The sequence below is a fragment of the Colius striatus genome, chromosome 2 (assembly GCF_028858725.1).
Source record: "Colius striatus isolate bColStr4 chromosome 2, bColStr4.1.hap1, whole genome shotgun sequence".
In the NCBI taxonomy this organism is placed as follows: domain Eukaryota; kingdom Metazoa; phylum Chordata; class Aves; order Coliiformes; family Coliidae; genus Colius; species Colius striatus.
In genome coordinates this window covers 112,166,052-112,307,898 of record NC_084760.1, presented here as the reverse complement: position 1 = coordinate 112,307,898, position 141,847 = coordinate 112,166,052, and the positions used below count along the sequence as shown (strand labels likewise).

Sequence of the window (141,847 nt, the reverse complement as noted above, 5' to 3'; positions counted from 1 at the left end):
GAGATCTGGCCCCTGACTGTGGCTCAGCCTTTTGTGGCAGTGAAGCAGCCCCAGCTGTGGCGTACAGCAAATGAGTCACCCCCTCCCCTCCTCCCCAGCACACGCTTCACCCGGCTTCCTACACACACACAGAAACGCAACTGCTCCATTTTGGATTCACAGCAAACCAAAAACCCCCAGAGAGGGAAGCAGGGAGTCGTGCCGGTGCCCACGTGCCGCACACAGCACCCCAGCTGTGGCAAACGGGCTCGTGTTACCCGCACGGGCCACAGCGCCCTGTGAGCCAGCTGCCACAAACGGCTGCGGGGACACGGGAAACGCCAGGAAAGGAGAAGTGGCAGCATTAGAGGCAGCCCAGGGATTGAGTTGCTGCCTGCTCGGCGAGCATCACACTCAGAGGGGCACAAGGCAGCCCCCACGATGGGCGATTCCCTCCTGGCCGCAGCCCTGCTCGCCCTGCACCAGCTCCTGTGGCTGTGTCCAGGTGCCAGCGCACCCACGCGAGGTGGGACATGTGGAGATGCCTCTGTCATGCTCCCAAGGCTGCTCTGATTTGGTTTGCCACCTGCCTTTTAAGAGTTTATTTTCTCACTTGGGACTTGTCAGTAAGAGGTGCCTCCAGCCCAACATGCCAAGGCAGAGCCCTGCTTACCCCTTCCTGGACAGTCTGGCTTCCCACCACTCTGACCTTTCCCAGCTCAGCAAAAGCAAAATATGGCTCTGGGCTTTTAAAAAGGGGTAGCCATGGAGGGGAGCTGCACCTCCCTCTAGTGTCTGCCCCAGCTGGAGGGGTGCCTGGCATGTCTGTGGGTCCAGCCCCTGCTCTGAGCTCACCTACGCTGCGGGCAGCAGAAAGCGGATCTGGTGTTCAGCACACATACCTGAGTTGGATGAGGTTCAGGTCAGGGGCATCTTCACACTGACACTACACCAGAGGACTGAGGTTCTTGTTTCTTGGGGTGACAAGAAGCTGAAGGGCCCTCAGGACTGAAAGACAGTCCCTCCCTCTCCAAGGTGCATCTGCCAACTTGCTCCAGGAGTGGGGTTTCCAGTCAGAGGAGCTGAGCAGCAGCTTCTCGCCAGCAGCAATGCTCTGGAGCTGGCCCAGAGCTGTGTTCAGCTCCGCTGCTGCTCAGTATCACCATGAGCCAGTGCAGCAACTCCACAGCTGACAGCAGCCACTTACCTCTTCTCTGGGCACAAACAGTAAAATTAGAAGATTGGGTTGTCGTGGCCAGACAGTCATCAGCTTCCACAGGCCTTTCTCAAGTATACGCCACGTGGGCAGAAGCACGCTTAAACACAGCACGACGGAAGGAGGGGACAGCAAAAGGCACCCTCGTCTCACAGTGCTCCTGCTGCCCTCACCCCAGAGAGGTGGCGCTCCCCACCTCCCTCCTGCACGTCCCACTCGAGGGACCCCGTGTTGGCAACAGGAGCAAGCCCTGCTCCTGGCCCTGCCCCGCACCCACACGCATCTCGTACTCACCAGAGAACCCCCAGAAGGGAAAAGCCACTGGGGAGAAAGAAACCCCTCCAGCCACATGCAGCACTTTGTGGAGTTGCTCATTAGCTGACACAAATCTGTAGGGATGTTGGCTCCATTGGCTCAGCTGTGCACAGAGCTGTTCCTCCTTGGTCCCCTTACTCCTTTCCACTTCACTCCTTTCCTTTGGGCTCCCTCACCTCTGCTCCCACTTGCCTCCGTCGCTGGCGGTTGCAGTCTCCTCTCTCTGCCTGGTCCCTCTGTGCATCATCTGCCTCCTCTCCAGGCAGCTCCCTTCTTCCACAACTCCTTTCCCTTTTGACGAAACTGCCTTAGCAACTGGCAGCAGGCCAGCAAGATCATGGGGTTTTTTTTTCTTCCTCCCTCCCCCCCACTTCTCCAAATAATGAGATGGCTGGGGAGGAGGAATAAGATCTGACATGCTCCAGCCGCAGAGCCCTGTGCGTAGTAGTGGACTGAGCACACCTACGAGCTTCCAAAACTCATCCCTGGGACTGATGCTCCAGGTATGCCAGGTGCTCTGGGGTCATGGGCAGGGAGTTTTCTTTCTGGTCCTTCTCCTCTCTCCCTTTTCCAACCAACACGTTCCCAAAAACTAGCTGGTTCTTCCCCAGACACCTCCAGGTCCAGAGCACCTGCTCGGGTAAGGCACATCCCAGGGCACAGAAGGAACGGGTTTCAAATTGCCCATTTCTGTGAGGATTTCCTTCCATTCTTCTGGCCCAGCCTCATGCCACTCTCCCTGGACTGCTTCCTCTCCTGTTTCCTCCCCTTTTCCCCCTATTCACCGGGCTTCCTCCCCCTCCCTGTTCCTCACCCCTTGCTTTCTCTCCCTTGTGCAGTTTGGCTTACAGCCCTCATTGCTCGCTGCCTTTACGTCTCCCTTCCTGGTGCGAGCAGGGATGACATGGATTTTGTGCTTCTGCCAAGCTCTGCATTTATTAGAGAGGAGGAAAGCAAGCCATGAAACCCTGGAAGTTGACATCAGTCTCGCTTTCTCTGCACGCTGAGGGAAGGGATTACTGAGGCTGTTCCTGACACAGTTGCTGTGTTGCTCACAATCCTTCAGCACAGCTCCTGCTGCCGGCTCCTGCTTGCTGCGGGGGGTCTGCACTGAGCTGGGAGCCACCAAGGGACAAAACCACCTTCCCCCTGGCTCTAATGTCAACAACTACCACCATCTTTTGCCTGCCTCAGGCCTGCCAGGGGTTAATAATCGTTGCAGCCAAGGTGGCACCTTACTTCCATCAAAGGTTTCCTCCTAAATCCTTCAGCAATGTCAAGCTAAGTGGCCTGCTTCTCTTTCCCTTGCCTGCCAGGTTTGGTGAGGAAGCTTGGGGAAGCAGATCTGCCTAATGTAACCTTAAATTAAGGCAGGGAAAAACAAGCAGGAGACCCCAGTGGGAAAAATCCAGACAGCAACTTCACCATTATGGGTGATGAATGTGGGGGCTGTGGATGGGGGTAGGGGGGAGCTTTGAGCCCTGGCTGCTTTAGTAGGTGGCATCTTTGAGTGAGGCCAGGCCAGGCAGCTGGCTAAAAACGTGAGTGCGAGGGGCTATTGATTTCCAGACAGACATGTTTAAGCACAGCCCTCTGGTTTTGCACCTCTTCCCTCCTGCAAAGGTAAAAAAGCTGCTTCTGGCACCCAGAACGGGACTGAGGGTCACTTCAGGCACTGATGTCTGCCCCGTCTAGAGAAGACAGACGAGTTAACGCTCAATTTCAGGGCTGAGGAGAGCCTACTCTCAATTTGGAGAACATCTGCCCTGCCTGTAACTCCATTTTTAAAGCACTGGACCACCCAGGATGGGTGCACTAGAACATCTTACCTCCCTCCAGCCCACAGGCTCGGGCCTCTGCAAATACGGCTGCACGGACACAGCTTTGGCCTGCACCGGGGTCTGAGGAAGGTCTGGGGAGCTGAGCTGCCAGACCTCAGCTTTCACTGGATGAAAGCAAGAGCAGAGGGTCTGGACAGAGATCCATATCCCCCAGGAGGAAATATGTACAAATGGAAATAGCAATGATACCCCAAAACCACACAGGGACTGGCCAGGGCAGCCCAGAGCTCATCCAGCCCCGGCAGCAAGTCTCAATCCCAGCTGTGGAGCTTTCGTCCAAGCAGAGGCTTGGGGGTCAGGAAAGGAGTAGCCCCACTCCAAGGTCTCAAAAGCCTTGGGAGGGTTACCTGTGGGTCTCAGTGGCCTTCAGAAGCAGCAGCTGCCCTGTGTCCTGCCTTCTGACACTGTCAAACAGGGAGGAAGCAAAGCCCAGGGCACACCGTGAGCACAGCCCCGAGCTGGCACGGCTCCTTGGAGCAGTTCCTCCCGCTGAGGAACCCGACGAGCACACTGACTCACGGCTGCCTCAGACAGAGGCAAAACTGGATTTTGCTGCTCTGGGAGCCGGGTTGCTCCCACCTTGCAAAGGAAAAGGGTTGAGGGAAGCAACAGGGCAGGGAACCCGGGGAAGAGCTGAGCTTGCAGTTTGCTCTTTTTGATGTCTCAGAGGCAGGGGACAGCTCTGGCAAGAAGCGATGCTGGCAGCAAGGCCACCCCTTTTTAGATGGCTCCCCCTTCCCCTTCCTCACTTGGCAACAGCCTCAAATACAGCGAGCAGAAGCAGCTCTAAGCAGAATTCAGATGACTGACTCCCCGAGCACTGCACAGCCTTGCCAGTCTCACTGCTTAAAACTATAAAACAAATTCTAGATAGTTAAGTTTCATAGAATAATAGAATCATTTTGGCTGGAAGAGAGCTTTAAGATGATTGAGTCCAACCGCTCACCTCACACTGCCAAGCTCATCAATAACTCCAACCATGTCCCTGAGCATCTCAGCTACATGGGCTTTCATATCTCCAGGGATGGGGATTCCACCACCTCCCTGGGTAGCCTGGGACAGTGTCTGACAAACAGGGGAAAAGGTCTTCGTCATCTCCAATGTAAACCTGCCCTGGCACAACTTGAGGCCGTTTCCTCTTGTCTTATCACTCGTTACTTGAGAGAAGAGACCGACCCCCACCTCAGTACAACCTCCTGTCAGGGAGTTGTAGAGAGTGATCATGTCTCCCCTCAGCCTCCTCTCCTCCAGACTAAACACCTCCAGCTCCATCAGCTGCTCCTCATCAGACTTGTGCTCCCCAGCTCTGTTGCCCATCTCTGGATATGCTCCAGCACCTCCATGTATTTCTAGTAGTGAGGGGCCCAGAACTAACACAGTATTTCACGTGCAGTCTCACCAGTACCCAGTACAGGAGCACAATCACTTCCCTGGTCCTGCTGGCCACACAGTGCTGATACAAGTCAGGATCTGTCCCATCTAAGTGAATAAACCCAACCCAATCCCCCAAAAAAAGAAGTTTAGAAACATTCATCTAATCACCTCTGCTGCTCAGACTGGGTTACTGAAAAGCTTCCACTTCATGGGTGAGGGATCAGCAGCACACCCAGAAGAAAGGAGTGTGATTATGACCTGCACCTCCTTGCTGCGTGGCAGAGACTCACAAGTGGGCAGCAATACAGCCCACCAGGCAGCACAGCACGGCTGGAACAAGGGCAAGCTGCTGACAGGAGCCCAGCACGGGCTGCAATGCGCCCAGTAAATCATTCCCTACAAATCGGTTCAACCAGTTTGCAGTCCCACACCCAAAAAGCAAAGGCACCCGGGCACTGTGTAATCCCAGCTGAAGGAGTGGGGGAAAAAGGGAGAGAAACGTGCTGGGCAGGAGGGACGGCTCTGTGACGTGGCCCTGGGGATGAGCTCAGAAAGGTGGCAAGACACAGCTTGCTCCCTCCTGCCAGAAACTTCTTGCTGCCTCCCCTCCCACGGCGTGTGCTCCTGCCGCGACCTTCCTCCCGGCACACAGACAGCAAGCAGAGGCCAAGAGAACAGGCCCCCATGGGGAGTGGGAGCGTTGGGGATGAAGTGAATGAGGCTGGAGCTCCAAGGGCATGGGGCTTGCTCAACTTCAAGTGTCCTCAGAAGGGATGGGAGAAAAACTGACCTTTCCACAGGGCATGGGCTGCTCCTGGCGGGTAGCGAATCTGCACGGCTCCGGCTGACTTCATTTCGTGCCTTGACCTGAGACAAGGTCACTGCTCTTTGAAGGTGAGGTTAAAAAAAGGAAAAGAATACCTTTCTCCAGTTAATCCCAGCCTAACCAGTGCCTTCCTGGCCCTGCTTGCTACTTCAGAGCAGGCCCGTGGGGCAGTGGCATGAAGTGCAGCCTCAGGAGCACCTTACCACACCAAGCCTGTTTCCTTGCGCTGCTCTAAACGCCAAAGGCTTTCACCTGAGAGGCATCAAGATTTAAACTTCAATTGAAATTAAAGATAAGCAGCAGGAACAAACCTATTTGGCCCAACTCCTTTCTCTCCAGCAGACTTGCCATCCAATCTGGATCCAACCTGTGGGACCAGCAGTTTCTGGTGACGGTCTCTGCTCTGCAGGAATCAACCCAAACTTTTTCCCATCACTTTCAGTACAAAAGTGGCCCTGCTGCTCCAGAACACCCTGAGCCACCTGCAGATAACTCTGTCCAGGGAAAATGTGCCCTGCCAAAAGGGGTTAAACCAAGCTGTTTTAAATAAATAGCTCCATGTTATATGTTTCTATACAACCTACTACCTGGCGCAAGCATAGGAAAAACACATATTCAAATGGCCTTTTCTTCACTGTGGTTGACCTTGAAATTAGAGATTTTTCTCTTCTCTTGACTATTGCACTCATCTTTTTGAGGTACAGCTGCTCCTCAAGCCAAGCCCAACTCTGCTGCTTTAAAACACACCGGCTTCTTCCCCAAGCAGCCAACCCTCCAAAGACCTCAATGCACACCCCCTGCCCAAAAACAGGTCCTGGGATTGCAAAGTTGATACCTGCCACCTAACGAGAATCCAGTTAGAAACATGCTTTGTAAAACACTGCCTCCCTTTCTAACCCAAAGGAGAAAAAGCAGGCCCTTGCTGATGGTTTTCTATCTCACATAACCCTGAGCAGCAGAATAATTTACCAGCGTATCAATGGAGGGCCGAGCGGCAGCTGCGCCACAGAAACAGCCACTGGGGTGCTCTGAAGTTTCTATCACTATTTGGTATATAAAGCTGGGTGAATAACTGATTTTTCGGTTCGCTGGCAAGCCTGAAAAGAAGTTTACCCTCTTCCTACAACACTCCCCCCTCAAGAAAAAAAAAAGGAGAAAAAAAATTCATTTGGGGTCGACTGAAACAAACGTTTCACTTTGACTCTTCGGATCTTTACAAAAGCCGGAGAGCGCTCTCAACGAACAGTTGCTCCAAAGAGGGGAAAAAGCTAAAAGCCTTCCCTTTAGCAAATGCTGAAGTGAGATAGTTCATTTACTCTTCTCTCCAGGAATAAATAATAAAAAAAAAAAGAAGTTTGGCAAATCAAAATGACTCATAAAATGTTTTAATTATGGCCAAAATTTGGTGGGGTTTCTTTGTTTTGGGTCACGATTTTACTCAGCTCAACTCATTACCCAGCTTACAAACTCACACCTGTAACAACTTCCACACAGACACTAGTAATCCTGATGAAATACAGCCTTCAAAAAGGAAAAGAACAACTAAGAAGGAAAAAAACCAACCAAACAAAAAGGTCTCAGCTACTGCACAAACGTCCCGAAACTGAAACCCAGCAGAAGAAAGTAAAGCTAAAAACCACTAAGCTCTTCTTGGCTCGGCAGGAGAATCTTATTAAGCCTCTGAATGGTACAGCCACAGATTTGGGATGTTGTAAAAATTAAATTAGTCTTACTACTTATTAGCAAGGCAAGAAAGGAACCAAGAGATTATGATACAGTGATTGCTGCTGGGAGCCAATTTTTCAGCGTGTTCCTGCTTTTCCTCCTGCAAACCAACAGCTGGTGGGTGCTGTCACAAAGGCAGAGTTATTCCTCGTTTTGGGATGCAGGATCCTGACTTGCCATCAGACCAATGCCACTGAAAGATTTAATGCCACATCAGAGTGAGTTTCTCCTTTTGTTTCCCCGTTTTGTTTTGTTTGAAACCTCTGCTTGTTCATGCTCTGTAGCTGTACCCACCTCTGGAGCAGGGAAACCTATGATCCAGGGCAGTCTGGAGTGAAACCCTTGGGATGTAGGGGAAGAAATGGGCATCCATCCATCTGCCTTTCCAGAAAGCAAACGCAGGATGGGTTTTACCTTTTGCCAGGAGCTTAATACTTGAGTTTAACAGCTGCTGGATGGCTCTGCTGCCTCGGCTGGCTGGCTGGGACAGGAACAGTGACTTACATCTGGACCCAAGGAAACATATCCAGATTTATCCATGTTTTTGTTGAGCATACAGTTGCTTTACGTGCCAGGGAAGAAGTGGGAGCGAGGTGACATGTTTTTCTAACTGCTGTACTTTTAAATTAAGCTGGGCTTTAGCACAGCTTGCTTTCCTAATTCATGGCTTCCAGACATCCCACCACGCTCCTCAGAGGAAAGGGTAGAAAGCAAAGAGCAGATATGATAAATGTCACATCCAAGCCTGGTTTGAAACGGTAGAAAACAAAACGAAAGTGGTTTTCCTCTTTCGTAAACACACAAGGATGGGCAGCAAAAGCCTGTTGGAAATTCCTTTAGCAGCTCACAACTGAAAGGTGCTTTGAACCCAGAGAAATCCTTGAAAGAACAAAATAACCAAACCAAAGACAAACTTGGGCCATCTCAAATCACAACTATGCTGTGAAAATGTAGCCTTCCCAAGGGCAAACTCCAAAGCAATGTTTAATGAGCTAATACTTCCATTTATCATGAGTTCATTTGAATACCAGAGTCCCTGCATAACGCTGCAGACAGGTTTGATTTATGATTATTTAAATAGCACCTTTAATCCCCCAATGGCTGGCTATCTATCTCCCTCTACTCTGCCCTGTGAAGCCTCATCTGGAGTACTGTGTCCAGCTCTGGGCTCCCCAGCTCAAGATAGACAGGGAACTGCTGGAGAGATGATGAGGAGACAGGAGCATCTTTCTTATGAGGAAAGGCTGGGGGACTTGGGGCTGTTTAGCCTGGAGAAGGCTGAGGGGGGGCCTCATCAACACTTACAAATACCTAAAGGGTGGATGTCAAGAGGATAGCGCCAGTCTTTGTTCTGCAGTGCCCAGTGACAAGACAAGGGGTAATGGGCACAAGCTGGAACACAGCAAGTTCCACTGGAACATGAAGAAAAACTTCTTTGGTGCTGAGGTGAGGGAGCCCTGGCACAGGCTGCCCAGGGAGGGTGTGGAGTCTCCTCTCTGGAGGTTTCCAAACCCGCCTGGACATGTTCCTGTATGACCTCATGGAGGGAAACTTGCTTTAGCAGGGGAGTTGGACTGGATTATCTCTAGAAGTCCCTTCCAAACTTTGCCATTCTATGATTCTGCAATCAACAGGATGGGCCACGGTGGAGTCAGAGGTAGCAGCTGGGCACTTCTGCACCATTAAGCCCCATATGGTGTTTCCAGTGGTGAGAGGCCAGGGACTGTCCTGCTCATCCATCCTCAGGTCTCCTGGGAAATCATTCACCTCAGGGAGAAACCAGCCACCTCCCAACCCTGCTCTGAATGAAAGGAGCTGGAAATCCCTCCAAGGGGGATGTTGCTTTTAATCTTGCAACTCAGAATGGAAGGCCAGGGAGCTCTACCACCAGATAACTCCAGCTGTCACTTCTTCAGCCAAAGAAGGCACAATCACATCCCTTCACTCCTCCAGTTTACAGCACCTCACAAAGCATCCAGGTTTTACACAGTGGCTTGCTAGCCTGAGTTAAATGAAAGAATAAGAAAGCTTGGTCTGTGCAGAAGAGTAGGGAGAGCTGGAGTTCCTGCACACCATGACCTCTGCAGTCCTTGGCCATGTCCCAGGAGTTGCAACAAGCTGCAGGAAGCTCCCGGCACACTTGCACTTACCCCTGGTTTCACACTTCCTATCCTAAAGCTGCTGTGTCAGAGGGAAAAAAAAGACATCCCCCTGCTCCAAATCTCCTCTTACAGATTTTAGGAGATGAGCTTCCCCCTTGTCAGAGGTTTCCAGTCCAGGGTGAGCACAGGCAACTTACCAGGATTGTTCACAGCCTATAGACTCATTCCTTGTAGAACTGCAGGCCTTGAGAGTAGCAGTTGCTGAAGAGTCAGATGAAACCTACAGGAGATGTGCTGTGGTGCCACTGGTTTTCCCTTCAGCAGGGGACTGAGGGTTCTGTAAGTGCCCCAAACACTACTGCGACACCAAAGCTGAGCTGCCTCTGTCCTGCACCCACCTGAGACAGCATCCAGCACCTCACAGAACAATCCCAACCATGTCACAACTATCTATATGTATCTATCATTGTGTGTAGAGTCATATATAGCTAAATACAGTTAATATATAAAATTAGCTCCTAACAGCAAACTTGAGACAGGGAAAAGGATCTGGGCAGCATAAATTGTACAAAAGCCAATGCAAAATCTGTATTTAGACAGTGGAGTGTTTTGCTAGAGAAGCCAGTCTTGAATCCAACAGCCTCTTCTTCTTTGACCAACTCCTAAGGAGCAGAAAAACAATCAGACTGCAACTGTAGCATCTCTCATGACCCTGGCACTTGTGCCAGCTCTCCTTGCAGGGAAGCAGCACCTGTAAGTTGTGAGCTGCACCTCAGCAGCTACAATAGCAACGGCAGCAGAGCCTTTTCCTCTCCCCCTTCTAGTTCATTAGTATTTCCCCAGCATGGCCCTGCTTTGCAGGAGGACAGTGAGGCCTACCTCTCATTTCCCTCTTTTCCAGTGGCAGCTCTATTTTTGGGGCAGCCCCAGCAGCAGTGGGGTCTGCAGTGCTCCGTAGCGGCACCGAAAGTAGAGCACCAATTCCCTTGTGATCCCGCCAGCGTTTCCTCGCCCGCTTCTACCTGTTTGGGTTGCTGAGAAGAAACTGGAGCCTATTATCAGGGCTGCTTCTTTGTCAGGTGCTGCTTTGATGTAAATTCAACCATGATCAAATGTGCTGATCGCAGCAAACAGCCAAAGAGTAACAAACATGCAAACTGCACCGTGACCTGCAGAGATTAGAGCAACCCAGGCTGCAGACAAATCAGGAAGATTAAACACAAACGAGCTACCAAGTCTGGGGAGAAGCACTCAGGGAGGGAAAAAAAATCAGCAGCACAGACAAAAAAATAAGAGAACAAGGCAGACCAAAGATTGAACAGGCCCTATGAGTACATGAATCAAAGCCTTCCCCTACCTTCCAATGCTTTAGCTTTGCCCTAATGCTGCTGCTCTGAGGAAGCAGCCTGAGAAACCTTCAGCACAGCGTCGTCACTGCAGAACCAGCTCAGACTCAGCCCTTACAGAGGAGGAACATGCTTCCCCCTCAGCTTATTCAGCTTTTTTCCCTTTGTTTTTCAGAAACTTGTGGAGAGCTGCTGACAGGAGTTCTTTGCAATCAGAAGCACCTTGTTAACCCCAGTGCCTCCCAAGTCCACCTTTGCTTAACACAACCCTGCAAATTCAAGGAAAGCTTACCTGGAGCTAACAGCACCATTGACACCCATCTGCCAGCAGTGTAACTTGCTCTCCTGGTTCCAGTTGGGATAAAGTTAATTTTGTCCTCAGTAGCTGGTACAGGGCTGTGTTTTGGATTTACTGGGAGAATCATGTTGATAATACCTTGATGTTTTAGTTGTTGCTAAATAGTGCTTCTTAAGTGAAGGACTTTTCAGTTTCCCAGGCTCTGCCATCAAGGAAAGACACAAGAAGCTGAGAGGGGGCATGGCCAGGACAGCTGATCCAAACTAGCCGCAGGGCTATTCCATACCACATCATGCCCAGTATATAAACTGGGAGGAGTTGGTGGGGAGGGGCAGATCGCTGCTCAGACATTGGTCAATGAGTGGTGAGCAGCTGCATAGGGCATCACTTGTCTTTCCTTGGGGTTTATTTCTCTTTTTGTTATCTCCCTTTTCAGATATTATTATTCTAACATCTTATTTCAATCATTAAACTGTTCCCATCTCAACCCATGAGTTTTACTTCTTTCTTCCTTTCCAGTTCTCCTCCCCACCCCACCAGGCAGGGGAAGGAGCGAGCGAGTGGCTGTGTGGTGCTCAGTTGCCATCCAGGGTCTAACCACAGACACTTCCCCAAGCACAGGGGACCAGGGGGAGGCTTGCAAGGCCAGAAAAGAAACAAAATCACAAGCACTTGTGATGCAATCCCATGGCTATGCAGCTCCCCTCCCGCTTGGCACCAGGAGTGGATGTACTAAGGTATGGTCTAGAGTTCCTCACACGCCTCACGCTGCTCCAACACACCGCAAATATGTCCCTGCCTGCAGCAAAAACAGCACCTTGAAAGGCTTCTTTAAAACTTGGGGGAGTGGGGCCATTCTTTTGAAGGTGAAATATTTAATCTGAGGCAGCAGAGTATACCATGGCATTACTTCATTTTTCATCTGTTGCCAGTAGTGATGTCATCACACCCCGCAGGCTCTCAGATTCGAGGGCCATTACTGATTTAGGGACCACTTAGCAGTATGCCAGGTGGCAGAAGGGTGTTAGACATCCAAATTCATGGAGAAAACAACAGAGAAAGAAGTACTTTTTCTACTGAGAAACCTTTCTGTAGCTAAGCAAGGTCTGTTGCCTTATTATAGGCACATTTACCTTTCACATTCTGTAGCTGTAGACAGCACCTGCTGTATCCCTCAAAAAATGAGCCTCTCTAGCAGCAACACTGGGAAATCTGTTACATTCCTCCTAGAAATATGCTAAAATCCCCCTTGCTGCTGCATACCACATCTCTTCCACCATCACTTCTAAACCAGGGCAATGACATTGTGTTTGCAGTCGCAGATCATGAACGAATTTTCAACTCTGCTGACCAGAAGTGTCAGGGTAAGATCAAGATGTCAGCGAGGCAGATTCCTGCACACGAGGCCTAGTAGTTGCTCACCAGATTTCAGCTGCAATCCTCCCCACTCACATCCCTGAGATCAAAACATACTTTGGAGATCAGAACTCTCAGAAATAGGTTGAGAGTAAGTCCTGAAGTATCTCCCCTGCTGCTGCAGTGCTGTGAGGCCAGGCTGGACAGAGCTGCACCTGACCGGTGCTAGTGAGGATCTACTCTAAGTGTGCATCAGCCCAACCCTGGTCTGACTATTTTTTCCTGGGGGAGGTTCAGTATATTTTGCAGCACATATGACTGCATAGCCTTAGCAGAGGCACAATCCACATGCAGTTTACAGGAAAAACAGCAAGGGAAGCAACAGACACTTTGGAAGGCGAAGGCTAACGTCAACTCTCTTGCCAGGGCTGAGGTGAGGTCTGTGGGTCCTGCAGAAATCACTTGAGTATTCACCATCCTTGTCCCTACCTACATAGAGGATCACTGTCTGCCACGCAGGCCAAGGGAAACTGGCATTGACAGCACCTCAGGGGCTGACCCCATCCATCTCATTTGCTTCAAATCTGCGCAACTCAAGAGGTTTAACTTGAGCAGGGCTTGACTGGAAGATCCAGATCTCCTTCCTACATTCACTCCCAGGCTCGGGGAAGATGGCTTTCATGAAGAGGAGGGAATTCAGGCAAGCACAGCACAGCATTTCACTGGTTTTCTGAGACAGGCTAATCTCCAAAGTGCCAGAACAGTCCTCCAGTACACTGCATGAATGAAACACTGAGAGTAGGAGCCTGTGCCAGCTGCAATGGTCCTACAAGCTGGAAGGGACCAAACTCCCTACCTCTTTGGTCCTGGACTCGGGGAGAGTTGGCTCAGGCTGCCTCCTGAATGAAAGAGCAGCTTTCCTAACGACTGAGCTCACACTACCAGCCCACTAAGGAGCTGCATTGATTTGAAACCTAAAGGACAGCTGTTTGTTCCTCCCTTTCCACCCTGCTTCCTCATCCCTGGCCAAGGGAGGAGGAAAGTTGCCAGGACAGACTTCATTGAGGTGGACAAGGAAAGAAAGAAAAAGGAAAGGATACCCCTTCAAACTGGAAGAGGGAAAATTGCACCCTTAAGAGCACAAAGCAGCCATACAACTGCTCATTTTGCCATTGTCAGAGGGAGGCAGCTCAGTCCAAGAGAAAGTGGAGTAACCTGCAATCGTCCTAACAGCTGCAAAACACCCGTCACCAGCTGCATGTCGATTTTTAACTCGCTTCAGCATTAACTCAGTGACAAAAGGCCTTAGCGCTCCTAATGAAAACACAGTCCCTGCACTCAGTAAAGTAACACAGCACTGAAACGAAAAACCTTTTTGGTAGCAGAATTCACGTGCAAATGGGTTTCAGGTCCAAGCTGCTGAGATTGGGGCAAAACATTTGATGAGATCTGGGGCTGGGGAAGGTGAGGAAAGGAAGCGTTTGAAGGTGCGTGTGGGACACTTCAAATCTCGTTTCTGTTTGTTTCCTACACAGCCACACTCTCGTATTTGTTTTAAGGCTCCCTGAAGTTTAAAAGCCAAAATGTGATCATATAAGGCCTTGTAGACCCCAAGCCAGCCTTTGCATTTTTGAAAGAGTCTGATACTTTCCACTCTGTTCTGAACTCTGTGGAAGCTGCTCCCAGACTCTTCTCCAAGGCTGCAGTGAGGAGATGAACAGCTTTAGGAACAGATCCAGTAAAACTCCTTGCTTCATCTTCTCTAAACTCCTGGGATTGGTGAGCACAAAGGAACAAGAAAATCAGCAGTCCAACTACTTGTGGAGTGTCTGCACACAGCTGCCAGTGTTCACTTGTTCTTTCCAGGCAGTATCCTCGCATCCCTTTTTTCCCCTCAACTGAAAGATACCTGTACAACCAGCTCCAATCACAGCAAAAATTACAATTTAGCCACTATCACAGCTCTGCAGACCTGAGTGACAGCCCGGGAACAGACACTAGACAGAGCCAGTTCTGCTACCATCACACATGTCTATCCCATTGTACCCTGACCTGCTCCCTCGACCATAGGGCTGTCCACTGACTTTGGAGAGGCATGCTAGGGGAAGCTGTGTGGCAGGAGCAGCAGGACTGCCCTCCTTTTCCCTGTGTCACTGTGGCCAAGGCTTCATAGAATTGTATCATCATTTCAGTTGGAAAAGACCTCTAAGCTGAGTCCAATCACTCACCCCACACTGCCAAGCCCATCACTAAACCACATCCCTTAGCACCTCAGTGATGTATCTATTCAGTATCTCCAAGGATGGGGACTGCACCACCTCCCTGGGCAGCTTGTGCCAGTGTTTAACAATCCTCCAGGTGATGGGGTTTTTCCTACTCTCCAGTCTAAACCTGCCCTGATGCAACTTGAGGCCATTTCTTGTTCTATCAGTCATTATTTGGGAGAAGAGACCAATCCCCACCTCACTACAGCCTCCTGTCAGAGAGTTGCAGAGTACTCACGTCTCCCCTCAGCCTCCTCTTCTTCAGACTAAACACTCCCAGCTCCCTTAGCTGCACCTCATCAGAGTTGTGCTCCAGATCCTTTCTCAGCTCCGTTGCCCATCTCTGGATATGCTTCAGCATTGTTCCTGTCCCAAGCAGCAGAGTAGATCCTGATTGGATTATTCATACAAACAGGCTGCAGTTAACAATTAGAAATGTCACCAGGACTAGCACCAGAGAAACAATTTGTCTGTTTCTTTTACTCCTTGGACATTACTACCAATAAATTCCCCAAAGAGGAACAAGGTGGTTGGGGTAGGATAAGAGGGCTCATTCCTCCCAGGAGACAACACAGGAGGCTGAAAGGCTTTCCTCTTTGCAGATCTCACCCCTGCTTGAGGCATGTTGGACATCTCCTTTTCCCTATGAGGCATCCTCCCGAGCAGCTGGAGGTCAGTCAAGAGATTAAGGTTTGATCCAAAGAAGTTGCTTTTCTCCCCTTGTGTAAAGCCTTCTGAAGCCCAGCTCAGGCAATACAACACTTCCTGCCATTTATAAGATTAAGGCTGTCTTGAAAACCACACCTGGCTTCAGCAAGCTGCCCTCGCTGCCGTTCCTCTGTCCGAGGGAAACAAATACCAAGTGGTTTATCGCTTCAAGGTTTGGAAACAACTGAGGCAAACTGCACAGACAAAGGCACAGACAGGGCTGTGGAGCTCAGCTGAAAATGCCCCACTGCTTCCCCTCCCTTCCTCCCTCCCTCCCCATTTAATAACTTCATTGTTTTAAATATAAGAGGCGAGGCTCACGCAGGAACAATCCCAGCAAGAAACCTACTTGTATTCTGAGGGTAGACATGGCATCAAACATGCAAATGCTTGTGGCACAGGACTGCACATCCACAGGTCCTAATAAACCTCCAAAGATTCAGCCCTAAAGAGTGAGGATGAGTTGCAATAGCTCAACTACCAGTGCAGCAGCTCAGCAGCAAGTGCCACTTTGGTCACAGATGGCAGGGATGCGGGTGGAAGCCCCACAGTGCACCTTAGGGAATTACAGCCTGCGAGGGTCAGCTTCCTTTTGATGCCTCAGTTGACTGCACACATGGATACATACTCTAGACATACAAAATTATGCCAAAAAGATCATTAAGCATGTGGAAAGCCATGCCAGAAGGATCATTGAGTCTGCTTAGGCAAATATTCAAAAATACCTATACCACCTTAATTTGGCTCTCATTCTAATCATTCTTTAGTTAGAAGCTCATCATTTTGCTTTCCACAGGACCACAGTGTCTTTCAGTTCAATGAGAAGGAGGGTTTTTTTCCTCCTTTTACATCACACAAGTAGTCCCAAACCTTATTTAAGGCAAACTATCCAGTTCCTATGCAGAGGATGGTATTAGGAATCTCTGCAGATATGTGCCCTAATGTTGAGCAAGTACAGACCTGACCAAATTCAGTGGATCTGCAGAGGAAAACTCAGAGTCCCTAAACCAGGAACATACCTTTCTTCAGTGACCATATCTCAAACCCAGACATAAAGGCACAGGGGAATGCTCACTGTCTTAAGATGTGTGTGACACCTGTATCAGCTGAATCCTTCTCAGATATTGCTGGCAAAGAGGAGCATGACATTTCAGACAGAGATGATCTTTGCAACTCTGCTGTAATACAGGGATAACACTGTGTATTACAGGTCTAAGAACAGGCTGACAAGATGAACACAAGAGCTCCAGCCGTTTCAGGTGATTAGCACATGCACCTGACCCCTGGCGTGGCAGAGCCCTGACCATGTATCAAACCAGCAAAGCTCTGAATTGCTTCAGCTACATTCCCAAGCAATTAACATTTCTGCACATCCCAATAAGGCAACTCATGCTGGGCACCAAATGACAGAAATGCACAAGTGACCAAATGACCTCCTGCACAAGAGTTGGCATGGGCAATTGCTTCAGGCCAGGACAGCATCGCACTGCACCGTGCCTTCCCCGCAGCTTCTACACAGGGTCATCTTTTCTCTTTAGCTCTACAAAGAGTTTCCAGAGAAGAGTTTCACTGCACCACGCTGACTCAGGGAATAAATCTGCACAGGGCATGAGGCAAGGGTGGGGTGAAGACAGGATGATATGCAAGTAACGACGGTCACATTGCAGATGTATGACTGGACGGAAGCTGCCCTTCCAAATCACAGCAGTGGAGCTCAGCTTCTGAGGATCTGATGTTATATTATGCTCTGGATTTACAATCTACCTCCTCATTTTAAAACCACTTCAATAAAAAAGTTGTAACATCTGGATTTGTATCAATACTACAACAGGCACCAGCAGCTGCACTGAAACCCCTTTATGCCTGCAGTCCAGCTCTCTGCCACAAGTAATGTATGGCAATAACGGGCCTTTGCACTGTGTGTAACTTGCACTCACCCAATGGGTTTGACACGTTTTCTCTACAGTACAGTAGCACAGAAACTCGGGGCTCTTAGGCTCAGTTCCAGATTCTGGAGAAAAGCAGAGTGAGTGTGCCTGTAATCCATCCCAGGCTTTCTCTCCTCTCCAAATGCCCCTGCTCCTCATGCATGTATCCCTTTCTCCACCACCTGCTCTTCCCCTCACCATCCCAGCTGCCTACGCTCCCGATCCACCTTCTTATTTTTCCCTCCCCTCAGAGCTTCTCCTGTGCTCTTGCCTTATATTTTCTTCCAGCTCCTCCTCACCTTGTTTTTTTGTTAATATGTTGCTTCTACCCACCTTTCATGTTCCAGGTTCTTCTGAGGGAGCAGATAGGGCTGCTTGCTGCCTTGAGAGGCTCTGCTCTTCAGCACAGAGGCCAGAGGAGGAAAAACTTCTCTGCTTTTGCAGCAGACACTCCTGGTAGCTGCTATGCAAGTATTAGGTCTCACATGCTTTTATAAACCATATCCAAGTGCATTTTGCAACTATCCTGTGTTTACAGATTGCTCTGAAATACAAGAATTGCAGAGGTTCAGAACTGGCACAAGAGAGTTGCACCTAACTGTAAAGGCAGTTGGGCCAAGGCTGATCCATCTTACATGCCCTGAGCTAAGCCTCCCTCACATCCTAAAAAGACTACTATAGAATTCAGCCCCAGCCCCTGTGCAGCAGTCCTGCAGTCCAACCACCAAACTTCCCACACACCCATTTCAGTACCAGGTAAAACTCTGTACACCAATCTGACGTGACAAAGGGTTAACTTCAACACAGGCCAATTACATTTGAGGACATCTATGTGCACTATATGTAAGGTCTATTTTTGGCATCTCAAAAGGAATCTCTCAAGCTCATGATATTCCGAGGAGGACTTAACATTTCAAGAGCTGTGCGAAGCGCAGCACCTGCAGCAGGTGGTAATGCTCCCGGTGAGGCAGTGTTGAACCTCTGAGCAGCAGAGTGCAGTCTTTTGGATAAACATAAGCAGAGTCCATCTCTTCTGGAGCAGTCCTTCAGGGGCCTGCAGCTCGCTTCACACTGGGACTTCTGGACTTTGCTTCATGGCCATGTTCCAACTCAGGCAATTGCATCTGAAGCGAGTGTCCGCCGCAGTTTCTCTCGGATGGGGGACATCAGCCCCTCGCTGTTAAATGACACTGGTTCTGCAGTGAGTGTGATGCAAGTTGACATGTCTGATGACAACACACAGCAATATGTATGGGCAGAAAGTATCAATTACCATCCTGCCCATAAACCTACTGGTAAGATGAAACCAGATCAGGCATGCTGTGTCAGTGGGAACAGCAGGAAGGACAACCCCGGTGCGTCCGGATCTGTCAGACAAAACTTTCTGCAAGAGAACCAAGCTGCTTGTACCAAACAGGAGGAGGGAGGCAGAGGAGCCTGTTTGCCCATCCCACAATTGATAGGAAACAAGGAGAGCTTAAGCTAGGAGTAAAAAAGCAATGCTACGTTTTAAGGCAAGCAGCATTCACCTCAAAAGGCTGAGCTTAGATGGAAGATTTGTCTTTCGGCAGCATAAATGTCTGTGGGTTGCAATTGGTTGGTTTTTAGGGGGGGCAGAAAGAACATTAAAACCCCATAAACACACTCTAGGTAGTACCAGGTTGCACAAAGTTTCAGACTGGTACACATCAGTCACAAGAGAAATCTCCTTTTCCTGCTGCCATTTCTTCCCCCTCCCCCAGCTACAGCAGGCCACCAGCACTGCTCTTGGAGACTGGAAGACAAATGGGCAGCTGCCTCTAGAGGCAATTGTGAGGAGACTAAAGATCAACTTGCAGCTGGCATTTCCACCCCCACCTCTCCTTAATACTTCAGTCCACTCGCTGCCAGACAAGGATCATGAGTCAGCTCCTAAACATATTCTCCTTGAAACAATAGCTATAGCTCTCTGCTGCAGCTATACCCCTGCTCTGGCTCCGAGGGACACGCCACAGATAGGAAAACAAAAGGAGAGAATTTAACCTACAGCAGTCCAACACCAGAACTAAATGACAGAATAAGCACACGCTAAAGAATAATATGCTAAACCTGTGAGATTAACAAAGCTAATTTTGACATGTAACAGGCATGAAGTCAGTATCATAACAAAAAACCTGCAGCAGAAGCAAATACAAGTGGCTTTGGGGCTACATGGCGAAGCAGATGGCTTTTGCATAAACCTTTTCATCTACAACAGGGTGCAGTTTGATACCACAGCATTGTACGCTGCAGTACTAATTAAGAGGGTGAAGGAGCCAATTTAGCTTTTACAAATTAACTTTGTCACAACCATAGGAGCTGCTCTCTCCATTCTGAGTAGCCACCACTCACTGGAACTCCTGCATTCACAAAGGTGGAACTCCACCACTCACTTCGAGGGCATTTCAAGAAGGAAAAATCTTCCTTTTGCAAAGACAACATTTCAGCTTACCAGACAATGACATCAAACTCGAACTTTTCTGACCCAAGTGCTGTCAGACAATAAAGAATTTGAAGTAGAGGTAAGAAAATACATTGGAGATTTCTCAGGATGAGATGCTAAGTGATGAACTGATGGTGACTACTGAGCACTTACAGAGCTGTGCACATAGTCAAGGTTAGACATGGAGGAGTCTATGCCCATGCAAAGCACTCTCAAGAAATATCAGCACCCAGAGCACGCCTTCCCCACAGACACTGCACTGATAATCCTCTGCAGATGCTGCTGAAAGAGCTACAGTGCAAACCGACTAAGAAACTTCAGCAAATGCTACATTTTCATTTCTAGCTAAGAAATATGCAAAACCAGGTGATCTCTCTCACCTCTCCATAATTTGTGTTTCTTCCACCTGAGTATTGACAATCACTGTGAAGAAGTCTCTAACCCAAGACACCAGCATGCCTTGAGCCACAGTCATTCTAGTACAAGACAGCAGGTAAGCTGAAGACAGAAACAAAAACCCAAAAGAACTACATCCCAACATGTTTAGACTGACAGGACAATCAAAGAACAGGTTGCTTCTCCTCCTGCATGACCCTGCAACACAAATGAGAAGCTGCTACTGTTAATGCAGGGCAACGATTTCACTACCAGAGGTGAATAATATTCCCATTCTGTATAAGAAGACAGCAGACTACATACATATCTTTTAAATTATTTTATTTTGTGTAAGCTAAAAGGAAATTTACACACTTAAATCTCAAAAGACCTTGGGCATGCACATTGACCTTTTTAGAGGTTCTTCTACATAGCTCTCTTTTTTCCATAGGAATTTCCCCAGACATTTACAACCCATAGTTTTTTACTGTATATACAGCCTAAAACCATAGCAATCTATGATTATGTCATTTTACACTGTGCAAAAAAATCAAACAGGAATAGTGGTACAACAGAACATAAAAATGTAACAGGTAAAGTTCATTGTAAGACATTCATAAGAGTTTTGGTCCTTCTTTTCCAAATCAAACTGATTAAAAGCAGACAACCTTCTAATGACCCCCGCAAAAAAAATCAAGTTGACAGTGACCCATAACTGGAACCAAGCAGTTACTGACAGCATACCTTTCAGAAGGCTAAATAGTGACAGAGCCGTACTATTCAAGTTTAAGAACATAAAAATTAATCAGCCAACCAATCAAAGAGGGGGAAGGGATGGGGGAGAAGAAAAAAGGAAATAAAACACACCTTAAGCTTGTTAAAACACAAAAGAAATTGCTGAGTTTGAAAGAAACAAAGTGAAAATCCACAATGGGACAACGTAACCTTTTGGGTTTTTTTTTTCCCAGTAATAAGTATTTTAGTATATGAAGAAAAAGATGCTCAATGCAACCTGAAAACTTTTAAGGGGGACTTCACAGATTGTGAAGATTGAAGTTTTCATTCTGTGTTTCTAGGATTTATTCTTTTTTTTAAAAAAAACCCTTTTATTTAAAGTTTTTTTTAAGAAGGACACCACCAGTGTATTTCACAAAGACAGAAATGTATACACCCCAGCACAACAAAAAGAATAGATATTCAAAAAAGATTTACCCCCAATTATTTACATTTTTCTCTAATATAAATTTAGGATTCCAGTATGTAAATAAATATACATTATTATGTATACCTTTCTAGTGCTGCTTACCAACAAATCATCTGAACTTGATTTTTTTTTTTAATTAAAGCAAGATTGCTTTTTATTACCCACAGAGGGAAGGGGAAAAAAAAAATCAATAGAAAACGTCCAATTCACATCACTTTAGTCTACCTTTTCTTGGCAGCTTGTTGAAGGTGTTAATGTGGCTGGGAACATCAACACCTTGGCATGCATGAAAGTTAAGTCAGGAAGGCTAGAAATCACCTTGGCAGCCTCTTCACTAAGATGTTCTTCCTTTTTAGGCTTCCTGTTGAGAAGAAAAGAACAAAGTGCATTAATTCAGTACCTGGTATCCCCTGGATCACTGAAAGAATCACTGATTGAAGCAATGTTCTGTCAGTTTGTCTCCTATTGACAGGCACTTCTGTGAGCTACTTGAAGGTAGTCTAATGTTTATAATATCTACCTGCCTACCAACAAAATGTTAATACAGCAAGCCAGTAAAGTGTTCCTGTATATTGTGGCAATACGGAAAAAAGAGAAAGATTTCCTATTCAGATGTTAATTTTAGCTATTTTTCCCTTTTTTTTTGGCAGGTTCCAGTGTGGAGAGACTCACTTGAAGAGACAACCATCCCCATATTCTAGGGAGAAGATAATAGAAGCATTAGTTCTGAACTACCTAAAGCCAGGATAATCTTTCAAACAAAAGTGGATAAATCTTGAAAGGACACTAAGAAGTTCCTAACTTCATGCTTTTAAAATAAAAGGGTACTTATGCTGTGTTTCCACTGCGATGGTTCTCAGCTTGATACGTCATACAGCTCTACACCGGGATCCACAAACCCTTTTTCTCCCCCAGGGCTCAGCAGCAGCAGAAAGTGGCTCAGGACTTGCAGCTACTTGCTTTGAAGTGCAGTAGGATGTGTAGCCATAAGGATAGGTACAGTAGTTTGGGAATCCTTGGTGTTTACTTTGCCTTTTGCATTATTCACAAGAATTACTGAGAGTAAGTGAATAAAGAGGCCTGAATCCCATGTGCTTGGTTCTCACTATTATGCAAACCCCTCACATTTCCTCAGTAAAAAGAAGCCTATCTCACACTGACACAGAAGACCTCCTGCCCTGTCCAAACATCTTTACAGGCATCTGGTTTATCTTTGAAGAACACTGCCTATTACGAAAATACTCAGTTTTCCATCAAACATTATTCCAGTTCCAAAAAGGCACCTGCTATGTCCTGGAATGACATTTGAGCTAAATAAGTTCCCTCATCTTTAGAGCAAAAATCTGAGACAAAAGGCTTGAACCAAATAAAATGCCTTTCCCTAGAACACTTCAGAAATTTCCTTTCTACACTCTATCTTAGCTCTAAACTTGAAACCAGGCCGGTGAGAGGGAAATGATCACTCTGGTCATGAAGTAGCATTTACTTATATTTTCTTTTGTCAGCCCGCATCAGGATTGTTTCCTGAACTGGTCAGAAATCAGGAGGCTATGTGTTTGCCTCAGCAGCAGTCTCAGAATTTCTTAGCTAGGAGAAGGGAACAAGAAAAAAAAAGAGCTGGAGTCAAACTCATCCTTGACATCACTGATTATTGTGTTGACACTGAACTATCACTTTTGTTTGCTACTTGAAGTCTCCACTTGATGAAAGATCTCTAGATGAGGCAGCCTAGATACTAAATCTGACTTTCCTTCACTAGAATAGCAATATTTTCTTTTCTCTGCTGCAGTGGAATTTCATGAGCCACTGACTAGGCAGATTACCAAATTCTGGAGGATAAACAAAGCTGTGTGCTGGATTTACTGAAGGAAGCAGCAGAGAGCCAATACGTGCCTCCTTCTCCAACAGCTTCACAGTCAGCTCTGTTTGTGCTGAAGGACTATCTCTGAGCTGTTGAAATGTGGTTCTCACCCACCACTGTGTTATCAGTATCTGGTGCCACTATTAGTAATCACTTACCACAAGCCTCTTAAAGGTACAAACTCCTGGTGATCGAGGACCTACAGCTAACAAAGGAGTGTTTGACAGAGGAAGCCAAAGGAAGAGGGCTGAGTCAGAGATCTGCATTAAAAGGAGTTCCTGTAATTGTTAAGCAGGCATCAAGATGGAGCTCACACACTCCTTGCTATTTATATGCCTCTTCCTCCTCTGCTTAACTGTGGCATGATAAGAACTGGCACTGCTGGGTCCCAGAGGCAGTGCTGCATTTGATTTGGTGGTCACCGGCAAGACTTCTATCACACATGCTCTTGCTCCGGCTATACTGCCTGGTCTCTGCAACATCACTGCAGAACATGCACACCAGTGTGCACGGTCTGATGTGAATCCCATCTGATTCTCTAATGCTCCCCTCCTAGCTGGAGGCCCTTTGCACTCATTTATCTACTTAATGTGCTCTGTAAAAAGCATCTATAAAAAAGGATGAGTTAGAACACAGCAAACATTATTTAACTATGACCAAGTTACAGTCATAGACACAATCACTTGGTAATGAGGCTCAAAACCTTTTCTTCCAACTATCTCGGTGCTGAGAGGGAGGAGATGGCCTAAACTCTGTTTCTCAATGGAGAGGACCAGGTTCCTCTCGAAGGCAATAAAACTGGACACTGCCAGTACCTCTTATGGGTAACACTCAACACCTTCTGCAGCAAATATCACCAGGGCAACCCTAAAGAATCACTCAGTAGCTTTCTAAATTTAAAAGTCAAAGTAGCAACATCACTGCAGTCTGGTCTGACCCTTAGAACTTACCAAACTGCCAAATAACTTCAGTGTCTTTTGATACTGTCAAGAGAAGTAACCATGCCAAGTGCATTAACTAACTTTTGCTTAAGACATCTGCATTGTTTTTTGTTAAACCTAGGTCTGTGGGGGAGTGTTGCAGAGCTTCACTTGCTTGTGCATTCTTAATTTCTATATACAACAGCTTACAGAATGGACACTTGAGTGAGTGGATCATCAGAAGCACCTGTACTACTTCTGTCTGCTTTGCAACCAGACCTTTTGAGTACTATGACATGGAAGGACCCAGCCTTGGCTTAAAACAAGGTCTCCGTCTCATTCAGGTTTTAAAACTACCCTCTACAGAACATTTTGCCCCCATCCATCTCTTCTCTTACACTAGGTCACATTTTCTCCACAGACAGATGATAGAAGGGATTCCCTTACTCAAACAACTGTGCCTGTTGGCATGGGTTTTTTTTTCTAAAGGCATGTTAACAGTAAGCAGCAGGAAATCAGCCAGGCTGACAGGCAGGAAAGTTGCTGCAAGAAAATTCAGCAAGAAATAGGGAATTCTCTGTTGATGCATCACATCTCACTGTTCTGAATTGCACTCCAACCCCTTCCTGCAGTGTTCAAATCTTTCAAGACTTCAATCAGCTCTCATGTTTGCAAAGGGTTTTGTGGATAGCACCAGCAAGGTCAGGCTCTAATGGCAACAAAGAGTTGATTACAGAAAGGCACTTTAAAAGTCCCTCTGTAAATAAGAGCCAGCTTGCTCCATCCAACACTACCCCCAAGGAATATTTCCATTTAAAATGAGGGTTTCAGTCATTTCTTGGAAAGGTATCTGTGCTCTGCTTTCCTTCAAAAAGACAGCAGATAAACTGTTGATCTCTGTCAATTCTATGGAACCAGGCAAGGCTGCAGAGTCTCTGGAATGCTGTACTGGATCCCTGACCTTCAGTGCTTACTGCTGCCATCAAGGTTTCAGGCTCAAGCCAAAGGGGAAGTTTCCCCTCCTCTCTCAACATTTTCCTTCTCAGAAACTGACTTTCCAGCTTCAGCAGATGGGTTTGCAAACAAAAGTTGAGGCTATTTCAGGTAAAAGGTGGCTCTTCACATGAGCAATGGGATCTGCTGCACTAAACCTTACCCTAAAGATCCTGAGTTTAGTTAAGTTACAGACAAGAGAGAACGTCTGCACAATTGAAGTTGCCAACAAAGTGATGTTAAACCACTGACCATATTCTCCTCTAGTCAGTTACCATTAATTGTTTAGAGTTCATATTGCCAGGTTGGTGCATGAATGCCATCCTTGTTGAGCTGGCTGTACCCAGCCACTCTTATTTTAAACTTTCCAGTTCATTAAGAAGAAATACATTAAAAAAAAATCAAAAGAAAGCCAATTTTACTACAAAAAGCTACTATACTGCAATACATTTTGCATACTGTTGAGATAGGACCGTCTTATTTCTCTGAAGCTTTCTAGCTTGACAAACAAGAGAACCAGATTTAATGTTCTCCAAAAGAAATGTAATCAGAAAAGAAAAAAATCCACAAACACATTTGACATTTTTAAAATTCAAAGTTGACAAAAACATACAAAATGTATTGAACAGTGAAACCTGAACCCAACCATCAAGGCTGAGGTCTTCAGCCTCTCTCTACAGCCTGATAGATTGCCACAGCACAGACCTAGAACTTCTTTCTCTAAGCAAGCAATCCTCTCCAGAACGGGGGAAGAACTTTGATATTTTGATAAAGAGCTTCAACAGTGCAGTAAGAGCTTTTGAGTGCACTGTGGAAGCATTGGAAAACACCTCAACCCGTTGTATCACAAAACAATAATACAGAAACATGAAGGTCAACATTTATTTAAGCAAAGCAGACTTTCCTGTTTCTTTGTAAAGAAGTAAGCTAAGACATCTTAAAGCAAGCAGGTAGAAATGAGTGGAGAAAAAGTAATTAAGATACATTTCTGAGTTTTGTACGTCCTGCTTTCAATTTCTGTTTCCTTTTAAACTCGGCTTAAAAATATGTAACAAAAACACTCCAGCTGTAACTATGTTTTCTAATTAGTGACAGTTAAACTTTCCCATTTGTCAATCTTCAGGAAGAATTTATATACTAAATAGACAGAAAACAGGCAATCCTAAAGAGGAGACAAAAATCAGCACTGAAGTGTGGAGTTCCCTCTACTGGTTCTCCCTTGAAATTTCACGGCTTGGTGATCTTTTTTATTCAGTGTTCACTTTGAACATTTTCACTGCAGGAAAACTAGCAAAAGACAGTTTTCTCAATGCAACAACATGTTTCAAAAGAGCTCTTCAACAATTGCTTTAATCATTTCAAGAAAGCCAGCTATCTCCCACCATTACAAATCACTACACTTGCCACGATTCTTCACTCTAAGTGCTATGGTGCAAGGAAACTGGTTTTAAGAGTGCTGAATAAGCCTTCTAAAGCTCACTCACAAGTAAGGATATGTAACTATTTATTAGATGTAAAGCAACTAACATTTGTTGCATGTTGAGGCATGCATTTGGTCATCAATAAGAACGTTTTACTTGGTGAGAAACAGAGATTCTTTTAATGGTCACAGGCATTAATTACACGTCAAGACAGTCCAGGATTCTACTGCTAAAATATGCATTTGAAAAATAAACCTGAAGAATATAAGCTTGTAAATGGACAGACTATCTTGTACCCATTTAACAGGTCATTGTTACATTTGATAACTATATAGGTTCTACCTGTAAAAAAATCTATAGAACTTCACATGAGATAAAACAGAAAGGACATCCTAAACCAACTACATGCTTGTTCCTTAACTTACAACAGTGAAATGAATCTGATGTTTGTTACTGGAGTTTTGACAGGTGCTAGAAATACATAGGAAGGGAGAAATATTGCCATAGTTATTGGTCTGTTTTATCATTTTACTTGTGGAAGATTCCATAAATTACACAGAGGACTGAGGAGCCCCCTGTCGAAGCCCCAGATGACTGAACTGCGTCTTCCAGTCTACTGTTGTTCTTAGCGATCAGCTCTGTTCTTCTAAGTCAGTTCCTCCAGTTCAGTCTTTAGCTCTAACTTTCCAATTTTTATACTGGTGATCTTTTTCTTTCAGCTCATTTTCTCACCTTATTTTAGAGCCCTATGATAACTTGAAATACAAAATACAGTACAATGAATTTACTCCTTACAATGTACTCATTAAATTTAACCACTTTGATCACTCAAGAACTTCTGACCTAAAATAGAACACACACGCTTCTCAAATTTCATGCCACCCTTAAAAAAAAAGAAGGGAAAAAAAAAAGCACAACAAAGAATTATTTACCTTGTAGACGTGCTTGCCTTCTCCACTGTGGACATGAGTCTTGCAAATGCATCCGTCACTCTGTTGCTTGCATTGGAAGTTTCCAGTTTTGAGGTTGTCAATTCATACAACTCAGGATCCACACCTTACAGTACAAAATGATAATCAGTGATGGTCAGAGGCCAGCAGAGTCATAATTAGCCACAGACCAACTTGCTAGAGAGTGTTTTCTGTAAACATCTGAATCATTTATAATTTCAAGATACATGAAAAAGAACAAGACAGAACACGTCTGTGTTTCTGAAACACTTCTCTCCCCACCCTTTCTCAGTAGCTTTTACAGCTGTACTACAAAACACATATGCATTGGATCAAGTCTGGCATACAAGGTTCTCAGTCTGAGAGTAAAGAAAACAAATTTGGTTTCTCTTTTAGAGTGAAACACCTGTAAACACATCAGCTGTCTTAAACTGGATTGTTTCAATGACTTTAGCTCAACATTAAAAGAACACTGCAAGTTACTAGGGACCAACTCTTTAGCGAGAGATTATACACAACACTAGCATGCATCAGAGTCCATTTGCTATCTTGCATTTCACAAGAGGCTGTGTTAGATTTTTTTAAGTGAGGAAAAGCAGGTTTGAAGATACAAACAGGTGAAACATCATTAAAACAGTTACATGCTAAGATGTATAAAGCTAACAAAACTTTTAGTACGTACTCCTTTTCATCTGTCAAGTATTTATAAAGCATCATGTATATTGATATTTCAGGCTTGATTTCCTAGCTTCAGATATCTTAAGTCAGATGCTGAATTTTGATGTCACATACATTGGTGACTGAATTTCAAGTTTTATTTGCAGAGGTCACTCTGAAAACAATGCAAACAGCAGAAACCTGAATCCAGAATAATACCTATGTATGGGTAAAATCCTACCTCTGATATCAAGCATCACTTCAGTAGGAAGTAGTTCTAGAATTTCCAGATATTAAGTACTTTTTCTTTTAAAAAAGGCTCTAGGAATTAGAGTTATCATAATAAATCAAGAGGAAAGACTGCTACAACACATGTTGCTCAGAAGCATTTTAAATGGCTGATACTTCTCTAGTTACAGTTTCAGCTATTTTACACTGCACGGGTCTAAATGAAGTGTGCATATTTGCCATCCACAACTACAAACGTTTTCCAAAAGCAGTGTAGGATTTTTATACAGAAGCATAATGTTTTATAGACACCTGCTTTCTAAACAAGTGTAACACTAGTGCCAGCTGGATTGGACAATGCAGAAGCTTTTCATACTACGGTAGAACAAACACCGTATGTGCTTTCACACAATGGTCCCATGCAGCTACTCAATATAAACCCAGCATTTATGTACTGATGTTTTTACTCAGTTTACTTGCCTAGATTCAAGACATTTTTAGAAATACTCCTGAAATACTGAAAAGTTACTAACTTCAAAAAAAACCCACCAAAATCCTGTGCCTATTGTCCTGCTTTTACTACCCAGTAACTATAATAACCCTCACGTCTGCTTTGCATGAACTCTCCCTGAGCAGCGTCTTGATCATTTGTTGTTTGTGCACAAGTCAGAGATTGTTTCGTTGTTAGGAAACTAAGCTGACCAAAAAGTAAAATTAAGAAATCATCTGGTTAAGCTGCAGGGTTAGGTAAGGAAGGGGCAGGGAGAAGATTTGCTCAATTTAATGAGTTAATTAGAAATTAATCAGCTGTCGTTTCAACATACAGATTTTCAAAGTTAATTTTGTCCAGTTTCAAGCAACATATCAAAAATATGTAACGTACTGAGACCAGTATACCAAGACTTTAAGTATTGTCAGATGTTTACAGAATGGGGAAACAGGAAAAAGCCCAACTATTCCATAAAATATCCACTTTCAATCAGGAAGAGGAAGGCTTGAAGAAACACACTTGCAGAAGCCTGTGAAATCCCATTAAGGTACAAATTGTTAAATGAATTGGAAAGAGGAGTCCTTTGACATGCAACTCTGCAACAAACGTCAAATGCAACCTTCTAAGTTACATTAATCAGATGTTCACATTTATGGTCCTGAATTCATTTTCATTGTAGTGCAATGTTGCTGCTGAATTTACTGTTCTTTAGGCACCTCTTACTTAGCTACATTATGTTAAACTATTAACATGGAGTGTAAAACAATACAATAAATCTGTGGGAACACGCTAGTAATAAGTAAATCCCTGTTCATGGTGTAAAATGCAAACTTTTATAATAAAAAAGTTATTTTGGCTACTGATGAAATCAGACTGAGAAGAACACAGCATAGATCTATAGTAATTAAAACTAAAGTCTTCAGACAAAGAACAAACTTTACTACTGATAAAAGTTTCTTCTTTAAGCCAAAAGATCTAACAATTTGTCTTTCAATTATTTCATTTTCATCAAATATTTCAATTTCTTTTAAGAGTTGCATATTCTCCATATTATACAAATGATTTAGAGAATATTTAAGGAAAGCACTGCAAAACCTTAATGAGATATTGAAGGAAAGTTAGCCAACCAAACCCCACACCAAGCTCCTACACATACACAAACACACGAGCTGCAAGCCAAGAAACAAATGACTTTCCCAGAAACAAGTCAGGAGAAAAGAAAAGCCAAAACAAAACAAAAAATAGCACTACAGGGCGTACCAGGGAAGGTGATAATATCTCTAACTTCATAAAACAACAACAACTTCAAGTGTGCACACCATCAGGACACAAGAAACTGACTGACTGCACAAGCAGTGTATGTTCTAGGTACTGATGACTTATGCTGATAAATTTGCACACACTTAAAAGAATCTGTAAGACTGGAGCATCTTGAATTTGCTAGCCAAACCTTCCACGACAAAACCTGCTGTCTTTCATCTGACAATGACATTTCTCAAGGGTGGTATAAAAAGACATTTGGAATGTGATGCTATAAAATTGCCTTCAATTGTCTTTAAAACTAAAAAAGGGTTTTAAAAACAAAAATTACAACTTACTTGAAATGTAAGAAAACCCCAAACTTCTTAATTTGACTTTTTAAATTAAAATCACTTAGAGGAAATAAAACCCCCTTCCTATGAGGAAAGTGATTATCAGGCTTCAGGAATTGTATTAAAAAACTATTTGCCTTATCTACTTAAACTATACTCTGGGATAAATCCCCCAAATGGCCCCTTAAATTCCTGCAGAAATTCATTCTGTATTTCTGTAATTCATAGGTTTTCACAAGCTCACATTAAATACATGGAGCATATTAAAACCATACAGTAGCTTTTACATATGATTCAACAGAAAGCAGTGTTTCCATCTCCCTTTTAAGGGAGTAAGTTGCAGATAAAGTGCTTTGGCTTCATAATTAACGTTCACAGACTTCTAATGTCCCACAAACATGCAGCTATCCTTGTCTTCTATTAGGAATGTTGTTAAAACACTTTTTTCACTTGATCTTTAATATTGGTAAACTATAGAAAGAAAAAATTGACAACCTCCTGGTAGCAACAAACCCCATTGGGGTTGAGAGATGTTAAGCCCTGTGATTTTATATTCACTCATCATAATCCCCTAATTTGGGGGAACTCATTCAGGAGAGAGAACAAGGCTCATTTTTGGGGAATTGTCACATCTACAGCATTTTGCATTTTTTCTTCAGTGCTCAGAGAAGTTAACTTTGAAAATTTCTGATTTGAAACAAGTGTTTTAACATCTTGTTTGCAGTAGCAAGAGAGCCATTCATTCCTTCAGCACGTGACAAACACAGAGCTGACAGTACCTTTTAAATACTTGGCACTTGATACAAAACATGAGAAAACAGAACACAGATAAAAGGAAAAAACGCAGTAGAAAGACATTTTAGAGCAAGGCAATGTAAAATTTCTCCTTGTTTGTAGGAAAGTCAAGTGATGTGCTCATGCTTTTAGTAAGTCGTTATAATATGACAGTTGTGGTTTTAACACTCTGCTGACCTGGGATTGTGGTGGTGCTGCTAGAGCTACTGTCATCCACGGGCCCAAAGAAATCAAGGTTCAGAAGAGTGGAACCTCCACTAGCTTGAAATTCAGTGACCGTGTTGGTAGGCAGCCATATAGAAGGTAAGCCAAGGGAGGGGTTTATGTGTAAAAAGGGGTAAGACACACACTTGAACATGCAAGTTATAATTAGTACTCAGTACGCAATTTAAAAATTGACATGAAAAAACAATGCTTACAGTATTAGTTTGTACCTTCTAAAATGTTAACAACTTAATTCAGTGCACATTTCCTCATGTACAATGCAGCAAGGAAATCAACACTAGTGACTTGGAAAATAGAAATATTTATTTCAATCTAAAATGAAAGAGAACCAGCACGACCCAGAGAGAAAGATGTGATCACTTAAAGGGAAACAATATATAGGTCAATTGATAGAATGTAGAGAGCTTTTTCTCTCCCCACTGAAATTGAAAGCCATTCTTTCATCAGGAAGACTTAGCAGATCCCCAAATAGCAAAGAACCAAAAAAAGAGAACCCTTTAAAGTTTCACTTAGCAGCTTTAAGCTACTAATTATCATTATCTTCAAGCAATGTGAATACAGGGTAAGAAATGCCACTCTTATTTCCAGTTCCTCACTGGTAAGTTATACTGTTCCCCTTTAGTACTAAACCAGAAATTAAACCAAGATACATTTTAAAGAAGTTGCTTGTTAAAAAGAAAGCATGATGATTGACTGAAGTAAGTAAGACACCAGACAACAGCAAAAGGGTCCATCCAGGCTTTCCTTCAGCACCATGATATTGCTATCCAAACTCTTACATCCCTCATGTTCTGAAACTACATTGTGAGGCAACACCAGTGTAGTAAGAGATGCAGTTTGGTTTAATCTGCCTTTGAACAACTGATGTGCCATGAATTAATTGCTGTTAGCAAGCTCCTCACAAAGGTATCACTTTCTCTACAGGTTTCTAGTCTGTCAATTGAACAAATTTCCCAAACTTGTTTTATTTCCTTTGCATGCACTTACATTTCTGAGACTGGAGATGGTGGCACAACTCACTTTGCTATTAAAATAGACGTAGGTGAAGGGTCTTTTACATGATAACTATACACATTTACAGATACAAATAATTTCGTAGCTACCTCTTTAGTTTCATCTATTAAGCTATAATTAGCTCTGGAATGTAAGCAAAAGTGATAACAGATGAAGTCACATTTTTTCAATATAAAATTATCTGTAAATCTGAAAACTTTCAGCTCAAGAAGTGCATCTTTTGCAAACAGTTCGTGGTTAAAACATTGTGCTTTGAAGTAGCCACTATACACAAGTTGGTCGTTCAAAGGATGTCTGGAGTTCATTGTTGAAAAACACTTTTAAGAAGTAAACTCTTCAGTCTAAAACACTCATTTGTTCAGAGTTTCATTATAATCTGCAGTGATACATAATGAAGTGTTAATATTGCCACTGTGTCACTAACATATGGCAGGAATCTAAAATAATACTTAACTCGGCATTTTTTGAACTACATAATGCTTCACATAGGGGCACAGTTAATCAGAAAGAAAGCCTGAATTTCCAAAGTTAGGAGTAAGAAATAAATATTATATATATATTTTTAATATATATGTGTGTGTATGTTTTAAAAAAAATAATCAGCAGATAGATGTTTGTCTGAACTTTGTAGCTTTCTTATCTCTAGCTCTGGTGCTAGAGGCTCTACGGAGAGACGTACCATCTAAAGGGTTAGTAAGGCCACTGCTACTCCAGTCAAACTGGACAGGTGGTAGAGATTCCTAGAGTTGAAAAGTCAGAAATCAGATTTTACAGTCAGTTCAAGTTACAACAATGCAAAGCAGTTCAAACAACAGATTCTTTAGCGTCTAAATACTAAAATACTAAATGAGCAAGACCAAACTTCTGGGAGGTGTGTATTTTCATAATATGCAGTAAAGATTCAAAGTAGATTTGTTCTACCATAGGAAGTCTCATTAATTTCTGAACAGTACAGATTAGGTAACTTCTAATTAAAATAGGATCTGCAAATTAATTAAAACATATGAATTGGATAAAAAAACCTTAAGGCATAGGTCAACACTATTATTACTTTCATAGAAGATGAGGTATTTTTGCATTAAAAGTATACATAAGTATAGGACAAATTTTGGACAGAGCTATTAGGGAAAGCTGTCAGTATATCCACACTTTGTCCTGATTATATATAAAATCAGTTATTTACCATCAAACAGCCCATGACTTTTTAGGTTTGTTTTAACAGATTTAATCCTTAGGGAAATTTAATCCTGAGGGAAAACTATCAACACCATCAACACCCTCCCATTCCACCCTCCTTAAAAGAAAAATCCTGGGATTTATTATTCTTTAACAAATAACTCATTCCAATATATAAACTAACACCACTGGTAACAACACTTGACCAAGAGCAGCATGGAAATGCTGATTCCTTGGGAGCCCATCCTTGCCTTTTTGTTTCCTCTTGTTATTTCTTTTGCACACACACAGGTAAATCAAGCAGGCAGCAGTGACAATGCTTTATGGGGAAAGTATGTTCAGGTGCAGTGTAACTTGTAAGTGCCGTCCTCCTGTATTCTCAAGGACACAAACTGATGGGACAGTATCAGAAATGCCCCAAATAAGTTGATCTTTCTACTTCTGTGCATGACATTTCTGATCTCTCCCCCACAAAATACTGGGAAAGGATGTGCTCTCAGTTTCCAATGGAACAATGACACTTACAGAACAAAGGCAATGGAGGGCCTCTGCAGCATTATTCAAAATGCATCACTACAGACACACCTTCTCTTTACTTTTGTAGAAAGTCAACCTTTCATTATTTTTTACTTTTAAAAACTGTCAACTATCCAACACTAAAAACATATATATGCAGATTCATGAATCAAGACTGTAACAACTTCAGCTGGCTTTGTTTAATTAAGCTGACTGTAGGAGGCTTTTGCCAGGTGACAGATGTTTACAGAAAGAAAAAATGAGGGGAACTGGAGACTTCTGTATTTACTTATAGTAAATACATTGCCTAGAAAAATCTTTCCTACCTAATGACTTGGAAATATTTCCAGTACTGAGCACAACCTGAACAGAATTCACTCCATGGAGCTTAAGGTGCTGACGCTACACTTTTTACTTTGCTTTGGTAATGAAATGACTGGTATTGAAATCATTTGCATGGAAACATAATGTTAGCAGCCTGGAAGCTACACCTGATAAAGTAATGATCACTATCATCCATAGCTTGTTTAAAGTTTGTCACATCCAAGATATATCAACATTAAATGTGGGTTGTAAAAAAAGAAGGAGAGTATGACAATTTAGTAGCTTTCTGCCCTGAGGAAAATGAACTTAAATTGGAACAAAGTAGCTTCCTACCAACTCTCACTTACTGAAGAAAACACCCACTATATTTTGTGTCAAAAGACTGAGTCATGACTGATGAGTGTGACAGCTGCATGGAAAAGATGGTACCAGTCGCTGTCTAAGCTTTTTCCCTTTAATGACAACTTAATTCTCAGATTTGGCAAGGAGAGGACAAAGGATGTGATGAATTCTTCCTAAAATGGGGCAGGGGAGGAGGGCAGAAATCATCTGACTCCAAATCTGTAAGAACATATTAAGCATATCAGTCTGCTCTGTGGGATAAGACCTTTAGGCTGACTTCACTTGCAAAAGAGAGGGGATGGCAAGTAAAGCAGAGCCCACCTGGCAAGCCATGGTCTATAGAACAGCAAAGTGAAAGGAGAGGGTAGAGGTAAAAGACAATTAAACAGAAAGGAAAAGTTTTTAGTTTCTAGTGACCTTGGCCCTAAGAAAACTATACTGGGACACCTGAATGCAGCATTGAAGTCTCAGACAATGAGAACATGCCCTGCAAATGGGAACATAATGTTTTGTCTTTCAGAGATTGCAAGGTTGCATTAAGAACCATTATTTTAATAACATGCTGTAAGGAAAAGTGGCCAATCTAGAAGAATATTGAGAATTGGGGCAAACTGCTCTCACTCCTCCCTCCATCTTAGATTACAGGACATGGTACAGAAATGAAAAAGTATACTCAGCTGTCAGAGTATTACTCTGAATGTTAAGGAAGTGAAAAAGAGGAAACTAAAATGCCTGCTGGTTTTACTGCATCGTATTTCACTTGCATAAAAGTGAGAGATGTTTTCACGCAGTAACTTTAGAATGGTCTTATGCAAGAGCTTTTATAATCCAAAGGAGTAAAATGTAAATGTTTGTCTCTGTGCCAATAATTACCCAAGGAAAAATAAACAAAGATTAAAACCCAAGTATTTTGCTGTCTTAAAACTGGGGGAAAAAAAATAGAAGAGCTTGTAATACAAATACAATATCAATATTGAAATCCCACAAATAAACATCACAAACATCTCAGGAAAAGGTTTACAAGGAAGTAATTAATATTTTCCATTGTGTGTATTCATTGGCAAAAATCACAACAGCTCTGAAAATCATGCTCCTCAGACACCACCTTTAAGCGACTGTCACATCTGATAGAACAGCAAGCTCTGAAATACCTCTTACCTGCAAATCTTTCTCTCTTACTCTGTCAATAAAGCTATGTATGTTCTTGGATCTTTCTCATATGTGTAACTGGAGGGCAGTTCCATGATGAAGCCTTTGGCTGGTGGCCAATAATATGGTAGTTTGCATCTGTCATTGTTAGAAGTCCTGATGGTCCCTTATGTAATTAAAAGTGTTTTTAAAGACTGTCACCCCATGGGGTTTAATTAAGGTTCAGTTCCTAAGAGCCAGCAAGTGTAAGAGATAGATTTCTATTATAACCTGATCCCTAATTTGGTGACTTACATGAATGCAGATGTGTCATAATGGGCACCCACAGAAAGGAATTACTAGTAATTTTCTTCTAGAAAGCTTTGGGTCACTGTCAATTTCTATTCTAATGTAATACTCACTACACAAAACCAGGCAGATAAGAAATTCCAAAGTTATCCTGGGTCAAAGCTACCACTGAAATCCACCACAGAAACATAGTCCCAAGTTGAGAGAAGAGGATGCTTTGAAGCAATATCAGAAGTACAGAAATATCTGGAGAATTCTGGGTTTTTTGCAAAAAAAAAAAAAAAAAGCGCCAAAGAGAAGAAGGTAAATAAGCTTTAAGGTAGCCTGAGATCAGTATCAAATCAAGAGAAAGCACTCGAGATTGAGTCCTGACAGCAACCTTTTTAACAAGCAGTGGAATGTATTTTAATCTCAGAGCCTGAAGACTTGGCCATGGTGTAGAAGCTCACTTCAGCACATGTTGTTATAAAAATACAAAACCAAAAAAAACCCACAACACACGACAACAAAACACCAAAGAAAGGTTACCTGTCTTGGGCTTCACAATAAAAAATTGCCTATTGGAATAGATACTCTTTTTACACTTGCTGTGCCTTTATAGAGGCTTTTACTTCAAACCTACAAAGCCTTTGAGACAACACGTTCAGGTAAAGGCAACAGGAATTAGGGGATTATTTCATATTCTGTTTACTGCCTTAGTTACATGCACACAGGAACACAGAAATAAACCCCTCAAATTGTCAAGATAAACAAGAGAGCAAAGAAGAATTTAGACACTACCTTCAAATATAAACCACATCTCAGATTCATCTCAGATTGGTTGCAATGATCATTGTTACAAATATTCAGGTCAGCTGCTCAATTTCACTATTGTATTTGTGCTAAGCAGCACAGGAAGCATCAACATGTGCTGCCATTCAGCAAGATCTTGACTGACTTGAGAGTTGGGCAGAGAGGAACTCATGAGGTTCACCAAGGGCAAGTGCAGAGTCCTGCACCTGAGGAGAAACAACTCCATGCACCACTAAAGGCTGGGGATTGACCTGCTGGAGTCAGCTCAGCAGAGAGAAACCTGGGAGCTCTGGTGGAGAGTAAACTAACCATGAGCCAGCAATGTGCCCTTGTGGTCAAGAAGGTCAATAGCATCCTGCGATGCATCAAGAAGAGTGTGGGCAGTAGGCAGAAGGAGGTTCTCCTCTGCCCTGGTGAGGCCTCATCTGGAGTTCTGTGTCCAGTTCTGGGCTCCCCAGCCCAAGAGTGATAGAGAACTTCTGGATAGAGTCCAGTGGAGAACTACAAAGATGATGAGGGAACTGGAACATTTCTGTTGTGAGGAAAGGTTGCAAGACTTGGGGCTGTTCAACCTGGAGAAGACTGAGGAGTGGCCTTATCAACACTTAAAAATACTTATAGAGTGGGTGTCAAGAGGATGGGGCCAGTCTTTGTTCTGCAGTGCCCAGTGACAGGACAAGGGGTAATGGGCACAAGCTGGAACACAGGAAGTTTCACTAGAACACAAGGAAAATCTTTGGTGTTCAGATGAGGGAGCCCTGGCACAGGCTGCCCATGGAGGGTGTGGAGTCTCCTTCACTGGAGGTTTCCAAACCCACCTGGACATGTTCCTGTGTGACCTGATGGAGAGGAACTTGCTTTAGCAAGGAGTTGAGCTGGATGATCTCTAGAGGTCCCCTCCAACTCCAGCCATTCTATGATTCCATGAGATATGTATTACTATACAAAAAAAACAAAACCTCAGTTCTGAGCCCACTGACTCTCTTCCATTCTACAATGAAAAAAAAAAATTCTCTCATACAAGTATGTCACAGAGCTTTTCACTATGGCAGAACAAAGAGTGCAAGGAAATCACTATACTCAGAAGTACCTAGTGTCAGGCGTAGCACAAGGATAATTCATTTTGGAATGCCTTTAAGCAGAAGTCACAAGCATAGCAGGGCAGATTAACCAAGACCTGCACTAGAGGGATGCAACTGACTCCAAATATGTGCCAAGTACTGCAGTACAAACACTGAAAATGAAACGTCTCTGCATATCTCATTAGCCTGTTGACAATCACAGACATTGCAACATGAATGACATTTAAGTGTTTTTTTAACTATAATATCAAAACAACATCACAACAGAATTCACAAAATTCAAGACCTCCTAAACTCCTTTGAACTCTTCTTTTAGGGCTGATACACAATAAGATAAGCCAGAAAAGCAGCTTTCTGTTCAACAGGTAATCATTCAATTAAATTTGGCATAGAAGACCAATAATCCAAAAGCCAGGCATTTATGCTAGAAATGATTGTACTCAGAACCTTTTTCCAGGCAGCTGGGCTGCTTTTCATGCTACCCTGAAAAAGACAGGAAAGAGAAAGAGGAAAAGAACATGTATACACATAATTAGGATGATTCAGAAAAACAGATTTTTCTTCCAGATAGGATGATCTCTCACAATAAGCTCCAGAAAAATCAAAGATAAAGAACCCTAGTCAGAGGAAGGACAAGTCTAGAGTTACAACTAAAATCTGTGGAAATAACTGCATTTAAAAGCAAATTGCTGTTTAACAGTAGGTATCATCAGGACTTTAAATGTTGGTCACCAAGTGCTACAGTCTTCTCATAGGGTTTCACTTCCAGTCACACATGAAAGGCAGATCCAAGAGCAGGACTTCAATGTGACACAAGGAACACGTGTCCTTTATATACAGTATTTGGAAACATCTAGACATTTTAAATATGGAGAGATAGAGCATCCCATTTCCCCTTCTCATTCTTTCTTTCCTTCATTCTTTCTTTTCCTCTCCTCCTCCTTCTCTATTTTTTACCTGGAACTGATCAGATGTACATGTGTTCATCTCTGGTGATACAGGAGGTGTCTGTCCTATTGAAGCTATTTTTTCTGCTGCAGATATTGGTTTCAAAGGTTCCTTGGTAGGCTCTAACATACCCTAAATAAATGAAATTAATAAAATTAAATAATAACACCAAAAAACCCCCAAAACAAAACAAAAAAATCAATTGCACACACTTATATATAGTCCAAGAAGTGCAAATGCCAAAAACATTAGAAAACACACTACCAGGTAGTTCAACCCTCAGCTAGGGGCTTGGGGGTAACCATATATCTCTGGGACACTTTCAGTGAGGTGAGCAGGAGGACATGGGGCAGGGGAGAGAATCATCCTGGTTCCTTAAGCCTAGGAAACATTTTAGAGCCAGTAGCAGAAACCCAAGTGGTTAGCTGGAGTTTGCTTTCCACTTTCAATGATGTAATTTAAGCTGAAGGAAACTGTTACTTGATAAGGTGACATGTTCTCCTCTCAATTGTGTGGAGACTACTCTAGAAATATCAAATGGCCCATCAGAAAGGTTCAAGTGCATTCATTTAATTTCAACAATTAAGTAATTCAAAAGAAACAAGTTAAATTATCAGTTTTCAGAGTGATACCAAGAACAGTAATTATTGCCATGGAAAGAAATGCATTAAAAACCATAAAGAAAACTAAAACTATATTTTTTTCTAAAACAAGCAGTTCAAAGACAGACAGTACTGTGAACAATGTCCAAAAAAATCTCTGGTGTTCCTGAATAAAATTAAGAAAGAGATCTACAGAAAAAGCTAAGTTTGCACCAAGATATGCAGACCATCTCTGAATAATGAGGTGTGAAAAAAGAAACTCCCAAATAAAAACACTGTATTTGCAACTATCATATTTGAAAATAATTTCAGGGAGTCATCCACCAAGATCAGCTGCACCACAAATGTTTCTACATCACATTAGGAGAGCTTAGAATTTAACTACCAGTTAAATCAATGCAGTGGAGAAACACATGAAGGAGCGTGGCAATAGAAAGCAGCAAGCCACTTCACTCATACCATCTCTATCCATCTTATAGTGTGCACAAGTATATAAAAATTTTAGGAGGTAATTAATCATCAACGACAATTTGTTACAAAAAATAACTGCACATGTTGCATACAAACATGGTCTGGCTCACAAATACTTTCAGGAAGAAGACAGCAAATGGTAGATGTTTTCTCTCTCTGAATTCCATGCTTACATCCAAAGTGCATGAGTTGACCTTGATGCATCAGAAAAGAACAGCTCTAGAAACTGACTGTAAAAGTCACTCAACAAAATTTACCTACAGATTAAATTGGTTTAATAGATACCAAAAAACCCTCTAATCCTTTTATATTCAATTTGTGAATGACCATGTAAAAATGTTTATGTGTTTGCATGCATGTGTATATGTATATATACACATGGGTTTCTAGAAAAACAAAATAACACACTTATTCTGCTCTAGTAAAAAATGGCAATTATCCTCTGAATCTCTTCACTACTACAGATGTTGCAGAGAGCCTGAAGTGCCAAACAGGAATTATTCAATATTGGCTTAAGTGAAGAGTTGATCTTACTGCATTAGATTACATGAGTTTCACCTCAATCTACAGAAATCCAAATTACCTTGCTATTTTTATCCAGCACTGGGGCCAACACAATATTGGCTATACAATCTTTTTTGTATGCATAAATAGCCAAAGATGTGCAAGTCTTTTCTTAACACGCCAGTAACACTGCAGAGCACTACCATGCATCTATTTTGACCTACGCATATTAAGATCAATCAGGTAACTAACAGTCTGTCAGAGAAACAGTTGCATAAAAAGGAACTCCGGAGAGAGCTGAGAACTTCCTACACACATGGAATACTGTAACTATTTAGCAGTTCTTAACCTTCCTTTGAAGCACCTGGTCTTATTGCCAATGCTTCCCATAAATGCTGATGCAAACTGATGCTCTGATTAATTTTGATGTTCCTTTGTCAATTTTGACAACTATTTAATGATCTAGTTCCCCCTGCCAACATATACCTTGTATATGTTATATGTATACCTTATATTTACAACAGTTGAAATTCAACAAGAACTTTTTATTGCTGCACATCAATAGCATTTTTTTCCTTTTTAGAAAATGTCTCAAAACTAAGTTTAGACTACCTAGCCCACCTTATTAGATAGGCAGCTTGCTTGATGAAATTAGTAAATGGATACTTTTATCATTTAAAGTATCTGCCTGCACACATAATGAAAACTGTATTTTATTATTCTTTTATAGCATTTCTACTGATGCCTAAGCCATAACTGTACTTAGAAAGATATCTTTCAGCACATTTGGTGCCTCACATCATTTAATATATTTCAATATATAAAGTTGTTGGAACTACAACAAAAAATAACACTAAGAAGAGCTTACCAGTCCTGCTGCATACATGGGTACTATAACAGGCTGTTTCTTGTTGCCTGTAAAGAGCTGTTAAAACAACAACCAAAAAAGATTTTAGTACTAAGAGTTGATGATATTATCAGTCATGATAATATCAGTATCAGTGATGATATTATTTCTTTCAATGTTATATAACTGGTATGAGACAAATATTAGAGATTAAATACTACATTAAATATAACACAATGGTTAAAAACTAATGCAACTTTTAATATTAACAGAATACATAAAAAGTTGTCAGATGCTCTGTCATGAAAAGCCACATTCAGTGCAACTATGCAGTTAAGAGACAAGTATTCATACATAAAGACTTCCACCTGATTCTATATTTAAAGCAGCTCCATTATTTAGAAAGCAAGTTTTACTGACAGACTCACAATATTTCTTGTGTCGATTCCCAAGGAGCACAAAAGCTTTTTGTTGCTGTGGGAACCACCCCACTGGTACTTCAGTCCATATGCATCGTGGATATCCTGCAGCTCTGTCCACACATCCATCAGTTCCCTATACAATCCATCATAAATCAAGTTATCAAGAGGAATAGCAACTTATCAGCCTTGAATCCTTCCCCTACTTTTTAATGTAAGTATCTTATTATACATTCCAATTAAATTTACACCCCAGCACAACACCTAGGGGAATTAAAACTGCACAGTGTTCTCAGAACAATTATAGTTCAAACTCCTCATTGGAAATTGATGTCCACAGCAGACAGGACGAGGCCTACTTAAGACTTCATCATCACATGAATAAATATAGCAACTTATATCAACTGTAACTAATAAGTAATATTCTGATTAACTCAGAGACATCACTTGGAAGATGATATGCTGCTAAGTTGATATGCTTAGTGAAATACTTAGTCACTGCAAACAAGCATTCTACCAGAAAGCTCATTTTTACTCTAAGCTTTTCCAAACCCTTGAAGAAAACAACTAATTTTGAATTACTGATATAAGTTCCCAAAGAAGACATGTTGCTACGTCATTTTAAGTTTGCTTCATTGTGGCTTCTTACCCAGTATTTGCTAAGGCCTCCCCAGCTGTCACTTGCTTTTCACCTGCTTCCAACAAGTGATTCAAGGAACTTATTTCCTCTTCAACTTCAAGAACAGGTACGGAAGGAAAACATACTTCAAATATTCGTTCCAGACGACTTAGCAATGTTGTCTATAGCAAAGAGAAAATACTTATGTCAAGTTTTGTTAACTGCTTTAAAGAAGTCTAAAATTAAAAAGAAGATAGAAAACGGTATGTAGCTAAAAAAAAAGTTTCACTTACCACAAAATATCTGTCAAAGGATCATAAGACTTTTTAAGCACCAAATACAGGCTGCTAGCTACTGAGAAACAGTAAGGACCTTTCCCTCTGCAACATGAGTTCTTACAGTAGAGTCCAAAATAGTTCTTACCATAGCTACTGTTAAAAACCAGTAGAAAACCTGTGCAGCAAGTGCTTACCTAAGATGTGTTAAAGTCTCAAAGCTAAACATGCTAAGGGTTTCACTGAACTCATTTTCTCAGCAATTTGGTATTGATCCATAGAATTTCACTTAGTGATGATGTACTTCAATCCAAGCCTGAGACTTAACATTGATTCAGAAGACAGCTTTGCTTCTAAGATTTACACAATTAAAGGTCTCACAAAACTTAACCTGATGTGCATCATGCTTGTGGTGTGGTAACAACTTCAAAAACGATAAGGGAAAAACTATTTATAATCCAAAGACTGCACACTTCCTAAAAACCCTGTTAGGTTCAATGACTCGGATGCAGGAAAACCATAATCTCCAGCTTCACTTGTTATTGCTCACATGACAGTCAGATATAATACATTTCATTTCTAAATTTCTTGCCCCAGAATCTATTTGTGGGTTAATTCAAACAGAAGCATTACTTTCCTCCCATTCATGACTCAGACAATTGATGCTGAATCCCAATATCCTGCAAGCTTTAAAAGCCAACCTTGGGAATGCTTCTATCCTACCCAAATAATCTTTTAAAAAAACCTCAACAAACCAACTCCAACAAAATAGGTCTACTATGTTTTGGTTTAGCTGAATAAGGAGTCAGCTAGACAGCAGCATAACCACAACTTTATCTCTTGTGAGGCAGCAGAAAGAAGGTCAGACATTATAAACTCATACCAAGAATATGTAAATATACTCGGTTTTGCAGGAGGACTATGGATCTATACTCCATGGTTTTGAGAAATCAGGTAGGATTTCCTGCTCGTTAACAGTGGTTGTCTTGATGTCACCATCACTTCAGTGTCCCTTTGGAGAAAGGAAGCTTTGGCATTTAAGGAAAGTAGACAGGTTTAAGTTTCATAACATAATAAATGTGTCCCACTTTTGTCTCTGTCAGTACCATGATAACTGCTGTTGGGCAGAATAAGGTTTCAGCAATGTAAAGAGGACATATTGGGACTAATGGTTTCCAGGCATTCTTCAGCATGCACTGGAAAATGCTCTAATTCTTGCCACTTGAGCCTTGATAGCTGAATTTAATATTAAAAACCAAAAATCTCAATTCAAACAATCTCCAGCCTCCACAAAACAACAACAACAAATCTCCCATTCTTTTTACAGGTATGCTTTCCTCTTTTCAAGGTCCTCCCTTACATTTTTATCTCTTCTGTCTGCTGTATTTCCATACAGCCACAGAATTTCGACTTGATTCCAGCTCTGTGAACCGTCTTGGACATCAGATGTGCCACTGTCATGAATATATTTTTTCCTCCAGTTCAATCTATTAAAAACAGGTATACGGCAATCTCTTGGCACTTATTAAAAAAGTATTAATTGCAAGGTATGGTCATAAAAGTGATATTAAAGAGTTTTTCCCAATGTACTTGTTTTTAACAACAGTACTCTCTTTTCTTCCTAGGGGAAGGAGATGCAAGCCTGGCACAAAAGGAGCACTTTCATCTCTCTATTTTGGAATTCCTCTACAGCCACCTTCCCAACGCTCTGCTGCACTGCCCACAGGGCAGCATCCAGCTTTGCTACTGGGGAAATGGAAAAGAAATCGAGTAGGCAAAAATCCCACAGGTATCCTACAGTGTGTGCCTGTATAGCTATGTCAGCAGAGCCCTCCTGTGGAGATGCTGCATACTCCAGCAGCAATGCTGAATTTACGAACATAAACCTCAGACAAAGGTTCTGTGATACAATTTAATGATTTCAGAGAAGTGAGGCTGGTAAGTGAAAGTCACACATTTTAATTAGACCAAACAATATGGTTGGGACAAACCTTTAAAAGCACCTACTTTAAAAGTATCTACTTCATAATCATAATAGTTATCGACAACATTTCTCATTTGATTTTTTTTTTTACCTGAAAATTTGCCTCATCTCTTGTTTCAAGGAAACCACTGATCATGTACATCAGCAAACATAGCACAGGAAACATTACAGAGGCAAAAATCATGTTGTCAAAATATCTTGATTTTGTATTGAAGTCAAGATGAGGAGTAGGGAACTGGGAATTCAATCTGTTCAGTCTACTAGCCACAAAAAAAGCAGGAAAAATAACTTGCTTAGAACATCAGCTCTTCAGCTTTGTTACCTGTGAAAGAAATGCCTGACAAGGAGAGACATCAGGTTGTTTTTTCCAAGGCATAATGTCAAAATGTCACAACTACTACACTATCAAAAGATCTGAATTACACAGCATGCCTGACATACTTTTTTTTCCTGTCTCCATTATTTTACTGGTATATTTTGACCATAAGAACTCACATTCTACAGTATATCATTTTCCTTACAATCAGCTCTTAATGCCTGATCATTTTGGCTATATAGTAAGGTGTAATACTTGCTACATTATTTGTAGGCTGTTTCATGTTGCTTGATCATAACTAAGACACAATTTACATTTTTAGGAAGTAAAACTAAACACTATTCCAGATTCCAGCCTAACATTTCAGCACACAAAAACATGTTTACTTTAGTTTTAAAACTTAACTTTGCCCACAACATATCACTTGTTTTTCTCTTACAGGCGAGGCTTATTACTCCATTGCTGTAATACAGCAGGAATACATATCCCAAATGAAAACAAAGAGGCAGATGAAAGGCATTGTATCATGAAAACAGCCGGGCATCAGGTTTCTTGAAAAGGATCAACATTTGAGAACATGCTAGTAACTAAGAACATGCTCACTAAGGTAATGAAAGAATTAAGAACCAAAAACCAAACAGTATTTCAGTCAGCATCCAATTTCCAATCTGAGCTTAAAAATTGTGCCAAAATTTCAGGAACAACTTAATTATAGCTTCTCTTTTTTTAACACTTCTTTTCTAAATTTTCAGAAATGCTTAGCCCTTATTTATATACACTAGAGAAGAACAGTTTCCATAGCAAAGCAGAGTCATTAATTGTATGTGTGCAAATGGACGGAGCGATGAGTGTACAAACACACATCTCCCAGGCAGTGGCAATGTCCTTAATGGAAGCATTTGAACTCTTCCTTCTAATTGGTAATGAAATCCTATGGTTACAGCTCCCAATATTTTGAAATGAGTGTAAAAGTCCATCTTCTGCAAACTTCAACTGTTTTATACAAGTAGACTGTAAGAAAATGCTACTCTATCATATCCAGTAGTGTCATGTCTTTCAGAGTGAAAAATCCTCAAAAGAAGGGGAGAAAGCAAGAACTTTTCTCCACTTCTCATATCACTAAAAGCATTTGATACCTAAGTGTTCTGCACTGCAATTTGAGAAGACTAATTCTTAAAGGCACTCACTGAAGATGAGAATGAAGGTTACAGCTGCCATTCTAAAAACTAACTGTGGATGTCTGAACAGTGACAAACTCTAAGCCAGGTAGTTTCTGTGACTGAATTGAGGTTTTTGGTAAACACTTAAGATACCTGGCACTCACCACCCAAAACTATCAAAATATCACAGTTATAATGGACTTCCAAGTGAGAATAACAACCACAGGTTAGAATTTCTTCTGGGCAGTTAAACAGGGAGCAAGATCCATCCCTCAGAGCTGAGAGGTTGGAGTACTTGTTTTACCCTCCTTTACCACAAGACACTAGAATCAATGAACTCCAACACATCAAGTCTCCAGTGGCCACCCAGCACACCAAATCCTCCTCCACTGAACTCAACAGTGACAGATCACTGCTTTTCTTTAGAGCTATGGAAAAAGGGGATACTAAAACTTGCCATAAAAACAAACACACTGGGCCATGCTATAGAAACAGTTGATAGGAATTGCAGTTTCACTGTATGATTGCTGTAATGCTTCCACTGAACACAAAACTGATGGACCTAAGAATAAATAAAACCAGTGTAACAGTTAAAATTACTAAGAGTATTTAGATACTCAAATTTTATCTGATAGGAAAAAAGGGAGAAAGAAATGAGCATATGAAGGATCCAAGATGCTAAATATATAATTAAAGGAATAAAGTCCATATGGACATCATCAGCTTGTAGTTAGAATTTAGAAGCCAAATGAAGGCTCTAGAAAAATGGCAGAACAAACCTCAGGGGACAGAAGCCAAGAAAAGAAGCCACTTAACTGCAGATATTTTATTTATTTTAAAGCATGAACCCATTGCTCTGGAGAGTGCTTAACACGGGTATTTACGACCATTTTAACAAAATAAAGCAGAGGTTAAACGAGAAACTCCCTTTGCTGGATTTTCTAACAACTCAATGATATTTTCCAGCAATATATTTGCCTGTGAGGAGCTATTTCACCGTATACTCCTCTACCTTCACCATATGTGTGTGGGGGTTGTGTGGTTTTGTTTCTGATTTGTTGGTTTTTGGGTTGTTTTTTTGAGGTTTGGGAGACTTTTTTTGAAGACCTAAACTACATAACCACACAGTTATCACAGGGGAGCTGAAAATCTTATTTCAATGGATGCAGCTAACTGGGGAACACAACAATGGAGTTCAGTGATCTCAAAATCTTTCAGATTACAGCATTAAATAAAACTGAACTGTTAACACACACACAAGCAAACAAACAAATCACTAAGTTCCTAGTTAAATGGGGGCATTTTTTTCTTCCAGAAGGTTCATACTTAAACTAAGAATCAGTTTCCTTTCCACAAAGCAACAATTTATTTCATTCTCTGATGTGCAGGCTTTGTTTTGTTTTCTCAAAAGCAATGGGAGAAGAGCTGCAGACAGAAAAATTCCTGAGTAAAAAAGAGGAGCAAAGCTTACAAAGAACACTAGTTTAACTTCTCATGATTCAAATGTGACAGTTTTTCCCCATATCCTTTGAAAAGCCTGTAAATTTAAGACAGTGCCATAAACTTCTTAAAAAGTAATAAAACTATTATTTTTTTTACTGCAGGTGACTTGTAATGGAAATACTGGTCCTAAATTGATTCACAAGCCAGGAAAAGGATGTCACAGGAGCTAAAACCCCTCAGCAACACAAAATGAAGATTTTTTACAATAATTTAAAGAATTAAATGAGGCATTGATAGCCTGAAGTATGTCAACACACATTTTTAAACAGTAACTATAAAGGTCTTGAGCTGGGCTGCAAAGCAGATCTGAAAATTTAGTGGCTCAAGAAAGAAGAACAAGACTTCTCTGCCGTTTTAACTGCTTGATACAAGAGAGTTATAAACAGCAGAGAAATTCACTGTAGAAACATGAAGCTATCTCTTTCTATGCTACTCTGCTTTCACATTTATCCTCCCTCAGTTGAAGAATTTATCAAGTCTCACATCTTCCAAACAGGCAACATGAAGTTTAACAGGTATTTATCTAGATTACATAAAACTCACTTCTCATTTCAACCAGTTGTGCTCTTATTATCTAGTGGCCTTGTATTACTTTTAATCAGCCTCTGAGAGAAAATATAGTAGACTAAACAGGTGTACAAAATGGAAGCAATTTTGTTCTGTGATATATAAAGAGAAATATTAAAGCAACTCCCTCCCAAACTATTTTCTTCTGTCATATCCCCTTAGCCAGCCTGTTCTGAAATACAGCAATTACAGGCTACTTTTTATGGTCTGGTTTTTATCATTATTCAGCTGCACATACTTAAGAACTGTGCTATAGTCTTAAAAAACCCAAGCTTTTCCAGACAGATATATCTATACTGCAAGTTGTTACCCAACTGTCTCAACAATCTATCCAATACTATCTTAAGTTATCTTAGTGAACTGGGAGGCTGAAGTCTTTATGGTCATAAGTATTTTTTTTCAAGAGGATGACTTCATTTATTGCCCAAGACAAAGTACTCTCTGAGTAACTGATCCACGGTTTTCGTTGTTTTGATGCACACTGTGCATCACCCACACTGCCTGATTAATCTGAAGAGGTAAAGTCTGTAAGTACGGGCTCTCTAATACACAGGGATCTCAAAATCCACTTGGAGGGCCGTTTATGTTCCCCTTCCTCCCTTTTCTAGAACTTGTTAACTCTCAGCTAAATCAGGTAAGAGTTTTGGCCTCCCAATCAAGCCACTACTCATCTCCTCCTCTAGAGATGTCTGTGCTCCTTGAACATAGTTAGGCACAGTCGTACTACCCACCCACGATTACCAGAACTAATAACTGCTCTTGTGCTTTGCTGCCTAAGTGTCATATATTCTCTTTATGCACAATACAGCAGAGTAACCCCCTCAGCTGACTCATGTTGAACACTCATGGAAAAAGCTGTGCTACAAGCTTTATTCCTTATAAACATAAAGAAGTTTAATGCATATGGTACAGTGCAGGCTTGCTCAAGATCAACCAGTTCAATCACCACTACATCTTAACTCAATTTTAATGAACACAAAAGGTACATCTAGATCTAATCCAAACTTTCAGCTATATGGAAACCAGTTATTATATATTTTTCAGCTGAAGTCAGGCACAAATGACAAATGCATACGGTAGTATTAACATAGGTTCAAATGTATCTGTGTATCTGTGTCCATCAGCCTTTGAAACTGGAACCTTTTCTAAGGGGTTACAAATTCTTTCAGTAGTTCTAACAGAACACCATGTAGCATGTCCTTTTTCTTCTCCCCTCCACGCAGCACTACTAAATAATAAGAGATCAGCATGCTACAAATCCTACATTGCAGATTGTGTGCAGGATTTGGAGAGCCTAAGACCAAAGGCAAAGGAGAAATGACACAGTAATCTTTTTGACACTATATGTCATTATGTAAGATCATTTTTATGACCTTTTCCCCCCCATGCTGTCTTCTTTAATATCCTTTATTTTGTAAGAAAGCTTGGATTAATTAACTAAATTAATGCAAAATCTATCTTTAATTATTATGCCAAATGGACAATCTTTAAAACAGTTTGCCTGACATATACGTTACAATCATGACCACATTCAGCAAGTACAGAATTTTGCTGCTACATCCATATCTCAACTGCACAAACTAAAGAAATAGAAAAGAAAATTCACAGAGACCACCAGCAAGGGAACTTGAGCTACTGGTAAAAATACTTTCCTGCTGCATTCTGAGTGGATGAAAATTGCCGCATACAAAATTTCCATGTTTAAACATTAGTGTTGCTGGCTAAGTATAAAAAAGCAGAAAACAGAAAAGAATTGCATTAGGGTCATTTTGTTTATACACCATTCAAAATTACTTTACTACTACATTACAGTTACTCTCTCAGCCTCAGCATCACAGATCAAGTGTATACAGTATCTTGTAAATGATCCCAGCTCAACTTTAGCCTAAGCTGACGTCTCAATTTTCACATCAATCTCAAGTGTCTAACACATGCAATACTTCTCTCTTGCACAGCCTGCTCCCTTTAAGTTGCTACTGCTAGTGCTTTTTAGATCTGCCAGCAACACATCGATGCAAGTGATCTACTTCTCCCTACCCTTCCTTGCTCAGGGTCATAAAAATCCTTTGGTCACTTACCTCTCCCAAGCTTTATATCACATACAAGCTTTTGCATTAAACAACTTAAGAACTCAAGTTTAATCCATGGAAAACAAAAGATCAGCAAACACTTTAAAAAGCTGCATTTTGACCTCAGTGACATCCTCTTAAATGAAAGTAAGGAAGCCAATCAAAATCTGAGTTTAATTTTACTAAGATTCTGTACTCAAAATACTGGGACTGTGCTAAATCACGTTGCCTCAACTAATCTCACTGTTTCTAACTGCAATTCACTAAACTGTGCCTCAATGGATTAAAAACAGAATTACTATTAAAACATTTAAAATAAATAAAAAGGCTCCAATAGATGCTTCCAACACTGAAACAGTTTTGAAAATGTGTAACTATTGTTTTAAGAGTTAACTGGAAAAAAAATTTAGGAAGTAATTGTCATTGTAAGGGTAAGGAAACTATTGCAAAAGAGAAAACACATCCAGCTCAACTTCCTCTACAGCTTATTTGTGTAAACTATTCTATGAATCGTACGTCCTCACTGCAGGGGAGGCAGAACATCACTTTATACCCAAACAGTCACAACTGGCTGTACTACAGAGAGGACTGAAAAACTATTTAAGTGTTAAAATATGCTTTACAGTCTAAGTTAACTACTGTATAGCTTCATGGCAGATCATCTGAGAATTTCCAGTGTAACTTGGCTTTCATCTTTTGTTAAGGTAGACATGGGAAGGGTGGGGGGAAATGACAGAACCTCTGAAGGTTCTGCTTTTACAAATATTTACATTCAGAAGCATTTTCTATTCAAACTCCATCATAAAATTATAGAAAGTTCTTACTGAAAATAAATGTTGAAGCCTTCAGACCATCTCTGAATCTCTGGTCTGAATTAATCAGACCAGCATGATTAATTAGAAATATGGTCCATTTACTAGAATCATCTCCCCACCCCATTTCTTTGTCAGATTTTGGACACTCAGGTAGTAATAGGATTTAGATTAATGACCTTAGCACATTCTCCAATTTCATGGATGAATGGACAACAGAATAGGTAACAATAGATATGTGCTTTCAGCTTGTAAAACGGACCTACACATTCAGGTGACAATAAGCAATGTTTTGCATAAGCACAAAAGTCCAACTTCAAGTTCCCTTGCTTGCAGGGTCATAACACAAAATAGCAAGCAGGAAGGGTGAAGAGCTGAGGCTCACATCCCTTAACGTGACAAGAAATCAGATCTAAGTCCCAAAAGTCTGTTCCATTTGCTGATGTTTGTAAAGCTTTGGCTGGCACAATCTCCTTCTGAAAAGCCATTTCACCTATGACTGTTAGGAAACAGGAAGAGGCAGGGCTGTCACCAAGCCTTGAAAGGTCCTGGAAGAAAGGACTTAGCTCATTTCCTTTTATTGCCAGAAAAGAACCAAACCTTTCAGACACATATTACCACTAACATTTTTTTACTGTTGGTGTTGCTACATGCTTCAAAAAGACAAAGTGTACTCTAAACTATTCACATGGGATTATATGATTAAAAAGAAGCAGCACCAAACTCAAAGATGACTGGGGAAAAGACTCAGGGAAGAATTAATTAGGAATTAATACATACTTAGCAAGGCAGAAAAGCTAAGAAGTAGATTTTTTTTTTTTCTTCCTTACCTTTTATCTGCTTCACTCTCCTCAAATCTCCTAATTAGAAATATCAGCAACTTCAACATCAGTCCTGTATTTGGTATGTTGCTATAATGTGGAGGATCTCACATTAATGTGTAACAGAGACCTATTTTTTAAATAACTTCTAAATGGTTAACTTCCCAGGAGCTGGAATACCAGTGACAGAACTCCATAGGTTATATTTTACCAAGATCCCTACTCTAAGGAAATGAGTACAGCTATTTACAAATCAAGTCAGCATTTTTAATCAGATTACAAAAACATGGAAGAGCAGTGATGAAAAATTTGGAATTAGTAATTTCAGCTTCTAGTCACTATTGTACAAAAAGGCAACATCAGAGTGGGCTCCCAAAGGCAGTAAACTATGAAGCAAAGGAAACACTATCACAGGCTTTGAAATGTTTATGATGGCATATTCCTTTGGTCAGTTTATGTAAAGGACCACAGATAATTGTCAAAACAAATGCAAACAAATTCCAGCATAGTCCTCTTGTTTTTCTGCAGGAAGTAACAGTGCAAAATACACAAGATGCAAACACAGCATACTATTTCATACCAGCTCATCTCACCTACCAAATTAAATCTCTCCCACAAGACAAACAAGGACTATTCAAACATTTGTTGTACGCAGAAGCAGGAACCAGGAAGAACTGCAGGCATAAGAGGAGAACAACACTGAGCAAAATCAAGAACACTCTTACCTGAACTGAAGGTGCTGGCTCTTGAGATTGCTTACTGGTAGCCTCTTGGAAAGATGCTAAACCAAAGCTGTCAGTCTTGTGTAATACTGGACCATCAATCCTGGCAGATGCATCTGTCCTATGTGACTGCCATGTCTCTTTTCTGTGATGAGATTCACCAGCTTGCTCGTCTCCAAAGGCAGCCCAAGAACAGCTGTCTTTTTGTTCATCTTCAAAAGCTTTCCAGTCTGTAGCCTGGTTACAACCTGCTGAACTGAAGTCCGCAAAGTCGTCAGAGTCCTGAAAAGCAACACTCTCATCTTGAGGTTTTGGCACTGAATCAAAGTCTCCAAATTCACTATCATCACCCTTTTCTACCTCAGTAGTACATTGAAAGTCTAAGCCAGAAGTTTTACTGGTAGTATCACATTCTAAAGTGTCAGCAGTCTGATTTAGTTCAGTCTGATCCAACCTTACTGGCTGTTGAGAAACAGTACTTTTATCCCTGAATTCACCAAATTCATCATTAGGTTCATTAATATGTGCAGGCTGTTCAGAAGTTCCTTCTAAATCTACAGCATTTATTGATTCTTGAGCATTAATGAAGGTGGGAGATGCACTGCTGACTGAACCAAAATCACCAAAATCATCATCATGTATCTCACTGCCAGCTAAAACTTTGGTACTACTTCCACCGTTCTTAAGATCTTCAGAATCATCCAATTTTTCTCCTGCACGATCACAGCTCAGGCTTTGGATGTTATCAGTCTTGATGTCCTCTGTTCCTGAAGAATCATCAGGTTTAATAAAATCTTTGCCATTGTCTACGCTGCCTTGTCTTCTCCTCCCATTGCATTCTCCATTTTCAGTAGTGCATATTGAACTTCCAATTGTTCGAGCCATACTAGAAACAGCAAATTCATTATCTTCCAGTGCTGAGAGATCCTGTTCACAACTAATTTCTGAAACACAAGCCTCTTCTTCTACACAAGTTACTCTGTTTATTCTGTTGTTCTCCTGAATGCTCAGAGAGTCTCTTTCATTAAGAGCACTGCATATTGTAGGTCCTGTTTCCTCTAAATGGATTGGGTTTTTGTTTGAGAATGTAGCAAAATCTGCAAAGTCTTCACCTGAGCTAGGCACTGAGTTCAAATTTTGCTCGGTACTATGGGCACCAACAGTTTTCAATCCCTTTGAGTCATTGATACTGTCTAGATCTTCTGTTCCCTGAGGATTTACAGGGTCTGATGCTGCAAATCCGTTTGTTAGAATCTCTAGACACGGAAGTTTCTCACCATTACAAGCATCTATTTGCTCATCCTGGCTCTCAACTGTTATACCAGTTCTAAGGACACGAGAAGAAAAACCTTCTGATTTCCCAGTGTTGTCTCGTTGTTCCCCTCTTTTGTTTACATCTTCTAAAGCAGTACCTGAAGTTCTAAACTTAGATTTTTCTTTGCTGGTACTAGTAGCTGATGTATCAGAAAGTTCCTTATTAAGAGTAGGAAGGTCTGCGATAGAGTCTTTATCTTTAACATTTTGAACAGATGTGAAAGTTGCAATGCTAGCTACATTGTCAGAATAATCATGAAGTGGGATGAAATGATTTGTAGGTATAAACTCTTCCTTTGAATGACTGTAGTCTGGTGTATCAAAATCAGCAAAAGCTACACCAGCAGTGCTTACACCAGAAAATCCTCCAAACTCTCCAAATTCATCTTCATCATCATCATCAGCTCCATTGTCTAGCGGTGGAGGAGATGAGGAGTACATTCGAATAATATCTGGTTCCATTGTTTAGTTCCACTTCAGAGTTAATGTATTTCTATAATAGAGGAAGAAAGAAGAAGTATATTAGAATTCAGCTAGCTTTTGTCATCTCATATTTTTTATTTTTCCCGGTTTACCTTTTATTTTGAAAGCATGCACATAGGTCAATGTAAATTGGATATCAAAAAGTAACAGTCCTCAAATCCATTTTCTAACCAATTCTTCTGTTTTAGAGATCACAGAGAACATGCTGGGGACAGTTCCAATCTTGGATACTACTATGTGATCATATTCTCAGCACACAGTGCTGAAATGCCAGGGCACAAAACATATTTTGTCTTGAGCAACACAGTGACTTCAATAACTAACTTCAGTTTTAACTCATCAGTTCTCCACCTCCTGTCACCAGCAATTCATAAAACAACCAATGACCCTGGTCCATCTTTTCTCACACTCATCTGTGCCCTCAGTTGATTATGTGACAGAAATTAAGCCACCTGATGGTCTATGCTACGTGTCATGTACCTAAGGCACCTTCAGTAATGCCAAAGGCACCTTCAACAGAAGGCTTTGAAAGATGTTTCCATAAGCTTTGGAACCATGAAGGAGTGGAGGAAGGAACTGCCATTATAATTGCTATGATTTGTTGCCCTGCTGTTTAATTTTCTTTCTACCAGTTCATGAGTTTCTGTTAGGTCTACTCATTCTTCAGATTCTTCAGTCTCCACATCTGCTGCCACCAGCTTGCTTTTGTCTTACAAACCACCAGTTGGGAAATCCCATTATGAGCACCAGCAAAGCCTAGAAGCAAAACAAACTTCTTCATCAAAGAGTATTCCCAAAAGAGAATAACGGAGCAGGATTAGCCACGAAATATTTCAACACAAAACCACTAAATCATGGGGCAGGGGGGGAATCCAACAAAAGACCTCAAGAAGAAAATATTCCTGTGGCGTGGAGACAAACGGATTAAGGTCTCTATCCTAACATTGCAGTAGCAAGCAAGGTATCAATGGAAAACTTCTTTTCCTATTTTTCTTTTCAATATTGTGTGTAATTAATGAAACAATAACTGCTACTACTTCTAGAACCACAACTGTACACACCTTAAAGCCCTTAAATGGAGAGCTACAACCAAACTCTTTCCATTTGAATTGACATTTGTTGCGAATAAACTGTAACAACAAACCGAGCACTAGCTATTAAAAAAGAGTGGAAATAACCTATACATAGTAGCAAATAACTGACTTTCTAACCATCAGAATAAGTGCAGACTTTACAATACTAGCTCTAAAACACAGATAAAACATGATCCTTAACTTTCCAAAGTCTTACCAAACAACTTTGTACATGCACCTCAAAAGCAGAACACAACGGGGATAACAAACAATTGAAGCTCTGCGGTTCTTCAAGCACAACATACCACAACACTTGAGCCAAACAACTCTTAGTATTTGCCAGGCATCTTTAAGGTGACTAAAATACCCTTTAAAAAAAATTTGTAGGTATTTTGCAGTTATAAAAGAGCATGCTTATCAGATGAAACCTGAAGCAATTTGTAATATAACATCACATGTAAACTGAAGATGACTGCAAAGGACTTTTGTTTAGAATAGAGAATAAGTTGTCAACAAGCTCCCACAGAGGCTTACTCAGCAGCAGCTGCTTAACGAGGTATTTGAGAGAAGAGCTTCACTCTCTTATCTCAGAAGCCTCACCTCTCAAGAGCACTCTCCTTTTTACATCAAGGTCTAGCAATTGCTGTTTAACATCTTATATGAATCTAAAGATCCCTTCTGAGATGTCTAAGCGTGACTTTGTGTTCACACAGAGATAACTCTAACCTGTTCAGCTTCCAAGCCTCTGGGTTTTCAATCCACTAAATACAACAACAGCATTTCATCTTGGTGACTATCAGAGCAGTCATTCCTTCTTTCTACCCAAATTTCCAAGATCTAGTAAGGTCAACCATCAATACTAAAATTAAATATTGAGTATATCCAGACTACAGTTGCTTTCTGAATGTTTTACTGCAGAGGAAGATCCATATGCTATACACAAAGACATGCCTTGGTAGGTGCTGTGCTCATCTCAAAGCACCTTATTTAGAGATAGCACTATTTAAAGCTATAGAGGAGTTGGTTAAAAGTAAATGGTATTATGTCTGGAATGCATGACTCCTCAGGTCATGAATCAGTAGGTCTTCAGTAATACACTTAGGAGAAAAGACAGAGAAAACTGCATTCATTGGACTTACTCCCTCCCGGTAATTCCTGAAAAAGGATTTTTTGGTTTCCTTTTTTTACTTAATTTAAAAAAAAAGTGGCTTTATTTGCTTATAACAAATCATTCCTTGCAAATAAATTTGAGTTTACAAGTCTCCAGTTGAATGTCAGCAGACAATAGCCTAAATTTATTACTTCATCTCCTGATATGTAACAAAAGTTGTTACACCTATCTGGAAAATGCAGTTGATACGATATTTATCATTTTATCTCATGTGACAACAGCTGAAGAGATTGTAAAGGCAATAAAGTAGTTCTCAAAATAAACAAAAAACACTCCTCAATGTTACTTCAAGGACAGCACTGACTGGATATAAACCTTCATCATCCCAGAAGAAAAGAGAGCTTGAGCAAAACCAATAAAACATCTGGAAAGAAGAAAGGTGAAAACAAGAGTCCTATGAAAGAACACCTTGATTAGCTTCTGGGGAATAATACTGGAGGGCGGGATAAGCAGTTACTTGACAAAGATTAAGTATTACGATTGAAGCCAATGCATTTCTTTTAATAAAGATGTACAAGAGATGTACAAGACCTGTAAAATCTTTCTAAATGCTTTTAGAGATGTGCTTTAAAGAAAAAAACCAGAGTTTTACAGCACGTTGATTTACATCGGAAACAAACAGCTGGATAAGTAAACCCATAGAAATCTGAAGCAGAAACCAAAATAATATTCCTAAGTATTTCAACTACTCTCAAACAGGTAGTCTATAAAACATTACACTGTTAAGAAAAAACAAATACTTGTGTGCTGACACAAGTTAAAGCTAGCAAGCTAACACATTTGATTTTGAAACCAAGACTTCCAAAGTCCACAAGAACACGTCTTGAAGCTTTCAGTGGAGTGTAAGTAATAAAGATCAAAGTTTAACATCAAGGTATTATATATATATATAATATAGATACTTACCAGTTTTTTCTACTTTTGAATTAGTTTTAGAATAATCAATGATGTAAGCAATTACGTTCAAGCAAAAAGGAGATTAAGTAGACCAGCCTCCCCACTCGAGAAACCTTATTTTTATTGGTGAGAAGATATGAGAAGGGGACGAAAAAGGAGAAGATAGATCGAACTTCAAATTTGTTTCCAACTGGCAAATATATAAATTCACAGCCCTGTACATAGAGAATGACATTAAAGTATGTTTTTGCTGGTTCAGTAATAAACCAAATCTGTATTGTACTCCTACAGTCTAAATTTTTTCTAAAATCCTCAAAAGTACTTTGATCAGCTGCAACTCTTCTGCTTGGCTAAGAAGCACCACCAGTCGAGATGCCTACCTAAATTACCAGAGCTTTCTGGATGCTGATGCACTTCCTGATTTATGCATTATATAGGCCAATATTAGTTAAACTAAATTTAAAAATTGCAGTCAGTCATCACAACTCAGACTAAACAATGAAGTCTAACTGAAAAGCTGATTTTTGCTTTTACACTCTATCTCAAAGACATATCTTAACACAAAGAATCAAAGGCCTTCAGAAAAAAACTTCTGAACTTTCCCATTAAAAAGAAAATGTGTATGTTTCACCAAATGCACGTGTGGATGGTTGGGGTTTTTGTGAAGTCTTTTCAGATTTATAGGCTTGTATAAGTTGGTTTCCACTTGAATTATTTGAAATATATGCTCAGCTCTGTATTAGTAATTGCTTGACTACTTGACATCAGAATATCTCATGCAAAAAAATGCAGACAAAAATTAGTTCTTAACCTGCAATGGACATATGTCCATCTATTATCCATCAGAACAACTGTACCCATATTTTTTATGACAATTTATTATTATCTTAACCTCAGCTAAAAATAAATAATAATAGAGTTAAGAAAACCCTTAGAGACAAGGATAATCTAAAAAAACCCCAGAAATCGAAGATGCAGCATTCAGAAAACAAACTGAATAATGTGAGAGCAGCAAGCATCACATTCTAAGGGAATTTACCTGCAAGACTCCTTTTCTTTCCAGTTAACATTAAAAAAGGGAGGCAAGGAACAAGAACAGTAGGGACAAGCACAGGATAAAGACAATGTGAAGAGGCAGCACGGGGGCTGAAGCACACTGTCAAAGTCAAGTCAAACCTGTGGGAAGGTCTATGACCATTTAAAAATTTTCTCTCCTGCAACTTGCTGTAAAGAAGAAACTTCCTTCAATTTTTCATTTCAAAGCACTTTTAAAACATCACAGTGATCATTCACACAGCAGCAGTCCAGTAGCACAATACTTGGCTCCACATATTTTTCAATAACAGTTGTCAAAACAGGATCTGCAAGGAACATTAATTGTGCACTTAAAAATCTGATCACATGTTTAATCAGTTTAACCCATAAGAACCAAGCAAATAAAGAATGGGATGGACTTGTGTATAATTTTCAAAACAAACATGTCAGCTATTTCCAGTGATGTGACAGCTGCATTTTAAAAGTTGAAATGAAAGAACTTAAAAATGTGTGAATCTGTATTACATACAGGATGTTATGTTAACATAATTTAGTTGTTTACAGATCTCAAAAGAATATCAAATCCAAAGGGGAAGGAAAAAAGTCATATTTGTATTCCCTCTCCTCTTGACTGATTAATTAGCGATTTATTTTTTATAACAGGGTATAATCCCAATTCTCCTTGCAATACTTCAAGAACATGGGAATTTTTAGACTTAATGTATTTTACTTCAGAAAGAATTTACTTGCGATCCCCTTTCCCAACTAATAGCATTTCACCTGCTAATCATAACTATTGAACCAGATTTGTTATCATCCACTGGAACACTGACATGGTGAAAACTCACAGATCCAACAGCACAACTACTTTGTTTATTAATTCATTTAGTTAATCCCTGCTTTGTCTGGCATCTCAAATAAGGGCTAGGAGCTGGAGTGGTAGCTTCATCCTTTGTGGTACTTTATATTCAAGTCAGACATACTCTTTGTCAAGACATTAGGCTACCTAATTTTGTAAATCTGTATTTCAAGTGGTTAACACAAATTGTGATTTAACTAAGAGTAGAATTTGAACAAATCTATGACTGATAGGCAGATTATTTATCCTCCCCGTATGGTTGAGGGAACTGGCTCCCAAATTTGAAAGTCAGCTATGCAGTTAACACTTTTCTGTTCACTTAAACCTTCTTGAAACATGCATACTTTAAGCAAATTGAAATAAATTTCTCAGCACACACTAAAGTAAGGATTCTTCTTTGAAAGAAATTACAGTAGTTTTCACTTGCATATAAGAAAACAACTACTTCTATGATTTGTAATATACAACAACTCAGGTTTCTGGCATCAGACCTTACACCTTAAAGTGAAAAATCTGACATAGTTTCAGCATTCCTGTTTAGACTGGATTATTTTAGCCACAATCACAGGTTTGTGTTGACAAGTGTCATCAAGTTTTCTAGATCACAATATTTTAGTATTGAACAGATGATGGATTTCCATCAATTCCTCATGATTCCAACACTTCCAGAAAAATAACATTCAAGAACTGTGTTCCTGTTCAGATGTCATTTCCTGAAGTCTTTTATCTATTTGGGTTTTTTGAGGTTTTTTTGTTTGTTTGTGTGGATGGTTTTTTTTTTTTTAAAAAAAAAAGCTGAAAATGCTACTTCTTCTTTCCATCTATTTCTTCATATTCATATTTTAGTGTTATGAAGGAATTTAAAAAATAAACTTCAGTATCATAAACAGAAGATCACTATTAAAACCATACTATAAATGTAATTCATTAACACACTTAGGAGTACAATTTGACATTTAACTTTAAAGAAAAAAATTATTAATTTGATAAGATTCAATTCTGTTACTGAAGATCTTGGTTTAAAACTTTTTCAAAGCTCACGGAATTTAAGCATTTAACTTAAAACACTGAAAAGGAGAAAACAGAAATCAGTAATGCTAGAAAACATAAGAGTAATAGTTAAGTTTGGTAAGGTAAGGATTTGGAAAGACAAAATGTATACCCTTCTTATATGTGAAGTCACTAAGTCTCCAAAACACTTAGAATCATACCAGGGCATTTTATTATTTGTTTGCAGTAAACAGAGAACAGTATCTGATTTCCTCATAGACTGATCACATCCTTTTTCATTATCTTTTTGGAGAATAAAAGTAACAGTCTAACAAAGATATGGCAGCAAAGAGAACATCATAATTACAATACGTAAAAGTAGGTATAAATAGTTCCTTCTCTGCATGTTTCGTAAGGCAAAACTTGAAATAGCATGTTTGGCTCTTACACAAGACCTAAAAAACCGGGAGGCCACAAACAAAGAGTATCTCTAAAGAAATACTTGAGGCATGTACATTCAATAGAAGAAACTCCTTGTAGAGCGGAATGTTCCCTTTTACTTAAGAAGAAATAACCTCTCAGCTGTGGATTATTCTGAAAGTAAATCTGAGTTAAGCAACCCATCACTTTAAGCATAAAAAAAGCAAAATAATCAGAAATGGTATGATCAAGATCTCCATGTCAGAAACGACAATGTTACTGAAATGTCCTACAGTAAAAGCCTTGCAAAGGCAAGGAGATGGATTCGAGTCATTAGCTGCTAGCATCTGATCTTTCCAAGAACACTTAACTCTTCTACTGCAAGGGAATTCCTCAAGCAGATACCAAAAATACCACAGTAAGGACCACATTTAGACTTCTCATTACAGAAAAACAGTCTTCCAGCAGGAAAAATTGTCCTCTTCTGTAATAACTTTGTGTCTTCATTGGCTTACGAAGAATGGAAAATAGATTTACAGTCTTTCTGCATCTGAGGTCTTATTTCTAGAAGGGCTGTTGTAAATGAAGAGCGCCTGTGTGTTAAAATCGCATCTCTACAATCCAAATCCATCCTAGAGAGAGTCATTGTCCAGGCTGAAGTCAATACGTTCTTAAATTGGTTTAATAAGCTTTTCTTTCTTTTATTTTGGATAAGTTACCAGCAAACAAAACATAGCAAGAAAATGTTTACTTCATAAAGCCTCTGAGAAATCAATGTTTTCGATTTTGAATCTAATGCTGCTACAGCCAGAAGGTCCATTACCAAAAACCAGGAGCTTCAGAGCACTTTCTTTTTGCTTGGACATACACAAGTTGGGGAAAACAATGTTCTCAAGTTCCAACAGAGCAGATTCATCAAAGCACTACTTCTCATTACCGACATTTGGAATTAATCAATACCTTGTACATTACTGTGGTTTCAACAAACACCGAATATGCCAGACACCTTCTATTAGAAAGTGTTGTGTGTAAAGCGAACATTCAACTAACAGAACTCAGCAGACTGCAGTCAGGATTCAGGCACTTAACTCAGGCAGCTCATTCTTCCTGCCCTCCCCAGGTCAGCAATAAACACCCCACATCCTCAGACAATCCAGCCTAAATGCACCCTTAGTTCATGAAACTCTTTTTTGACCAAGAATAGCATCACTTCCACAAAACCAAAAGACCAGGTTACTCTTAGAGAGTTAGTCTAAGAAAAAAGAAATTAATGTTTCAACTGAAAATCTACTGACTTGCTTTAACAGGTGAGCATAAAGATGCTGCCTGTACCGAAACCCTTAAACAGATGTAAAAGATCTGTGAGAAGAAGCAAGGTTTTAATTCATATAGGCAAACATAGCTGGCTGGGAAAGTCAACCAGGTTTAAAATCTGGCTCTGTGGGAACACAATATTTGTGTCCAATGTACAGCACACATCCATACAATGTGTAGAGACAGATGTCGTAACCAACATATCACTGGGATGTTTTCATTCTTACATTTCTTAAATTCCTGTTAAAATAGTGTTCAACTCCATAAGAAAATCTATGTCTGGATGTTACCCTGAAACAAGTTAGCTGGGAACCTGTTCTAAATTAAGATGAAAAGATGATGGATTAGAAAGTATTAGAACTAGATTACCTAAGGTCAACTGTTCTGAGAGATTTATTTACAGAGTAGTATGTTTTCCACCACATATAAATCCTTCAAACTTCACACTGGCTACATAAAGAGCAGATTACTACTGCCCAGAGGTGTAGTCTTATATGAAAGATTCTCTCACAGCTTGGCAGAGGAAATACAGTTCCAATGGCAGAACAACCACAGGTCTTCCTTCCATTACTGTAACATTTTCCTTTTTTCAAAGTGAACAAATATCTTCTTCAACATGCAGAGAACAAGTACATAAGGGGAAAAAAAAATCTGACTGAAGCAAGTTAAGCACATTTAGCAAGAGTAGGATTACATTATTCATCATTTATCTCCACCTACAGACATTATCTCATACTAAAAACACAATACAGAAGGGATACCCAATACTCCAAAGAATAAAATCTCTTTTCCATCACTTTTCAATAGACATATGAACTTAAGTTTCATACTTCCTTCCCCCAGTACCTCATTTGAAATGTACTAAACTGAAGATTAAGATTTGCCCTTCTTTGTTTTTCTTCGAAAACAGAACTCTTGGGCTTCAAAAATCCAAAATGATTTGCCTTATGGGAGCATACTCATTATATAACATCAAAACCACTACCAATACAGAAACATTCCTTGCAGTATTAATCACAAACTTTAATTGCTAAAAGACATTAGCATGGAAGAAGGCCTACTGGGAATGAGACTGGCAGTTTTCAAACAAGGCACACGTCAAGACCTTTTTTTGTGTGTGCACAGAAGCAGCTTACACAGTGTGCTGAAAAATTCTGAAACATAGCAATAAGTAGGATCTAAGACACTTAAGAGAACTACCCATAAAAATTAGGAGTATTCAGAATCCCCACAAAAATGTTAGCATGTCATTGCACTGAAATGTTCACAAAGATGCAGTTTAAACTGTCAAACAGTACAATAGCATAGAAAGGAATGAACACTTTGTAAAAAATGATAACGAGTATGTGAAAGATGATTGTGCTGCTGAGTATAGAGAAAACATCCAGATCCAGCATCAGTTTCTTCACCACTGTGTTTCCAACTGATACCACTACACAACTGCAAGGAGAGCTCTATGAATATTTCAAGAGGAAAGGGCAAAGAGTTGATAGAAGTCCATCTCAACTGCTCTATTATTTCCACTGTGAAAGACAAGTCTTTTCAAAATACTGAAAGTCTCAGAATATTGTTTTATGTAGTTATGGTACTAAAACATTTGCATTAATCCAGTAAGTTAGCAGAGAGATTTCTAAGTATAACTCAGATCACACTGTGCCTTTATCAACAGAAATATGTACCACAAATATGATTCACCGTGTATAACTGAATTTTATACACTATCAAATCCTTTGCTAAATGAAATCATGATGTGAACAAAGATAAAAATTAATCACACTGCATGAACTGATCTACTGAGGCCAAGATCCTTCCACTGCATTCTTATAAACAAATTAAGGAAGTAAAAAGAAGAGGTCATACTTTCACATGACCTTAAAAGGTCACACAATGTGTACTTTATGCAAACATCAGGTGGAATGGAAACATTACAGCCACATTAGCTTTTCTGAAGTCCCTTTACTACACAGTTCACCTGTATTTTTAAGTTTGAATTCTCATATCCTTAAATTTATCCTATTTATTTTCACCAATATGAAAGGAATGTTTCAAAAGAACCCTAAACAAACAAAAAAATCCCCTAGTAGCCACATGTACTTCACCTCTTCCCCTGGCTCTCCCAATTAACATTATACCTCCCCTGGTATACAGCTCCAGATTTGTGAAGAGGAATCACCACCTATGCGTTATAAACATGCATACGAACTTCTCTGTGTGCCGACAATACAACCTAACATTTTTATGCTTAAAGTAGGCTAATTGGTTTTCTAAGTCTAGTTCAGAGAATAAAACGAGGAGGAAACACTTTCAATTTTGTTCAACCTCCAAGGATCAGCCCAGTTAAAAACCAGCATCCATCAAACTCACCTCACCATGAACTCAATCAGCTAAAGAAGTCAGTTCTAATGATGCACGTCACGCTGTAAACCATGCATGAAAACAAAACTTTTATGACCAACACAGCTCTTGTCAACAATGCTGCTTCTACTCACTCCATTTATGAACAGATGATTGCTTTAAAAGAAGCAGACTTCTGAAGGTTTCCATTTCTGTGCTGAAGCTGGAAGGGGCTATCTCACCACCGAGATGCCAATTTACTGACACTTTGACGGAATCTCAAGCTTTAACCCTTGATTTAAGGAATTGTCTTCTCTAGGGGAAAAGAACATTTTGGTTCATTGGGTAACAGCAAACTCAAGCATCAGGACCTAATAAACATTTCAGCAATTTTACCTCACTTGGGATAACGTTACTTTAAAAAAAGATAAAATCGTGACTCTGTTTCAGAGTGTCATTTAAGATGCACTTTGCAACAGACACACTCCTAATAAATAAAAAAAAAAGAGCTTAACAGGAAAACCCAAACACAAGGGACAACTTAACTTCTTGCACCACATCACTGAGCCCTCTCTTCCAGCGGCGGCCCCACTGAATGCCACAAAGATGCAGGGCACTCGCCTCAGGACGGCTGCCACCCCGGCCGGGGCCGCTACGGGAAACCGTCCGCTGCGAGGAACGGCACAACGCCGTTCGACCCCCGCCCGAGGCCCGCTGCCGAAGGACAAAGCCGCTCGGCTCCGAGGCCGGCCCTGCCGCGACCCGTCCCTTCGCTCCATCTGTGGGGGGACGGGCCGAAGGAGAGCGCCTGAGGGGCTTCAACCCCACCGTCCCGCCTGTCAAGGCGGTCCAGCCCCGCCACCCTCCCCCGAGGAAGGACGGGTGAGAATAGAGAGCGAGCGATGCCCTAATAGGCCTCAGCCATAGCAGGGCCCCGGGTGAAGCCCCGGGGGGTCCCCGCCCGCCACCGCGGGGCAGGAGGTGCCCTTCCGCGGCCAGGCCCAGAGGAAAAGAGCCGCCACCCCACTCGGCGGGAGTGGCGGGGCCGTCTCTTACCTGCGGGTTGCGCGGGGGGCGGCGGAGCCCGGGCGGGCATGGCGGCGGGCGGGGAGGGGGAAGGGAAAGGGAGAAGGGACGCGGCCGGTTATCTGAGGCCTCCCGCGGCAACCGCCATCGAGGGGGAACCCATGTCACGGCGACAGGAACCGCGTCGCTACGGCCCGGCCCCCTCCCGGCGGCCACCGCCTCCCGCCCCGCCACCGCCCACTCGATCTCCCGGCAGGCACCGCACAACACGACCGCCCCCGGAGCTGCGTCACGTCCGGCAGCGGCCGGCGGGGCGGCCAATACAGAAATAAATGAGCGGTTAATACCGCCGCTGCGGCGGTACCTGTTCCCGCCGGTTAAGGGAGACTGTGTTTTGACCGCGCAGCCACCATCTTAAGTGTTGGCAAGCCTCCTCTACTTCGGCAGGGCAGCCATCTTGAACGAGGGGTTGAGGCGTTGCTGTGTGGGGGACGCCGCGGCCGCCATGTTGAACTCGGGAGGAAAGGGCAGCGCCGGGTTTCTGTGTTTTCTGTGCCCTGGTGCAGCAATATAAGGTGTTTTACTTTTTAAAGGCTTTTAAAAAATGTTTTCTTTGTCACTGAGGGTTGTCGTGTGGGCTGCGCTAGTTGAAGCCCTGCGCTGGGGCTGGCAGAGTTTGGTGCCGGAGATCCTGTGAGGGGGTAAAGGCTGCGATGTGAGGGGGCTGAGGCCGCGCGGGCCTTTGCCCGCGGAAAGGCGCAAAAGCTAGGTTGTGGCATAAAGCCGCAAATCCATCCCAAATAGAAACGCAGAATTCGGGGCGAATCCCTTCTCGCAGCCGGGTGGCGGTGCAGGGAGGGAGCGGTGCTGTGGTACCGGTACCACCGGCGTGAGGAATCCGGCAGAGCTTCACCACCAACACGCTGCTCACACCATGGGAGGGTGTAATTTCCAAGTCGTGGGAGTTAGGCGAATATTTCTGCATAGGAAATAGTTTATTGCAAAGCTCTCCTTTGAAGTTTGGGGCGGGGGGTAGCCTGATCCCATATGTATGATCCTGCAACCCTGTTTCCAAACCCACCTCTGGAACAGGCAGCCATACCACTATCACACCTTTTAGGTCTCATTTTGTCCACAGGGTAAGTTCCTTCAGCTTCAAACGGCTTACTGCAGGTGGAGTCCCTGAGATCCCATCTGCATCCTCCTGAAACCCCTTTTCATAACCATCAGGAGATGATGGAGTTAACTGCCTTCAAAGAGTAGCTTAGAACCAATTTTTCACTGGAAAAAAAGTGTTTCATGTGTTCCTATGCTTCATAGGGGAGGTGTGTACATAGGACAGTTGTAAGTGCAATAGCAGTCAAGTCATGCTTTAGTTGAATTGCCTTTTTACGGTTTGTTTGCTTGTTTGTTATGCAAGTTCTGTTAAAAAGGTGTAGAAAGGCTGTCAAAAAGGGAAATAAAATTACGCTAAGTAATGTTTTAAAAATATGTATCTCATTTGCCTTTCTTCTAAGGAGGATCAGTAGACAATGGTTTGACCCTGTAGGTGTAAGAATGTTTACAGAAAAAACACTAAAATGGGAATAATGAAAAATAATAATGCATATGTGCTTCTATTTTTCAAATAGGGAATTTTTTTTGTTGTTTTATTATACCTGTTTACACTGCACTGGTGAATATTGTCAGAACTACCAGCACATTAGGTCTTTAGAAATACACAACAAGGTTTTAAATAATGTGCAAATCCTGCCATTCAACCTCTGATAATAGTGAACTGAACACTATATAGCACTTACAGCATACTGGCAAATTAACAACAATAAAATAGCAACCAAAGTGTACTATTAAAGCTTTGTGTCTAAATAGATGCTTAAGCCTCTGTAGGAACACGGTTGGCTGAGGAAGACTTAAAACAAGCTTGTTTGTAGAACTTGTCATGTTTGAGATTGCATTTGAGGCATTTTTATTCCTCAAACCTTTTAAGAGTAATTATAATTAATCTCCTAATGTAATAAGCAATATAAGGCCTTTGTGAAGTATGGGAAAATTATATTGTTAACACAGTGTTTCTGTTACATTAGGAATCCTGTTACAGTAGCTGAAGATAATCATAGGTGACTATTAATGAGGCTGTGTGACCATTAATGAGGCTGAGTATTACGTTTTACTGCCTGGTGGCTGTTTTCTTTCTTTCAGCCTAGTATCAGAAATGCAGTGGTGATAAAAGCTTCTGCTGACCTGTCAGGATGGAAGGAGAAGCAGTGAAGGAACTGGAAGGTAGGGCAATTTAGTAGTCAAAGATCTATGAGCTTCACTAGATTTATAACTCCATGTTTTACAAATTGAAAGGGTACAGAGAGAAATCTAAAAGCAGTGAAAAACTTTGTTTTCAAGCAACAAACTGATGGCTTCTTCCTGTATCTGGCAGTAGCCAATGTGTTCCAGGGGCCCAAAATACACCTCAGTGTGTGGTGTTAGCTGATGAAGAATGGTTTCCCATTCCAGCTGTGCTGAGTTGATGGTCATTGGCCTTGAGTGATAATCGTCCCTATGGCAACATTGTAAATAGTGTAATTAGAGGAAGTAATTTAATAGTTATCTTCTTTTGTACAGCTGATGTATCCATGATTTGAATGAGCATACACAATAAACACATTGCCTGTGAACTACCCAGACAGCAACCTGAGCCCTAAAACCCCCGATAAAAACAATAAGGCCCTTCTGTGGAAAAGACCAAAGCCACAAACACAGCCATGTACCACAGGAGGAGAGCCAGAGAGGTTGACAGTATCAGTAATTAAGGCCTAGAACAGTAGGAAATTTGTGAAGTAAAATTCCCAGATGATTTCAGGAAGTGTCTCATATCCTAAGCTGCAAAGAAGGGCAGAAAATCCCTCCAAATGGTTCCTGCCAGTTTGACCTGAGGGAAATTTCCTTCTCTTTCTTGATGGTATTCAGTACTTTCTAGTACCACAAGCTTTGATCACTATGTAGTTGTGAGTCTGTAAAATTCATTTAGCTTGAATGCAGAATCAGACAAGAGGTAAGTGTTCCACATTTAACCAAAAAAATGGAGTTGATCTTCACTTAGGCATAGTGGGAATGATTGACAAGATGTGTGGGATTTCTTCAGTCATTCTTGTGTAAGCTTTGCTGGTTGAAGGAGATTACATTTGCTTACGAAGGCAGACTGACTCTTTATAATAGCATTAGCCATGTTATGTATTAGTTCTGTGAAATGGAATCCGTGGGTTACAGCACTGATTCCAAGGTTACGTTTTCAACCTATGAAGCTTTGTTTGACAGAATTGCCTGGATAGTAAACACTGTATGTTATTTTGAGATTATTCTAGAGTGGTGTTTATCCAGTTTTCAAACGTGGTGTGGAGTTTTGGGTTTGTTTAAGTGTATACTTCTGAGCCATTTCTTTTCATACAGCATAGTGAAAAAAAAATGTTATAATTTTGAGAAATCCATCTGAAGCTCCTCGGCCTAGTGAATAGAGGTTTTAACAGTCAAGCAGGACTGGCCTTGGTAACTCGGGTCCAGCCCTGATTTGTGAGCTGAAGCAAAGCAGCTTTGATCAGTCACTGCTGCCGACTCCTAAACTGTCAGGAGAGGGCGCAGCCTTCCTAGAAGTCTCAAATGGAAAAAGGTATCGTGGTGTGCCAAGATGATTCAGAAAAGCCGTCTCCCCAAATCCCACATGGTCTGGAAGATCAGACGCTCCTCCTGAATTGGCAGGGAGAACTTGTTATGGTCTACATCCATGTCCTTCGTAAAACTTAGTCATTCATAATTCTGAAGAAAATTGGTGTTTATAGGAAAACAATTTAGCTTTTTACTTCTCATTTTGGAGTTGACAATGTAGTTCCTGAATGTAACTCTTAGTTGTACTATAAGCTGTACCATATATTGGGTAGTGTAATGTCAAATATCTTCTGAAATATGTTGAATCACTAGCAGTGGGTAGTGCAGTTCTTTTTCTTTCTTTGTTTTGTGGTGGGTTTTTTAATTTCAAAAATATGTAGAGTACACCATAGCTCCTGGTAGTGCAAGCTTTTTCTGGCTTCCCCACTCACTGCATGGGGAAGAAACTTACTCTAATCAAAGACTAGATAAATCTTCAAACTTCAGTTAGTTTATTTTCTTCTTTGCTATGTCTGGTAGTGCTGCTGATCAGAAACTAGACAGTTGGTTTCTTCAGAAATTATTATGCTTGGTTTTCTTTCTTTCTTTCTTAATTCACAATTGAATCAGACATTTGAAGACTAGAAGTCATTCATAGAATGAATTTTAAAATGGTCTTTGGACCTACCAGATCACTTCATCTCACTGATGCCAGAGGGTTTCACTTGTGCCATTGTCAGTGCAATGCTAACTAATTTAAATTCTCTGTGGAAATGAAATATATTTTTTAAAAAAATCAAGCAAACGGAACACGGGAAATCAAACCACTGCAATTTATTTTCACCGAATGTTTTGACTTTTTCCTGTCCTGAAATGACTCTGAATTGGCACTTCTCTCTGATTTTTTTTTTCATTCAGTAAAACTGCATTTATCTTAGAGCATTATAGCTGAAATAACCTCTACTACTGCATTATCAAGCAGAAGAAAGAGCTTGTCTGACTAAATTTGCAAATCATCCTCAAAAGCTTTACATGGAAATTGTTTGTGGCCTTGGTTTCATAAGGTGGGTGTTATCAAAGCTATCTGAATGGGTACTGTGTGCTTTCTGCTGCTTTCTGAATGGGCAAACAGTAAATGAAAAACTCTGTTAAATAAAGCTGCAGATGAGCAGAGAATGAACTGTTACTGAAGTGGCCTGTTAATCAACTCCATTGCTGTTCTGTCCTTTGGTATTGAAAGGCAATAGAACAGATCTGTGAGCAACTGATGCTTGTTTCTTTCAGCAGTGGTTGGTACCCTGAGTTCCATCCAGAGTCAGTGCAGACTGTCCAGTTCTTCCACAGGACACTGCAGGGCTGTTGTCTGGGGTAGAATTGAGGGAGCCAGGAGTGCCTTCTGGCCCCAGAGCATCCCACAGCCACATCAGAGACTCCCTTGTTAAGAGCCCATCTGTGTCTAAGCTGGCTGTGCAGCAGAGATCCTGAGGGTCCCTATACCCTGCAGTTTTTTAATAGTGTTTGAATTAATTCCTGCTCCATGTGGTCTTCACATGTCTCTCTGCTGGCAGTGAAAGGAATTTGGTGGATCTGCCCACTCTATGTGGTGGTCTCTGTTTCCTCTCAGTAGCTGCAGTAACTCTCAAATGTTTTCAAAGGCACTGAGACACTCTAAACATCTCAAATGCTGAAGTCTTCTGCATCACTGCTACTTCCTTTAGCATTGACCTCTGGGCATGCAGAATGACCAGGCACTGGTTTCTCTTGTTTTGGGGATCCAGCAAAGATGTCTTAGCTGTTCCCAGCCCTTCAAGGAAGGGACTGTCTCCATCTGTTCTAGTTGCAGTGGCATAAAAGACAAAGCATTGTAACATATTTTTTAAATGGAACATACAAATCTTGTTTGGAGTGAAAATTTGTTATGATTTTTACAAATCTCCTTAGCTACTTGTTCTGGAATCATGATTATGAAAGCAAGAAGGCATTACTACATCAGCAGCCCATTCTTTTGTGATTCACAAGCTATTAAAAATCCCTGAATTGTCCTTAAACAATCCTAAATGTATTAACTACAAAGAACAAAAACACGTGAAATGGCAATTATTTTAGGTGGGTCTTAGAAATCTCCTACATCTGAATGATATCATAGAATGGTAGGGTTGGAAGGGACCTTTAGGTTCATTGATTTTTGTCTTAGGCTTACTTGGGCAAGGTATGGGTTGCTGAGACTCAACACTGCTGGATTTTTGCTTTTTATTTGTTGTGTTGTTGGATTTTTTTCTTCTAAGGAACTGATTTCTGAGCCTTGTCCGTGTTTGCAGCTGATTTTGAGAGTCTAATGAACACGCAGGCTTACGTTCTTGCCATATGAAGGCTACTCAGTGGATTAACTAGCTCCATTTTACCTGCTGTGGTCTAGACCACATCCTCAAAGTAGCAGAAGTTAATGGCTTCAATGTGGCAACGCTATGTGTACGCCTGACCTCAACATATTTTTGTTCGTAACTCATCAGTAGCCTGTGCTAAGTATTTTGTAGTGTTGTATCCAGTTTAATGACAGCAAGGCTTGTCAGCAAAGGCAACAGACAAACCAATGTAGCTGGAAAGAACTGTCAAGCTATTCACAGTGCTGGGCTGTTCAGGTGTGAAGGAGATAGAACAAACTTTAAGGCAAGTGCAGACTGAAAATAATCTGACTTCAACCCCAGTTTAACTAATTTAACTTGGGCAAGCTGAGAGGAAAAAACAGCTGACAAGTGTAGCAGCTCAGCAAGCTATGGACAACCCAAATGACATACAGATGACACATACTATTTCTGTCCAGGTCTGACAATGCTACTTTCTCCTAGAAGATGGTATTGTGTGAATACCTCAACTGTCAGCAGGAAAGCAAGATTTCTAGCTGTCTTGGTAGCAGAGCAAAGCTTTCCAGTGTGACTATTTTTTTTCTGTACTGGCTCTAAATACACAAAGCCAGTAAGAGAAGAATAATTCATTTGAATATAGTTTTTAGAGGCATGGGTTGTGAGTTTTGTGCATTTAAGATGAAAAATGCTAAAACTGGTTGAAGACCACTTTCTGTTTTAATGATCCAATTTCTTTATTGGCAAAGGTGAGTTGATTTCCATACGCGTTCTCCTTCTTTGTGCATCAACTCCTTTCTGTGACAGTAGGAGTCAAAAGTATCCAAAAGCCCTTGTAGATCAACCAGTAGGAAATTCTGAGGTACAAACTACTGACTCTGTGTATGTGATAGGCACTGTCGCAGCAGTCCCTTGCATAATGAGATGTTGAAGGTGACAATATATGCCTGTAATCTCTATTAACATCTATTTTAAGGCTTTTTCATTTCTAAGGCTTTTCAGTGGAGATTTTGTTTTGTTTTTTCTTAAGGTTTAGGAACATTAAATCTTACCACTACAGCTCTTTTTTATATATTTTTATATATATATATATATGAAGACCTGCAATATCCTGTTGTAATTGCACAAGTTCATTTCATGTCTGTATTTCAACACAGTCAATGAAATTCAGGTGCCTGGTTTAGGTGTTTTGGACAAGTTTTCCTCATGGACCAGTGTTGTGTGATTGGCACTGATGCATATCAACAAAAATGTGATTTTTTTTTTTTTTTCTTTCAAAGATTGTGCCCTTTTCTCTTTACAGTGGATGGCAAATTGTCCATTAAATATAAGTGAAAGTAGAATTCAATTCCAGCTTTTAAAATGGAAATGGCTGAGGTTTTTCTGGGTTAATGACAATTTCTGCCTCAAATGCAACTGCCATGCAAGGAAAGTGGTTTATTTTACAGGTTTGTCAAAATCCTCCTCATTGTCTTATATCTGGTGTCTGTTTTCAGTGTCACATATGTCAATTTTGTCCTCTGTCATATTTTTCTGCAATGGGTTTGCTTTCTTGATCTATGTTCATTGAGATGCAAAAGCATCTGGGATGTAGGCACATAAGGAGGATAGATATCAGAAAAACAGGATTGCTTTCTGGAAAGCTCTTATGCTCGTTTTCATAGGTATATTACAAACAACAAGAGGGAATCTAGAAAGAAAACACCATGCTCCAAAGAGCCAAAATGTTTTTGAATGCTAACAGAAGTACTGTCTGCCCCAGCTATCCTAGAGTCCTGCAGACAACAAACAGCCTTTGGCTGCACCAGCAGTCCAGATGAGACCCTCTGATAGGTCTCTGTGATCCTCTGCTGTTTTCTCACAAGCAGGAAGAAGCAAGACTGAAACCCTGACTTTTTACCAAGAACAGGCAGAGTATAGGAAGTAACAGGCAGAAAAGAGTGTGGAGAACTAGGCAGGGAGGAAAATTGCAGCATGACAAAGGCAAGCACAAAGGCAGCGGAGACAGATAAGACCAGCCTCCACTTTTTTGAATATCCAGTATCAGTCAGAGATCTCTTGAGAGCAGCTGAACCAGCTCTGTTGCCATGAGGAGGGCTAGGAAAGATGAGATTAGGTAAATCCAGGTGCCTGAAAAATCTGTTTAAATTCCCTAAGCTGTAAGTAGGAACGCTCTCTCTAAATCATGGTTATCTGAGTTTCAGTGCTTGGAAAAAGATGCTGTTCCTGAGAGAGCTTCTTGGTTCTAGTAAGCAAATATGATCCCTGCAGGCTTACATGGTGTCACTGATGTGCTCTGCAGGTGCCCTTGCCAGGGAGTGCTTCCCCTCACTGTTCCCTGCACCTCTCTGCACCAGTTGCAGCCACACCATCTCTAACCTTGAACTCAAAGGGTGTGCATTAGTGTTGAATTTGGCACACAATTTTCAGTTTTTAACCACTGAACTGAAAAAAGTGTAATAAGCACAATAAACCTGTAAAATTACAGGAAATAGTGCTTGTTGCAAAAAGCCTCAATTCCCACCATAGCTGAGACAGGGCTATTTTCAGTTTGTGCTCTGTACCCTCATCTGGCTAAAGAGGGATCTGAGAGAAATTTCTAGATATTGAGGAATTCTCATAACTCAATTCTTCCATCTATGCAATGCTAGTGAGTTGAAAACACGCCTCCAAACAGCATCAAAAGCACCAAGACTCATCTTCCCAACATAAACTGCTTGTCAGGTGCTTCAAAGGAGCAACGTTGTCTCTGTTTCCCTGCATTTGTGGAATTGCTTATAATAGAGGTCACAAGGTCTTTTCTGTCTTGGTCAGATGTAAGTCACCAGTAGATTTAAATGTAAGGCTGATGGTGACTTACAACTGGTTTGCATGGAAATGGCATTGGGCCAGTTGCCCAGTTCTGGAATGTTATGTGAGCAGAGCAGATATAATTATTTCCAAATTTGGCCACAATCCATATTTTATCCATATTTATCCATATTTTGCTGTAAAGGGGCTGGTCTCCTTCAATAAGAAATCCCTTGGGCAGAGAGCATATCCTCAGTAACTCACTGTTTACCCCATACTGGGTAGAGTTTCCAACAAATTCTCTGTGGAGGAGCCAAGATGCCTGACCCTTTGTAGTGATGCAGCTATCTCTCAAAATGAGACCCCTGTCTCCTCAGCAGCCTGTTTCACTTAGGAAACGTTGCAACTTAAGAAAAGATTCACAGTTCTCTGAGCAGCAACTGAGTCTCAAAGTAGAACCTGTTGGCAATAGCCTGGATTTTTCAAGGAGCAGACTCCCATGCATATCATCATGTGGAGCAGGAGGGAGTTTCAGGAACACTGCAGAGATCTCTCACCAGTCAGGTTCTTGTTGTTCTTATTCAGAGAGTTGGTAGAATGTAAACCAGCTTTTGTTCAAAAATAACGTCGTTTTTTTAAGCACATGGCTGTTGCCCCTCAAGCCTATCCTCTTGTACCTTCTGTGAGCATTGTACCTGAGTTGTAGTGATGGAACTTGATTGCTATCAGATGGCCCTTTGCAGAGTTACTTCAGGGATGAGGAAGATGTAGACTGAATCTGCTGGGGTGGCTGTTGCAAACTGACCTATTCTTTTGCTTGCAGTCAGAGATGGATAGTGCATTCACTTAGGGGCTGCTGAGCCGTAAGTCTTCTAATCTTCTAGTATAAATGTCTTCAGATGCAGTTTGATAGCAGGTTACACTGAGAAGATTTTTCCACTCTGCCATTCTGCACCATCAAGACATGCTTAAATTATCCTACAGGCTGTGCCTTCAGAGAACCCCGTGTTACTTACACATCTCTGGTTTTGCCTGACAATTTATACGCTGTTACTAGCTAGGCCACTTCTCTGGAGAGAGAGTCCTTCTTCCTCAATCTGACAAGAGATGTAGGCAGACAGAGCTACAACTCTGTGCTACCTAAAAAAACCTAGGGTGATAACCCCTACAAAGCATGACAAAGAGTCACTGCATGCTTAGGTTTGCCTTGGGGCTGGTGTGCTTTTGTAGAGCTGGACCAGTTTCTCTTCAGTTAGATTCTGTTACATGTAAACCACTGTAGTGCCTTTAATTCTGTTTAAGAGTGGATGAGGTAGTTTTCTTCCATCTTTACAACTATTACCTTGTTATTGCTCTGTTTGTTAATGTGTATTCTGGTAGCATTGCACAGCTGCAAGCATGCCCCAAGCCCTGGTGCAGTAAGTGCCTGTGGTGTGTTATTCTCTCTTGATTGTGTAGAAGGAGTCATCACTGCATTATCAGCTTATCTCTACAGAGTCTCAAGGCTTATTCTTGCCTGTGGGAAAGCTTCATGTGTGAGATGCAGTCAAGCCTGGTTTTCTGTGGTATAGCATGGACTGTTATAACCCTGAGGTGAAAGGTGACTATTTAATTCTCTACACTGGGACTGACATGAGGGGGCAGATAGCAGTAGGTCAGAGTTGTGTTGGACCCCAGTCTGCTGCTAAAGTTTTCCCCTGGAAGTCAGAACTTGGTTAGAGAAAATACGATGGTGAATGAGTGAGTCCCAGGAAGAACAGGAAATAATCTCTGCAGTTGTGGCAGCTAGTGCTAGTATGGGAGAAATATACAATATTTGAGTGAGCTTTGGAGTACTGCTTTTATTCCTATGGTTCTTTGGCTAATCTAATACCTTGTATGTTGAATTCAGCCGTATCACCTCCCAGGAAGCAAACATCACCACCACAAGAGCTTCTCTGGTGCACAAAGGTTCTGTTTGTTTCCCATTGCGCTGGTGTTTTCAGCTATGAAAAACCAGAATCAGTTTTACCAAGGCAATGGCTGCTAGAAGAGAGGGATCTCCTAAGGGATTGTAGGTGGCAAGTTGTTCCATTGGTAGAATGCATCAAGCTGCAGTGATACCTATGTAACACACACATTGTGGGCTTTGGATTCATGTGCATTAAAAATATTTTGAAGACCAGGGACAAATCTGTGTGTGACTGGCTGTATAACACTTCCCTTGCAAAGGGCAAAAATAAAAGAAAGTGATGTTCACTTTTTTTGGTGGTTGTTTGTCTGCATGAAGATTGTTTTCTCTGAGGCTTTTGTGCATGTTCTTTTACAGCTAATGGGCTGCCACTGTATAAAATTCCTTCAGAGGATACTCCAGGGGGGTCAGCTGCAATTAAAACCCAGAATACTCTGTCCCAGTCCTTCCTTGACATTTCCTTCTTTTGACTTAAGTTATCTTGAAATTACATCCTTAGTGCTGTCACTCTGTCAGGGTAGGATGAACCTTGCCTAGATCTTTGCCCATGGAAGGTTTAATATAGCCCTAACCTACTTAGACCTCACTGTCCCAAACCCTCTAGCTATAAAAAAACCTGTAAATATGACATCTTATATGTCCAAAGTCTTAAGTTTTAACAAAACAGGTGAACATTTTATTTTCCTTCTGTTTCTGCAGTCCATCAGTCTTTAAACTCAAGTCTTTGCTCAGTCTTTAGTTGAAAAAAGTGGATAAGGAATTCGAAGTAAGAAAGAACACATCAGGAATCTTGAGTTTAGCTACAACTGCATATAAAAATAATATTGTCTTAGGAAATGAAAAGGCTATGTCCTGCATCTGCTGAGCAAAGTGTTTCATGCCCATGTGTTTTTCCTGCCTACTGGCACATTCACAAAGTGGTATGGATTCTGACTGTGGCTAAATAAGCAGCTGGAGGGCTGTTGTCTCTGTGCAGAGCCACAGGCCTGATACTTTTCTGTTTTCAGGCACTTTGTCCATTCCCCCTCCTTTTTAAAGGCTGCAGCCTTGTGGGAGGGTGAACATGCTCATGAACATCATAGGGCTGTGCTAGCTGAGACTGAGCTCAACAAATTGTTTCTGTCCGATTCCTTCAGAGGAGGTTGCTTAATAATTAATACACGGTATCTATACCTTCGGGTAAAGCGCTCTGAAACACCTGTCAGGCTGACTTGGACTTTGTGCAGCCAGTGATCATTCACCTATCTCTGGCATTTGGCCATTTTTGAGTGCTAAAATGTAAGCTATGCACAAAACTGGCCACCCAAACCAGATTTGTTTGCTGCTATAACCTCCTCAACATCTGTAGATTACCAGCATTGTTTCCCCTACATTCAAGAGTAGGAGACTAAGGAATGAAGGCTGAATTCTGAAAAAATTAGCATTAAAAGTGCTGTTGGAAATAAACTCTGCAGCCAAGAGCTATTTGATAGCTTCAGTAATGAGAAGGCACTGTTCTGTGTCCCTTGATAGGCCAGTGCTGAATAGTTAAAAAGGACAGGGATAAATACATTACCCCATTCAATCTAAGCAAAAGAATCAATGTGCTCTCTTGAATTATGATTCTGCTTTGTCTGGTTTTACCATTTGTGGAAGAGGAGGCACATGGTATTTTCCCATTGCCACCTGTTTCTGGCAATGCAGGACCAGCTTGAAAGCCACTGAAATTTCCCATATCAATTACTTTGGTTCTGGCTAATAAGAAACTCTGCTCTCCGCAATATGGAAAGAAATTAAAAAAAAAATAAAGCTCACATGTTTATAGAGCCCTTTCCATATCATGTGGCCTTTCTAATTGATAGAGAGTATTGTGTTTCTTACTCCTACATATAGAAAGAAGATTGTTTCATGGCCTGTGGGAAGCTGAAGAGGGATGTTGTGCAGGTGCTGCTCTAAGTGCTTTAGCTCCTTCCAGGGCTTTTTATTCATCTCTTTCTAAGACCAGTAGGACAGGTGAACTCCTGTCAATGGAGAATTGCAAGTGTCTTCTTTCTTGTGTGAGTGATGAATAACCCACTGCCTTCAGCAATGGAAGCCTTTGCTACTCTTCACTTTCTTAGAGTGGTAGTTTCCTTCCCATTAGCAGGTGCTTAAGGGAACATCTGGAGTCACCTACCTGTGGCCTGTTGTTTCCAGCTCTCAGACTTCAAACACAAGGTATATGTGCGTGTGAAATGAAGGTCGGGCATCTACATTTGGGTGTTTGGTAGAAGGCGAGTGTCCTCAGGGTCCCTTTATGAATGTTGGAACTAAAACCATTGAGGGCATCAAAATTGTCTCTGCTAGATCATCTCCTGGAGAAGTGTCTCTCTGCTGCCCATATAGGGAATCCACAGAGACCAGACTGAATTACCATAGCTGAAATTAGGTGCTGCAGAACGTGGCATGAATACCCATGCAGTTTCAGCTACTAGTCATCCAATAAAAAGCTTCCAGTTTTCCTATGAATGTAGCTGCTCAGCTCACCTGAGCAAAAAAAAAGCTGTCTTTGCGGAAAATTGTGTATTAAACATCAGTCTTTATTGTGCCAAATAACTCTTAAATCCTCACCCTAGGAAGCTGTTGACACAAGTTCGAATCACTCTACCACCTTCTCCCAATAAATGTGTGTGTAATGTGTATTTGTGTATTCTAGTTACATGTTGCTGTGGAAGTTTTGGCATGCTGATATATATCTGCATGCCAACCATCACAGCCTGTGGCTTCATAGCCCTATATGGAAATTCACCTGTGAAGGTTTCCACAGTTTCCTTTTGGATCTGTTTGAGGTCTAAACCAAGCAGCTTACAAGAGTGCAAGTAGAGCTGCTACATGCCTGACAAGGGTGGCAGTCTCTGGCAGTGAAAGTTGTGGCCTCCCAATTTGAAACCTGGCTCACGTTACCGTGAATACTATGAAGGACATTTCTTCTTGCCGTGCCCTCTCCAGAACAAGATGTTCTCTGTGGAGTGGTATGCTCTGAGAGGCCAGATCTGGCTACTCCCTTCCAGTACTGCAGGTAGAAAAAGATGGCTTGAACATAAAGGAAGACACAAAAATTGTTTGGAAGCTGGCCAGGGGCAGATGGGAACAGGCTGAGGAGATGGAGGTCTATTTGGTCTGGTGCTGTGGCTATGTAGATTCGGTGTCTAAAATCACTTGTGGGGAGAGAATGACATGAAGGTAGTCATTGGCTGCAGTTAACTGGGGGGGGTTCCTGAGGCCAGGTGTAGGAAAGCTTGAAAGCACATGTTGCAGCATAATTAGAGGCTTTTCTCAAATGAAGATAAAACTTGATATGCAAAGTATGTACATTTGGATTTCATTTTGCACTACACCCCCTGGAGTAGGCCTTTATCTTACATTTACATCAGGATGTTGGGCAATATACCCCCACTTGCAATTTACTTTAATTGTGGTGACTGTTAATTCTTACAGTGTGGACTGAAACCATGTTTTAGAAAGTTTCCAGTCTGTTATTTGGTCATTAGGTTGAAAAGGTCTGTATAGTTTGAAAAAGCTGATAGTAAACATGATGGAAGTATATAGAAAGCTCGAAGTTATGAAGGAAATAGTTTAGAGTCTTCTCTTTATTCAACCATGTATTAAAGGATTAAAGGGCATATAGTGAGACAGAGGAGTGGTAGATTGAAGGCAGACAGGAAATTTCTTTGCATGGAATATATTGCCATTCATTAACAGTATCAGCATGCATGAACATAACAGGACCCTGAAAAGGATCAGACATTCAATAGTCTCCAGCACCAATTGCAATTACTGCAGTACCAGTGATAAACAGACAAAATTCAAGACTATTGGACAGATTTCAGACCAATTCTAGTTAAATAAAATTGAAAGAAAGATCTATCTGGGCCTGGCTATGCTATAGCTATCTACTACAGCATCCCTTGTACTGTCCTCCAGAACACATTCCAGTTAGCACAGCCAAAGACTTGAACTATTTGGACTGCCAATTTTATCAAGCACAATAGTCCTGATGGCCTCTGATCATCAGTTTATTTATATTGAATACAGCAACAGTCTGCTGGAAGGTATCTGGCATTCTGACAATTGTCTGAATGACTGCTGAATGCTTTGAGTGTACGTTAGTTATTTCTTCTACAAGTGAACACATATTGTGCTATACTTAGAGACATTTGGGTTGGCGCTTAGTGGAAAGGTTCAGACCTTGATCGGTCCTGTACAACTCCTATGTAAACCAGGCCACTGACAGGCCTGTTTAACCTGGCTGATATATTCCCAGAGAGTCTGAAACAGCTTCTTCTGCTTTACAAGGCATATAAATGCTTTACAAGACATCTAAGTTCCCAACAGATGCTGCTGCACATCTGCTCTGCCCAGACAGCTCCTGGTTGCCTCCTGATCTACTTTTGCTTATGGGCAACTTGACCCTAGTAGCTGTGTGTCTACATCTGTACAGTTTTATGCCCATTAGTAAACCTTGCACTTCTGCAATCTTGATGAGATTTAAAGAACCATGGACATCTGCACCATACTCTGTTGTGCAACACAGGCACCTCAAACACTGCACACTGGCAGTTGGGACCCAGGACTGAGCTTTTGAATGATGTCTGTAGATAGTTATCAGGTTCTTTTTACTGGTACAGAGATGTGATTTCATGTGTTATGGGACCAGGTAAGGCAGGAGAGATATGATCACTCTATATCTCTGCATCATCCCTTCATCCTGAAAAGTGAGATTCTGATTTTACAAGCTTCCTTTTTACAATGGCCAGTGTTGAGACACACAGCTCTCACAGGACACTCTTAAAGCTATAACTTCTGTGCTTTTCAGTTGTTGAACCAAAGCTGTTCATTCCTGCCCTTTCTTCCTATCCAAAATAGTGAAATGTTTGTTGGCACTGTCCAGGAATTCATCTGTTGGTATTTTAATATGCATGTGTGTGCTCATCCAATTGCTACAATTACACTGTGGGAATCTTGTTCCTAAAAATACACCAATCTCTGCTGCTCTCTCAGCACTAGCATGAGGTAATGTATCATGTTCCCTAGTAGCCAGTGACACATGGGATGAAGGTAATCAATAGAGCTGGTAATACATAAAGACAGTAACAATTATAATTACAACTGATTTCCCTTTCACTTAAAATCTTCTTCTAGCCTGTGTGATCACAGCTTCATCTGCACAATGAATTAAAATAGTCACATGCTTCCCTTTGCTGAATAGACTCCTGTTATTTTGCCTGAGAGCATCTTTTGAGTAGCTCAAAGAGATGAGATTTATTATGGGAACCTTAAATCAGTTCATACTCTAGCAGGTGCTCAGTTGCTATGGGTCTGCTTCCACTGAAATTGAGAGATCTACCTGTTTGCATCACTCATATCATGAGTACTGTACTTTGTCTAGGAAAACATGTGCATGTCATATTTTGAATTCAAGGTGCAGCAAACAAGTCCCTGCTAAGAAGTGTGATCTTCCATGTTCCAGCATCTCTTTTGCATTATTTAAATTGCAATTGAAAGTTCTGTGGGTCAGGGGAAGCTAAAAAAAAAAAAAGATGGAATGCTATTCCATTTTTAATATCTAAAAGTAATCTCTTCTGGAAGGACTTTTCCCCTCTGGGATCAGAGGGGAATGCTATACTCAGTGTATAGCATTACTTACCCTTGTTGTTGTCTCTTCTGGCCCAAAACAACGTTTGCCTTTTGAGCAGAGTGGGCTTGGGAGCCTGAATATTGTAGACAAAAGTCACAGTAATGAGACACTAAGTGTGTGCAAATCAGTACACTGCAAATTACAACACTGATTGCTGAGAAATTGTTGTTATGTCTCTCTTCTTCTATCTCCCTACCTGTAGAATAACAGCAGTAATACTAGAAATGGCAAGGAACATTCATGAATTAATAAAAACTGTCCAGTTTGTCAGTGCTTTGAAGTTCTTCAGGGAGTAGAACTAAATGAAGTACACTTTGGTCAGTGTCTGCAGAGGACACATAAAAGTCTGAAGCCCCAGGAGAATTCCTCTGGCTTTGGGATTTCCAGCAATGGTTTTCTGTTGTGGAGAGGATGAGCCACTCCTGAGAAAAGGCAGAGGGGAATGGATGTGGAAGCTGTGTTCTGCACCCAAGTGATAATCTGGAGCTGATCCCACTTTTGCCCTTTAGAGTTTGTTTTGTAGCCACTGTAGCTCATTGTATCTTTCTTCAAAAAATGGGGTATAAAAGGAACCCCATTATCCTCATTCTGACCTTTGTACTGTTGAATGAAAATATTTCATTTTCCCCTGGAGACTGCAATGAATCGGTTGCTTTCCCAAGAGTGTTTCTTTTACCTAGAGCCATACTCTATCCTTAGTTCTGGTCTGGATCTCTTCTAGACAGCGATTATCTTTCCCATCAAACAGAATATGTCTTAGAGAGCAGCCAGGAAAGAATCCTCTTTGCCTCTTTGAGCATGGAGCACTGGAGCTGCTACTGTAGCTTGTCATACATTACAATACTGTCAGCACTGGCTTTCCTCCCATCACAAGTGTTTTTGCAGCCAGGCAAAGGCAGAGCCACTGAGCACTCTCGGAAGCCTCCAGCATCTCCATTGGTGCTTGGCCACAGGCTGCTCTGTGAACAGAACTCTCTCCCTCTGTTTGATGGAAGCAACACCGTGCCCACAGCCTCTGGGCATCACAGGAAGATGGCTTTTTGCTATTAGTACTGAGATCCTCCACTTTATTGCTGAGATTTACTGTTCAGCTTCAATGAAGGCTGTTGAATTAACCAGGCTTTTGTTTCCTACCTTTCAGAGTCACAAGGAAGCCCTGTCCTGCAAACCAGGAGTCAGTGTAGCTATGTTTCGCTGTAGCTTCTTGACTAGTGAGGGAGACTTGCAGGTCTCCTTCTGCCTATTGTGAAGAGAGCTGCTGAAAGCCACCTCTTTCTCAGGGTCTTTCACAGAATGACATACCCCCCCACCCCCAGCATCACAGCCCTTGTCTAATGAGCCACCAGTGTAGAAACTGAAGCCTCAAATCCTGAACAGGGTGAGAAATACATAACTTTTGGATACTGCTGGAGCTGATGTGATATTTCAGAGCCAGCCTCTATTCTTAGAAAAGTGGAGAAAGTAATAACTTAAAAATAAGATCCAGTGCAGCGCTAGCTCAGGTGAATGTGAATTTTAGTTAGGATCACACCAACAGGTGAAACACCAGATCTCATAATAGCATGCCTCTGGAGCTGACCTAGTGATTTTGCTCACCCTCACCCATGAATCTGGTCCCACCAGAGTGAACTGAAGCATGTGTGTGACACTGCTGATGGGCTGTTTATCCTACGCAAAAGTGATCAGTGAACTGTGTCTTATGGCTTGGCTGTAAGGTCTGAGTTGTGCCTGTTAACTCTGGAGGCTCACACTGCCCGGTGATGTCAGCAGGACTCTTGCATGAGTAAGCAAGCTATTCTTTCCTCTCACGAGGTTATTTGATTGTTCTGTATAGTGCATTTAAACTGTAAAGGAGTTTTACACATGCTGCTACCAAAACTGCACATCTCATTCTAAAGTTTCACACTACAGTTTTATGAGGGAAAGAGTCTGAAAAGGGGAAAACAAAAGGAGCCAGAAGTTAAGTCAGGAAAGTCTGTAATGAGCACTAATAAAACACAGAACAACTTTGTGAAGATTTGATGCTTTATTATTATTAAAAGTTCATTATGAAATTGGCACAACACATAAAAATAGATCTGTGGTGAATGATACATAGTGCTATTATTGCCCGGCTGTTTTGTGCACACCCTCATTGTTTAAAATCAGAAGGTAATGAATATAAGACATTTCATCAGCTAACTGTGAAACCAGTGTTACTACAGCCGAGAAAGGCTGTGCTTTCTGTTGACTCTATCAAATGGATAATGCAGACAGAAATAGTCCTCTATTCATACTTAAAAATAAACCCAGTTTTACAGTATGGCCCAGCTGAAAATAACTGGAGAGGGAGAGCTAGAAATACCCCTTTTCTTATGGACCTATTTCCATGAAAGTCAAAGGGATTTCTGCCAGGGGTTTTAAAAGGAGCAGGATGTAGTTATTTGTTGACAGACAGATGGAGAGGCCTAGCAACAGAAGCTAGGGAGGACCTGTGGCAAAGTATGAGTTTATTATTTTGATTTAGCACATGCTGCTGAATCTCTTTGTATTAATTGTGTATGTTCATAACAGCACTGATTGCTGGGAGGAGCTGAGAGGGTGTATCAAAGCTAGATAAAGCGTCTGCAGCTCATTTTTTCTCCCCATTTGGGTTGGCCTTGGTTCTAACCCCACATGCCAGTCATTGTAAAGTGACTTTTACCTGTACGCTTTCTGATCTATGTGAGAAAATCAGAACAACACCCATAGTTACAAAAAAATCTCACCAGGTCACTAACTCTTCCTAGACTTGTGAAGCTTTTCTCCCTAACTTCTGTGCTTATCCTGGTGATCATTTAGGGCTGCTCTCAGCCTGACTCTTTTTCCTCATACTGTCATATCAATTCCAGGGGTGCTGGGAGGTTGCTTAGAGCTGTCACTAACTGGCTTAGCAGAATTCTGCCTGGGAAGGTCCCTGTAATCAGCCTCAGTGCAGAAACCAGTGCTGTAGAATTCTGTGTGGAGCACTGATTATTGATGGGAGGCAAGATGAACCCTACATCAGATACACTGCTTCAATGTCTGCAGTGAAAAAATTGCCTTAGAGGCATGGCTACTCTTAAATTTTCCTCTTATTTATTTGGGAGCCTCTTTTAAAGAAGGCAAGTAGGAACATGAACTCATTCATGCCTTTCCAAACTTGTAAGCAATGCTGGTTTTTTTGCTCTATGTCTTAGTATGGGGTTGTGGAAGATGACAGCTATGTGGCAAATGCCCATCCCTGGGAAACTGTCCTGCAGCTCCATAGTCTGTGCTCTAGGCTGGCTCTGAAATGCCTGCTATGTCTTTCTGAACTCATGCTCCATTAGGACTGCAGCACATCATGCTACCCCAACCCTACTACCATGCTTGAGAGCACTGTGGGTACTCTGTTCTTCTTTCCTCTACAACAAATACTTTTAAATCCCAAAAGATAAAAATCTCAGTGTTGCTCCCTTCCATTAAAATCGCGAGGCTTCAGTCTCAGCGTCACAGCAGAAGAGTGACAAGGGTGGAAAGCTGGCACAGCAGAATGGTGAATCAGGTTCTCTCTTTGGTTTTCAGGCTGTTTACTCAAAACAGCCCTTGAGAAAGATGCTATGCCTCAAGCAGATGTCACATTCAACCGGTTTAGCAATATTACGCCTATTTCGTCTCAAGCAAGCCGAGGGGAGGGACAGTATAATATATGTTAGTGCAAGTTCACATAGACAACGTGAATATTTAGTACAAAATGTTCTTTCAAGGTGGGGCAAACATTTCTAATTGTGACACAAAAATAAGGTATTTGGTAACATTTTTACCCACTTGGCTGTGAAAAAGCATTTATGTGAAATACATTTAGACATAGACTACCTCACATGATATTTCAGTATTTCAAGGCTCTTTCTGAGTAGGCATCAACCTCTTTTTTTTTTTTTTTAAATTAAATAATCTTTATCACAGCCAATTCCAAACATAGCTAAATAATTTGGTCATGGGTTTTTGGTTGTTTTGGGTTTTTTTTGCTTTTTCCTCTTTGGAAAAAATAAAGCTATGCTAAGTGGAGTGATTCCACTCCACATGGGTTTTACCCATTCAAGGCTTCTTTCATTTCAGAATTAATTTCCTCATTCAGAGGAAACCATGAAAATACTCAGCTAATAAATTCTAGCATATGATTTCAAGTGTTTGTTCACACACTCACCTAGTCCTGAAGAACTGCAGCTTATAAGAAGCTCACAGACTACTTGTCCCTACCAAAAACCATGTTGAAAACCTGGCCCAATTTGGAAAAAAGTCTTATTTTAGGTCTAGGAGGGCTTATATCCAACATGAAGATCTGAATAATCTCTAAATTGTGGAGACCAAAAAACTCAGATATAATTTTGCAGCATGGTCTCCCATCTTAAACATTTACATTTGGCTCAAAGTCCAACTGAACAGAAATATGTAAGGCTTCAGTTTTCTCTGACTTACATCGTGCATGAAAGTGTTCAGCAGTTGCTTCTCAACATGATTGGCCAACATGAGCCAAGCACGTGTGGAACAGCCCTTAGTTACATGGACATGATGCTTTTTTGCCTGACACAGCCCAGTACTGCCCATGAGCAAAAGAGAAATAAAAAGGCTTCCAAACTGGTATTAAACAGACAAATAGATGTGGAAGCCTTAACTGCGAGTTTCTGCCCTTTCCTGAGCTCTCAGCCAAACCACAACCCACTGAAGTGGGTTCACAGCCCTTCTTGCCCCAAAGCCTAGCTCAAGAAACCACAACAGGGCAGAATCAGGCAGTGGGCACTGTGGCTGGTGGGGTTATGCAAAGGCAAAACCAGAATCAGGTTCAAAAAAACATTTTCCCAAGATGAAAAACTACTGGAGGAGGAACAAATAGGAGCGCCCAGCACAGTGAGTGGGAACAGAGGTAAGGCAGTGTCCCTGAACCTGACAGAGATGCCATGGACACGGTGTTGCACCAAGTTATCTGGGCATCCCTGGTGCAGGCACTGTGCTCTGCCCAGCCCATGAAGGATAACAGAAGTCCAAGGGCTGTGCCAAACCTACCAGGAATCCCAAGCTGATGAAAATTCAAGTCAGCCAAATTGCTTTTTCTGGGCTAAAGTAAAGGCATGGAGGGGGATTCTCTACTAGTGTGCTGTCAGGGACATCCCTTTTGGTTTTGTGCTACTGCAAGGTCATGGTGCTACTTACTCTGTCTCTCCAGCCTCCTACTTCTGGCCCACTGTACTAAGCAGGAGAGACACGGGCAATGGTACTGCATCAGGAAACCTGGCTTTACATGGCTAGTTGGAGGAAGTGTAAGGCAAGGAAGGTGCTAAATATCTCTCCAAACAGAATTCATCTGCCTGCATCTCCTTTGGAACCATAAAGCATTTCCAAGCTAGAGAATAATCCAAACACCTCATGTAGAAGCACCTTTCCCTTGGATTTTTATTATCATCCTCATCATCATTTTTAAGAATATATTTTGTACCGAAACACTGTCAGCATTCTTTATACAATGGAAAATGACACAGTCATCATGTATCATGTAAAAGAGTAAAAACAGAGCAAGACAGGAACATTTCTTATCAAGATTCAATCTGGAGTACAAATAGAATCCGTTGTACAACTTAAAAGCTACCCACCAGATGAAAAGATCATCTGGAAAATAACGGGCTCTCAATTTGGAAAAAGGAGGAAAAGTCGGGTAATGTCAATGTTAAGGCTAAAATTTCCATTTGAAACTTGTCTTTTATAGGTGGCAGCCTGATTCTTAACTTGTCTGCAGCAGCAGCAACTCCCCCATGGCTTTACAAAGAGATTTGCACTTGCATGAAATAAGAATCAGGCTTCTATGCTCAGAGGACTCTGATTGACCTCAACAGGCTTTGGACTAGAGCCACAGTTGGAATTTTAGCTTGCAGTCTAAGGCTTCTTAACTGCAGGCCAAATTAGCATAAAATGAGGCTTTGCAACTGGCATTCTACCCTTCACTTTGGATATTCCAGTTCTGGTTGCTTTAAACCACAGCTTTATTGCAGGTTTAACATACTTCTGTTTGTGAGATTCTTCTTTTTTTTTTTTTTAATACTGTGCTACAAAGGATGTTTTAGTATTCTGTGTCTTTAGAAAGTCCCTATATTACATGTTTTCAAAATTGCCTACATATATGTTTATATCATAACTACTCAGAAAGACCTGCTACAGTCTGTTGTGAGCAGCCAAGGAAAAAAGTGTATTTAGTCCTAAAGTCATCAAGAAAAGTGGCTGTGTTCATTTCTAGTGTAGCACAATGACTGTGTTTATACAGCTATACCTACTATTTAAAAAGCTACTTGAAAAGTTATTATTCATGTGCAGGAGCTGATTTTCAAGCATTAATAACTTGGCTGTCTAGACAAGTTTTAATTGTCATATCAAAGGCCGAATATGTTCTCAAACAAGTGCAAAAAATTCTCCCATCTCCCTTGGAAAGAAAGAAGATAGTTTTCTTTCTGAACTAAGAGACTGATAAATTTTACTTACTCTCAGGTTATAAAAGCACAGTTAAATCTACAGATTTGCTGTGAATTTTTTTAAAACTTGAACTCCAACCTATCCTGTGCAGCGAAGTTAGTAAGCCCTGAAAAACAGTTTCTAGTGAATATGCGAAGATTCCCACCCCCACCAACTACCATGCCCACATTTTCCCAAGGCCTAGAGGGCTCCATTAAAATATAACTAAATGTTTGACAGGAAACATGATTTTTCAAGAATGCTATGTAAATTTGACCCAAAGAACCAAAGACATTTTGTACATTCAAAATGTTTACACTTTGCTGTTCTTAACCATCAGTAAGATTGTTCATTTTTACCAGTAATACATACAATGAGTATAAATAAATAAACTACAGATAAGCTTTAAAAATTGTATCAACAATACATTGTGCAAAAACTCGGAACCATCTACATTCTATGCAAATACCCTGACTAAAATATACAGGCTGTGTCCTGACACCCTCATTCGGTTTTTGCACAGTCCTTGGGCCAAATCAGCGGCTGGGAGCAATAAGCAAAATTCCACTGTGAGCCACAGAGGTATAATGCTCATTTACCCCAGCAGAAGAGCTGGCCCCTAGGCATGTGCAAAAATCCCATAGAAACTGGTGGCAATTGTGCTTGACTAAGGACTACGACAGTTTGATTGTACCCCATTAAAGTGAGTGGGAGTTTTGCCATCAGTTTCCATGGAACCAGGCTCAGGCCCTGGGTTAGGACACCAGCACGTGGCCCTGTGTTGTGCTACACTACTCCACTTCAGTGCAGAAACAATATTTGCAAAACTTTTTTTGTTGCTGTTGTCACTGCTGTTCAGTAACCAGTTTTAGTGCTGCATTTCAGAAATTGCTTTTCTGTGAGATCTGAAACGAGACTGCAAGTCTTTGTGAATCCATTCCAATTTGATTTTCCAGCACAGGTGGGCTATTTTGATCCAAGAAAAAATGGCTCAATGTCTATTAACCAACAATGTTCTTCATTAGGATAAACAACAGCCCAGTTCATCAGCACAGGAGTGAAGAACTGCATGCGGAAAAGGAACAGGGCAGCCTTCCTACCATAGCTGTGTCCAGAGCCGGCTGTCACTTCTCCAAACGGACAATGGCACCTGAGCCAAGTTGGAATCTGCAATCCTAACAAGCTCAGCCAAGTTTTGTAAGTTGAAGATCTCCATTTATCTTTATCGTGTCAATTGCTGACAGTGTTTCAATACGGTGGTAAAAATCAAAGAGCTGATGTCCATCCACAAATATTCTAAAACGGGGATGCTCACAAAGGATCTCAACCTGTAAAAAAGAAAACGATGAAGCGTGTTGTTCACAGGGTAACTGAGAAGTTACTTTCCAGAATACAAACAGTGCTCCATTAGCCTTTAAACAGTGCTGGTGCACATTTTTGCTACCTATGTGCCATGTAACAGTCTGGGCTGAGACCAGTTTGCCTCCATGACACCAGTTATGCTATGAAGGATCTGCTCTTACTTCACAGGGATGTGAATCCAGTCTCACACTGCTGTGGTGGGAAGGACTCTGGAACCCATTCCCACTGGCATCAGGGAGGTTTTGCCTCTTGGAATAATGCCAGAAACAGACTCAATCTAATTGCTAATTACAGGGGAAGAAAGTGTAACTCCAACCCAAATCTTCCATTCCTTGATAGTTATTTTTTTCTGCAAAATGAGGGGGCAGTTCACTCTGCAATGCTTTCCACACTTATATTTACTGGAAGGGAGTGAACACAAGATGAGGGATAGGTTTGCCCTTTCCTCCCACACAGACTCACACAGCTGCTGCAAAACCAAAAAGCTTTCACTGTTGTTGGCTGCAGACAGTCCAGGACTATCTGTTGGACTATACTCCATACTGGAGCTGCAGCAAAGGAAATGCAGTGCAGGGACAGCTTGAATTCAGCTAGACTTTGCATGAGGCACAAGCAGGATCAGGGAGGGACACAGTTCATCCCTCCTCCTAAAGCCCTACAGAAATGCTCTGGAAAAGCAACAAAGCCTAGAGCTGAACAGGCTTGGACAGGTGAGGAGATTCCTCATGTTAGGGGTGGCTCGAGAGGGTGCTCTGTAGTTAAGCTTTTCTGGAGCTGCCCCAGCAGGAAGCAGGGATATGAGGGCACAGAACATGTGCTTCTCGTACAGGCCCTTGGATAGGCTAGGAAGAAAATCTGCAAAGAAGCCACGTGTAAATCCAGGGTTATGTCGAAAGGCTGGTAGTCTGGAATGCTGCTTACAGACACTTGACTCCTGCTATTACAGCACAGAAAAATGGAAATGGGGGACAGTGACAAACTGACCAAGCCAATGGCCAATCGACTTGGGGCACACTGTGCTGAGAAAAGCAGGAGCAGACAGACAGCCCAGGAGAGCTCAGGCTCCTGGGGACCTGCTACCACACCATGTGAGAGGGAAGTGCCCATGCTGCCACGTAGTTGCCGTGTCACTGCGGCAGGTGCATCCAGCCTTAGGCCTTGTTATGTAAAAGATATGGTTAGCCTCAACACTGCTTACGAGCCATTTTTTTCAGATCACCCTGGGCCACACCAGAACGGTAAGTGGACTGGGTCACAAGTAATTGGCAAGAACACTTAATAGTCTGATTTATTCACTGAGAGGGAGACCATCAAGATATGAAGGCAATTGGGAGCCTTGATTCCCTTTGTGCATTTGGAAGAAAAAAAGGAAGGGAAAAAAAAGGAAAAGAATAACGACTTCCCTTCTACAGTATCTCACACCAAACAGGCGATATTGCCATCCTCTAACATCAGCCCACAAAACATGCTCTGGGTGATTTGCATTGTGTGACGGCCCAGCCACTATCCACTGCAGGGGAAGTGTAAACCTCTCAGCCAGAGCAGGACCAAGCCTCCAAACCCTTTCAAGTGCATTTCCCACAAGCACCAAAGGGTGTTGCCAGTTCTGATGGGAGAGTTTGCAGAAGCAAGTAGAGCGCAACCAATTCACCGCAAACCCAGTCATAAAACACCCTCTCAAAGCCCAAGCATCTGGGAAGACGGTGAGCTTTTGGGGTTGGGGGAGATTATCTTGGGGGCAAGAAGGATTAAGAGAGTTTGGCAGCTGGTCAGGGCATTGGCATTTAGCAGAGGGGCCACCGAGGTTTCATAAGAGGGGCGGGGAGGAGGGTTTTTCTGGGTCAGCCACACAGAGAAGGCATGCAGCCTTTTTTTTTTTCTCCTCACCGTTGTGAAGCCACAGACAGAGAAGCAGCCCTCTGCAGCTGCATACTTTGTTAGTCCTGATTTGCAAAGACATCTTCACATAACCATAAACACTACAGATGGGAATCTACTTCTAGGTCAATCCAGTCCATCTACAGCACCACTGCATTTCCATGCACACCATTTTCAAGTGACTATTGACTTAAATTTGACAGGAGGTTTAATCCCAAGGTTCAGCAAAGAATACCACTATTGCTCAGCTGTTTAATCTGCTAACACGAAGAGCTATGGTCAACCTCAGCCTAACATCCCTGGAGACAAAGGATGAACAAGATCCTTATTACTGCACTAAACTGCAAACACTATATCCATTAAAAACATCATCAAAACATACGGTAGTCCCACAGAGAATTTACATTCTCCAGTAATAACCTGTAATGCGCTAATAACATAGAGGTACTTTTTAATTTATAGCTATAAAACTAAGTGCAGGAAGTGCTCTTCATCACACTGTATTACAACCTCCAACTTGCCATAGCACCCTGCTGAGGTGTTCATGGCCCCTTCCGAGCTGCCTGCAGTTGTGTGCAGCAGTGGGATCCCCGTGCAACTTCTGATCAATACAAACAAATCAGCAACTGGTGTCTCACCCAGAGAAGTGTGGGCCACCTTAGGATCTCACCAGAGGCAAGCTGAGTTCTGCTGCGACCTCTGATCGAATTACGCTTTATCAGATATGGCGCATGCCACTGTCATCCTGGTACTCACCCGAAAAGGCTGGTCCGGTATAAATGGAAAGTAAGGAATTGATGATTGCTCTTCCCCCCATTCTCCAGCTACACAAGAGTTTCTGATAAACTGTCTGTCTGTAAACACAGCTTTCAGTTCAATAGCTACATCCGCAGGAGGATCTTCTGACTCTCCGCAAGTCAGACTGATGCCAAAGCTGCAAGACAAACAGAACGGCTCTCATTCAGCCAGAAACAAGCAAATAAGCCCCAAATGCCACCAGTCTCATTTCTCAGCTTATTAAAGCCATTGACAGTATAGCGGCACAGGGAGGGGCAACAGCTCAGCTCATTCAGGGAATGGTCCAAAAGCTTATCAGGGACAAGAATATGGTTATAGCATATAACCATATAATACATATGTGTTCTTATGCCCTGTGCATATATGTATATATATATGTACATATATGCTCTATATGCTCCTTTATTCCCAAGGGAAAATGTTGGGAAAGAGGATCCCTTAAAGAAATGCCCCCTCTATGGGTCAAAGGAGAAATCAGCACGCTATATATAAAATGATAAAAATAATCCCTCTCCTGAAAGAAGGGACCCATGTGTCTGTATTTGTGTGTGTGTGTGTGGCCTCCCCACCCTCGTCCCCTTCCCGGGCCCAGCGCGCCCGGGGCGGGTAGCCCTTCCCAGGTGTTACCTCTCGGGGTTGAGGTCCACTATGCCCATAACTAAGATCTTCTTTCCCGGCCTCATTCCTCCTTTGATGTGCCCACAGAAGGGGACGATCTGGAAAGGACAGGGGGGAAGGTGGCGAGGGTCAACTCAGCATCAGCAGCCGCCGCCGCTGTGCAGCCGGGGTAGGGGGTAAAGGGGTTAAACCAACACTCGAACCCCAGTAAACCCAAATAAAGGTGATTTACCAGGCGAGGGAAGTACACATCAGCTTGCACCGGAGATCCTAGGGAGTTGTTTAAATGCCCGTCCTCTATTTTCTGCAGGTAAAAAGGAGAGGGCTGAGGCAGGGGCAGGCGGATCCCCTCCCGAGCTCCTACCGCTCTGCAGGTGCCCGCTGTGAGGGGGCCTGCTCTGCCCTACCCTGTCCGCCCCTTCCCCGCCAGCCCCGTCCCGGAGCCCCGGGGAAGGGGCAAAGCGACACTCACCAGCGCGTCCCGCTCGGCCACGGTCCCCGCCATCTTGTGGAAACGGCGGCAGCGGCGCTGGCGACGGGGCGGAGGGGGACCGGCGGGGGCGGGGGAGAGGGAGGGAGGGAAGGAGGGGGGCTGCGCGGCAGCACCGGCGGCTGAGGGGCAGTGGCGGAGCTGGAGCGGCACCCGAGACGGTGCAGAAGTAGGAAGGCGAGGAGGAGGAGTAGGAGGAGGAAGAGGAGGAGGGGAGGTGGCCGGCTCTGCCTCGCCCGGCAGGGAGCCCAGCCCCTGGCCCGGGGGGGGTACCGGGCAGGGCGGGGGCTGCTGCTGCTTCCTCCGCTCCGCAGCGTGCCCTGCGGCGGGGCCCGGCTGGGAGAGCCGCGGGGCTCGGAGCTAGGGTCTGGCCGCGGCTGGAGCTGGGGAGGGGGCGGCGATGGCGGGCCCAGGGTAGGCCTGGGCAGGGCCTGGCTGGCGGGGGGGCCCAGAGACCCGTCACCTGGCGCCCGCAGGTGATTAATACTTGGAGAGCCCCCGAGCCCCTTATTACAAATATCACCTTTATTTGGAGAGGCTGAGACGGGTATCTCTAGTTACTGCCCTGTTCCAGAGGTGCAGAGACTGCTCAGCATCGCCAAAATGAACCGTCCTCCCTGCTACCGTCCATGCAGGCAGGCCCTGCCCCGTGGTGGGGACTCTCACTAAGGGCTGCCTTGGTGGGCTGCATCTCCCGACCTGTCGCGGCTGAGCGTGCTGCTGGGTGAATTGCTGCCTCTCCGTCAAGTCAAGCAGCAGCTCCTTTGAAATCCTCCCAGTCAGCCTCCTAATGAGGCACGGTAATTGCATAAATCGGTTGGCTGTCGACTGCTGGTTACAGAGCCAGAGCTCTTATTTACATGCAGTGTCCTTAGTTATGCAACTTGGTGGTGTCTGTGGGTGTCCTGCTCTGCTGAGAGCATGGCGAAGCTCTGACTGAAGCCACTACCCCTGCTAGCGTTGCCCTGCAATGTCAGGAATCCCTTGCCTTCACCACAGCAGGAGTGACTTGTCCCAGCAAGCATGCTGTAATGGTCCTGTTGACAAGTTTAGGATCTAGGAGGGAGTGCGATTTGAGGAAGCCTTTCTTCTCATTTCCTCACCACTGAGATTTGATGGCATGAACATCTCTTTAGCAAGGTGACATGGTGACTGGGCTTGACCTGCTTTCTGCAGGACCTCACATGGGTTGCTTGGCTTTTTGTGCGTCTTACCCCTGCATTGGGCTGGGTTGGTGAATGTAGCTGTCCTTCCTTCTCTGAAATGCTGTGAGGATTAATTACTCATGTCAGGTAAAGTGGAGTGGAAGAAGCTAAGTCACTGCAATATTTAGGGTTTCAGTATGACGATGCGTGTCTGTTGGGAAATGCTTGCAATCAATAGGTGATGCCATTTGGGAAAGCAAGAACTACGGAGAGTAGGTACAGATTGTGCAAGTGTTTACATGCTTGGTTACTTTTTCTGTAGTGCCCACTAATTTGGGGATGTTTTCATCTCTGGGTGCCCAGATAGAGATGGCTTGTGGAAGCTTGTGCATATAGCTCTGTTGGAAGTCACGTACTGAAGTCATGGCTTCTTCAGTTGTACTAGCACAGCTGGACACGAAGGCAACGGATATCCCTGCGACCCAGGTCTCAGCATGGGAAAACCACTGAACTGTTCCTTTGTGTCAAAACATTGGGTGTCAGCCGTCACCACGTGGAAAAGCACCTTCCTTAAATACTGCCAGGAGTCTGAATTCGTCAACAGTGCAGTAAGATGAAACCACTGCACGTTAGAAACAGTTGGCTTTCTAGTGGCGAGTTGAGTGCACTGGCAAGTTCACAATAAAGAGGAACTGGAGTTACCTTGATGATTTTATAGGTCCTGTGTCCTGTTCACCTTGCCAATGCCGATGTAAGTTGTGTTATGCTTTTTTAGTCTGTTAGCCTAAGAAAGAACAGAAATCACCCCATGCTTTTGGGTTTTATTTAGTGCTATGGTGTTATAGGATGCCCAAAGAACTTTTTTTCAGAACGTCTCATCTTTCCCTCAACTGTACAGGGAGCCACTTTATTGGATAAGATTAAATTTATTTGACATAAAATCAGGGCAGCCAGTTGTTTGTGCCAAAGCATGAATTCTTGTGAGGAGAGAGGTCGTTATTATGGCTTTGCTTTGTAGCCAATTTTAATTGAACTTTTTTCATTTCAAAATAATTAAATAGCAAGACTTGGCCATTTGGCTAGCTGCTTTGCCTTGCATTTATCTCTTTTGGCATGTTTTCCAAAAACTGGTACAAATGCCATGTTTGTTTTGTTGGCCATGTAAAGATTGACTGGAACAACCCGCCATGTGAAGTTACGATGGGGGAGGACATTTCTGTGTTTTTTAAGGCACTGGTGGTCTGTGCCTTTCTGTTTCTGTGCCACATTCTTCTCTCACCCCATAACAACTCAAGAGGATATTGAAAATCCTGTTTGAACATTGCATTGCAAGGTGAGGCATCCAGAGCTGGAGCTTTGCCTCTGTGTGCCGCTGTCCTGCCTGTGTGATTCCATGTGGTTTCTCCTAAGGCGGTGTTCTCCAGCAGCAGAGGACTACCTACATCCACACTGCCCAGCGGGCTGGGGAGCAGGGTTGCATTTCTGGGCAGCACTGTGCTTCCCACCCATGGAGGAGCTTGCTCAAGACCCAGCTTCCGAGCAGGTTCCCCTCTGCAAAAGGCTGCAGGGTGAGTGCTGCTATCTACGCTCCCACACTTGTTCTTCTGAAGAAGCAAGAGGTCTGTTTCTGTAGCTATCCAGTCCTTATTAAGTCATCTGTACAAAATGGGCCCTGTTGAGTATTTGTACCAGCCTTCTTGGCAGGGAAGCTCATGAGGTTTCAAGCTTAAGGGCCTGAGCTTGTGGACCCTGTGGTAATAGGTAGAGCAACACAATAAATATTTGTGCTCCTCTGAAATAAAGTACAAGTTACTGAACTTGACTGATTGACTGAGTACAAAGAAACTTGTGGATAGGTATTGTCTTCCATTTGTACAGCCTTTGCTTGGTGGGAGCCTGAGACTCCTGAAATACTGAGAATTGTATAAAGATGAAAAAGAAGTGCCATGATGTGAACACCATTTGGGAACAGTTAATGACATGCCCAGCCCAGCCACCAAAGCCATTGCTGAGAACTGGCAAGCCCAGAACTTCATCTTAATCCCAGTACCTTGTATCTTGCAGCCACTCCTTTCGATGATTTAAAAAGGTGTATCTAATTCTTAGCTGGCCTTCACCAGAAAGGAATGCAGAACGATGGCAATTTTGGTGTGGTATAATTACCCTGCCTTTCTTGCCCCATTGCCACTGACATTGCTCTCTTCACGCCTGGGTTTATAGGCTGACTAGTACAACCTCTCTGGTTTGTTTTTCTTTTTTAATGACATTGGTGAGAAGGTGGGAGGAGTTTGCTGGTTTCATAGAAGCTTCCTTTGGTTTCTGGGTGGCAAGGCACCAAAGTCCTGTTTTTTGTAAGACTCAGAAGAAGCTGAGTAATACAATAAAAGAAAGTCTGGGAATAAGTTTGATGCAGTGGTTAGAGCCAAGTGTATAGTAGTTCAGAGGAATTCCTCCTTTTCAGAATTACAGCAGTAAAACTTCAGTGCTAATAAACTATTTGGGTTCGGTGGTTTTTTTTGACCTTTATAGCTTTGCAGCTGCAAATCCTCAGGCAGAGATCTGGGAGACCAAACCCAACCTTGCATAAATTTGCCATGGGTGAGTGCCCAAGGCAGGGCTTGGGAGAGGACAGTGCTGTGGCTGTGTTGCATGGGGCTGGAGAGCAGAGTGGAAGATGCTGTATTTGCCTTCTTGCCATGGGGCTTCAAAGTGTCCCGAGGATGGATTTCCCTGGCACTGCCTACTGAGATTAAATTGCAGGCTGCCATGTACCTGTGGAAATGTTCATAAGGCTGCCCTCCCACGCTCACCCGTGGGAAAGACAACTGACAGTTATCAGTATGGACAGTGCAGGGAGGGTGTTTAGCATGCCTGTGTGCTTTCACAAGCTGGTGCTATCACATCTTCATAGATGGAGGAGGGAATCTAGGGCCAGAAACAACATCCGCCTCTTGACATTTATTTCATGTGGCTTCCTTGCTTTTTGTTGTCCCCTGAATTATTCAGATCTGAGTTTTGTCCTTAGGGGTTCAAGCTCTGGTTGTGCATGAATCTGGTGGAGAATACAGTTTTGTGGGGCTCTTAGTAACAGAGGTGGTGTAAACTGGCATTGAGGGAGATGGTCCTGGTGAGTGACTCATCTGGTTGTGCACAGAATTGTTGCATGTCTGGTGCAGTGCACGTGCGTATCAGAAATGTTTGTCTTGCAGATTGTGTACTGGAGTCTGCACCAGGAACCAAGGGCATGTACGTAAAGACATGTCAGATAAGGCATTAATTGCTGGTTGAAGGCTGTTCACATTCAGGATCTTTCAGCTTTTCCAGTCCTTTCTACAGAGAATCGATGTCCAAATACATCAGAGGCTCATCTTTCCTGCTGTGTTGAGACTCCTTTGCCTTTATGACATCTCAAAAATATTCTCCTGAGTCTCATAATGTCAATTCTTTTGTCTTTGAGTTTCAATTTTGAGGTCTGTCATTTCACAAATACCTGGCTTTTATTTTATCCAAGCATTTAATATTTATTTTAAAGAGGCAGTTTCTAACAGTTTGAGAATTTGTCTACCTTCCTGACAACTGAAATCTAGTAGCAAAGAAAAAGGACCATTATATACATAGATTTAAAAATCTTGTGATTTTCAGTCCAACCTCATGATTTTAAAGATGGAGATTTATGGCCATAATGTATCATGCCTGCATCACATCTACCAGAGGATGTAGAAGAAGACTGCTAAAGGATTTTTTCCCATAAATATCTGCATGTCAAAAGGTTTTTCTATGTATGTGTTAAATTACTAGTGACTACATTTTTATTCTCTTTCTCCCTGTCTCCTAACAAGAGGTGACTTTCCCATTTTGGAAAGAGAAAAGATGCCCAGGGAGAACTGCAGGAATGGGGTGGGACTGACTGTGAATGCCCCACAGGGAATTCAGGGAAAGCCCCACACACCCCTGACCAGGGCAGAGTGGATTAGTGACCTCTTTGCTAAGCAGGTGGCAACACTGAATTGCTACTGATTGGAAACTGGCCACTGCTTCCCCACTAAGCTACTGACAGAGAAGTGAAGACTGTGGCTGTAGAGCACGCTAAGGCAGGAGTGAGAGAGGAAAAGGCAGTGATAACAGTTGAGTTCCATTCTCTAAGAACTTTTTCCCTGAGAGGGTTGTTAGACACTGGCACAGGCTGCCCAGGGAGATGGTGGAGTCCCCTTCCAAGGAGATGTTGAAAAGATGTGTAGATGAGGTGCTGACAGACATGGTTCAGTGGTGGGCTTGGCAGTGTGAGGTTAGAGATTGGACTTGATCTTAAGGGTTTATCCTAGCCAAAGCAATTCTGTGATTCTACGATTCTCAGTCAGGACTTGTTGCAGTCTAAACTCCTCTTCCCATCAGGATCATCCGAGGTATCCTCCATTAGCAACACTTTGCTCTGACAGGCATCCTGCTGTGCATTGCAGCAATTCAGAGCTAAATAATTTATTTTAGAAGCATGTTTTGTACATGGCTTAGAAAATGGAAGAGGACAGGAATATCGCAACAGGGAACTGTGGGGTGGACAAATACGTTCTGCTCTGTAGTTTCTAAGCGTTTCACTTTGCCATCCATTGTTTCAAAATTGCATTCTCTCCCATAATTATCTTCAAAAGAGAAGGCTGATCCAAAGTGTTTTCTTTTTTTTTTTTTGAAGGGTGGTTCATTGATTTCCATTTTTAATCGTAAAGGTGAATAAACAAAAGAAGAAACCCACAATGATGTATTACCTGTCATTTAAAAGAGAGAATGTGCATATGTGCCACAGCACACTTCATCTGTGGACATCAAAGTATCTCATGGAGGTCATAATCCTCATTTCAAAGATCAGGAAGCAGAGGTGTCGAGAGGGAAAGTGGCTTAACAGGTCAGTGGTGAAGCAGAGCGAGATTCTCCTGAGCCTGTACTGCAGGTGGAGATGAGGGAGCAGAGAACAAACACATCCTCACCTAATCAGGACAGCTCAGGTCCCAAGGGCAGTGAAAGCACAATGATACCATAGGAAGAGCAGAAAATCACACCACGAGCCATAGAGCCAGTGAAGCTTGGCTTTCTCTGATTTTGTGTCTAAGGGGTAGTCCAAGGATTGACTGATGTTGGCCTTTGATGGTGTGCCCTGGTTTTTGGCAGCGAGCGGCTGCGTGGTGCTCAGTTGCTGTCTGGGGTTAAACCATGACATCGTGCAGTCACAGGGTGCCACTGTGGCCTTTCTTTCAGTAACGGCACTGGTGGTGTCTGGCTCCTCACTTTGTAGTCTACTTTCCCAAAAGTTTCAGGTACTTGAGACTTGTAAAGCTTTTCTGTCAGATGTGATCCCTGTGAGCCAGCAGAGTGACAAAGAACACATCCTTGCATGCACACACAGACATGTCTGTGTCAGCATTGCAATATAGAAGGTACCTTATGCTATGGAACTATGCAGTCAGTCCATATTTTAATATTGTGAGTCTGCCATTTGGAACTTTTTTTTCTCTTTAACAGAGTTCTGAAAGTGGATAAAGGGTGGTACAGCAAGTGTGCTCACAGTGTTGATTCAGTAACCACTACTGTTTAATCTTACAGGAAAATACTTCCCAAGGGGAGACACAGAATTTGACTTCCAGCTCTGTAGCTGCATCTTTGAGCCCTGAGAGACTCACTATGAAGTGAGGCTCACTCAGGTTGTTCATTTGATGAATAACTTGAGAAGACTTTGTAATGCCTACAGCCATGCTGCCTTGGGTCATAGTCTTGTCATATCTCATTAGGCAGAGAGGGAGAGGTTGAATGGGAATTTTGGTGTGAAATTCTGAAGTAGTGGTTTTCAAACTTTCTTGATTTGTGAACTCTTAAATTACGATGTGGGGCTCCTCAGCTTCTTTGATGGTAAATTGAAACTTACTGACAAGAGACTGATTTTCTTAGCTTTAATGGACTCAGTAAAGGTAAGCCACAGGCGCCACAGATCTGCTGGCCAAAAATTGAAAACAGTTGGTCTAAAGAACACCTCTGGTATTTCAGGAGTGCTTCTCATGGCTCAGGAGAGAACGTCTTTCCCTCTGAGTGATGAGGGAGTGTTTTTCACAAAGGGATTTGCCTCAGAAAGGCAGACACAATTTGGGGGATTTTCCCTCTACTCATACTGATAAAAGCAGCAAAATCAATGGGAGCCAGGACCCAAGATCCTGCCTCTGTCTGTAGGAGAGCATCCGTGCCCTGGTTGTGCATGCGTGAAGCCGTCTGTCTGGCCTTACCCCGGGCACCAGTTCGTGTGCAGGATGCTGTTGAACATGATGTCCTTGGGAGGTCAATTCTTGGCTTAGGAAATAGACCATCCACCTCTGTTGCAAGGTGCACTACACAACTGGTAGTTTGCACTACACAACTGGTAGTTACTGTTTGTGATAACTTCTTTGAAATGGCTTGCAGTGTAACCTTCTGATTTATAGTGCATCCCTGTCTGCTTTCTGCTTCTGCTTCTTCAGACAAGAGTTATAGAAGGTGAGTAGCAGGGTTAACTTGTCTTGCTTTGATATTCACCCTATTTGACCTCAGCTCTTTTTTTTCTTGGTGAAGTCCATGTTACCCATCAATTAAAAAGACACAGCATTGTGTTCTTAGCACACAGGAAGGTTGTGAGAGTTTTAATAATAAACTCTTCTAGATCTTAATGAAATGTGCTATATAAATGCAGATTGATGTTACTAGGAAGCCTGCAAGTTCTTTGCCTTGTGTGTCTCTGCTGTGGTGTCTGCTGGCAGACCTGAATACATTTACTGGTCAGATTACTAATCTTAGGTGTAATATATCAACTGAACAGACTTTTGTTCTTTGATTTTAAATATTATAGTGCATTGTATCATGCAACCTTTGATAATGCTCTTTAGCATCTCTGTTATTAGAACATCTCTTCATGCTTTTGTTGTTACAGATCCCAGAGGCGTTGTTTATGGTCAGATCAGAGACCTACTGGCACTTCATTTTTCCGGGTATGAAAACCAAGGCCCATTTTCCAAGCAAAAACTCTGAGCCACTGGTGTAGAAACTGGATCTCCTACCTCTCACATGCTCCAAGTGCTGAGAACCTGTGCTTTCAAAACCATGGAAGACTGTAAATAACAGGACCTCAATACAGCATTTGCCAGTGAAAGTAAGTTTGCTAAACAGGATTTTTTCTCCCTCCATGTGCTGCGTGTGACACTTCCACTGGGTGCTGCAGTGGTTCTCTTGTTACTTTCAGTGAGATGATTTATCTGGAGGGGAAAGCCCTCAACCGTTAGCAATGACGCCTTTTCTACTGGTTTGATATTGAGTTGTTCACATTCACAGGTGCTTCACTAATATACTTCTCTTAATCCTGAGCCTTTTTGCTGGTTACCAGTATGTTCCTCAGACTAGCAAGGCTTTACAGGCTGCTATTCAAAAAGAGTTAACTGGAGAACATACACAAATGGTGGTGGAGAAGGGATATTTGAAGAATCCTCTTCTTCAATATCCTCATTACTAGATTAGGTAACTAGATTAGGTATTAGGTCATAGTCCTCTATTTTTATTGTTTCATGAACCTAATGTTCCTTGCTGCCCAGTGGTCTGATGTCAATATAAGCCAAGAAATATTTCCTTCTCTCCAGCCATTGTGGGTACTTTGAAAGGAGATGCTGGCTTGGTCTCTGTTAGACTGCAGATGGCAACACCATGTCCACTTTGGCCTTTGGTAGGTGTCCTGATCCCCTTGGTTGATGCAGTAAACCTTGATGTGGCTATGTGAGAGGAGGCACAATCTTCCTTTGTGCCTATATACTGGTGGGTTTCAAAAGCCACCTTAAGGAGGCAGCAGACCCATTTCCTTAGCTATCTTTATTGAACATTTTTTTGTGTTAATTCTAATTACCCAGCATTTATGGCACCTGATATTGGAGGTGTAGGCAAGTAGCTGGGGTTTGTGCATTTCACTGCTGGAGCCAGGCTTTGTAAGGGAGGTGAGGGAGTTGCTGTCACCACACCTAAACCCTTTGTCAGTTTGGGGCAAGAGCACAGAGGTGACTAATTGTTGATGGAGGAGCTGCCTTGTTTGTCCACTGAATAAATAAAGCAGAGTTTCCAGCTGTCCCCTCCTCTGTGTCTCTCCCAGCTGCTTCCAACTTCCTCACGTGACTTTCTAATATCTCCCCATCTTTTCTCTGCGGCTTCCTCCTGCAATATTAGCTCTGGTGGGCAGCTCCCAGGGTGATGTGGTCCTCCCAGCAGAAAAGAGCTGTCCAAGGGCAACGTGAACGTCCCAAACAGTTGCCTGCCCAACCCTCTTCCCAAAATCATCTGTGTCCAAAAATAATGGTTTTTCCTTATGTTGCAATGATCATATTTAATTGTTAGTTAAATATCGAGGTCACCAGCCACTCCTATTCCTAAAGAAGCACTATGCCTTTTAAACAAGCAGTGCTGGAGGGCAAGGGCATTTCCTGACCAAACCATCTGCAGAAGAGTTGATCTTTCCATTTGCCCTTCAAAGCCAAGGTTGCCACATTTTCCCAGAACCTGTGACCTGAATAACAAGTTAGTGACCTGCTAGGGTGGCTAGTCCTCAGGTGTCGTGTTTCCTGCTACTTGTTTCAGTAGCTGTGATAACTTCAGCATCCTGAATGAAAAACAAGTCAAACAATCCATTGGGTCTCTCCAAAAGCAGAAACACAGCACAAAATGGGATACACCAAACCCCCTGTTGAAAGTAGTACAGTGGTTAAATGGACAGAGCCTGCGGATACCCTGGGTCAATATGCAATAACAGCACTGCTGTATGAAGCTTTCATTCCATCAGAGCAGCTCTATCACATTGATTTGTGCCAGAGTAGCTTTTTAATGTGCAAATCCACTTTCTGACCTGTCGGGCTTTACAGCACAAAAGTGGCAGTGAGATATCAATGCTTGTTTCTTCCATGTGTTCTGACAGGGATATGTATCTGCTCTTCTCTGCCAAGGTTACAGCTTCTTTAGAAAGGCTTTTTGTGGAAGAGCTTTACTTGAGGAAGGAGCTCTTTTTAATGACAGTTTTATGCAATTCAAATGTTAAAGTCTTTGCATAGCAAAGGTGCTTGTGGTTATCCTAGCATAAAAATGCGTGTGTTTGCACAGTTATGGGAATCAGTATAAATTACGCTAGCAAGAACATGTTTTTTGTTTATATGTTGGGAAAGCCAGTACTGTAATCGAATATAACTCTGTAAACAAAATAAGCCTGGTACTACTGTTCATTCACAGACCACCAAATTGAAATATATCTTCACCATCACTATATCGACAAGGGCAACTGTGAGAGGTCAAATGAGTTGGAGTCAGACTCATCTCACCACCTTTAGCTGTCAACTCCAGCACCAACAACTTGAAACTGGAGACTCTGCATAGAAGGGATTTTAGGACGTATGAACTGTGGTCTGGAATAATCTGTTTCTATCTGCTGCACTATAAAGGAGCTCAAATCTGCTGCCTATGGTGTAAATATCTAGTATTGGCTCAATAAATCCCATGTTTGACCCCTGAGAGCCTCAGTAGGTCTCCAGACTGCCAATCTCACCTCCCACTCACCTGGGCACAGTGCCCACCACAGATATACGGCACCAGTCTCTGCTCAGCCTGTTGTAATTACAAACAGCTTTATTATCTGTTAGGTACTGACAGAATATAACCCACGACACAGAAGGCTCCTGCCCTGAGGATGTTTCCCTGTAAAAGGTGGAAAGCAGAAAATATGCCAGGAAAGCTCTGCCTTGGAATGACTGTGATTCCTTTCCCCTTCAGATATAGCATCACTGCTGGCTGATGCAGGCTGCAGTTACAGAAGAGGTCTCCAAGGTAAGCCTGTGAGGGAAAAACGTGAAACCAAGGCAGAGAAAAAAACCCAATCAATTAGTATTCAGCAGTGGCGATTTTATTGCAGCCCGTCCCTCTCCCTCTGTGCTGACCACTGTATGTACACACCATGTAGGAGAGCAGCTCTGCTCAGGTAGGCAGGAGGAGAGGTGGGGGACAGCACGTACTTGGCTTAATTTGACCGACTCGAATCAGATTTTGCCAGCTGACGTCACAACTCACCCAGTGTTGGCGGGGATGGCAGAGGCAGTAATTAAACCCCTGGCATTCCAGCCGGAGGCACAGTTGCGTCCTGCTTCATCTGAAGGAGAGCTGGTCTGACACAGCAGAAGCCTTATGTAACCAGGCCAGATTTTTTTGGTTTTGGAGCAACAGTTGCAGAAGTATTACATATTTTTTTCAGTATTCCTAAGCTGGAGAACAAGCTTACTTCTGTCCCTTTCTGCCTTGCACTCTGTGAGGTGGCATGCACGCCAGTGATCCAGGGCTTGCCTTCCTGCTAACTACACAGGGCTTTCCCTCTCTGTTTTGTGTTGAGACAGCAGAGGTTTGCACTGGCATGTGAGACATTTTCTTACTGCTCATCTACAGCCACAGTCGCATTTCAGAAGCCTTTTGGCACATTGCCCCTCTGGCAGTCAGTGATTGCAGCAGCAGCTTCTCAGGCTGAAATGTTCTTGTTGCAATGCATTAGCCCATTTCTCTCATTACATGAGCTTTTCTTTTTCCCCTCCTGTTTTTTCCCTGTCAGGTGGTGTGAATTCTTTTCAAAGAACCTTTAATATTATCAGCATTTGGAGTGGCCCTGAGTAAACACTTGCTAGTAGAGCCTTAGTTTGTTTCTTGGCTTATTCTTCTGGCTGACAAAATCTCTTACAGATGCAATATTGCAATAGCAATGCATGCAGGAGCATAGTGCATTCAAACCAGTATTGTTTTTGAGTGGGAAGAATCATACTGACATGCTTACCAACCCCTGATGTGTTAATTTCTTATCCTTGTGCCCTCATGCTTTCCTTGTAGGGACACTCACCCTGTGGTTTCCTAGAAAACAGAGGCTTAAAACTGATAGGTATTTTTATCACCACCTGAATAACACTTAAAACTGTGGAATAATTAAGGTCAGATGCTTTTATTCATTGGTTCCCTTTTCAGGTCAAACTATTCATTCAGCCAGAGTAAGGACAGTAGATGACTACCTGAGTTCATCAGCTGTAAATCTAGGGTGTAAAGTAAAATAAACACATCATAAAACTTCTGCCCTGTTTCTTCCCACCTATTCTTTAGACAGTTCATCTGTTTTGGAAAACTTGTTGGTTCAAGGTTTTATAATCATGGATTACACATGAGGAGCAAGTATGATGTGAACGTGGAGGAGACGGAGGTGTTGATGTGTAGCAGGGGTGTTGGTATCTTTGGTGAAGAGCAAAGTGAGATAGAGAGTAATAAGCTGGTGGTGGGGTATACATGGTTTGGGAATCACTGCCCAAATTCAAAGCACTTATGCAGATCCTTGTCTGTAGTTATGTATTTATGACCCAAAGCAGTTAAATACCTACAGAAATGTAAAATGTAAAATTCGTGGCACGTAGATTTGTGCCTCTATGGGTTGCTGAGTGAAAGCCTGCACAGTGAGGTGGGCATTGGCAAGAGGATTTCTGGGCTATAGGCTTACAGCGACTGAGGGCAGCAGGTCAAAACTGAAGTGTTTTGTAGAATCTCAGCTATGAACGCCACAGACTCTAGAAGTACAGTCTCCAATTAACTTCTTTAATCTTATTATCGCAAGCCTTTTATCTTCAGGTTTTCTTGGCTGTTTGTTTGTTTTCCTTCCATTTGTTTACATGTACTGAACTGAAAGTTTTTCTGGAAATGCTGGTATGGCTTTTAACTGAAAGAATGATTCACTGAGAATAATTAATTCAAAGATCTTGGCATCTTTTTTCCTTGTAATCTGGTGGTGGATATTCTGTGATTTCCTTGGAAGGTTTTTCCCCCTGAATGTGCATGTTTACACTCACACCCACACAGACTCTCACACATTTGCAAATGCAGACACTTCCTTCTTCTTTTGGAGCTCTTAGGATTTGGAGCAGCACATCTGACCTGTACAATTAACCCTTTCTGCTCTGCATCTCCTTTATTTGTGTCCAAAAGCACAATAGCTTTTGAGGTTTGTGAGACCTGTAAGGTTTTTTTTCCATACCATAACACACCCCTAAACTTTCAGCACAGAGTAGGCAGATGCAAACTGCACTTCAAGAAATGTCTGAGCTCTATGTTAGCTCCTGCAGTTGTTCAGGCTCTATCTGGGAGACTGCTGGCTGGCCTGGGTCACACCAGGCATTTTTCTAAGGAGTTAAACAGCACAGATGTGCTCCCAGGGACCAGCATTGTTCCCCAGCGTTGTTTAATTTATGAAATTGATATACGTTGTTATAGAGGTTATCACTTGCTCATGTTTTGGTACGTATTAGCAGCAAAAGCAGTGAGCTCTGCCTCAAACTTTGTAAGCCCTTGGGCGTATTATTTACGTAGAAAATGAAACCTTGCAGTCTGTGAAACAAGCTCATGCAGAGCATGAGGGGCAAGATTTCCCCACTAGCCCTGTACATGAAGTCTCTCATGAAACTTGGAGTGGCTCATCACTGTAAACATCAGTAACACTCAAACTATTTGCTTTGTAGAGCAAATTTCACAATTTCACCTGATATTTAGGCACCTAAAGAGAAATTAAGGTGCCAAACATCTTTGAAGAGCAATATCTTATTTTTTTTCCTTGTTCTGAAAAAAAGTCATTTATGCAATGCCAGAATCCCCGTAGCTTAGTACTTTCCGCTGTTACTTCAGAAGTTAAAAGCTATTATGGTGCTTTTTAATCACCAACACAGCCTGACAAAAAATCCCTTGTTGCTTTGCAGTGATGGTCATATCATTGCAATACTGACAGTTCCCTTAGGACCTGTGCAACGTAACTAGCAGGCTGTGGGTAAGCTATGTTTAGCCAAATAAATGCAATGTAAGGAGCCTGCAGCAGAATGTGGAGTCACTCTGTAATTAGGCTCCTGTTTTTTCTGCCTTGTCTATGAAATATAGTCACTGGAACAAGACAAGTTTTATAAATTCAGGGAGGGTCAAGATTATTATAACTAACTATAACAACACTTGTCTCTTTGAGGGCTTTTATCCAAATGTCTTCAAGACCTTGCTCTTCACAAAGAGAGATAAATGTAATTATCACAGTTCTAAAGTGGAGAAAGCTGAGGCTTAATTAGCTACTCAAGAATATAAAGCAAATCAGTAACAGAGGTGGGAACAGAAACCAGTTTTCCTGACTCTCATTTGTGCCCTAGTCACTGGATCCTGGTGACTTCTCTGTCGGATAGCAATCGCAGTGGGATAAACAAGATAAAATGTCCCAATGGGGCAAGAGCTAAGGGTGGCCCAAAGAATCCCCAGAAAGCCCCTTGGCTAGCTGAAGTGGCTTTGGGATACACCTATGGCCTATGATCTAGCATTTAGTGAACGTGGACTGCACATGGTATGTGTGAGAGACCTGTATGTTCCTCATAGTTTTGTCTTTGTAAAAATCCCAAAGTTTGCTGGTGGGAAAGACTTTGTGCTGTGACATTGCCCACCCAGCTGCTCTCTGCCTCTCCAATGCTGCAAATGGGGCTCCTGGTTTTATCCTATTTGGGCAAGTTAGTGGTATAGGATGAGGCCATGGGATACATCCTATGCCATCCACTTAGGCTTCTTGCTTTTCAACCTGTGCCACTTCTGACTTGCACCTCACCATCCATGCGGGCTTCAGCTGAGACCTACAGCTACTAAAGCCTGGGTTCCCAAAAACTTGTTCCCATAAACCAAGCCACGTGCCTGGAACAGGAAGGAAGCTGTACTAAGAGGTGTGGAGATGAGATAAGATAAGCAGGGCACTGATTCCTCAAAGGCAGCATTAGCCATTGTTCTCCCAAAAGGCTGATTATGGAGAAGGATAACCTTAAAATGTTCTGTTCTAAAGAAACAGTGCCAAAGTGGAGGAAAGAGTTTCTCTTTCACTCCATTCTCTGTCTCCAGGCCAGGTATATTCAAGCTCTCTGTTTCCTCAGTGCCTACAGAGCTTGGGTTCAGAGCTGTGTCCTTATGCACCACCAGCTATCACAACAGATACTGCATCTCCCCATGCTCTCTGGTGGTCTCTACACCAATCTAACCAACCTTTTATTCTCCTACAGTTGTGATAGAAGTTGTCTGAGAAAATAAGTAGAGTTCATCTTCAGACAAATGACATCCTTTTACTGTTTTGGGTCAAAATGTAACCTTGAGTTTTTGCAGTTGATCAGACTCTTCTCCCTGCAGCTCCCTGAGCACGTTGGTGTGTGTCTGCAGCCATTTATTTAACTCCAGGAAGCAAATCAAGTTAAAATGCCCAGGACAACATTTCTCTAGTGTTTCCTTGATGACTTATTACATTGCAGCAGCGAGGCTTTCAAAACAGGAAGGTATTTCTACTCCTGGATGAAATAACATGCTTTAGGCAGAGCCAGCAGGTAGCTTGCTGCTCACAGCCTGGGCAATACCTGCTTTTGCTAAAAGTGGAAGTAAGTAGAACCGTAACAAGGAGTGGCTCTAATGGCAGAGAAAAACCTGTAAATAGGAACCATAGTTTTTGTTTCCAGCTGCGAACAGAATACTTATTTAGCATTTGTTCAGCTTACTACAGGACAATGTAGTTGTCATTTTAATCCCATTAAAGCTTAAGGGCAAGTGAGGATGGGGCTCCAGCCAGGCACTGTACTGCAGGAGGAACACAGAAGAAACATGGCATGGGGGGGCGAGGGACTAGCAGGAGCTCAATAACAAAGAGCAGAAAATATGGAAGTGCTGCTGTGCAGGGAATCACAAAATGATAGAAAAGGGAATTGGAAGTTAGAAAACAGAGGAGGGCTGTAGCTGAGACCCAGGTTGGAAAGGAAGTTCTCTCAGGCCACATCTGTTCTCCATGCCTTTTACTCCTTCCTCACTTGGCTAGAACCAAAAGACAGCAAGTCAATTCTGTCTCTACAGCAAAGAAGCCATGAGAAGCATGTCTGGTTATACCACCATGACATAGTCTCCAGGGCAGAAATGCATGTGGTGGGCACTTCTGTTCTTAGTTTAAATGTACCTTTGAAAACATGCTGTCTTAAGTAGGTTCAGTTGAAGTGGTCATTGACTTTATTGGATACTGCATACATGTACATATGTACATACATTTATCTGCTATTTAAGAATTTCCAGTGTGACTTTAGATTTGTGGCTGTTTGCTCAGATGGCACTTAAAGATGTTGGGTTTTGCCTCAAGTGCGTAAAGGAAGAAGAAGAAGAAGACTCTGACACTTTGTTCTGCCGGATGGTAGCCTGGTCCATCACACAGCTACCTTCTTCAGTGAAGAAATCTCATAAGAGAGAAGCTTTGGGAGCAATGCCCAGCAAACAGCCTGAAGACTGGAGGAAGGCAGCAGATGTCATCTGAAGGTGCTGTAAGTGGAGATGCCACTGTAGCCCCCTCTGTAGTAACCTCCTTCTACTGTGCAAATGCCAAGAGCTTCATGAGGAGCCGAGTGTAGCACAGGTTTTACTGACATTGCTGATTCCAGAAGCTATTCTTGGACACCACCTACTGGCATTTTCCCCATTAAACTGTTCTCAAGCAGTTGTAGAGTATGTTTGTGGCATCCCAAGCCTGGAAGTGGAAAGAATGTCCTGCTTGTCTTTCTGAGAGAGGGGCGCTACCCTGGAGCTTTGTGAAAAGCTCCATTATGGAAGGGAGAGATTTTTACAAGGGACCAGGAAGGGGGATGCAGATGCCAAAAAAAGTGTGTGAAAGGAGGAACGTGACAGAAACACAAAGGGAAAAAAAAAAAAGAGGGAGAAAAAAGTCTGCAGGCACTAATGAGAAATAATTTGGAGGTCTTCTCTACCAGAGCTTTGTGGTATACCCAGCAAAGACTAGTTTAACTAGCCTTTCAAGATGCAGTGCATCTGTGATTTTTCTTTTTTCATCAAGGTTTATGTGGCACTGAAGTAAAATCTGGTTGCTTTTTGGGTGCAGAGTTTTAAATCAGAAAGGAAAAAACGGGGTACAGCTTCTTGACTGCTCTGCCTCTTGTCCCCAATATCAGAAACCATAGTGTTGATGCTTACAACTCCTGATGGTCACAATGGCCAGGCAGAAAATACCAACAAGGACCATAATGGTCAGGCATCCTCATTTACAAGGACTGTGCTAAATCTCAGCATGGTGCTCCTGCAGGCCATGGGAAGAAGCGTCCCAGCTGCAATTGCTCCTCATGGAGGACACAGTCATGCTCTTCCTCTGTCTTCCTGGCTGTGACCTGCTGCAGCTGTGGGGTTTTAGCCAAAAAAAATAACACAACAACCCCAACAAAAACCCTCCCAGTTCATCCATGGGTCCTAATTGCTCTGAGCAACCTCAGCTTGGGCCTCCATTCACACCCTCTGCCCAGCAGCTCTATTTAAGCTTAGCCTTGGCCTGCTTCGCAGATGGATTGGTGTCTGGTTTTACTGCCTTTACGAGCACTTTGGGTTTGTATTGTAACTTCTTTCCAGCCTTCTTCATTGACTGTAATCCCTGGGTGAACCCCTGGATTTGGTGCACACCTTTGCTGGGCCTGAGGCTGCTGATGGAAGCTGCTGCACGCACAGGTACTGTGGGACTGTGCCTGGAGTGAGGACAGTGCCTGTCCTGGGGTCTCTTTTTTTGGAAGAGTGCTGCTTCCTGACATAAGTAAATGCTATTGCTACTCTTCCACTTCTTGTTCCTCAGGTAACTGTCTCTTCCAGGGTTTTTCAACAGAAGTTTTTTTTGTTATTTGTGTGTATGTATTTTTTTCCCTGCTTCTATTTGTCTCAGAAGACACCTCATCTAATATTTTCACCTGGGGAGCAGGTCTAGATTTAAGATCATAACTATTTTGTCTTCTTGTAAAAAGAAGATGGAGAAGCCTGTCAATGTCACTGTCTGGAGACTCCCCATTGTCTACCACAGGGTTCCTAAGCCTGTTAAGCTTGTTGCTGTCTGTTAAGTTTCTGTCCACAAGTCGGTTTTTGCTTTCAGTTAGGTGAAGACTCAAGCCCAGTGATTTTTTGTTGTTTATTTTATTTTTTTGTTAACATCTATATTCCTCTTGTGTTCTCAGGGTAATTTCAGAGGTTTGGGGATTTTTTTTTTTAAGTGCTATGGAAATGGTTTCTCTGAAACATCTCTGCAAACTGTATTGACTGGTGATGAAATCTCACTGTCTGTAAGACAGTCTGCCGTTGAAGGAGTAGTTTTGAGCAGCAAGCTCTGGCCTTATCCAGATAGTCTAGCTGGAGGCCTTGGCCTAGCACTCCTTGTGATATGGTCTGAGTTCCTTTATCTTGAGGCTAGTGTCCTTTTGGGCATGCCTGACTCCTGTGATGAATGAGGGGGTGTAATTGTAGCAGGGCTGTTCTGGTGCTGTGTATCCAGGAGTCTGGATAAGCCACCAGTATCTGCAGACATTCTGCAGGCATCTCTGGATAGCATCCTGATGATGCTGAAGCTAGGAGAGCCTAGAGGGACTTTGAGGGGCTCTGTTTGGTTTTAAGTATTAATTTTCTGTTGTGTGTAGAAGTTGGTGTATAAAAGATGTATGTGACAGGTGGAACAGCCTTTGGAAGTGGAGTTTCAGTACACCAGGTGTGAACCTGTAGCATAATGGCTTTTAATATTAAGAGTTTTATGAAATGATAATGATATCTCTTCCTCCAGCAAAACTGAAATCCTCTCCTTTTCAAACACTTCCACTTTCTATTGCATGGCATATTGCTTAAGAAAACTTTCACTGCTGTGCCATATCACCCAGGGCTCTCCTTTCGGATGAATCCTGCCAAGAGAGAGATGTGTTCCTGGAAAACTTTCATGTCTTGAGAGCATATTTCTGGCTCAGTAGCTTTGATTGGGCAAGTGCTCTTTTTATGGTGAGGTGAGTAAAATCAGAGGAGATTTACAGCCTACACTTATCTAATGTGATCCAGCCATGACAGATAGTCCTTTCATCATAATGAATGATGGATCTAGTAGTTATTACTTTGTTTTATTACTGTAACAGGTAGGTTTGAACTACACTTTCTGCAAATGATGTAGGAGGGAAAACGCTGGAGTTGTGGTTCAAACTCACTTAAAAGAAAAATGTCTTGCATGTCAGATGTGGGTTATTTTACATATCAGGAAAAAACCCTAGCTGTTGTTCTTTTCTGTGTGTATTACCTGATTTTTAAAGGTAGAGCTCATGTGTTCTGCTTCTTGCATCACTGGTGAGGTGTCTCAGAAAATATCTGTGGTCAGAGCAAGTCTTTCAGTAATTAATACTAGTCCTGTTTCTCCTTGATTCACGGTTGCTTACAGATAGTTGTTCAAAGTGAGTCTTATATCTGCTGTTATTTATACATAGGAGCTTTGCATGGCCATGTGGTAGACCAGCAGATTATGTAGCCTATAAATTTGGTTTGCAGTAATAACTTTTCTGTGTCTCTAAAAAAAAACCAGACCCAAAACCTGGTGAGAATGATGCTGGTATTGTCATTTTCACAGACTTAAAGCCACAATATGTCTCAACTTTTACCAGTTTGGGCTTCTGCTGCTGATGAAAATGTGGGCATTGACTGGTCAGCCACCTGTATTACGTATGGCCCATGTTAAGTGCCAGTAATGTGCCTTAGGCTGAGACTACCAAAATCCTGTGCTGATAGAATTGTCAGACATTTGGAAGCTGTGATGCAGTAGAAAAGGATGTTGTCATAATTATCCAGAGAGCTGGCAGTTGAGGTAGCTTCCCAGACACAAGAGTGAGCTTGTGTTGATGGCACTGCTAAAGCTTTGTGCATTTTGACTCTAGACAAGCCTCAACAGAATAACCAGGTCAAAACTGCTAACACCGTAAGTTTCACTAAAAATTAATTAGTTGGAAAGAAGAAAAGGAGGAAGGGCAGACACTGCTTTGAAGATTGAGGTGCAAAAGTTGCACCATGATAACCCTGAAGGGTGTTTGGATTAAGACAACACAGGTTTTTGGTATTCAGTGAAAAATATAGTAAGAGGCTGATGTTGCAGAGATCACACTGCCTTCAGTTCATGCTGAAGGAGCACAGGGCTGGGATTCTGATTGTTTTTTTCCTGACACTAAGGGAGCTCAGTCATCAGTTTGCTGCTAGGGGTTTTCAAAAGAGGAGGCTGATCTTGCTGCTGACCTTTTTGGATGCCTGTTTAGATACCTTTTTGTGTTACCTGAGGAAGAAACTTAAACTTTCCAAAGGACAAGTCTCTCCTAAGGCATCTCAGGTCCAAAGAGGAGGTTTTGTCAGTTCATCTTGTGCTTTGGGGTTAGGTCTTCATTTACACCTGCAGGAGCAGGCAGATGTGTTGGATTTGTCTAGAGCTAGTTTTGGTAGTGAGGTGAGGGCTGCAGCGTGGGGGCCCCTGTGAGAAGTTGGTGGAAACTTCCCCAGATCCAAGTTGGACCCACCTCTGGCAAAAATTACAACATGGTTATAGCTTCTTTATGCTTCGTGCTAGAGCTCCCTTTCCTCACCTCTGACTTCACCAAAATGTCTTCTTTGGCTGCAGTTTTCCCTTGGTGCTGCCATTTCCCACTGTTTCTTGCTTGCCTCAGACTTTATTTTCCCAGAAAAAAAAAAAAAAGCTAAATACAAAAGGTTTTGATGTTTTTGTCTAAGTTTAGGAAGAAGCTGGTGTTTTGTTGTATATTTGACTAAAATAGCTACCTGATTACTTTAACTTTTCTATGTTCTGAAAGGCAGCTTGGGAGTTTGGAAGTTCAATCTGAGCAAAGAATGTGCTTTTTTTTTTTTTGCCTGTGTGAAAAGTAGCAGAATGATTCTGTGAAGTTGTAGGTCTGTGAAGTTGTTATGCATGTCCTCGTGGTGGGAGAGATGAGGGTAGAGGCTGGCAGAACCAGCCTCTAAGAAAAGGTATTTTTCCTAAAAGGAAGGGGACAGGGCAATTGTATTAAAGGGGCTACTGTCTAAAATTTGCCACGGTATGTTCAAATCCTCAACCTCCATATGTCTGTATGACCAGCCAAAAGCTGTGCAATTTTTTGCCAAGGCAGTTCCCTGCCCTGATCCACGAAAAGTTAAAATTGGTGTGAATGGAAATGTGTGGCTGAAGACACTAGTACAACAACAGGTGAAGGGTTAAAGGAATAGCATGTATTCATTGCTGCAGAGCCATCCCATGTGGTTCACTCCAATAACTAGAGAACAAATTAAAGCCTTAGAGATGAGGTGACAAGATGATGACTAGTGGTACTGGAGCTGTGAAATACCTAGATAAGGATAGCAAAAGACTCAGTTTTGCTTGAAATTCTTGAGGGATGAGGCACAAGATTGTAGTATCTACTGCTAAAGGATATGAAAGATGCATCTAAAAATCAGGAGGAGCCTAGGAGATGCAGTGAAGCAATGATTATGTTGTCCCATGTGCTGCCTGCTGTACACAGGTGATCCTGTATGATGCACAAATCTCTGTGCCTGTGAGTATATTGGTGGGAGAGTGGGCAGAATCAACTTCCAGTCTTTTTAGTAAGAATCACCTTCCTTGTCTGTAAGGTCTTGCAAGGAGTTCTGTTCCACTAATTTCCTGCAGTGATGGAACTAAATGTTCCAGTTCTGCTAATGATTCACGTAGGAGGTGATATATAGCCATGTGATGGCATTTTATATATATTCCAGTTGTCCTTAAAAATATCTAGACAATTAGGCTGCAAAATTGTTATATTAAAGGAATATTCATGCCAAAGTCAGGCATTCAGCTGCTTCAAACTGAAGGTGGCTGTGTAAGCTTCATGCTGCCCTCTTGTAGGAAAACTACTGCAATCAAAATGCTTGCTGTGTTTGTCATTTTCTAGATACTCAGCTTGAGATGCATGTTGCCCATTTGAGAGATGCATTGAATGCTGTCAATTAGAGGTGACATCACTGCATTTAAACATATATAAAGTGCCATAAAAATGCTATAAAGAAAATCAGGCCACTGAAGTTACAAAGCAGGCTTTCTGTCCGAGGTTCTCGCTGACCTGGATGCTACAGCTATAAAATGAAGGCAGGTCTGTGCTCTCGAAGAAGTCAGGAAAACTTGTGCTCTGACTGCAATCCAGGTGCCTTTTCTCTCTTCCTGTCTGTCTCTGTTCCTGACTGTGCTGGGTAGCCACATGGGTTCTGCAAAATGGCTATCTGCACCCATAGAGGGCTTTTAGACTTCTGTGCTGCTGTCAGTTTAAGAGGCTTGTTTCTTGGGTGCTTTTGCTCTTTCTCATAGCGTTGTAGGTCTGAAGCATTCAGGGGTGATAGTGGTGAGGGCTGAGAGGCTACACAGGAGGCTATGTTTGTACTCTTAGAATTCATAAGGATACGGAAGTGATGCTGGCCAAACAAAGTACTGAATAGATGCTGCTGGTGTATGTCACTCCTTCAGTGATGGGGGAGGACATGGGGGAGTCCTGTGGGCAGCAGTAGTGCCATGTGATTGAATAAAATAAAGTTTATGCAATGAAGATATCGGCCCTGCAAATGTGTCCTTGTTCATCCTGTTTGAAGGGGTGGGTTGCACAGGTGAGCTTCTGGTTTCTCATACCTGTACTCTGATTCCCACCTCCAGAAAGGGCTGCCGTGCTCCTGGTCTCACGCTGTGGATGCTGCCTGCCAGACACTGCTGCAGGCTCTTGGGCTGCCCTTGAAGGAAGCAAACTTCCCAATGCTTAACCAGTAAGTGAGAACATCTGGGGAAAACATTTTCTGTTTGTCTTGTGAAGCTTAGCTTCATTCCTAAGTGCATTGTCTTTTTTTCCCTCTTTCTCTCAAGAGTGGGACAAGGGTTAGTTTTCAGTTACTTAAATGTTTAAAACAATGTCCTTAATCTAGAGTTCAACGAAAAGATTTGGAGATCAGCTAATGAATTTTAGCAACTGCCTTAAAGTCTGGCTGAAAAGAAGTGGGTAGTGGATTCCTATGATTATTCTTGCTCCCTCAAACCTAGGGAGATTTCCCAGTTGCCAAAGGGTGGTTCTGTTCTGTTATCCAACAATAAAAAGCAGATTATTTTCCTTCTTAAAATACCCAAAGGGGATTGCTAACACAGATCCTCTTCGCTGTGTGCCCATCCTAGTGTGCCTGGTCAAATCCCATCCGTTCCAGCAGCACAGAAAGGCTAATCCCTGGCACTGAAGGCACCTAGATTAACTCACTGCAGGATTAGGATGTTTGAGCTGCTAAAAGATTAATATATTTGGTTGTCAACATTTGCTGAACTTGGCCTGGAAATGGTTTCCAATGAGGTCACTGACCCTTGGGTGCCAGTTTGCCTGGCATATTAGGAATTAGAGCAAGGAGTTGTTAAGATTAAACTAGAGCTCTGAGCGTGCAGAAGGCATTTTGGTTTTTAAATCAGTCATTGCTGTTGACTGATTTAAAAATGCTTTGGTGGTCTGGTTTGGAGTTGCTGAGCTCCTACCTTGCTGGGGGGGGTGTTCAGGGTAGCTGCCATGACTGTCTTGCAGTTCAGCATGGTTCAGGGCAAGAAGAGTTTCTGACTTGACCCAGGGATCCCTATTGGTGGCTGTGTCAGGAACAAGGAGCTGTGTTGTTCATCTGTCACATCTGCAATTGGGACTCACACAGAGCTGCTTTTCAGGTTGACTTTTCCTTGCCAGTGCAGTGCATCTTTAGTTTGGAGAGCTGCTCATTTTCATAGGCTGTTTTATTTTCAGTTGCTTGGCTGGAAGTGAATATAACCATCACCTTGTCACGTGTTTTGTTCAACTATTTGTATTGGTCTCCAGATGAGAGAAATACCTCTGTTATAGATGACATGAAGGTCTTCCTTGTTGAGATTTTCTGGTGCTTTGCTTCCTGAAGTTTCCTGCTAATGACAATGTTGGCCACTAAGCTGCTGTTGAGTTTTAACTACAGCCAGCAACTAAGCACCGTGCAGCAACTCTCTCACTCCTCCCCTTGCCCTCACAGTGGGATGGGGAGGAGAATCAGGAAAAAAACCCTGTGAGTTGAGATAACAATAGTTTATGAACTAAAATGAAACAAAAAATATATAAATAATAGTAATAATGAAAAAGAATAAACTAGAGTAAGAGGAATAAATCCCAAGGAAAAAAATACAGGTGATGCACAAAGCAATTGTCTATCACACTGTGTGCTGACTGATGCCTGAGCAGCCATCTGCCCCTCCCCACCAACCCCTCCCAGTTTATGTACTGGGCATGATGTCCTATGGTATTGAATAATCCTGTGACTAGTTTGGGTCAGCTGTCCTGGCCACTCTCCCTCCCAGCTTCTTGTGAACCCACAGCCCACTCACTGTCAAGGCAGGAGAAGCAGAAAAGGCGTTGATCCTGTGTAAGCACTGCTCAGCAATAACCACAACATCTCTGTGTTATCAATGCTGTTCTTAGCACAAATCCAAAACATAGTCTTGTAGCAGCTACTAGGAAGAAAATTAACTCTATCCCAGCCAAAACCAAGACATCTGCCCACAGGTAAACTACTCTCTGCACAGTGTAAAATGAGTTTATTTCAAGGGCAGGGCCTCCACAGTGGTACCATTGGGTAAAACACCATTGGCTTCCACTTCCTGTACTGGGACTCAAATTATCTGTGCTGAATGTTTTATTTCGGCTACGAGGAGGAGGATTCATGTTTAAAAAGATTTTCCTCTAATCATCAGAACATAAATTCTGGTGCAAAGTCTGCTCATGCTAGCTCAGCACATTGTAAATGCTTATGTTGCTTTCTAGTGCATTGAGGGAGTGACAGTAGAGCTGTGTCCCCATTACAGCCAGTCCTGATATTGTGTGAACTGGTGTCTGAAGTGCACTGATGGTGGTGGAACACACTGGGATGCTGCAGAGAGTATGCATGGGCAGGGAAGGGAATGGTAGATTTCATTTCATTCTTCAAAAGCAACTTTTTTCCCATTTTTTTTCCCTCTGGGAAATTACAAATGAGGGCTCTAAAGGTAGACCTTTCTTTAAAGACTGTTTGTAATACAGAGAAGGTGTGTATATTCCCCTGCTTATCTGTGGAAAACTGCCATGATAGTAAAATAACTGTTAGCTAGAAGTTGTTTTCTTCTATTATTACCCAAATTTGATTCAAATCAACTTGTCTTAAAATAGTGACCACTGCCTGTGTTTGTGGAATTGGTTTGAGTGATTTCTTTTAATGTTATTGCCAAGGATCTTGATTTCAAGACGCAATCTACGCTCACAGAGGAATGTATCGTGCTTCCCTGTGTCTGTGTATGCAAACATTAACAGCCATTTCTTGGCTGAGATGTATATAACTGCATTTGTCACTCATCTGACAATGTAATTTTTCTTCCCCAACAGGCCAGCAAGGATATTCAGCTGAAACCCATGTGGAAGATGTAAGTTTAAAAGTTTTTCATTGAAGAGACATTAGAAAGGTAAGGCCTTTCCCTAAATACTTGCTTTGAGTTTGACACTGATGTCTTAGACCTGTAGCTGGGCTGAGTGTTCCCACTCTTGGCCAGTGCTGTGCAGCCTAATGAAGCAAGAGCTATTCAGTTTTAACACATCTATAAGCACCAAGTACATTCCTCTGTACTTTACAAACATATTTCAGGGGATTTCTGTAGAGCTGCATGATCAAATAATTTTGTATATTTTATCCAAGGCCTGTATTGTCATTTATTCTGAAAAAATACCTTTTGAAACCCGGAACATGAGCCTAAAGCTTCTGCCTGGCAAGAGCAGGAGGCTTACTGCTATGGTGGCGTTGCATCCAGTTGTCTGACTGCAACAAGATGCATTATGAAATAACCAGCAAGAACATGGGACAGTAAAGTGTATTCTTTCTCCCACCTGGCCAACACTTTTGCACACGAAGAACCTACTCTGGAATTAGATCAGCGTGGACCTAGCTGATCAGCTATGCTTAACAGGGATGTGTAAGATAGTTATCTGTATTAAATGAATATCACACCTTTGTTGGATGAGAATGTAATATCTGACATCATGCAGAGGTTGTTTGGACTGTCCAGTGAGTAAAAACAGCATATAAATGGGCCATATGATATGGTCCAGTGTGGATAAAGTGCCCTGTGGACTTTAATACACCAGGAAGAGAGGGCCATATGATGTACATAATGGTTTTGCTTGTATTTCAACCCATACTTACTGTAACAGTGCTTATAAACTTGTAATTTGAAAGCAGTTTCTAAGACATGGGAAGAGTCACTGTGTGCATATCTGGGGGGATACACAAAATGAAAAAGGGAGAGAGAGAGAGGCTAATGTCACCATACTGTGAGCTCAGGCCTTAGTTTTCTTCAAGGAGCAGGTTATGTGTGAGTAATTCTTCTGATCAGTGTGTAAACTATAACATATTGTCTGGCTGATATGAAATAATCATACTTAAGCCCCTGCTTTCCTCATCACGCATACATAGGTAAGGTAGGCAACAGGAGTGCTGGCTGGATGCCCTGCCCTTCCCCACAGCTGGCAAATCCATGTTGGTGTAGGCTTTGTACCCTGATCCCAAGGGCCAAGGAAGCCCAAGCAGGATTTATTCCCAGCCCCATTATGTTGCTTTTAGTGGGTGAGGATAGGTACAACTTTATTCACTGCTTTTATATTTGTCAGGGGAGAGTCCCATCAGGACTGTCTGCTTGGAGGGCACTGTAGTTGCACAGGACAACACTTTGAAGCTCATCTTTCATCATCTGTAATAGTTCCCATTTGAGGGGAAACAAACAGAAATATAAAATAGTACATATGGTGAGACTGCAGTCCTGTAGCAGGCAAATATGCAGGTAGAGATTGATCAGCTACCATGGCTTGCTCTGCATCTGTGGGACTGGTTTGCATGAGGGACAGGAGCCTTTTCTGTATCTGCAAACAAAAATTTAGTTGTCCAATTCACTTGAAACCGATCTCTAAAGAAATAATCTTGGAAAAGTCTATTTAACACTTCAGACCTGGGGTTATCTGATCACCTGTACTTCCTCTGTGGTTCTAACATTGGGAAGACTCTCCTAGAGTCCATCAGATCTAGGAATCAAAGTCCAGCTTTGAGGTCAGGTTTGGGGATTTGCAACACAGTATGCATTGCATTGCAAGGAATAGATGTGAAGTATAAAAATACAGGATTACTATACATGTGCTTGTTGTGCAAGGGAGTTTACTCATATCTACATAATGCTGAACACTATAAAATGCCTCCTGAATGCCAAGCCCTGAGAAGAGCTCAGCCTTCACCTCCCTCTGGGGCTACAGGAAGATCTGTAGCTCCTCACAGGATCCAGACCTTGGTATGTGTTATATGTCTAGCTTCCCCAAACCCCAAATTGAGGCTGTTCCTGGACCCAGCCTCCTTCACAGGAGCACTGCCCTAGCTCTGTCTTTGAGATGCAATATTTAGCACTGAAGTGCTCAGTTTCCCTCCTTGTGGCAGTGACAGGAAAGGACGAGGTGGGCGCGCAGCCACCGGCCTTTGTCCGCGAGTTGGGAGCGCGCGTTGCTCTGGCTGTTATAAAAGGCTCACGTTAAGTAATCACATTTCTCTTGCATAAGTGCTTGTTTTTGGGAGGCTTTAGCCAACTGGAGTTCGCAGCTCACAGACAGAAAGCGTGTCTAACTACTGTGATTCTCTTTAAAATAGTGCATTTATTCATCTGCTGAAAGTTGTGTAAAATCTCTTTAGATAAGGTCGAAAGGCAGAGACTTTCCAGCGCTGGTGGTAGCCGAACTGCAGCTGTAAGAGACTGCCAAAAAGCCTGTGTGGATCCTTGTGAGTAACATTTCTGTTTCTTCTAAAGGGTTTTTGTGAATGATAACTGCAGGCAGGGAAATACTGCAGACATTTATTGCCAGCAATAAATTAGAGGAAAGTGGGAGGTGAAAGTAGTGAAACCGTTGACCGGTTTTAAAATAAGGCTTTCCTCCTGTTGTTCCTTAAGCAATTATGGGTTTGTCTGAAGCGGTGTAATCAAGTCTCTTCCAAATACACTAATAAAAAAGAAATGTGGTGTTGAATTCAATTACAGGGCTGTCAGGAGAACATAGATTTGGCCTGACAGTGAGATCAAAGAACCATCTAGTCTCATGTACCTGTTTGGAGTGGCCAGATGTCAATGTTCAAGGAAAGAATATAAGAATAGAACAAGTTTTCAATGATATTTCCTCTCCTACAGTTTCCTGGCTTTCAGAAATCTTCAGGTTGGTTATTTCCTGAGTCAGAAATTGTATCTTTAACAGTACAATGGACTTTTCAGAATTTGCTAATTCAGTGCATCTGTTGAAAACAATATGTTGTTTAGGGATTTGACTGACATAAATCTAATTGGGATTTAATACCTGGAGTTAAATCGGTTCTTTTACAGAGGATTTAAATTTTAAAGAGAGTAGTTTTCTACTTAGATGGAACTGAAAAGGGAAAAGCTTGTATGAATTTACAGAGAAGAGAATTCCCCTCTTCCTTATGATGTATCTGGATGCAGCTCAAGCAGTTGACAAAGCCCGGAACTATAAAACCATCCTCTGAAGTGGGAACTGAAATTTATTAGCTCAGTGCTGAGCAGTTTGAGACAACTCAGTTGTGATTCCTACCAGCCCTGGAAAGCATTGAAGTATCATCATATAGAGAAGGCAGCTCAAGTGCTGGGCTGTGAGGGGAAATGAAGCTATTACCAATCATGTGGATACATGTATGCTTGCTCTTATGGGTGGTACAAAACTTTTTTCCTTGGTAAAACAAATGCTGGACTAATGGAAATATCAATTGGGAGAGCTTGAGTCACTACTTACTACACTCATCTCAAGGTTTCTCTGTAGATTTTACAATCTATAAAATTCTTGACCTGCTAAAGCATTAAATCTTACTTGCAGCCAGTAGACGAGGAGGTAATACTACCATGAAAAGAAGCTATTATTTTGTAGGAATTATAGGATTAGAGAGGTAAATGTGAAAAGCTATATTGAATTAAAAGACAGTCAGCTGCAAAGACAAGACTTTGATGTTTTCATATTTCCTTCCTAGTGTGCAAAATTGATAGGCTTAAGTAAAAGAAAATAAAATTGTTTGCTTCAATGAAACTGCAGTAGTGATGTAAGATGAGATGGGATCAGTCTCTTACAACTGCTTGCTAATTATTTCGACCTTAAAACCTTTGCAACATACCCATAGGCAAACATGAGCTATGTCTCTTGCACTATGCCACTTAAGGGATGGGTGCTGGCAGAGCAGGCTGCTTGCTGGGCATGCCACAGCTTCCCATTTCAATTCTGCAACCCAGCAAGACTTCTCTGCTTCTGTGGGTTAGGGTTATTCAGAACCCAGGCAGCTTTCCCTAGGGGTCTATGGTGTTTGTTCTCCACCTGAAACTTGTATGGGTGTCTTTAGCAGGGCTAGGGACTGGTAGAGGTTGGAACAGACATTGACACAGGTTTTTCAATGGATCATTGGATAACTTCATGACTCCAGAGACTGTATAATCTTAAAAACCTGTGGTAGACTGTTGAAGATGCTACTACTAGAAATCTTTGAGTTGTTGGAAGAGTATTCTGGGGAAGCATTTGTTGCTTGCCCTGGTTTTGGGCTATTTTCTGAGCTGCTGACACTGCTGTCAAGAGGATGCTGTTTCAAAGATAGATACTCCTAGCCCATGCAAGGCCTTTGTAGTTAGTTATGAAAACTAACTACAAACAAAAGTTAGCAGTTAAAACTGGGAAATTTGTAATATTATTTCTAAAACAGTTCCAGGGACATGGAACAAACCCAGCAAACATTAGGATAGCAAAAAAAACCCAACCCTCTAATTTATTGCAGGATAAAATGGACGCTATGCACAAGCTGAAGATTTTTGTGATGTTTCTGTCTTTGGCTACTTTCATTGTCATGGTGATACTGAATGCTGGAAATGCCACTGGAATATTCAAAGGTAATACAACAAATTGTCTTTGTTCAGAGGTGGATTTTATGCATTATATGACTGAATGATATAAGGTGCCTTAAATGGGATAGATCTGTTTGTTATCTTATTCCTTCATCAAATACCTTGATCTGTGAAAGACGGAGGATGCACCAGCTACTTCCAGGTGTTACAGTCAGGTGCCCAAGCCCTTTCTAGTCCCTTAAAATCCAAGGATCTAGTGGCAGATGAGAAGCCTTTGCATACACTGCCCTTGTAGTCCTGGTGGAAGCTGTCCAAGCTGCTGCTCTGGGTTTATAGAAGGCAGTGGTATGTGGTTTGAACACGGCCGAGCTGACTCTGTCAGAAATGGACATTGTGCTTCTCTCTGACTGTCACATGCAACTGGCTTTTCTTGCTCTGTGTAAGAGGGAAGGCCCTCAGGGACAGCAATTCCATAATGGATGTCTAAAGGCAGGCCAACTGCAACACATGGCCTGTTTCACCAAGGGCATCCTCTCATCTCCTGCAGACCAACTGAGATGTAGACTATGCATCATCATTCTTTCTCCATTGTTAGTATGTAGTAATGCTTTTGACTGCAATAACATCCACTACTGCAGGTCTCTTCAGGACAACCCCTGGAAACATCTCAGCAAAGTACAGCACTGACTTCACACCAGCTGGCTGGACCTTCCTCATCTGGAATGTCATCTATGCCTGGCAGTGTGCTTGGCTTCTCTATGCCTTGTCAGGGATCTGTCGAAGGTATTTTCACTGCTTACAGTATAAATGAGGGACAGTGGCTCTTCCCTTCTGTAGCTCAGTCTCTTACCTGCGTTTCTGGAGTTTCTAGTCAGAATAAACCCACTGCCATTCCTCTTGACATCCTGGAGCATCTCTCAGGTTCAGCATCCAAAGCTGGGAAGCAGTTCGTAGGTGTGTATAAACTTCTGTAATGTGTGAACAGATTACAAAGCATGTAAACTGTTCTGAGGCATTATTTCCACTGATTCATGGGATCTGACAGCTACCAGTAGCTGCACTTACCCACTGCTGGATGCTGAGAATCCACAGGGGCAAAATTAATGAAGGAGCTAGTGTTTTGGGTTTACTTGATGTTAAGAGAATTGACATTGGGTAGTTTCTCGAGTCACTGAATTGGAGTCAAACCTTTTCCTAGGATTAATTGTGTGAGGCAGTTACTGATCTTATATCTCTAATATTGTGATGTTTTCTGTGCAAGGGAGATCATGGACTGCTGAACTTCAGTCTTGTGTGTCTGCTGAAGGTTGAGAGGAGAATGAAATGGGTGTTGATACAAGAGTGATCAAATGCATGCACACACAAAATATATATGCACATGTGCACTCACACTGTGATGCCATAAGCCTTTTTCCCTGGGAACTGGGCCAAAATCCCATGACTGTGCCACTGCTACAACTACCAGCTGCACAAGTTTTGCAGCATCTGTGAGCAGTCCTTTGTATCCACTAAATCTGTGGCGGTGCAGAGACCAGCAAGAAGTTCTGTAGCATGGGGCAATGTCCTGATGGGAAAGGCCACAGAGACTATTGTGTCAGAGAAGGATATAGAGGAGAAAGTCTGATGTAAGCTGAACTCCAGGAGAGTTTGGTCAATGCAGGTATTGTTTTCGTTTCTTCATATCCCCTCTTTCCTGGCAGGAATGAACTTGGATGTGTCTACATGAGGCCAGACTTGCTGCCAATACCTTTTTATGTGGCATGGATTCTGAATAATGGCTTCAATGTTGTATGGCTGTTTCTGTGGGACCGAGAGTAAGTTACCTTTTGTTACAAATACTTTCTAACGTTCTTGCTGAGACTGCCCCAATACTTCATTTTGCCCTTTTTACTGTGTGTGGACACTTAATGACACCTGTAGAACTCAGTGGCAGGCCTTGGCAAAAGTTGGCCTTCGTGAAAGTTTGAGGGTTTTGCATCATGTTTTTGTTTTGCCTGTGAGATGGATCAGTTAATGAAGTCTAAGATCTCCTCAAAGCTGTTGTTCTTCCATGTTTGCTTCCTCCACAGGTAAGATAGTAGCCATACCTCCCTCTGTAAATAAAGTTAAGCTCCTTGCCTTGGATTGTTTTCATAATTATGGTCACATGAACGGCTTATAATAACACCACTGTCAAGAGGTGAAGAAATCAGTTGCAGTCAGGAAAATAACAACTTTGTGATTAACAGAGTAAAATAACAGTATGTCAAAATGAGAGCTACATGTAGTGATTACCTTTAATAAAAGCTGATTAACTTAGTGAAGGACAAACACTAAAGCTATGAATTAAGGCATTGACACCACTGAAAAAAACTGTGTTATAAATTGTGTGTGTGCATGTTCTTTGTCCTAGATACCTTCTCCCTGCCCTGGTGTTCCTGGCAGCCCTCACTTTCACCACCTATGCCTGCCTCTTCATTTCACACCGAGCCTTGAGCATCCATTCCTCCTGGTTTGCGAAGGGTCACAAAGCTGAGCTCTGGCTCATCCGCATTCTAGTAGGTGACATTTGGGAAGCTGTGCTGTTGGTAAATACTTTAAAAAACCCCTCTGTGCAGTACCGAAGGTATCAAGAATGAAAGATTCAATGGCAAGAGATAGGTAAGGGAAGATTTCTGCCCTGACTTTGTGCCTGTTGCAGGTACATAGAGGTTTAATTGCATATGTTTCTATTTAGACATCATAGGAATGATTTAGAGCAAGTATAGCCCATGTACTTCTCCAGCTGTTACAGGATGAAGTTTTTAGTGAAGTATGAAAACTTCAGCCCAGACTTCTGTTTGGGATGGAACAAATAGTTCTTGCAGAGGGAGAAGACATGGCTTCTGTTGCTGTAGCTGATGGTGATCTGGTATCAGCTGGTATCGGACTACAAAAAGTGCATGTATTTCTCATTTGGGAAGGGTACCCTGCTAAAGGTTTCAAATGCAGCTGCTTTTCTGAGTTTTGCCAAATCCTGGAAGAAAAATATTTTCCTACTGTTCCTGAGAAGAATGGGATGTGTTTGGCAAACTGCACAGAGAAAATCAGATAAACATACTTGTATTCCATCACATCCTCTTTGTGCCCCTCTCCTAGTTCAAACTTGTCCCCATCGAGGACACCTCACACTGCAGTTCCTCCCATGGCTTCTGTGTGTGTGCTTTAACAACCTTGTATTCCTTTGCTTGATGGTGGCATTGCTTAAGGAGAAAGTGGGTCAGCTGAAAAAGCCTGTCTTCAGAGATAGGAGTGTTTATCAGTGGAGGAGGAGTCTGAAAAGCTGGGAGGCTCTGCAAAGAAATATTCCTACCAGCCCTGCTGGAAATGTCTATATCTCTTAGCACAAACTGGGAGCAGCTTCTGTTCTTTCTACCCTTGAATTGCATTTCCTGAGGCACACCAGTGTAACTCAGGGAAACGGGAACAGCTGGGCTCCCTGTCCTCTCAGGAGTGACTCCAGCCCTTGATATTGCCTGCTGCAGGCTCCACGTAGTAAAGAGGTTTTTCTGGGAGATTGTTGAGATTCAGAAACTCTGTTCTCTCTGCCAGTTACAGCAGCCTGCAACAATAGGGCTGGGCAACCAGCCAGACTGAGCTTTGGAGTGTGGGTGGGAAGCCTCCACTGGGATTATAGGGCTTTGTACAGAGGATCCACTGGGCTGGATCTTTGGGGTACTTTGAGGACTCCAAGGCTTCATCTCTTCTCCACATTAAGAGACTTTCCCCTGCAACTAGATCTAGAAGGCTGGCTTAACTGTCTCAGGACCTATAGGTCACAAAAGAGAATTTCCTTATTTATCGCTATTGTCTCGCTCTGCTACGTGACAGGTCCAGAATGGGCTGGCACTGTATGCAACATGGACCACCATTGCCACGCTGCTGAACTTTGCCATTGTGTTGATCTACAAGTGGAATGTGTCCAATGAGACGGCAACAACTGCTTGTCTAAGCATCCTCACTCTCTACCTAGCAATATGGTAAGCAGCATCATGGGTTGACAGCAAGCTTGAAACACCCCTTCCACAAATGAGGTGGACTGTCTGTCCCTATTCATAATCTGTCCCTGTAGCAACACTTTGTACAAAGGCCTCTTATAATTCATGGCAGATGAACGGGGAGCCTGGGCAGAGCTTTTCTTCCTTCACCTTCAGCATTGCAATTAAGCACGTGCTGTGGGCCATGAACAGGTTGTTGTGACTTGCATGAGCCCAACCTGCCCTAGGTTTGCAGATGAGGGCTTGATATGGGAAACCTGTGAAACAGGGCTTTATCTTTCCCTAAACTTACCTTGGATATATTTTTTATTAGTCTTTTGAATTTTAGTAAATGACCAAGTGACTTGGAAGAGAACCCCATTCTTTGTCCAGTTCCTTATTTTTTTTTTCCCTGTACACTTTTTCCATCAAATCTTATCTTGGTCCCTCTTTCTTCATAGGTTTTATCTAGAAAACTTCTTTCTTGACAAGTATGTCCGTTACAACCTTACAATCTACCCAGTGGTCATAATAGCCCTGACTGGCAGTGCCTGCAAGAACTTCTCCTTTTCCTCCCCAACAACAAGCAGCACTTTTATAGGTGAGTCTTTTTTTTTTTTGACTGTTTCCAACTCTTGTAAAAGAAAGACAGCAAACATTTCCACAGCTTTCCTGTGTATTAGGTGCAGAAAGACAGACTTGCCTCTAGAAGTATTCTTATTAAAAAGCAGAACTAGGGATTTATTAGAAAGTATTCATTTTGCAAAGGAAAGAGTGGAGCAGAAACGATTGCCCATGAGCCTTAGGGATGGATTCAAACCTTGTGTTGCCTCACTTGCCAGTGCAGTATGTTTGCCCTATGACTCTCCAATATCCATTTGTGTCCTCTGCTGGTTGCTCCATCTCATGCAGAGTGAGCCCAAGGAAGAGCAAGGCTGGGATGAAGGCTGTGGACTTCTAATTTGGAATACAGGAGCAGTGCATAAATTACCGACCCAAGGAGAGGTTATATCAAAAGTTTACAAAACCCTGTACATGGTCCTCTCTTATGCAGAGCTCAGGCTAGCCTTAACAAGTTTTCCTAGGATTATTTGGTTGCTGCAGGCCACTATGGCTGAGCTGAGTGTAGTCATCCATTGTAAAAGGGAAGGGCTTAAGCTGTCCGAATACTGTGTAACTGCAGTCTGGCAAAAGCTACAGCACTGTGAGTAGTTTTATGCTGACATGAAAGGGTCTGAGCTGTGTGTACTCTGAATCCTTCTGCAGCAGTTTGAGATGCTTATTTCCACTGTAGGATCAGCAGAAGGGACCATGTTCCCACCCTTCAGCCTTGCCACTCTCACATACCAGTGGCTAAAATGAATTTCTGGACTGACACCGCCATTGCAGCCAGTCCAGCATGTGTTTCCCTTTTGCTGTAAGGACAGCTGGAGCATGCTAATGTCTAAAAAGCACCCAGCAGGATTTAGCAGAGCTTGTCTGCCAAAGGTGTGAGGGTACTGCAAACATCTCTTGATAGTTATGGCCACCAGGAACATGAAGGTATGTATGATCTGTGGCAGACAGCTGTTTTCCTGCAGTAAGTACATTTCTACTAGTGGTTCAGCTTGTTTATCTGGTAGGGCAAGAATGTGCTTTTCCCAAACTATTGGATGTTTCTTTATATAGTTCAACTATTCTTGGAGTGTTTTGTTGATGTCATGCATTTTTATTCCTGTGTTCATAAAGCTTCCTCCTTTCAGACATGCCTTGACCTGGAAGCACTGAGTGAGTTTGACTGGATAGCAGTCAAACTAAACTAAGTGAAATACAGTTTAGGGGGGTGGAGGTTAATGGCTCCTAGACAGGAAGGTTTGTTCTTTCTCTCTCCTTGAATGCTCCCTGTACTGGGTGCTGGGGTATGACAAGAGGCACTGACTTTCATGTGCTAACATGCTTCTCTTTTTCTTTTCTAGTTGTTCTGCTGGCAGTGACTTGTTTGATCTTTGCTGTTCGACTGGGACTAGTCACATGGCGACACTGTAAGAGACCACTGGAAGCATCAGAAAGTCCAGACCTATCAGGCACAGTGGCCTGAAACCTCTGACATGGTGTGGCAGATACTTTAAAGGGAGAGAAAAAAGAAAGGGTATCCATTGGTCCTTCCTTCTAGTATGAATTGTCTTCTGCTCTTCTCTAACTACTTTCTATTCTGAATATGAATGGCTTGTATCTGCAAACCTGCCCTGCACCTACACTTCCTCAGATCAGCTACTCACAGCCCCACCTTAGATCTGTGCCCTCCTTAATTTGGTTTGACTCTGAATCAGTGCAGAAAAAGATCCTTCAGCTGAAGAACCCTGTGCACCTTTGTGATAACTGAGCAGTGGTGCTGTGCTCCTACCAGTGCAACAAAGGCCACCAGCAGGCCCTTGGCAGGCTTGCACAGACACAGTTCATGTTCTTCCCTTGGTAGTTCCTTTTTCTTAAAGTGTAGCTCTTAAGTGGACTATCTCTGGGACTCAAGGGAGGTCTGTCATGCCTTTGGCACCTGCTAGTTATGGTGGTGTGAGCAAGTCCCCAGCCATTGGCTACTCCCTTTCCTACTTCTCTTCATCATGATGGGAACAGATACAACTCCAGAGATCTACCTTTGCAGTGTCAGGTTTGATATCCAAGGGTAAGAAGAAGAGTGACTGAATACAATTGCAAGCCTTCAACCTATTTCAGCTACTTGTAGCTCTAGAAACTGAAGATGCATTCAGCGTATGGTAAGATACGAGTCTTTGCCCTGGTTTTCCCTGACTTTCTCAGTTAAGTTAGTCACTGTGTCAGTGCCTCTGTCTCTGAACTCACAATAACTTGCAGTAATTTGTGGTGTTCCTTTTCTGCCTGCAAGAGAGAGACAAGATCTGGGTCAGGCAGGAGCAGGGGGTTGCCTTTCCCTGAGCTCTGCAGTGAGCAGTACACAATTTTTGTGCTGGCTGGATGCCTCCTGCTGGAGAATGGTTTGTGGCCACTCTGGCAGGAGGTAGATAAACAGACAAGATGACATCTGATCTGGGGTAAAGCCTGCTGCTTCAAAGGAAGCTCTTTAAAAAAAAGATTAACTGAGCTAGTAGCAAGTTCATCCTGGCTTCATTGCTTCTGAGTTTGTATTAGAAGCCTAAAAGTGGATTGACTAAACTGTTGGACTAGTGCCTCTGTTTCTTCTTCCTACTCAAGAGCTGAGGTTGCTTTATGGGTGTCTGGAAAGTGTTGCTATATGGCAGGTGCTTTCAAATGCTGAGTATCTTGCAATACTGTTACAAAGCTGAATTCTTTTAAAGTAATCTGTGCTATTGTTTACACTTGAAGAAGAAAATGACTGTACTGCAATTTCTCTTGTCATTCCATCACATTGTTTTATTTTCAAATAAATCATCTAATTCCCCCACTCTTCCACTACCACTGTAAATCATCTAAAGCAACTGTCCTGGCTCCTACCTTGCTTCTCCCCTGGCTTCTCCAGCGTCCTTGATCCTTTGCTGCAGCCATTTGGCCCTCATTGTCTGGGATGCTACTAGGTGGAGCTGCCTTCATCAGCCTTTGAGAAACAGGCTTGGGTGATGCATATTCCTACATGTGACTTGAACTCTCCTGCCTAGCGTCCTGATCATTAAACATCTATTTAATTTTATAGCTCTGACCCAAAAAGAGGAGTCCTGGAAGGCTTTGCATCCTCCCAGGCAGGCTCCTGGACCACGGCACCTGCCCTTCCACAAGACATTAAACAAAGCCTTCAGGGCTTAAGACACACTTGTTTGATGTCTGTACTGGCCAAAGGACTAGAATCTGTACCACAGGATACTATTTATATATTAAATTGGTGAGAAGAGTCACCAGTGCTCTGTAAAGGGAAGTAATGTGTCTCAAACCTCTTAATAGTTCTCTGAAAGTCTCAAAAAAAGCAGATAGGTGAGGAAGAACTGTTTTATATTGCCACTGGCTTCTAAAGAAGCTCAAGAGCTATGATATGAAAGGCAATCCCCTGCCACAGGGGATTTAAACTGGGAAAGAGAGGGATGTGTCCCTTTAGGAAGGGAGTTTACTGGTGGCATGTATCACTAAACCTGGGCTGGATAACAAACCAAGGGGTTGTTTGATGATGGACAGTTATTTAGGATGCTAAAGGAGAAAGTTGACTGGGGAATTGCAAAAAGCTCTTAAGAAAACAAGAAGTGGACAGTGCAAAGATCTAATTGAAGTAATTGTAGGTAAGTACCAAAGGATGGATAAGGGGATATTCAACCTGTGCTTTTAAGTGACATGCTCTGAACTGCTCCCTGACACTCAGGTGCAAGAGCTGGGATGTATGGTAGCCCTTCTCATCCAAACACTGCAGCTTCTGGCAGCAGTAGAGGCTAACCATGTATCAAGGAGGGTTAGGAAACGACTAAAACTGAGAACACTCTCGTGCCTCTCTAAAGCTACTGTGTGCCTACATCTTGAGGGCTTTGTGCAGTTCTGGTCCAGGAAGTTCCAGGAGATTATTAAGGGCTTGGGAAAGGTTTGGAGAAGAGCAACGTCATCACAGAGCAAGAGAGCACAGCAAAGGCCTTTTTCTGAGTGGTGATGAGGTGCCACTCAGTTAATCTTTTGCAGACCTCCCTGCAAGAGAGACCCTGGCAACTGCCCCCAACTGATTAGGCTGAGATAGCCTCAGTCCCTGTTTGGCCACCCACAAATAAGCTCCTCGTGCCCAAAACCCTGTCCAAGCACTATTTCTCTGGAGCTGAGGCAGGCAGAGGTTCTAATAGCTACTCCAGCACACAAAGCTCTAGCCAGTTTTGGGAAAAGTGGGCTTCCTTCAACTACAGCAGAAACAGGAGCCTAAAAATATGCTGCCTGCTCTTTTTTTCTGTTAGCTGGGGCTGGGAGAAACATGAAGAATAAGCGAGTCCCTTTCTCTTCCAGTCTGGGAGCTAAAGATAGCCTTAAGGCTATTTTAAAAGACTTTGGGGCTTTTTTTCCTGAAATGCCTTTTTTTCATTTGTTTTTCAAAACCCACCACTGCATCATTTTGGCCACAAGAGATTTTTCTTTCATCAAAGCTGCATTTCAGGAAGCTGGAACCCTGCCAACTGTTGAGTAAAAATAATCAGCCCAGCCTTTGTTTCTGGGAGTGATTAGAGGATTTGGGGGAATTTTACCTGATTTAACATTTCTTGGAAAGCTGGTGGCCTTAAGAACACAAAGCCTGAAAAATGAGTTTAATTTCTGGAAAGATGATTTAGGATCTTTGCTCTGGCAAATGTTCCCATTCCTTATAGCCCAACCTGGGATGCAACCTGAGGCCTCTGCATTGCCCTGTCTCTCTGTGGGTCTGGAAGAGAGATAGGGCTGGCAAAGCCAGGCATGATGTTCCTCTCAGAACACAAAGGCATGTCTTGCTTTCTGATATCAAATGCTGGGTTTACACTTCTTGTTCTCTGGAGGGATTTGATCTGTGGCTAAACAGAGGAACAGAGGAAACAGTGTGCTTCTTCAACCACTGTTGAGTGGACAGCCCTAGCTGTCCAGAGACACTTGGGGATGCCTCTTTGCCCTGGCTGAGGCCAGCTCTTGCACAAGCTCCCTCCCACTCTGCCTGGCAGCCTCCTTCTAAGGAATACCCATCAGTTTAGCAGTATTTTCTCTAGAGGGCTCTATCATCTGGGCTGGATATTGCTGAATCATAGAATGGTGGGAGTTGGAAGGGACCTCTAGAGATCATCCAGTCTAATCTCCTGCTAAAGCAGGTTCCCCTCCATCAGGTCACACAGGAACGTGTCCAGGCAGGTTTGGAAACCTCCAGAGAAGGAGATTCCACACCCTCCCTGTGCAGCCTGTGCCAGGGCTCCCTCACCTCAACAGCAAAGAAGTTTCTCCTCATGTTCACTAGAACTTCCTATGTTCCAGCTTGTGCCTGTTACCCCTTGTCCTTTCACTGGGCGCTGCAGAACAAAAACTGACCCTGTCTTCTCAACACCCACCCTTTAGGTATTTATAAGCATTGATAAGGTCCTCACTCTTGTCTTCTCCAGGCTCAACAGCCCCAGTTCCTGCAGCCTTTTCTCATAAGAGAGATGCCCCGGTCCCCTGATCATCTTGGTATCGCTCTGCTGGACTATCTCCAGAAGTTCTCTGTCAAACTGAGGAGCCCAAAACTGGACACAGTACTCCAAATGTGGCCTTACCAGGGCAGAGTAGAGGGGAAAAAACTCTCCCTTGACCTGCTGGCCCCCAGAATGCCATTGGTCTTCTTGGCCGCTAGGGCACATTTGTGACAATTGTTTTCATTAAAAGTTGCAGGGAAAAATTGGTTCAAAAGAATGTTGAATGGCAGAAGTTGTGGGTCAGGGGAACTATGCATTTGAACTGAGAGTGCAAATGTGTTAATTCAAAAGGAATTTTTTTTTAAATGGGCTTGTGAGGCCCTGGATTGGGCCCTGGATTGGAAGCCCATGTGGCTTCCAGGGAAAAATGAGCCTCATTTCTTGGATGAAGGCTCAGCCACCATGAAAGGGAATGAGATGCTGGGAGTAGAGCAGGCCTCTCTTTGCCACCTCCCATCAGCAGCAGTATGCCCTGGGCTCTGCTTCCCAGAGCCAAGCCTGCCCACAGCCCCAAGATCACCACACTCCCCTCCTGATGCCCTTTGCTATGGACCGCAGGCAGGAGGCTCTCCTGGTGAGCTCCCGAGAACCAGAGCACCCAGGCAGAGGAGACATTGTATTAAGACCTTATTTGTTCTTGGCTTGATACTACCCTCAATACTAATTATTTTATATTAAAGCATCAGTGAAAAAGAATAATAAATAAATAAAGTTGAGCCTGCTGGAGAGAGGAGATGTTGCACCATGAGGCGAAGCAGAAAGCAGGATTGCTGCAATTTGGAGCAATTTTGCAAACCCCTTGCCTGGTTACAAGGCAATGGATGTAAACAGGTACAGGCACACTGGCCACCAGCAAGAAAACATGGATAAGGCTCTTGCTAGTGCCTTGTCACTTCTCAAGCCATTCTTTTTGGAGAAGTGTTTGCCTTGGAAAAGAAACAGAATAGAAGCTGACTCGAAATGTGCTGCCCCAAATATTCATCCTCTGGAGCTGGAGCAGATCCAGCCCTTGCTGGCTGTGCCTCTGTTTCCTTATCTGTAAAGCAGCCACGAACAGGACAAACCTCTCTGTGGAGGACTGTGAAGATCTCCAGATAAAAGGATCTAATACAGACAACAATGATTAAAGGCTTTGCTACCCACACAGTCTAAACACGCTCGGGCCATCCCAGGCTCTTGGAAAACTGTGAAATCTTTTCAAGCTAAACATTTATTTTCTCTGTGTAGGGTTGGGACAGCCCCATGTCGGGGGTTAGCTCTGCTCCCTCTGTCAAAGGCATCTCAGCCAGAGTTACTGGCTCGGGCGGGACTCCTGCGTGGGATGAACATGTGGGAAAAAATGCTGGAGCAGGGGAAAAATGCTGGAGCAGCCCAAGAGCCTGACCCCGGTCCTGGCAGAGCCGGGACACCAGCAGGAACGTGCATCAGCGTGTGATAGCACATGGGGCATTCCCTGCTGGAAACTTTGACTCAGACCCCTTGAGTAGCTAAACAAGGATGCTGTGTTTTCTCCTTCCTCTTGGGGGAGAAAGGCAAGTGGTAAAATGTGATATTTAACCAACCAAGAAGGGATCTGGTCTGCTCAGGATCATAGAATCATAGAATCATTGCAGTTGGACAAGACCTTTAAGGTCATCGAGTCCAACCCGCTAACCTGACATTGCCAAGCCCACCACTAACTCATGTACTTCAGCACCTCATCTATGCATCTTTTAAGTATCTGTAGGGATAGTGACTCCACTACCTCCCTTGGCAGCCCATCCAGTACTTAATAACCCTCTCAGTGAAAAAGTTTATCCTAATCTCCACTCCAAACCTCCCCTGGTGCAACTTGAGCTCCTTTCATCTTGTCCTGTTTCATTACTGGAGAGAAGAGTTTAACCCTCACGTCACTATAACTCCCTTTCAGATAGCTGGAGAGAGTGATCATGTCTCCCCTCAGCCTCCTCTTCTCCAGGCTAAACACCCCCAGTTCCCTCAGCTGCTCCTCATCAGACTCATTCTTCAGACCTTTCACCAGCTTCATTGCCTGTCTCTGGACATGCTCCAGCACCTCAGTGTCCTTCTTGTAGGGATGGGACTGATTGGGTTAGGGAGAGCCATGACATTAGCCGGTAACTTGGTTTGTCTTGATGTTGCTCTTGATCTTAAAATAATGGGCATTACTGGAAAGCAGGTAGCTTAAGTGACTCATGGCACAAATTATTTTCATCCAAGAGAGAAAAAATGTGTGTGTGTGAGTGTTTGTGCCTGTGGTTGCTATTGTTTTCCCTGGTAACAGCACATATTTTGCAATGTATTTTTCAGGAAGTGAATAAATGAAGAATTTTTTTATGAGATGAGCCCAGGGCTGAGAGAGGAGTACAGGGACTGAGGAGCAATACCTGAGTGGGAGCCAGAGCCTGGGCTTCCTCATGCAGCTGCTTTACCTTGAGCCCATTAAAAATAGCATAGAGAAAACATCTGCATTGGGTCATGGACCCTGCCAAAAAAGCATCCTGGGAGACCCAATATGTGTCCATTCATTCAGGGGACACATTGTCCCCTGTACATGTGTTTCTGACCTATCCTACTACCCTTGGCATGAGAAAGTTCCCACTAGGCATGGTGATGGACTCAGCACTGGCACTGTGGGCACCCTCTTCCCCAGCTGCACCATCCCCACACAACACTTTCATACCACCCAGCAAAATGCTCTTTGTGAGGGGGCAATTTTCACTTCAATTTAATTTATTGCCCACTAACACAAAATTCTAATCATTTGTTTGGTAATGGGAACAAGAAAACATTAAAAAATGATGGCAAACAGTGATGCAGGAACTGATCAGACACTCATGTGTGGGCTAACAGAGTGCCTGTGTGTGAGCAAAGAGGGTGGGCATGCGTTGGGCACTAGTGCATCAACTCCTCAAGGACCCGTGTGTGATTTAATGGCTCTCTCATATTTTGAGTTAATTAATTCATGCATTAATTAATTGGCCAGTCATACATAAATTAATTAGGTGTTCATGCATGAATTAATTGGGTGCATATGCATTACCTGTTTGTGCTCTTGTGCACGGATTCAATAGGTGCTCACACATGAACTACTCGAGCACCCATGCATAAATTCATTGAGCACTCATGCAAAGACTGTCAGCTCACAGCAAACCCCACAGTCCATGCCTGTTATATCACTGACTGCAGTGGCCAGATTGGCTTAGGGTTACACATCCTTTGTCACCCACTGAGCAGGAAGAGGTGTTGCATGGTACATTAATGTCTGATCATTCTTTGATACCCATTACAGGCCCTACACACCAGTGAGACATTTCTACTCCTATGCAAGAAGCCACTGTTTGGATGCTTCAGTATTTATGTATCTCTTCATGCTACCACTCCATCAGGCACACCAGCTCTCTGATTTGCAGCACTGGGCTCACCTAACTAAAAGCTGATGGAAACTGATGGGCATGTTGTCCTTGTATATAACACTAACCAGAAGAATGCACTCTACTCAAAACAGTCAGAAGAGCTGCTGGTGTGGTTTTTAAGGATGGGTGTAAAACCAGGAAAAACACTGTTGTGGCTCCTCAGACAAGAACATCTTGTTCAGCCAAATGCAAAGGCGGTCCTCGAGGACAATCCTGCAGAGACAAGGAGACGGGGCGATGGCCTGGCTGGGAAAATGGAAAGGAAGCATTTGATAATTATCACAGAGTTACCACAAAATGAGGTCAGGATTTCTGCAGCATCTGATCTTTTGTCTTTTTTCTTCCAGCACCAGCGACCTGTGGAAGAGGGGGAGGAAAAAGGTGGCTAAGAGCACTCAGCAGTGTGATGCTCCTGCCTCTGTCCTGGGTGGGAAGCAGGTAGGATCCCTGCCACCATTTGGGAAATTTGACCTCACAGTTGCCACCAGACTAAGGTGTCCCCAATGCTGGAGCAGCTGCAGACCATAGTGGCAGTGGGGACACTGATGCCAGGCAGCAGCAAAACCTAATCCTGCAGAGGCAGCCATGGCTGCTTATGGATTTCTCCATTCTCTGCAGCAAGTTTTTGAGTATCCAATCCAATCCAATCCAATCCAATCCAATCCAATCCAATCCAATCCAATCTGTGGTATCAGTTGCACTCGATCAGCTTGTACAGGGAGGAGCTGAAGCAGAGCAAACAGCCATCCCCAAAATGCTCACGATTCAGTGATGTAGCAGTTTGTGCTGCTGAGCTGTCCTGGCAGTCTGGCTCAACATGCTCATGCCCATGTCCCTGTGTGGGACACCAGCCCTGCTCTCCACCCTGTTTTCTGCCTGTAAACCTGTCCCCAGGGCCCCCCTGAGGGCATAATCCAGGCAGAGCTGTTGCTGCATTACAAATGTGCAGGTCTCAAGCAGGCAGGAATTTCAAGCCTCGAGCATCACCCCATGAAGCCGATGTTAAAATCCTGCCAGGTTTTCATGTGTTGACTGCATATTGAGGGCAGCTCACATACAGACATCCACTGGTGAGTGCAGAGCCCTTGCTGCAGTCAGTTGAGATGATTGGAAGCAGTGTGATGGTGCAGTGAGATGGATTTGGGTTTTTTTCAATATTAATGAACCTTTATAACAGGAGGAAGCAAGCAGCATGAGGAGTCCTGGGGCCAGCTCACACCAGCCCTTGTGCTATGTGAAGCTCAAGTGCTGGTGAGATGAATTTTAGTCCCACTTAAAGCCTTCAGCACTAAGTTCCAAGTGCTTTCCTCCCACTCTCCTCAGGGAACACAGATGTGTTAGTGGGAAGAGCAGGCAGCGGTGCTGCAACACCTGCTCAGCTGAGCCAAGGGGGATATCTGATGTCCGAGTACAGGGAAACAACTCCCAACTCCCTTGGGCCATGGCTGGCATAAAGGTAGTCCACACCAGGAGACCTAGGGCATCTCTGGGATAAGATTGACTTGTGTGTTGCCTTTGATGTGTAGAGCAGAGAAGCCCATGGAGGAAAAGGAGCTTCTGCTCACTTTCTTCCACTGATGCTTTCCAGATGCAGAATGGTTGGCACAAGCCTTGGCATAAAGGGCTCAGGTAGCTTCCTCACTGGCCCCAGCAGCCTCTTGAGGCTGTTCCCTCTGCTCGTCTCATCACAGCCTTCTCTAATCCTCTCTCAGTGATGGCCAATGATAGCACAAGGTGTAACAGGTACAAGCTGGAACATAAGAGGTTCCAAAGAAACACAAGGAAAAACTTCTTCCCTGTTCAGGTGAGGGAGCACTGGCACAGGCTGCCCAGATGGGCTGTGGAGTCTCCTTCTCTGGAGACATTCCAAACCCACCTGGACGAGTTCCTGTGTGACCTACTCTAGGTGGCCCTGCTCTGGCAGGGGGGTTGGACTGGATGATCTTTCGAAGTCCCTTCCAACCCTTAAGATTCTGTGTTTCAGTAATTCTTGATCTTCAAACATCTGTCAAAAGGCAAATATGCATGGTCCTGGGAGACACTGGAAGGGCTGCCAGCACAGTGCCTTCCACAGCTTTGGGATGGAGGTGGTCAGGGAAATTACTCCAACTCTGCTGGTGAAACAAGTATTTTTTTTTCATCCCTTTCCCCTCTCTGATAGAAAGGGAGCTCTTATCCCTAACTGTGATGAGATCTCCCATCTTCCAGCACTGACCAACCACAAATCAAAGCACTGGCTTCTGGAACAGCACTTGCTGCTGCTGGTACTCTACGGGGCATCTCCAGCAAGTGTTATCAATGCTTCTTTGATTGCTTCTGCATTGGATCCCAGGATCTGCTCTGGATTGGACCTGAGGACTAGACAAAACTAGGGGAGATCACAGCCCTGACTGTGGTTCCCAAGCTTTAATTGCTTCTCCTCTGTGTGGTCAGGATATTATTTTTAGAAGGCCTGGACAGTGCTAAGGCTTAAAGGCAGTGCACAGAGAGACCTGGTCAACCCAGGGAAAGTTGGAGACATGCTGCCTCTGAAGAAAGACCTACATGAAACCTTGCAGAAGCAACCCCATTGCCCTATTGCAGCAATCCCTGCTTAAGAGCCAGCTTGAAATGCCTTAAAGGCTGGGCCCAATTATTTTGTTACACTGCAATTACACTAACAAAGGTTGGGAGGGTGACAGTGCCCAATACCCCACGTCTGACCAGAGGATTGGCTTTTGACTCCTGCAAAGCCAATCTCTTTGCTTCAGCTTTCCCAGGGTGTGTATAGCAATGAAGAGCCTCTTGAAAGCTCTTGACAGCTTGTCAAAGGAGACATCTTATGCTGTGTATGCTGGAAGTATCCATGGCAGAGAGTGCAGGCAGCCTCTCCAGGGGGTTTGTCCTGCAAAACTGTCTTTCAGGAGAGACACATCATTAGGCAATGGTTTCCATGTTCCCTGTGTGGGATGAGCAGGCTTCAAAAAGAGCCACAAATACAGAAGTGTTGGGTCAGAGGCTTCAAGTTGAGGGGCCTCCCTTGTCAAAGGAAACACGAGAGATGTCAACCAGGCAAGGAAACATGACATATAAACCTTGAAAATCCTTTTCTTTACCTGAAGCAGCCCCGTTTCCACTGCTCTCTGGCACAGTCAGAAAGCCTCTCCACTCCTATGCTGTACAAAACACTTATCAAAGGGTGATAAACACACTGTGAGTGTGTTTATCTGTTGGCTGACAAGCTCCACTTAAGAGCTTAGTTTGCTAAGCTCAAAAGAGGTGTCCTCCCTCCTGGTGTGCTGGTCGGCTTGCCAAGATGATGCCAGGAGGGTGCTGGAGAGTGTCTGGTGCTCTACAGGGACTGAGCCTGCCATCCAGCCCATTTAGTGCTTCAGCTCTCTGCAGCTCCATGACCTCTGGATAAGGCAGCAGAGGTTGCATTTTATTTGACAGGCTAACCTGCCCCCCCGAGGCCACAGCTTTGGCTGGGCGAGGGCTGGCACTCGGAGAGGAGGAGAGAGGGAGGGAGGAGACAGAGGGGCTGAAGCTCCTAGGACACTTTTGGAACTGGTTGCCTACAACTATGTCCCAACAGACAAGGCTGGAAAGCAGTAAAGTGTCCTCCTTCAGCTAAGTCCTGGTCAGGGCAAGTTTGAACATCCTCTGCCAGGACGTGATTCCTCTGTGGAGGGCAAATCCGTGCAAAACAGGATGAGGGGCAAATGGCTGTCTCCGTCTGTATGCTTAACCTCCCCTTCCTCCTCAGCCTTCCTCTTCTTACATTCCCCACTGCATTTCAACACAACTTGAGAGACAGCTACTTCTCCAAACCCCACTGCCACCGTGCAGTGTGCTCTGCCTCTGCAGAAAACACCCCTGAAGAACCCTTTTTTCTCCCACCTAAGACTACGTCTGAAAATGCAGCACAGGAGAAACAAGCCCTGCCTGCGAAGCGCTTTGAAGGGAGGGTGCCGAGCACCATCTAGTGGACTCTAGAGAGAAAACCATCGGCTGCAAGCCCCGTGAGGAGCTGCAGCTCCCAGGGAGCCTGTGGGACAGCAGGCTGGTGCAAGCTCTGTCCTGACTCTCTTCTCCCACTGGGGGAAACTGGTCCCAGCGGCTGAGCAGGTGGAAATAAGAAGGAAGTGTAGCTTCTTGTGGATCTTCTTTTGCTAGCTCTCTCCTGTCCCTCCCGAAGTGAACAGGGGAGCTGGGACTTATACACAGATGAGCAAGTTATGCTCATCTTTCAAACAGACACTATCCCCTCTGGTTTTGCCACAGATGAGCAGAGTCCTTTGTGAAAAGGCCCGGTGAGAATTTCAGACTCATGTGTTTGGACCTCGAATTGGAAGGGAGGTTTTGTTCTATGAGACTCTAAAAGCACCCAAAAAACCCTCTTTCCCAGTGCTCGTTTGTGATGCATGACCTCTCTCCATCTATGACTTTGGCCCAAGCAGCTGGAGAGCCAAGAGCCCCTTACAAAGGCTGGGAGATGCTGCAGACTTGCCTACCTGCCACCTAGTGACTCTAATTAGAGCCTCAAGAATGTGTTAACATGTCTCTCCTTTTCTGGATGTGTTTGAAGTGCCTCATTGCTCTGGGCAGCCTGTGCTGTGATGAAGTTATTAGCAATGAAACTTAAGCTC

The 141,847-nt window shown here is 42.7% G+C and overlaps 3 protein-coding genes across 6 annotated transcripts; 1 reads left to right on the top strand and 2 right to left on the bottom strand.

The window, feature by feature from the left end:
• Nucleotides 1–20,439: 20,439 nt before the first annotated feature.
• AFTPH (aftiphilin) lies at nt 20,440–65,934 on the bottom strand. 4 transcript variants are annotated; one of them, XM_061989182.1, is made up of 10 exons: nt 65,719–65,934; nt 52,776–54,579; nt 42,574–42,725; nt 41,934–42,060; nt 41,527–41,583; nt 39,091–39,213; nt 33,144–33,204; nt 31,403–31,486; nt 27,446–27,569; nt 20,440–21,679 (listed from the first exon to the last, which is right to left on the bottom strand). In XM_061989182.1, exons 2-10 carry the CDS (start codon nt 54,546–54,548, stop codon nt 21,535–21,537), a joined length of 2,646 nt encoding a protein of 881 aa, XP_061845166.1. In that variant the 5' UTR covers nt 54,549–54,579; nt 65,719–65,934; the 3' UTR covers nt 20,440–21,534. The 4 variants fall into 4 exon arrangements, with proteins under 4 accessions (XP_061845166.1, XP_061845167.1, XP_061845169.1 ...); XM_061989183.1 differs by lacking the exon at nt 31,403–31,486; XM_061989184.1 differs by lacking the exons at nt 20,440–21,679; nt 27,446–27,569; nt 31,403–31,486 and adding an exon at nt 31,489–31,574.
• A 1-nt stretch (nt 65,935) lies between these two features.
• LOC104556803 (uncharacterized) lies at nt 65,936–138,797 on the top strand. The gene is made up of 17 exons (XM_061989652.1): nt 65,936–66,263; nt 67,888–67,968; nt 89,581–89,752; nt 101,787–102,005; nt 104,518–104,701; nt 116,427–116,533; nt 119,170–119,246; nt 121,505–121,591; nt 123,629–123,740; nt 124,334–124,478; nt 125,396–125,509; nt 126,088–126,232; nt 127,545–127,693; nt 128,152–128,291; nt 129,646–129,711; nt 137,567–137,657; nt 138,746–138,797. Exons 9-17 carry the CDS (start codon nt 123,635–123,637, stop codon nt 138,795–138,797), a joined length of 1,008 nt encoding a protein of 335 aa, XP_061845636.1. The 5' UTR covers nt 65,936–66,263; nt 67,888–67,968; nt 89,581–89,752; nt 101,787–102,005; nt 104,518–104,701; nt 116,427–116,533; nt 119,170–119,246; nt 121,505–121,591; nt 123,629–123,634.
• On the bottom strand, nt 84,086–93,882 carry LGALSL (galectin like). Its single transcript, XM_061989186.1, has 5 exons — nt 93,684–93,882; nt 93,444–93,515; nt 93,221–93,309; nt 92,552–92,729; nt 84,086–89,883 (listed from the first exon to the last, which is right to left on the bottom strand). Exons 1-5 carry the CDS (start codon nt 93,714–93,716, stop codon nt 89,740–89,742), a joined length of 516 nt encoding a protein of 171 aa, XP_061845170.1. The 5' UTR covers nt 93,717–93,882; the 3' UTR covers nt 84,086–89,739.
• Nucleotides 138,798–141,847: the final 3,050 nt, after the last annotated feature.

Coding starts and splice junctions, on each gene's coding strand:
- AFTPH (XM_061989182.1), bottom strand. CDS start 54,548: ATGGAACCAGATATTATTCGAATGTACTCCTCATCTCCTCCACCGCTA. Junction 42,726..52,775: donor AGCCAGCACCTTCAGTTCAG/GTAAGAGTGTTC, acceptor TCTTTGCTATAG/ACAACATTGCTAAGTCGTCT. Junction 31,487..33,143: donor CCTTACTAACCCTTTAGATG/GTACGTCTCTCC, acceptor CTGAATTTCAAG/CTAGTGGAGGTTCCACTCTT.
- LOC104556803 (XM_061989652.1), top strand. CDS start 123,635: ATGGACGCTATGCACAAGCTGAAGATTTTTGTGATGTTTCTGTCTTTG. Junction 123,741..124,333: donor TGCCACTGGAATATTCAAAG/GTAATACAACAA, acceptor CCACTACTGCAG/GTCTCTTCAGGACAACCCCT. Junction 137,658..138,745: donor CTGTCCTGGGTGGGAAGCAG/GTAGGATCCCTG, acceptor TTTGATGTGTAG/AGCAGAGAAGCCCATGGAGG.
- LGALSL (XM_061989186.1), bottom strand. CDS start 93,716: ATGGCGGGGACCGTGGCCGAGCGGGACGCGCTG. Junction 93,310..93,443: donor ATGTGTACTTCCCTCGCCTG/GTAAATCACCTT, acceptor TGTCCTTTCCAG/ATCGTCCCCTTCTGTGGGCA. Junction 89,884..92,551: donor TACCGGACCAGCCTTTTCGG/GTGAGTACCAGG, acceptor TCTTTTTTACAG/GTTGAGATCCTTTGTGAGCA.